At 45.6% G+C, this 141,945-nt stretch overlaps 5 protein-coding genes and 2 long non-coding RNA genes across 30 annotated transcripts; 4 read left to right on the forward strand and 3 right to left on the reverse strand.

Moving 5' to 3' along the window:
- The first annotated feature begins 977 nt into the window (after window positions 1-977).
- Window positions 978-76,215, forward strand: Fife (regulating synaptic membrane exocytosis protein fife). Of its 3 annotated transcripts, none has more exons than XM_033382388.1 (18): window positions 978-1,187; window positions 5,607-6,635; window positions 6,713-6,987; window positions 37,315-37,907; window positions 42,579-42,714; window positions 46,840-47,162; window positions 49,057-49,305; window positions 49,469-49,719; window positions 49,790-50,068; window positions 50,140-50,381; window positions 55,771-55,895; window positions 56,150-56,369; window positions 56,556-56,620; window positions 63,265-63,446; window positions 63,541-64,277; window positions 73,318-74,159; window positions 74,219-74,380; window positions 74,757-76,215. In XM_033382388.1, the coding sequence occupies exons 4-18, from the start codon at window positions 37,872-37,874 to the stop codon at window positions 74,946-74,948; spliced, it is 4,041 nt and encodes a 1,346-aa protein (XP_033238279.1). In that variant the 5' UTR covers window positions 978-1,187; window positions 5,607-6,635; window positions 6,713-6,987; window positions 37,315-37,871; the 3' UTR covers window positions 74,949-76,215. The 3 variants fall into 3 exon arrangements, 2 of the variants coding, with proteins under 2 accessions (XP_033238279.1, XP_033238280.1); XM_033382389.1 differs by having other exon boundaries at window positions 6,764-6,987; XR_004469886.1 differs by lacking the exons at window positions 74,219-74,380; window positions 74,757-76,215 and adding an exon at window positions 64,766-65,324 and having other exon boundaries at window positions 5,607-6,987; window positions 73,318-73,430.
- Window positions 66,758-69,221, reverse strand: LOC6900921 (synaptic vesicle glycoprotein 2C-like). Of its 2 annotated transcripts, XM_002134667.3 has the most exons (9): window positions 69,136-69,221; window positions 68,748-69,072; window positions 68,544-68,665; window positions 68,191-68,479; window positions 68,013-68,114; window positions 67,838-67,958; window positions 67,492-67,766; window positions 67,302-67,429; window positions 66,758-67,239 (listed from the first exon to the last, which is right to left on the reverse strand). In XM_002134667.3, exons 1-9 carry the CDS (start codon window positions 69,167-69,169, stop codon window positions 67,175-67,177), a joined length of 1,461 nt encoding a protein of 486 aa, XP_002134703.2. In that variant the 5' UTR covers window positions 69,170-69,221; the 3' UTR covers window positions 66,758-67,174. The 2 variants fall into 2 exon arrangements, with proteins under 2 accessions (XP_002134703.2, XP_033238281.1); XM_033382390.1 differs by lacking the exons at window positions 68,748-69,072; window positions 69,136-69,221 and having other exon boundaries at window positions 68,191-68,421; window positions 68,484-68,556.
- LOC6900920 (putative transporter svop-1) lies at window positions 69,229-71,268 on the reverse strand. The gene is made up of 8 exons (XM_002134666.3): window positions 71,176-71,268; window positions 70,786-71,110; window positions 70,597-70,718; window positions 70,242-70,539; window positions 70,083-70,184; window positions 69,901-70,021; window positions 69,437-69,839; window positions 69,229-69,369 (listed from the first exon to the last, which is right to left on the reverse strand). The coding sequence occupies exons 1-8, from the start codon at window positions 71,207-71,209 to the stop codon at window positions 69,302-69,304; spliced, it is 1,473 nt and encodes a 490-aa protein (XP_002134702.2). The 5' UTR covers window positions 71,210-71,268; the 3' UTR covers window positions 69,229-69,301.
- On the reverse strand, window positions 71,202-73,120 carry LOC6900918 (organic cation/carnitine transporter 7). Its single transcript, XM_002134665.3, has 5 exons — window positions 72,940-73,120; window positions 72,561-72,885; window positions 71,998-72,507; window positions 71,404-71,927; window positions 71,202-71,327 (listed from the first exon to the last, which is right to left on the reverse strand). Exons 1-5 carry the CDS (start codon window positions 73,046-73,048, stop codon window positions 71,293-71,295), a joined length of 1,503 nt encoding a protein of 500 aa, XP_002134701.2. The 5' UTR covers window positions 73,049-73,120; the 3' UTR covers window positions 71,202-71,292.
- A 2,373-nt stretch (window positions 76,216-78,588) lies between the features above and the next one.
- Window positions 78,589-80,255, forward strand: LOC26532026 (uncharacterized). The gene is made up of 2 exons (XM_015186995.2): window positions 78,589-79,257; window positions 79,327-80,255. Exons 1-2 carry the CDS (start codon window positions 78,921-78,923, stop codon window positions 79,362-79,364), a joined length of 375 nt encoding a protein of 124 aa, XP_015042481.1. The 5' UTR covers window positions 78,589-78,920; the 3' UTR covers window positions 79,365-80,255.
- A 30,396-nt stretch (window positions 80,256-110,651) lies between these two features.
- LOC117184497 (uncharacterized) lies at window positions 110,652-112,517 on the forward strand. 6 transcript variants are annotated; one of them, XR_004469892.1, is made up of 6 exons: window positions 110,652-111,542; window positions 111,595-111,631; window positions 111,684-111,714; window positions 111,767-111,803; window positions 111,856-111,885; window positions 111,937-112,517. It is a non-coding gene; the product is annotated as an uncharacterized lncRNA (long non-coding RNA). The 6 variants fall into 6 exon arrangements; XR_004469891.1 differs by having other exon boundaries at window positions 110,652-111,714; XR_004469889.1 differs by having other exon boundaries at window positions 111,767-112,517.
- A 2,667-nt stretch (window positions 112,518-115,184) lies between these two features.
- On the forward strand, window positions 115,185-119,469 carry LOC117184786 (uncharacterized). 16 transcript variants are annotated; one of them, XR_004470248.1, is made up of 6 exons: window positions 115,185-116,241; window positions 116,294-116,330; window positions 118,637-118,667; window positions 118,720-118,756; window positions 118,809-118,838; window positions 118,890-119,469. It is a non-coding gene; the product is annotated as an uncharacterized lncRNA (long non-coding RNA). The 16 variants fall into 16 exon arrangements; XR_004470241.1 differs by having other exon boundaries at window positions 115,185-116,069; window positions 116,122-116,158; window positions 116,211-116,330; window positions 118,637-118,756; XR_004470251.1 differs by lacking the exons at window positions 118,637-118,667; window positions 118,720-118,756; window positions 118,809-118,838; window positions 118,890-119,469 and adding exons at window positions 116,383-116,412; window positions 116,464-117,043 and having other exon boundaries at window positions 115,185-116,069; window positions 116,122-116,158; window positions 116,211-116,241.
- Window positions 119,470-141,945: the final 22,476 nt, after the last annotated feature.

A 141,945-nucleotide genomic window follows, 5' to 3' on the forward strand; every position in this document is an offset into this window, starting at 1 on the left:
AGTCGATTGAGCCCTGTCGATCTGTCCGTCTGTCCGTCCCCTTCAGCGCCTAGTGCTCAAAGACTATAAGAGCCCCCACAAAGGACGAAAATCTGTGGCATCCACAAATATCAGACTATTAAGGCTAGAGTAACCAAATTTGGTATCCGCACTTCTGTTAGATCTTACTATAAAAAGTATATCTCAGAATTTCGCCCCACCCCCTTCCGCCCCCACAAAGAACGAAAATCTGTTGCATCCACAATATTGCACATTTGAGAAAACTAAAAACGCAGAATCATAGATAATGACCATATCTATCAGATTGCTGAATCTGGATCAGATCGGATCATTTTTGTAGCCAAAAGCAAGAAATTAATTTGCACTGGCTACGCAGCGCCGACGTCACGCTCAGGCTGATTTTCTGTCTCTCTCGCACGCACTTTTTGTCGTGTCGTTTAATATTAGCGCCGTCTGCCGGAGGAGAGCCATACTGACTTAGTATCGGGTATAACTGTAGAGTTGCGGTGTCCGCAATTAAGCAATTAAGTGATGTGTTTTGTTGTAATACTGATAACCCGATTTCAATTCAACAAACAAGCAAACAGTGCACAACAAAAACAAAATACATACGCAGCAACTCTACATACGCAGGGCAAGCAGAAGAGCGCGAGAGAATGCGTCTAACGGGATTCTATGAACGCATTTGGGTTGAAAATTGAGCGTCATGAGAGCCAGAGAGCGTATGTAATGAGAGCAGTCATGGATGATGGATGAGAAGGTGGTGCAAATTATGATGACACAATGTTTGGCAAGGTGCGAAGGGTCGGGGTGCATATTTGACTAACGTGCATGGTATATGTACGAGAATATTTATTCGACAACGGACGGATATATTTACATGTGGCTAAAATAACTATAGCTTTGCTCCGTTTTATTTATTTAACTGCCCAATTTGACGTCACGAACAGAAAATTCTCCAAAACTTTAATTGCTCAGCCCTGAAATCGATCAGTTGCGTGTGCAGCCCTCATTCTTTTCTTGAGAGCAAAGAGAGAGACTTGGTTTTTTCGGTGCGCGTCGCAATCAATTACTAGAACAGTAAAAACTAGTGAAAAAAAAAAAAAATAACCTAAACGAGTTTTAGCGCCTAACAGACTGCGGAAACATTTATTGACCAAATGGGTTAGAAAAAACTATTGGAAAAGGTAATAAATTGATGCCAGTTCAATTCAGTTCCGCAGTCAGCGGTTGGCTCTAAAATTGAATGCCCAGTTGGTTAAAGTTTTTATTTTCACACACTCTGTAGTGCACCGTTATGTGGCCGATGGATAGTATTTTTTAACTTTGATTAATTTAAATGACTGCCAAGCTTGTTTAAAGTGCAGAAATACATAAATCGTTTGGCGACATCTGCAGAGGGTAACAAGAAGTGTTTTTTTTTTGGGTGTGTAAGAACGAGAGAGATAACCATAACATAGCAAGATGTAAGCAAATGTAAGAGGAGAAAAATGCTAAGGAGAAAAATAATTTTGTTTGTATGTGTGCCTGCTGTGATAAAGGGGGATAGAAATATCAGCGTGAATATTTACATATGTAAGTAAATATGGAAATACGGGAGACTTTAGCCCACTCCTTTCTCTACTCATCCTCCTGCTGTTGGCCATCCGTCAAAACTGTTGCTCTGTTGCACTGTTAACATTCCATATCTTTCGTGAGAACTTGATCCACTTGTTATTCCGTCTGATCGATATCAATTGATTGGTCAAAGCCCCCCTGCCCAGCCTCAGCCCCAGCGATTAGTAGGTATTTAAGTATTAACTTTCCATTTGATTAACAAAAGGAATTTCCCGAGCCCGACAAGTTATGACCCACTTGACGCCAATTTCCATGCTCATTATTCAGAGTTAATTACGTTGTCAAATAAAGCGTTTTGCGACGCCATTCCTCCGCAACATAGCTCAAGGCAGCAGCTCGACACGCTGCACCCCCATTTTCTTTTCTCGGTTTTGGTTTTGGAGAGGCGTGAAAATTCTATTAACTTTTTTGTAAATAGACAAAAAATACGCGTGCAGGAGGAACCCCACCAGCAGAATCTGTGGGCCCAACTATTTCCATTGAACCGAATTTCAACATTCAACAAGGGGCAAACGGCAAACAGCGGAAATTCGTTGCGATTTTTGCGTCCTTTAGTCAAGCTTATGCTAAGACCACTTGCCGTCCTAGCAAATTGTTCTAATTAAGAAGCCCGACTCGGCGACAAAGTTGGCCAAGACCAAGACATGGCCAAGTAGAGCGTTTGGGGCAGGTAAAATGCCAAATTAAAATCGTAATGAAGCACTTAAGTTGTGTGTTTTCTGAGACAGACCTTTTTTTCAGTGCCTTTCGAGAGAGTCTCTCAATTTTAGCATGGAGTATGTTTTGTGGAGGTTCCTTGCCTTTCAGTTTCCACCCAAAATCTAGACTGGCTTTGCCTCCAAATAGGGTATTAGGTCCTCTGTTAATCGCATCTTGTGATGTTCCTCTTAATTTTGCCATCTTGCTGGGGTTGTGAGTGCTGGCTGCTCGGGCAGCTCGTGCTTCGTGGGGGAGGATTTGAGATTCAAGTGGCTCCGGGAATTAGCGTCAAGTTCTCGCTCTCGGCTGTCTTTCTTAAGACTTCCACATAATTAAGTTGTAGCCATTGAAAGTAGGCAAAGGATTAGGGCCCAGTCCTGTCCAGTTCAGTCCAGTCCGGAGTCCTCTGTCTGTCCGCATTAATTGAGTGTCATGGCGAATGCAAAATCAGCTTACGCCCCCGGCAGTACATAACCATCAACAGAGAGAGGAAGATATAAAGAGAGAGAGTGATTGGGAGAGAGAGATAAATTGTCTTTCAGATGACAGTTCCCTTCTGCTTTGCATTTGCACATGGCCGTGTCACAATGGTTAAATAGATTTTTAATCTAGTTTAATGGCGGGACCATTAGCTGGAATCGACTGTCGGATTAGTCCATTTCTGCGGAAGATCTGCCTGGACAGATCAGAGATTAACTGTCGGTTGAGTTGGCAGTTGCACTTGCACCACCGACAACTCAATCGAAATTCTAAATCCAATTTAATAGCCAACCATTAGCTGGGGGAGGCATACATAAGAATGTATGTATGAAAGGATATGAAGTGTATGTTTTTCCTCCCCCTTTTCTTTCCTCATTGATTAGCCCTGGAAGGCTCTGACCCTGCTAGTGCTCCTTATCCCCCACGTCCACTCTTTCAACCTGCCACCTAACCGACCCCTGGTCAATATTTGTTTGCTGTTTGCTGCGCTTGGGTTTGATTTTCTTTGCCTTTGTAGCAGCAGCAGCAGCAGCAGCAGCGGAGGAGGGAGCGAGTGTGTGGGTGCGGGCCAGAAAACTTTCGCCGCAAGACTCTAACACACACACACGCGCCTCCCAGTTGTGGGGGGCTTTTGAAAATGCTGGGGATATTCCATGGGTAAAAAAGAAAACATTTTTATGAAAATGTTTTATTTTTACTTTGAGTTTTTTTTTATTTTTTTTTGTTTGCTGCAAGGGCGGAAAATTCTCTGTTTGTTTTGGGCCTCTCGTTCCTGCACTGCTGCTAATTGAAGCTGAATGTACGGACTGCTGGCCCTGCTGGATATCGTGGCTATTATTCATATGTATGTATGTACATATGTATGTAGGTAAACTGCCACATGCGGCAGGGAGGAAGAGGGACTTGGTGTGGAAAGTGCGCAGACAGCAACGGTTTCAGCGGACGCTGCTTGTAAAATGGAAAACTTAATCTAAAAAAAATCAATCTGCAATAAAAATAAAATTAAGCAACGGCTCGTGAAAATCCCGGAGACGATGCGACGGAAGGCACTCAAAGAAAAGCGGTGAAAGCGCTGTGGAGGAATATGGGGGGGAGAGTAATGGCGCAGGAAGCTGCCTAAAGAGGAGAACAGAGGACACGCAGGACGCTAAGCCGAAAGGCGAAAGGTGTGCGTCAGGATTACGCGGCATTTCGAGCTGGGGCCATAAAGGCGTGAAAGGCAGACAGTCTGTTGGATCGGATGGGATGGTCGAGGGTCCAAAGGATATTCATAAATAAATATCTGCAGGCATACAAATTGATAAGCTGCCTGCCGGGCCAGCAGCCCGTCCTTGCTGTCTGTCATGAAGGGTCCTGCCGTAAGCCTCACAGCCCCAAAAACAACAACGGCAACAACAGGATGACAGGGCCTCGCATCTTAATCGACAGAAAACGCTGCATGCCTTTTTGGAGTTCCACGGAATCGCCAGCCAACCGCCCCGGCTGGCTCCCCTTTTGAAAGGAGAATGCCAGGGACTAAGGATTAAGGACTACGGATGAAGTACAAATACCCCGTACCTACCGATGACTCGCTGGCTGGCTGTCTACCAAGTAAACACTACCATCTTACTCCTCGTGCGCTGCTTTTTCTCTTGCTTTTGCAGAATTCTAATGCCGTTCGTCCTTCGGCAGCCGCTGCTCCTTTCACACGCAATCCATGCCCTGCCCGGCATTGGCACATTTTCCTCTTGCTGCCACCTCAGCGTTATATACACTTCAAGGCGCAAAAGGTATTGGGATTTTGAAGAGAATTTTTGGAGAATGGAGAAATGCAGTTCCTGAGCTATATTTTTCCTGCCGCGAATATAATTTTAAAGATTGGATTACTTAATACAGCTGCCATAACAATGGACAATGGTTGTAGAAGGGTATCCTTGTCTCGAGGTTCCCGAGCATATACTTTTTCTCTGTTATTTTTTTCCTCTATTTTTTTTTGCTTCTGCTGATTTTCTCTTTCTCTATTGGTTCCGTTTTTACTCCTGCGTCCATTGAATTTTACTGTGCGCTGAAATTGTTTTGGTATTCAAGCTAAAAGCACGCGAATGCTTCTATCGTATGCCACCGCCACCGCCACTGCCACCGCCTCCTTCCTGCGTGCCCTGCGTGTCCTGCGTGAGGTCCTGTGGCTCCTGTTTCTTTTGTTGCTGTTGTTTTTGCTGAAGTGCTGCTGGCTTTCCATTGTGGCGTTTGCTGCTGGGGCTCCTCCTGTGTGGAAGGTTTACTAGCTGTTGCCCCGTGCGATGTTGCCCCGCCCCCTCGACGATATGGTGAGAGTGGCCTTCCAGCATATCCTGTTGCTTGCGAAAACGCAACCAGTTGAACATTTCCAGTGGCACTCTCTCTGGGATTCGGCCCTCGGCTCTGTTCTTCGGCTTTCAATGTCGGCCTTGGTAGACTCTCTCTCTCAATTTGTTGCGCTCCCTCCCTCCCTTGCTGACATTCTGCCTGTCTCTCTCTCTCTCTCTCAGTATCTCTCGTGAGCTTTCGGCTGTTGCTCTTGGCACATGTTTAACGCGCAATTATTTTGGTCCTGTTGCGCTTTTTCCCTACATCTGTGTGTGTGTGTGTGTGTGTGTATATGTACAGATTTACATACATATGTATGTCTATGTGTTGGACAGTAAGTGTGTGGGTTTATGTGTATGGGAAGTGGTGCTGCGTCTTTGTGTGCAAATAAAAGTCAAATTTTGAAGTTAATGAAAGGATGTCACATCATAATATGTTATGGATTTTTTTCTTTATATTAGGTATTAATAATTCTAATATTTCAGAAAAAATTTTCAGATTTCTCCACTTTTCCAAATCCCCCAATATCATAAAAAATAATACAAATTTAATAAGTAAACAATGATTTGAATTACAAATAATAAATGATTTCCTGCTGCAAATTAAGCAATAATTAATTATCTTAAACTCCATTAAAAAATTCCAAATAATTCGGCTTTGAATTCAACACCATTCAGAGGCTCCATCGTGAGTCGTGGCACGCGACACCGACATCTAAACCCACACCAATATATCATCATCGGCAGGAGTCTCCAGGGGCAGCAGCAGTAGTCATACCCGCCATCGTATCAGCGTCTGGGCTGTGTGGTATGCAACAATTATGGAAAAGTCTCCACATCGGTATATTCCCATTCGTGTAGAGAGAGCGCTGCGGCGCACCTAAAGCAAATGCGTGGGCGTGGGAGGCGGGGCCCCTCATGGCCAGAAGGACTTACACTGACACATAGCAGGAGCAGGAAGAGCAGCAGGAGCAGCAGGCAGCTGCCGCCTGCATCCGCATCCAGGGAAATCGTTTAGCTGTTGCTTTCGTGCGGGTTCCAATCCCCCTCTCGAGACGAGACACGGCTCGGCTTCGGGTCGGCACGATGTTTGCAAGGTGGAAATTGATATTACTTTTTAATGCGCTGCCAGCTGTGTGGCTCGCGACGACGAGCTTTCCAGTCAGAGCCTCCTCTGTGTCGGTGTCTGTGTGGGAGAGAAAGCGTGAGAGTCGCACGACGCACGACGGTTGTATGGCAACAGACTGCCAGCCTCGTCACAGTTCAAGTTGAACCGTCTCGTGAGCAGGACATAAACCGCGGGACCTGCCACTGAATAGAGAGCGGAGAGGCCCTGAAGCAGGCACCACAGTAGCAGTAGAAGTAGAACCACCAGCAGCAGCAGTACCACCAGCAGCGTCACCAGCAACAGCATCGGCAGCACCAGCAGGATCGGCACAAACCCAAAACGAACCTACCTGCAATGTTTCCCAACAAAAAAAACAACAACGAAAAAAACAACTTTCCGGAGAAAAGGTGTGTGTGCCAGTGCCGTGTACCATCTCTAATTCGTGTGTTTTTTTTTTGTTTTTTTTTTGTATTTTTTTTTGAAGCAACAAAAGCCAGTAGTCAGTAATATGAATGAATGAAGAATTCCTTTGAAGAAAAACAGCTTCCGAGAGCAGGTGTCGGAACAAAAACGTTAACTAAAAGGAAAACTAAAATTGAAGCTAACACACACACACACGCATACGCTACCGCGTACCTGTCCGTAATAGAAGTACAAGAATATAATTCAATATAACAAAATATAACTTTTAGAGAAGAGACCTTTAACAGAACAAGGAATCCAAGGGCATTCCCCCACTCGAATCACTTGAAATCAGAGGTAAGTCTCCCTCAAAAAATATATTGAAGTGCCTATAAAACATTTAGTGTTACCTATAAAATATTGAGCGTTATGGAAGGCCACCCCGCCTGTCAAACAAATAGTTTAATTTCCGGTCTGGCCATCAGGCACACATCCGGTTTAAGTTTTTATTTCCGTCTCGACTTGGGCTGTTCGTTGCTCGGTATTTAGTGCTTGGTGCTCAGTGCTCATTGACATGTGCACAAAATATGATTCAATTGGAAGGGGTCTTTTTGTTGCGTGCTTTTTTTTACTAAGATCGTTAATTAATTTCTGCAGAGCCGAAAAGTTCCGAGCTCCGACTGAAAGTCGGAGTTGGAGTTCCGTACAAATTGGAGTTTTATTGATTTTTACTTTTAAAGGGGGGGGGGGGGGGGGGGGGGGGCTGGGGGATTGTGCACAAAAGTCAAAAGGACCAACACCTCTCGGACGTCCGAAATAAAAAAATAAATAAGTGAGGGTGGCCATTGGGGGATTAGGCACAAAAGTCAAAAGAACCAGCACCTCTCTGACGTCCGAAATAAAAAAAATTAATAAAGCATAAAATTGCAAACATTATAAAGGCGATTATTTATTGATACTTTGATGTCGCAGCCACTCCTTCATTGATATTCCCATGCCCCCTCCCTCCAGACTTAATTAATTTATAATTAAGTTAATCATTCGCCAGAAGCAGCAGCACTTCCTTCGATGGTTGAGAGGCATTTTGTCTTTAAGTTTGGCTTGCACATGGGTCCTGGCAGTGGGACTTAACTTTAAGCTGTCTACTCTACCTGCTGGAATGGAATTTTATTTGCGATTGAGACTTTATGACTGGCCTGCCGTATCCGATGGCAAAGAAACGGGGAGTGGGTGGGGTAGGGGTAGGCAGAACCATCGATTCTGGGTGTGAGGATTTTCAAATGCCTACTAGCCTGCAAAGGGACTCCGCTTGGCCAACTGTCATTACTCTTGGTTCCTAATCCAAGTGGAAAAGTTTACGACGCATGAACCCACGAACATATACATACATATATGGTGGGGCACCTGGCACTGTCTGGCTAAAGTCTGCCCCAAAGAGCTTTTATTATGCCATTTTAATTTAGATTATTATCAATCAGTAATAAGCATTGTGTCCACCTAAACAGAAAGCACCACCAACAAAACAAAAAACATTAACTGGTACTGCCATCAAGGGCCACTGGGCAGGGCATTAGCTGTATTTTTCAGTACCCAAAAGTGTGTTTTATTGCAATTTTTCCACAAAATGTAGAAAAACAAAAGTTTGTTAAAAGCTTGTTTTGGAGTATTATTGAAATTTGTGGCATGTTTTTCTTATTTCCGTATTTATTTACAAGAACGAATTATAATATTTATTTATATTTGACGCATGTTTTCGGCAATTTCCATTGGTTTTCTATTTGGCATTTAAAAGGAGTAAACAAAGTGGTTTAGTTTTTCCTGTTTTTCCCGCTCGCTACGGGCTATATGCAAATCAGCAAGCAGGAAAAACTCATTTCAGATTCCAAAAACAACAAAAAAGCAAAGACTGGGCAGTAAGGGAAACCGAGTGGGATACCATCCCCCCCCCCCCCCCTCTTTCACTTCGTTAGCATAATTTTGCGTCTTATTTTGTTGGCAATTTATATGCGCAGCGTAGTGACACACTCATTTTAATTGAAAGCAAATAAAATACTCTTTAAAAAATAATATGACAAAAGCTGTAATACTGACGGCAACAGTTATCCGTGCTGACAGCGGCAGCAGCAGCAGCCTCGGAAGGCATCGGAGTGGCAGTAGCAACCAGTGGACAGGACAAAACGGGCGATCTCCTAACAGGCTGATATCTCTCTCTCTCTCTCTTTTTGTCTTACTGAATCTTAGTGGCATTTCAAATAACTCTGTCTCTATCTCTCTCTGGTGCTATCTTTATTGCCACTGACAGGGTATTTTCTGTCCTGTTGCTGTGTCCTGTCCTGTCGAAACATATTCATTAATGTCTCTAGAGTGACAGTGTTTAGGAATGTTGTACATGCGCTTGGCGCACGTTCCGTCCTGTCCCTACTCGTTCCGTTCCAGTCCTCATCATATTCGTATCCATGCAAAACACTTTCCCTTAGATGACATGCCCCACAAGATCTATCTGCGTCCACAAAGGACACTCCCCGCATGGGTGCTGTGCTCTGCTGTCTGAGCCTTTTGTTGCTTCCCCCTCCCCGTGCAGCGCAATCTGGTTGGCTTTTAATCAAAAGCAAAAATTAATTAACTTTATTCCTCCACAGAATCATCCTCCTTCCTCCTCCTTCGACGATCACTCCTGCTCCTGTTCCTATTGCTGCTCCTGTTCTTGCTCTTTGGAGGCATCTCTGATTTAGCTTTATTCAGTAATGAGTGAAAAACTCCCTGTGGCACTGGGTGTCTGCCTTCTGTGGAGATGCAAAAGACCAAAAATTGCCGCTTCATTTGCACAACAATTTTTAATAAAGCAGCAAAGTGACCGCATAGCACGGTAGGCACTGCACGGCAGAGCAGACCGTTTTTCCATGATGTTTCTTTCAGACTGAACTAAGGGTAGAGGAATTTGGGCGGATCTGCAGATAAAAACCAGCAAACAGAATAAAGCAAAGCGAATAATGCCAGGCAACAGGCAAAAATATTTATTTTACATTTTTAAATAAGTATATATACATATGTATATATTTTTTTATGTGAAGACCACCAGACCTTTCACATATTGTTCGCCTGTCCAATGCACACACACACACACACACACACACACACACACACACACACACACACACACACACACACACACACACACAGAGAGAGAAAGAGAGACAGAGAGAGAGAGAGAGAGAGAGTATGAAAGTGGAATGTAATTAATTGAATTTCTCCGCCATGCCATTCACCATGCACATTTCCTTTAAAGTCGGGGGCTCAGTTTTTTGCTGCATGCAAAGTGCCGGGTTTTATGCACAAAAAAGTCAAAATCAAATGGTAATAAATGGAGCCTTGGCAGCCTCATGCATCAAAACCCCTCAAATATGTCGTTGGCAGTCGTCGTCATCGCTTTTGGGGGCACTCCTCTATTTACTCCTGCGACTGGCTACTGGGGCCTGCGGCTCAACTCAATTTTCAATTAAAATGTTTACCCACTGTGTGGCCGGGTACTAATTTGCATACGTGAATAAGGGTAAGGGCTGGGAAATGATTCAACACAATTCAAATGCCAACAAAAAAAAAAGCGCTGACTTAAATGTGAGCTAACTTCAAAAAAATGTGTTGCAGAGTCTCTTCACAAATATTCTTTAAAATAAAGTGTACCCAGGGCACTTCTTCAACATTAAAATATTTCAAAATATCATATGAGTTGCTGCTGCGACCGCAACTCTTCATTAATACCCGATAAATAGTCAGTATGGCTCTCCTCCGCCAGATGGCGAGTAACAACGAACGATAAAGAGTACGTGCGGGAGGGATAGAAAACTAGTCGGAACGTGTCGTCGGTCGCTGCGTAGACACTGCAAATCGATTTGTTCCTTTTGGTTGTAATAATGATTCGATCTGATCCAGCTTCGGCGTTTTGAAATACACTTGTAACAGTCACATATCACAGAAGTCTGGATACCACATTTGGTTGCTCTAGCTCTAATAGTCTCTGAGATCTAGGCGCTCACTTTTAGCGATAGGCTAAGTCGACCATTAAATGTGTGTGTTAGAGAGAGATCGAGCGAGAAAGAATTGATTTGTTTTCATCATTCTGGCTATAGTAATAATACGATCTAATTCAGATGCAGCCCGGCAGATATAGTCATTCTCTACGATTCTGCGGTTTTGGTTTTCTTGTATCTTTAAAATTGTGGATGCCACAGATTATCGTCCTTTGTGGGGGCGTAAGTTTCGAAATAATCTTGTAACATTGATATATCATAGATTTCTGGATACAAAATTTCGTGGCTCTAGCTCTTATAGTCTCTGAGCACCATGCGCTCATAGCGACGGGCAGACGGACGGACGGACGGACGCACGGACTGCAATTATTGGATAAAAGTAGTTTTATACAGCAGGAACGCTGTTATATTTCTTAATATCAGCACTCACAACCACGCCCAGAACGGTAATCGATTGATGAGTATCGGCTGGTGATCAGAAGGTTGCCAAATAACTTGCACCGCTTCTAGTGTTTACAGTTATTCTGAAATGCACCACTGATTTCTTTATGATATCCATAAGCCTCTTTGAGTAATTTTTCGGCAGCAGCAGATTAGCCGCTTGACAGAGACAAAATGTTACAAATTTTGCAATTTCCTTGTGCCATTAAGAGTCGCTTCTTCGGTCATTCTGTGGATCTGTGTGATGGCCGACGGCGGTTAGCAATGCCATTACCATTACGCGGACTAACTTTAATATCCGGTACACTAACACATACATACGCAGAGAGAGATACACACAGGGATACAGACGGAGACAACAACAGAAGGTAGATATTTCATGGTGTTTCTAGCCCTGGCCCTGGCCCTGTCCCGTGTTTTTGTGAAAAGCGACCCTGGCCCGCGTTAAACTCAAAGCACCACCTTTACCTCTATCTATTCTGCCCAATTGTAATCTCTCAAAGCAGCTGATAATGGCTCACCATCCCCATCCTTCTCCAGCACCCCCCCTTTGTCGGGCAAACAAAAATTTCCCAAAAACTCCCGAGCTCTGGGCTCTGCGGAAAATTGACATTTTATGCCCTTTCATAGGTCCAGGCGAGTGGATTTTTGCTGCGGATGGAAATGAAATAGAATGGTGCGTGGATGGGTGGATGGATTGTTGGCCTAATGAAATATTTGAGCCGGGCCCCAGGTCTCTGTTATGAGTACAGCTTACGTTTTACGCTTTGATTAATGTAATTGGCGCCCCCAGGGTCGAATTTTGGCACTTTCGAACCTCGAAAGTCCCTTTCCCGTTTCCCGTCCGTGTCCTGTGTGTACTCGCAAATGATTAATGCATGTGCTGCTTGCTGGGGTCCAGGGGCAACAGGCTAAACCGAAACTTATACAACAGTCGAGAGAAAAAAAGAAAAGGAAGTGCACAAACTAAAAGCGCGGGGGAAGGGGAAACCAAAAGGTAAGCATAAGATCCAACATCTGACACAAGGCAAGGCCAGGCACGAATCCTGTCTGGCAGGCAATGTTGCTCCTCGGATCGAGAGCTGTTTGCTCCAAGTTTTAAGTAAATTTCACCAATGTTTTTTCCTTACTCTTCTTTAACCGCAGAGGAGCAGAGCAGAGCTGAGCTGCCTGACATTTACTGATATCGTTACACCGTATACACCGCACAATTCAATGGTAGTGGAAACCCAAAAGCCAGAGCCAGAGCAACAGTTTGGCGAAAAGTTGGCACAAACATTTATCAAACGAGCTATGGAAAACTTTTGCCTTTTTCCTCCCAAAAGCGCTGTAAAAACTCGGGGGAAATGGGATAAAAACTATTTGCGGTTCGTTGACAATAAAATACACTTTTTGGACAGAGTACAGTTTTTTTTTTGTAGGTGTGGAAGAGACTCGTACTCGCGTGTTCGTAGAGCTGTTTTACTCGTATTATTGCCCTAATATCCGTGCCACTCGAAGTCCCAATCTTTTGAATATTTACTCTGATATGAAACGAAATTTTAGTTTGATTGGCAGCCATTTTCCCTAACGTAGCAAAAAGGGTATTATTATCCACACATCCTTCGAAATAGAAGAAACTTTTTTCTCTTTTGATTTCAGTTCAGGCATTTCAGTTTTCTCTTTTTATACCCGATACTCAAAATGTGTATAGGGGTATATTAGATTTGTGGTGAAAATGGATGTGTGTAACGTCCAGAAGGAAACGTTTCCGACACCATAAAGTATATATATTCTTGATCAGCATCAATAGCCGAGTCGATTGAGCCCTGCCTGTCTGTCCGTCGCTATGAGCGCCTAGTGCTCAAAGCCTATAAGAACTAGAGCAACGACATTTTATATCCGGACTTCTGTGATATATAACTGTTACAAGTATATTTCAAAACTTCGCACCGCCCACTTCTGACCCCCCACAAGGCAAAAATCTGTGACATCCACAATTTCAAAGATACGAGAAAGCAAAAGTGCAAAATCTGAACCAGATCGTATAATTATTATAGCCAGAATGATGAAAACAATTTCATTCTTTCCCGCTCTGTCTCTCTCTAACACGCAGGTTTCATGGTCGGTTTTGCCTATTGAAAAAGTGAGTTCAAGGATCTCAGAACCTATAAGAGCCAGAGCAACCAAATTTCGTATCCACACTCCTGTGATATCGGACCTTGACCGTTTCGTGTCCAAATTTCGCCACACCCCCTTCCGCCCCCGCAAAGGACGAAAATCTGGGGCATCCACAAATCTCAGAGACTATTAAGGCTAGAGTAACCAAATTTGGTATCCGCACTTCTGTTAGATCTCACTTTAAAACGTGTATCTCCGAATTTCGCCCCACCCCCTACCGCCCACACAAAAGACGAAAATATGTTGCATGCACAATATTGCAGATTCGAGAAAACTAAAAACGCAGAATCATAGATAGCGACCATATCTATCAGCTTGCTGAATCTGGATCAGATCGGATCATTTTTGTAGCCAAAAGCAAGAAATAAATTTGCAGTGGCTACGAAGCGCCCGACGTCACGCTCCGACTGATTTTCTGTCTCTCTCGCACGCATTCTTTGTCGTGTCGTTTAATATTAGCGGCGTCTGCCGGAGGAGAGCCATACTGACTAAGTATCGGGTATAACTGTAGAGTTGCGGTGTCCGCAGCAACTCACAACGTTCCCCCTCGTTGTGTCTGTGGCTGTGGCTTTTGCGGTTCTGGCACACACAATCACACATACATACATACATACATACATACACATATGTATATGTACATACATATGTATGTACATATATACACTCATGGGCAGAGCAGAGCACAAAATTAGAAGGCGGTTTTTGACCAGTTTTCGTCAATTGGCGCACCCAAAAAGAGCCAAAAGGATTGACAGTTATTAAAAATGAAACGAGGCAATTACGTTTTGGTTTTGTGTAAACCTCCCCCCCACCGCCTTCACCCTTGGGGCGTCCTGTTGCCAGTTGGTTTTTGAGGCGTGTTTTGCTGGCATGTTTAACGGCGCTTTCATTTGCATATTCGCGTAAGCGAACATGTGTGTACATGTCCCTCTGTGCCTCTGTGCGTATGCGTGTGTTCGTTCGTCCTTTGTTTATGTTTGTTTGGCGTGGCCGTGCATATGCTGATGATTGCTGGGGAAAGCCTTCCTCTCGTCGTTGTCATTGCCGTCGTCATCGTCTTATCGCCGCAATTTTTGCTTTTAAATTGACAAGCCAAATACCAGAACTCGAAACTCACTCGCAACTTTTCTTCGGGGGCGGAACCATAAATTCGTATACATTTTTAACCCCTTTTCCCACCTTTTCATTTTTCATGGCTTGGTGAAATTTTCTGGCGCATTAAGCCTCATTTTTGGCAAATTTCCTTCCAATTGAATTTGGCTCTTCTGAAAACAAAGAAAAAATTTCATACGAGGAATACACGCGGAAAATAAAAATGCAAGTATACATATACATATGTACATATGTATGTGTAATAAAATAGATTTCATTGCGACCTTAATTTATGTGAACGTAGTAAAAAAATTTGTTTAATACGGGTCATATTTAATCTAAATATCAAAGACGTAATTATATTAAATTTTTAGCCTAATGTGTTCATTTAAATATGAAATATACATATATTTAATGTATTTAAAATTTTAATAAATATAATATTAAAATATTTAATATTTCATATAAAATATATATTTATCCTAATTATAAAATTTATATTTATTTTAAATATTTTAAAAATATTTTTGTAAATATGAAATATCTTTAAATCGAATCATTTTCAATATATTAATGTTAAAATGTAAATGAAATTAACTTCTTACAATTCCCACTCTGGAACTGAAGTGCAAATATTAAAATGTCCGTGCTTTTTTCTCTGTGTGTTGATTTTTTATTGTGCAGTCACTTCTGTTTGCCAAAGAAAGAGTCCGAGGAGTCGAGAATTGAGAGCCGAGATCCCAGACGTGAAATAAAAAGCATTTCCCAGTTATTGGCAAGCTCATATTCCATACTCCATATGTGCCACACATGCCACAAACACGCACACAAACACACACACACATCATTGGATTCTCCTCTTACAAAAGGCCAATTATAACCAAAGTTCGTGGAGGGGGCAGGAAGTTTTCGTAGTCTGTTGTTTTTCCTGGTGGACCTTGAGTTGAGCTCAACTTACACTTTCTCCACAGAGAAAGCGAGCGAGCGAGAAAGAAGTGAAAACTTTACATAACAATGAGCCGTTCATTTTCCTGCATGTCGAGTATCTGTATCTGTGTATCCGTGTTTTTTTTTTTGTATTCGATTACTTTTATTCTTCTATTAGTATATATATACATACATATATTAAAATTAACAGCAAGTTGTACGGGTAATGGGGCGTAGCTGTGCGGTGCGGCCACAAAGCATTGCTTCGCACAACCGTTCCTCCTTGCTCCTCCTTCCCTTTCCCTCTCTACCCTCCGTACCTCCCGCATTATAGTGGCGGCGAGCTTAGTGGTGGTATCCCACGCCTTTGGATCTGATAACATGAGTGGCACGATCTCTCCGACGCTGATGCTGGTGTGTATTCGTGTGTGTATGTGTTGTAGAGCGGTTACAAGTTTCCTACGATGTATAGCAGATTAGCGCTTTTGCGATCCAAAAGTTTTCTTTTGCCCCTTTGCCTGCCACTAGTGTTTTTCTTTCATTTGCCACAAAAATTGTTTCGTTGTTTTTCGAGCTGCCTTGCCTTTTATCAGATTAGCGCCCTAGACATTTTCTTATTCGAAATTTCATGGGGAACATCGATTTCCCACAGAAAATGAGAGAAATAGAGAGATAGAAAGAGGAGGAGGCGGAGTCCTGCACAAAGTTTTCGGGGAAATTAACAAGATTGTTAATTGAAATTGGTAGACAAATGTTTGTAGGGGTTGTATCGGGTATGGGAAAAGGAGTAGAAGGAAAAGGGGTTTTGTTCCAGCTTTAAGTTTTGTGCTTGCTTTATTTTAAGTCTCTCTGTTTGCCATGCACTTTGGTCTGCTGCTGCTGTCCTGCACGATGAGCATTTGTTTGCTCAGTGCTCTACAACGGCATGTGGTGCAGCTACCACACACACTGCCATACAGCGGGAGAAACGGGGGGACCCTCACTCACACTCATATCTCTTCCTAACAAAACGAACATCAAATTTGCATAATTTTCGCAAAGTAACATTTTGCACAAACAGAGGTCCTGTGTGTCTGTGTGCGTGTGCAATTTGTTGGGGGGGTTGGTGCCTGCCGCATTAGTTGGTAGATATTATGAGCTGTGTGTTATCACACACCAAAAGCATTTTCATTTGCATTTGCAACATGTGCCAGGCCATGAAATCTGGCTCCCCTCTTGAAATCTGACTTTAGGGCTAATTAAAGATACAGTTTTGGGGCTCGTCTCTAAAACTGAAAGGAAAACAAGCCAGCCAGCCAGCCATTCCACTGCTAAATGAATGTACGGAAAGAAAGTCGCACGCGCTCCATGTACGTGGCAGGCAGCGTGGCGGCAACGTGTGGAGCGTGGGTGAAGGGACTCTGATTGACTGCTCTCCTGGCTTATTAAGTCAAAAAATGTGACGGAAAGCTCAATCTTGCTACGTGAGTTATTAGCATTTCTAAAAATATATCAAACCAAGGCGAAAAGCCACGAATTTTAAAGCCACTTTAAGAACGATGTCAAGAATTTAACAATAGAAACGTGACTTTAGAATATATCGCGAGTGCCTTGGAAAAAAAATGCTGCAGCACTTGTTGCCTGGAAAAATCGTCTATTGATTATTGCATTTATAGGGCAAAATCAAATACAGGCGAGGCACTCAGGTAAGGCACTCTGCTCTGAGTAAAGTTTATGGCCAAATACTCAATACAAATAAGGGATACAAAGACAGAATTCACAATTTGCTTCTTTTTCTCTGTCTCTGTTTGCTTTTAACCTACAAAAAAAGTTACGTATACGAAATGTGTGTGGGTCTTCTATTCTCACTTGCAATTCAATTTGTATTAAATGTTTTCAGAAAAACTAATGAAAAGATTCCTTTTTAATTTTCTATTTCTGTTTTTCTGGCAAACGATTGCTGCTGCTGGATCCGATTGATTGCATTGCATTGCAATTGAAGTTTTTCGCAGCCCTAGCAAAACAGCAATGGAAAAGGGCTTTTCCCGTAAGACCGAAACTGTGGATGCTTGACATTCGAGGACATTTGGAGGACCTCCTGCCTTGTGGGCTATTTAATCCGCTCATTAGGCAGCAGCTGCAGCACATTTCTGCTTAAAATGGTTATTTATATAAATGTTATGTCGTTGTTGCTGCCAAAGTGACAATGTGACTTTTAGACAGAAAATTTTCCAAGAGAGGGAGTTAAAGCATGTTGGTTTCATTTATAGCCTTAATGGGAATGTCCAGACCTAGACACGTGGCATTTGTTGGCTGTGCGGAATTGTCGGTTTTTCTGTTGCAATAGCCATGACTCCTGCATCTTATGGGAGCAGCTTATTAGGCTCTTGGCATTTTTCCATGTAAAAGTATACGCAACAGGAGCAGCAGCTGTCATTCGTTGCACACTTTCAGAGGAGTAGGAGGAAGAGGAGGCAGTGCTGCAGCAGTGCTGTTTGTGGGGTTCCATTGTGATGTGCACCTATAAGTATCCTACAATTTCATCCCCCGTTCCCATTTCTATTTCCCTTTCATTCTCTCTTGTTATTTATTTATTTTCGCATAGACAGGAGAAGGAGGAAAGGAGACCACAGTCAGAGGGGAGAGGGGGGAAGATGATCTAGGGCTACGCCTTGAGTAAACATTATTAAAATTGCCAACGTTGTCGGCCGGTTGCCGTTGCCAGAGCAATCCTAAAATAACCAAAGGCACCCAAGGCACATCAGCCACAGCAGAAGGCAGTGTCGAGTGCCGTGTAGGAGGAAGGACGGACAGGAGGGTCCTGTCTTTGTGGCAATGGAAATTGTCATTTTCATAGGGGGAATAGAATTTCCTACCATTCAGCCCCACAACACACATTCTCCAACACATGATAGCACTCTCCCTCTGCGACACATACATTGAAAAATGGAAGCCATCTCTCTCTCTCGTGGCAGCAGGCAGCCAAGGTTATTATTATTGCTAAGCGGAAAGTGGACACACACACACACACACACAGGCACATACACTCTCATACCCAGAGATACAATGCATACATATGTACATATATAATGTCGCTCTACTTGTTGCTTGGGCTCCTTTATCCCCCGTCATCCCCCCACGCCCACCCACTATGTCCTGTGTGCAGGGCGCTGATTATCCTGTTTTTTCTCTCTATCTCTCTTTGGGGTTTATTACAAAACTGTCAGCACACGACCCGACGCACACTTGACATTTATTTATGCAAAAATGTGAAATCATTTGTGAAACTGTGCCGTCAACGCACCACCACCACCATTACTCCCCTCTCCCTCACTCACCACGCAGCACATCCCTATCGAAAGGGATCCATACGCCTCGTTGAGTCCTGACCACAGAAGAAAAAAAAAAAAGCTGATGCTGCATCCTCCATTCATAATTTCCGACCATTTTTAGTATTTTTATCCTCGACACTTAAAATGAGTATTGGGGTATATTCGATTTTTGGTGAAAATGGATGCGTAACGTCCAGAAGGAATCGTTTCTGACCCCATAAAGTATATGTATTCTTGAACCATATATATCTGAACCAGATCGTAGAATGATTATAGCCAGAATCAGTAACACAATTTCATTCTCTCTCGCTCTGTCTCTCTCTAACACACAGGTTTCATGGTCGGCTTTGCCTATTGCAAAATAACCAAAATAGCAACCAAATTTTTGATCCACACTCCTGTGATATCGGACCTTGACGGGTTAGTTTCAGAATTTCGCCACACCCCCTTCTGCTCCTGCAAAGGACGAAAATCTGGGGCATCCCCAAATTTCAGAGACTATTAAGGCTAGAGTAACCAAATTTGGTATCCACACTCCTATTAGATCTCACTATAAAACGTATATTTCAAAATTTCGCCACACGCCACATGAAACACTAAATAGCGCATTCTGCCATAATGTATACTTAAATTTACTTTAATATTTTTTCATTGGAAATCCAAATGCAAAACAAATTTCTTGTGTCGAAAATTTAGGACATCAAAGGCACACGTGTGTCCGGTGCACCGATCCGGATGCTGCCTGAGAGAGATGAAGCGCACACAAACACACTCGGCGACGACTCGGAAGGCTCATTAGACGGCAAAGATGGGCTGTTGGACTCTGTCTGGTTTTTCCTCTATCAAGACAGCCAGCAAGTACTTCCTTTGTCATATTCTATGGATATTGAGTGATACACGTAAGTGACGTGGGAAGTAGAAGGTCCCTGAGTCTCTGAGACTGAGGGGAGTGAGTCTTTTAACCCGAAATGTTGTTGCTTGAACGCATATCGGGCGCAAATATCTGTGCCACACTCCAGTGAGCTTAGACTAACAGCCAGGCGACTGCAGGGAAGGGGGACTATAGGAACGACGGCTGTATCAGTGGATAGATATAGCTTTATTGTTGATTGAACAAAAACAAGTTAACAGAGGTTCCATGCGAGAAGTGAAGTGGCTACGTGGTCGAGAGTTGAGCGTTGAGTTTCCTTACCCCCAGCTACGTACGAGTAATCCTCCAATAGTATGTCTGTCTGCCGAAATTTGAATGAATTTCTGGGTCCCGGGCTTCAAAATTTTCGCCATCGAGCAGACTTTTGGCAAAGTTTTAGGCCATGACTCGTGTGCCTGAGTGACTTTTGAAAAGCTGTAAAAAATTGACTTTGACTTGGAACCCGATGAAACTTTACCGGCATTCAGAGGCATCGTTACAGCGTCACAACGTCACAACGTCACATCGTCATCGTGTCATAGTGTCAGTGCGAATGTTTCGTGGGTTTAAGTTTCGCTCTCTCCTCCGGCTGTGCTGTGCTAATTTATGCTCTTGACTTTGTCAGAGCCAAGGCCGTGGGCTGCCACTCTACAATTCTGCCACTGACATTGACAGCTTCCGGCAAAACAGCTATACTGAAGGTCTACTCCTGCCATTGCTACTGCCACAGTCAGAGCTGCCCATTTACTAATTTAAATAAACTTTCAACAACAGGCGAAAGGCAATGGCAATGGGCAAAGCCAAAAGAAAGTTTTTGCCATTGCCACCCCTAACGAAAAACATAATGAGGATGTCCTGTGCCAAAAATTATACCGACACTATCATTAGTTCTTGCCTCTCGAGAAGTAGACTCTTCCTCCCTCCCTTCTCCGGAATGCCAAGCCTCCTCCAATTTCCGCACCAATTTTCTGTTCCACACTTGAAGGCGTCTGCCATTGTCAATAAGTTGTATGCCATGCCCATATCCATGCCCCCAAGGGGCTTCTGTTGCCTGCTGCTTTCTGCCTGCTGCCTGCCGGAGACCGCAGCCCAGCAGTTGACCAACTTTCATAATTGCTAGACACAGCAATGGCAGCAGCCCACACCCACCAAAGAAACGACGCAGCAGTCGAAAAGTTTTCACGGACTTACGATAGAAATATACTTGTACTTTTCCCTACTTTCCATTTAGGCGGAGTTCGTTCTCCTTCCCTCTCTCTCTCTCTATATATATCTCTCTCTCTCTCCATATGTCTCTCTCTCTCCATATGTCTCTCTCTCTCTCCATATGTCTCTCTCTATCACTTTGGCGGCGTCTTAGTAGGTACTTACGAAGCCGATTCGCCGCGTCGTGATAAAGTTTTAATAAAGAGGCACTTTTGTGCATGAATAAAAGTATTGTATAAGTCCGTAGAATATATAATGAAAGCGGTTTCCGACCCCAAGAATCAGCAATTATATACCGACGAAAAAAAGCAAATCAAAATAATTATACGTTCCATGATGAAAGGAAAATTGATGAATTTGGATTGGGTGTTGAGGGAGGACCTTCACTTGCTTGATTGCAGTTTCCTCCGTCTGAAGGGGAATACTCGTAAAACATTTGATTAATACCAGATTAATACCATTAATGCCAGACCTTCCTACATACCGTAAAATCCATATCCTTGGAGATTGATTTTAATCACGGGACACGGAATTTCAAATCGAAAGCCAAAAAACCGAATGCAAATCGACATAAAGACGGAGGTCATGGCAGCGGCAGTGACACCAACAGTAAGGCGGAAATAAAGTGAAATCGCACAGGTAATTTGTTGCCACAATGGCTAGATGAGAGGCCCACTTTTACTCCATACTCCTCCATGCTCCATGCCCCATGGTCTTGCTCGAGGGACTGTGCGTTGGTGCTTTTTTTCCATAGATACACCACGGTGTGTGAGAATCTCTAAGAGACGCGCCCGTACCAGTCAACGAACTGGACTATCCCTTTGGGGCTTCCCAGCTAAACTCACCACCACGCACAGCTACACACCTCATTCCACGCGGAATCACCGCAAAGTATTACTTCTCAGAGATGGGTTGCCTACTTAAGGCTCTCTCCTCTACGCGTCGCTCCCGTTCGCAACTTCTCAGATCGTTCTGGATGGCTATTAGGGTGTTGCAAACGCGCTGCCAGTTCTCATGAACGTCATCAGCTCCTCTGGTCGTGGAATAAATTTTACACTTGAGCGGTACCTCGTGCAGTGGTAGATCACATGCTCCGGATCCTCGCTCTCATTTGAACACTCAGGACATTCGGGAGTATCCTCGTGTTTGAACCTATGCAGATACTTCCTGTATCCTCCGTGACCCGTCAGGAATTGGGTGAGGTGGTAGTTTATCTCTCCGCTTCTCCGCCCTATCCATGACTCAATGTCCGGGATTATTCTATGGGTCCACCGCCCATTTGTGGCCGTGTCCCATCTTGCCTGCCATTTTTCTACTGACGCCCGCCTTTCCGACGCACGGATGGTCTCTAGCGATGCATTAGTTCGCATCCCTGCGCGCGCTTCGTATACATGCGTCATCTCGAGCGCTAGTATATCCACCGGTATCGAGGCCGCGAGGACCAGGGCTGCGTTATCCGACACCGTCCTATATCCAAACACTACTCGAAGAGCGCAGAGCCGATATGGCACTGACATCTTTCTTCTAAGACTCATGTTGCCGAATAGGGTTGAGGACCACACCAGCGCAGCGTACAGTAGAATCGAGACCACTACTCTCGCCAGGAGTAAGCGTCGACCTGCCTTGGGTCCACCAATATTGGGGAGCATCCTTGCGAGTGCTGCCTGCATCCGGGAGGTTTTTTGACTCACGTACTCGATGTGGGCCCGGTAGTTCAATCGGTTATCCAGCATCACGCCTAGTTACCGGATTGACTCCTGCGACTTGATAGTCACATTACCCACGCGAAACGTCGCGTACTCCATCTTCTTCCGACTCGTGATGAGTACAGCCTCCGTTTTGTGGCCAGCCAGGTCCAATCCCGCGTTTTCCATCCAGTTGGATACGATCCTGATTGCCTCGTTGGCCGTCGCCTCGACAACTCGGAGCTCTTTGGCTACCACGACCATGGCGAGATCGCGAAACCGACAAGTGTGCATCCCTGCGGGAGCTGGAGTCTCAGGACATTATGTTCCACAGTAGAGGTCCTAAGACTGCTCCCTGTGGAACTCCGGCTGTCACCCTGTAGAGCTTTGGTCCCTCCTCCGTCTTGTACCTCAGTACCCTACCCGACAGGTAACTGGCTATGATCCGAAGCAGGTAGGTGGGAACTCCAATTCTTCCGAGCGCCTAGTTTATCCGAGTCCAGTTCGCTGAGTTAAACGCGTTACGGATATCCAGGGTCACCACCACTCCTTTGTGCCAAATCTCCATCTTATTCCCTCGATCGCTCTGGATGCGATGTCGGTGACTGCTTTGATGGCGTCGACCGTTGATTTGGCCTTCCGGAATCCGTACTGGGACTCCGATAAGGCCTCCTTCTCCTGGATCACAACTTGCAGTCGGTTGTAGACGATTCTCTCCAGGCTTTTGCCAACAGTATCCAGCAAACATATTGGGCGGTATCCTGATGGTTCCTCCGGCGGCTTATTTCCTTTGGGCAGAAGGATTAGCCGCTGCACAATTCCACTGCTCTGGACAGACTCCTTCCCGTAGGCATTTGTTGAACGTGTCAACAAATACATCTGGTCTGGTGGTTGCTCCAAGCTTCAATGCCTTGTTTGGGATACCGTCCGGTCCTGGTGCCTTTTTATCTCCAATCTCTCCTGGTAGCCGCTATCACCTCCTCTACAGAAATCTGTTGCCACAGCTCGAAGTCTTGGCTCGAGAAGCTCTCCTCCCGATACGGGTGTTGTGGGAATAGGGCCTCCACGGTGCTACGGCTCCTTATCCTCTTGGTGACGACCTTATATGCCGTCCCCCAAGGGTTGACGTCAGCCTCCTCGCATATCTGCCTGAAGCAGGCTGACTTGCTCTCCTTTATGGCACGTTTAAGGGCTCTTTTCGCTGATCGGAGTTCCTCCACCCTGGTGTCGAACTCAGGGCGACCTCGTGCTCTCTGGTAGCACCGTCTTGCTCGTAGGCAGGCTTTCCTTAGCTGGTTAACCTCCGCATTCCACCAGTAACAGGGCGCTCCTCTTCTGCAAGTCTTCCTTCTTGGCATTGCCGCATCACATACCTCCTCCATGAGCTTTGCCAGTTTCTGGGCCAGGCCCTCTGCCGTTTCTCGCGCAGGGCTCCAGCTAGCGTTGCGCAGATATTCCGTGAAGGTTTCCACATCCAGGTGGCAAGCTGTCTTTTCGTTTCTGCTCCGCATTCGAAGTGGATCGACTGGTTGGTCGTTTCGCCTTTGGTGGCAATGACGATCGGATCTGCTTGCGTCTTGTCCGCGAGCGCTCCAGTCGGCTTTTGCGGCCTCTTCCTTCTGCGTCGGTTGGGCACTGTCAGGAATGGGGTGTCCTCCGGCTCCTTTCTCTCCCTTTCAGCGTAGGCGTCCTTTTCGACTGCTACTCCTGGTGTGGTCTGGACCTCGACCGCTGCCTTGGTCTTTTTTGTCCGGGGTGTTGGTGCACCTGCAGCCTGTTTCCTCTTAGGCTCCGGGAGAGGTCTAATCGGTGACGTTTGAGAAGACTGGTTGGTCCTGATCACCGCCTTAGCTCCTTCGTCGTGCAGCTGGATAGCAACCAGCTCGTACAGCACCCTTATACTCTCGATCGAGTCCCGCATGGGTTGGTGTATGGATCGCCTCTTGCCATCCTCGAGCATCTCCACTAGCTGTGTTATCTCTCTTCCTAGATCGCGCAGCGCTGTGCTGCCCTGAGCTTTTTGGTGCTGCTCCGGATCAGCGTGGGCCGGCAGCGGGGCGTCAGTCCGCTCGCCAGTTGGCGTTCTCGCCATTTTCTTGCTTTTATTAAAGCCTTCTGAGTCGTTCGTCGTTATGGGTGTGTTATTTTTACTCATTTTTTTGGGTCCCAACTTGTAAGCCGTTGTCCTTGTCTGTTGTACAGTCGCGTTATGATCCCATGGTTGTCTATGCAAGCAGGGAGGCCATGCGAGGGCCTTTATGGGGTCGGGAGTTCAGAGCCGGATCCGCACTAGTCAGGAGTGACTCAACTGAGCCTGTACGTCCAATTTAATGGCTACGGAACAAGGAGCGTGCTTAGATATTTGCCAATTTTTCACGGGACGGGGGCAGAAGCAGCATTAACCTAGCAGCCATTTCGGCGGGGTTTCATTCCGCGTACTAAAGTGCTAGAATGCTGGCTTCCGTCAGCCCTGGGGTCATCAATCCAAAAAAGGGGGGTCCAATTCCTATCCTAAGACTTTACTGGTCTCCGTCTTAGTCGCCTTCTCGTATTAGCTAGGTGCTTCACAGGTGTGTTAGACCTATCCGGGGGATACCTGGCATGTGCCGGCGGTTACGAGTTGCTTTAGTGCTCTTTAGAGGAAGATCCTACCCGAGCAGAACAGGGTGCCTTCTGCTCGCCTGCGGGCCTCTGAGAATCTGGCGCATGTGGTCAGGACATGCTCAGCGTTTTCTATTGTTCCGCAGCAGCTACACAGCCCATTTCCTCGTGGCCAAAGCGGTGAAAGTACTTCTTAAATCACCCGTGGCCGCTGAGAACTTGTGTCAGTTCGAACGTAAGTTCTCCATGCCGCCGATTCATCCATGCTGCAATGTTGGGGATTAGTCGGTGGGTCCAATGGCCGGTTACAGCATTATCCCATCTGAGTTGCCAGCTCTCGAGACATTTAGCCCTTGCCCTGGTCTTAGCCGTTCTAGCGTCTGCCTGTGTGTTGGCGGCCTTTCTTCCCTTGTGGATTTCGCTAGCTTCCTTCGCTGCAAGCGCTATGGGTGGTATGCACCTTATTACCATTATTGCCTCTGTGGAGACAGTACACACCGGGCACCGAGTCTGAAGTCCGACTCAATGCCCTTAGTGTAGCTCTTGGTCCTCGTAGCCTGGGTCCATATTGGCGCTGCGTATAGTATGGATGACTTGGCCACGTTAAATAGCAGTCTGCTGCTCGTTGATTTTGGGCCTCTTTGGTTCAGCATCATTCGTGAAACCGCCATGACTACGCCGTGTGCCTTCTGGTGTGTCTGCTGCAGGTGCTCTCTAAACGACATTCGGATGTCCAGCATAACTCCCAGGTACCTTATCGCCCGTTTTGAGGTAATTGTGGTTCCTCCTACAGTTATCCTCGCCGTCTCCACCTGTTTCCTACTACTGATGAGAACCGCTTCCGTCTTGTGCTCGGCTAGCTTGAGCCTGCCTGGTCTAGCCAGTCGCTTATGATCTCGATTGCCTCGTTCATACAGCTCTCGGTCTCCGCGAGGGTATTCTTCGTGACCGTCACCGCGACATCGTCAGCGAATCACACGATTTCAACTCCTTGCTAGAAGTTGAGGCGAAGAATTCCATCGTACATCGTACAGTGGTGGTCCCAGTAAAAATCCTTGTGGAACTCCTCCCGTGATGGAGTATGACCGAGGGCCATCCAGGTAGTCATTGACCATCGCCTGTAGATATCCGGGGATTTCGAGTGTGCGCAGGGAGGACTTTATCCTGCTCCAGGATGCCGAGTTAAAGGCGTTTTTCACGTCCAGTGTTGCCACCAGACAGTATTTTTTGGCCTCGCCGAGCCATCGTGTGCCTTCCAAGGCCTTTCTGGCAGTGCCGCACACCTTGTCTAGCGCATCCAGGGTAGAGCGAGCCTTCCTAAAGCCGTACTGGTTGTCGGAGAGTCCACCAGCGGCCTCGATTGCCTCCGTTGACCTTGCGCTGATTATGCTTTCCAGCATCTTACCTGCGCCGTCCAGGACGCAGTCTTTCCCAGGTTTTGGTATCAGCACCAGCTTTTGCTTCTTCCATCTTCCAGGAAAGCATCCATCTGTGAGGCATTTGGTGTAGGTCTTCGCAAAGATCATCGGGTGCAGGCTAATAGCCAGCTTGAGGGCCCGATTTGGGATGCCGTCTGGTCCTGGTGCCTTGCAGTTTGGCACTCTCTTTACTAGTTTTGCCAACTCTTGCGGGGTCACTGGGGGTACTTGGTGGCCCGTACTCATGATCCTGTTTACCTGCGTGTCCTGCGCTGGGAATAGGTGCTTGAAGATTGCCTCCATTTTTTCCGCTCCTGTTGGTGCCGCGTGCTTCAATGCACCGGTCTTCTCATGACCACCTTGTTGCTGCAGAGGATAGCGTTGTGGTCGCTCGCGGTGTATTACTCGCTGATCTGCCATAACGCTGCTAGTTGAGTACTTATGTAGGTGAGGTCTATGATGGATGTGGTATTTGCTCTGCTGAAAGTTGGGTTGCAACCAGCGTTTTTTACGACTATGTCCAGGGAGGCAAAGGCCTCCACTAAGACACGGCCCCTGGCATTCGTTGTTGTTGTCCCATTCCGATGCCCAGGCGTTGATGTCCCCAGCTACTAGCGACGGCGAGTGTGCTCTGATGTCGTCTGCCAATTTGTCGATTGTGTCGCTGAACTCTTCGAGTGACCAGCTGGGTGGTAGGTAACAGCTGTATACCCATAGGTCTTTCAGCCTCCCTCGTACGTATCCTTGGATCTTTTAACTCCGTCTAGGTGTTGTGCCGGTTTGCCGCACATCCAGATTGCCGCTTTCCCCGATTGATCCATGACCCACGTGTTGGATCTCACGGTCTTGTAGGGCTCGCTCAACAGTGCCAGGTCCGTGTTGAGCTCTGTAACGGATTGGGTGAGAAGGTCTTGGTTAAGGTTCAGTTGGATGATCCTTAATATTTGAGTTTTCTAACTGCCTCGCGGTACGCTGGAGACTTAAATCTTCCCGAGGCATGGTCCGTGGGGCTGCCCGTTTTTTGTGCGCAGAGTATGCAGTGTGGGTCCTTGCTGCAATTTCTGGCCTCATGGTCTCTGCCTCCACATCTAAAGCACGCTCCTCTGTGGTCCTTTTCTCCGGTGAAGTTTACCGAGATGTGCCCGAACTCTAAACACTTGTAGCATCGTTTTGGCGACACTATTTGCTTGATACGGCAGTTTACCCAGCCGACCCTTACCTTCCCACTGGCGGCGACTGCCTGGAGGGATAGGGTGGCTATCTGCATCCCGCTTCTGGTGGCTCTTAAGGAACTTACCGCGTTCTCGGGGATTTCGGTTACCCCTGTGGCAGGCTTCAATGCTTCCAATATCTCTGCCTTCGTTGTTATCTCATCTAGATCCATTAACTCGAGCCTTGTTTGTTCGGTCAGGGCCCGAACCACTGTGTGTGTGTGTGTGTGTTCTGTTCGCTTATCCCTAGAGCTTTATAAATAAATAATTTGATATCCAGCCGTGTTACAATTAGTGGGACTTATCCGTCAGAGTGGAATTAGCTCGAACTGCATTTGATTCTAAAATAGGTATTCAAAATGCAACAAAGTCATAAATGCATAAAACTCGCTTTGCAATCAAAACTAGTTCCATATAAACTCTAAATATTTCATTATTTTGCAGAGCAGCGGAAGCGAATGATTGTGGGAATTCAACATTTATCCGACTGGCCGTCTGAAATTTGACGATTCCCTTCAGCTTAAAAATGGGGGCATTCCAAATTCTAAAGAAATATTCACATGCAATTCAAAATTTGTGGTGCTTGCAAGCAATGTCTCTCGTTGCAGACAGGCTGAAGGCGCCGCAAGGGCAGGCGGATAGACAGACCGAAAGGCAGGGAGATAGCCACATGTTCCGGGCGATAAGTAAGCACTAGGACACAAAAGGATCCTCACAACAATCATAACAATAAACCTAATGACAGCAGGCGAATGACATCTGTCAAAGATGCCAAGGATGCCATGCCTTCGCTGGGGAGAGGGAGCAGCCAAAGAATGTCATAGAAATGCATTTTACGACCACATGACGGTATAGATGGTATCATGAATAATGCTACGCCACTACGAACCACCCAACCCACGAACTCATTATATAACACATCATCAGGACCTCTCCACTCTCTCTCCCCCGCCACAGCAAAACAAAAAGAATGGAAAAACTACACAGAGGCTGGGGCTTGGTTCAAAATTTAGTTTATTTCGATCTTTTGCATGACAAAATCGTATTTAGCCTGTGCTCAGTTTTTTAATTGACTTTTGCTGACGAGCCACGAGTCCATTTCCTTGCCAAGGACGAGTTGAAGACACGAGAGGAGCAGCAGCAGAAAGTCAGAGGGGATGTGACATTGAATTCGCATTTGATGCAAAAGTTTATGAAGTACATAAAGGGGTGGTGGGGGGGGAAGAAGCATGGCTTGGTAGACCATTTTCAGGACATTTAACGCTGACATTGACATTGACAAGGTACGGTGCGGGGACTGTATCACACTGTGCAATAGGCCCCAAACAGTATCGTATTGTCCCCGACGCAAATGAATAATTAACTTGGCAATATTTTTCGGCAGATAAGGTCGGGTCTGACAGCATTCACCTTTACCCTGCTCATGGTATGGCATGGCATTTTATTGCCCAAAAATGCCGTCAAACTTAATATTATTTTATTTCAATTTATTTTATAATGCTGAGTCTGTCTGAAGCACTTCCTGAAAATTGTTATAATTATTTTGTATTGCCAGCGGTTGTGGCTTCCTCGCATCGGGTTTGCCATAGCCACCGCCTTGTGGTTTAATTAATTGCGGTCACTCTCTCTCTCTCAGCGACTACCTCCACCTCCCAATACTATTTGTGATATCCTTACGGTCGTGCCATCGCTTAAGGACCATTAAGCCTTTCTTTTGCCTGTTTTGGCTTTTGGTGTGCTGTTTTAACTCGTTCTTTTCCATCGGTTTCTTTGTTCTTTTTGAAATTTGATTTTATTTAACCACCACTATTCACCACCCCCAATTGAAGGGCATAACGCATAGCCCAGCGGATGCAAAATGGCAAAATTTAGAAGAAAACGAGGGGGAACGTTGCGAGTTGCTGCGGAGACCGCAACTCTATATTTATATCCGATACTTGGTCAGTATGGCTCTCCTCCGGCAGACGCCGCTAATATTAAACGACACGACAAAGAGTGCGTGAGAGAGAGAGACAGAAAATCAGTCTGAGCGTGACGTCGGGCGTTGCGTAGCCACTGCAAATTGGTTTGTTCTTTTTGGCTATAAAAATGATCCGATCCACATTCAACAATCTGATAGATATGGTCATTATCTATGATTCTGCGTTTTTAGTTTTCTCTAATCTGCAATATTGTGGATGCAACAGATTTTTGTCCTTTGTGGGGGCGGAAGGTGGTGGGGCGAAATTTGGAGATATACTTTTTATATCGAGATCTAACAGAAGTCCGGATACCAAATTAGGCTACTCTAGCCTTAATAGTCTCTGAGATTTGTGGATGCCCCAGATTTTCGTCCTTTGCGGGGGCGGAAGCGGGTGTGGCGAAATTTTGAGACAAAACTGTCAAGGTCCGATATCACAGTAGTGTGCATACCAAATTTGGTTGCTCTGGCTCTGAGATCCTTGAACTCATATTTTGCAATTGGCAAAACCGACCATGAAACCTGTGTGTTAAAGAGAGACAGAGCGAGAAAGAATGAAATTGTTTTCTGGATTATGGCTATAATAATTATACGATCTGTGTCAGATTTTGCACTTTAGAAGATATAGCTGTTTTCTCGTATCTTTGAAATTATGGATGCCTCAGATTTTCGCCCTTTGTGGAGGCGAAAGTGGGCGGGGCAAAGTTTTGAAATATTTTCGTAACAGTGACATATCACAGAAGTCTGGATCCAATACATCGTTGCTCTAGCTCTTATAGGCTTTGAGCAATAGGCGCTGATAGGGACGGACGGACAGACAGACAGACGGACAGACAGGGCTCAATCGACTGGGCTATTGATGCTGATCAAGAATATGTATACTTTATGGGGTCGGAAACGATTCCTTCTGGACGTTACACACATCCACTTTTACCACAAATCTAATATACCCCAATACTCATTTTGAGTATCGGATATAATTAAGCAACCATTTCCACCCAAAGGAAGCGTCTGACTGCGTTGCTGCTTACTAAAACGGCGGCAATTACTCCTCCGAACTCTGCGCCCTTTTATATCCCTCTCTGACAGGCTCTTTAGCCGCCACAGACGACGCATGCTGGGGCTTGCTGTTGTTGCTGCTTCGTTGAATTTTTACGCATTTCTAATGAGGAGTTGCCTTGTCGCGACGCGACATCATAAATGTGCCATCCTGACCCAATCCAATCCAGTCCCTATCGCTCGCCCTCTGTAAAGGCATCGTAAGACTCCGTTGCGTGCTGTCATGCAAGAAAATGGTCGCCAGGCTGCACATTTTACAAAGCGTTAATGAGCACTCGGATTGCTTTGTATTTGCATGGGCGGATGGATAAGGGCATATGATATGTGTGCACCCAGAGAAAATATAACTGAAATTTGTAATATTTAGATTTAAATTTTTTTATTTCTGCCTAAGAGAGTGAGAATAGAAAGAAAAATGGGTTTAATTTATATTTTGAAATTAATAAGAATATATTTTAGTAAAAAGTACGTTCGTATTTCATATTGAAAATAAATTATTTAGTAACAAGTATTTTTGAAATATATTTAATACATATAATATAAAACGAAGGGGATCGCTGTGAGTTCCTGCTGAGGCCGCAACTCTACATTTATACCCGATACTTTGTCGGTATGGCTCTCCTCCGGCAGCCGCCGCGTACATTGAACCTTGTACATTGTGCCTCTGACCACTATGCGCTTATAGGCACGGACAGACGGACAGACTGACGGACAGACTGACGGACGGACAGGCAGACAGACAGACATGGCTGAATCGACTCGGCTTTTGAAAATATATGTATATATACTTTATGGGGTCGCCTCCATTTTCACCAAAAATCTAATACATATACCCCTATACTCATTTAAAGTATTGAGTATAAATAATAAACTAAAATATTCGGCTAAAATATATTTATATAATATATATTTGTGTTTTAAAGTTGTTTATGTTTTGTAAAGACCCTAAAAGAAAATTCTAGACATTTGTGAGTTGAACTGAGTTGTAAATTCGAACTGATTTTTAAATTTGTCTCTTACTATGTGGATTTTTATTCGTTTGGCAGACATATTTTGCGTTATGTTTGTTAAGCTGCCATTTGATGTACGCCTTGAATTGCAGTTTGAACAATGGTTTTGCCCCTCAGTTGCTTTGCATAATCAGAGGAATACGCGCTGCTGCTCCTCCTCGCAATATTGGTTTTATAATCATGTGCCCCAAATTACATTGTCAGCCCCCGGAACACGCACTGGAATGGAATGGCAAATGTTGACAGTGTCCACTATCCCACTGCCACACAGTTGCAATCCACAATCCTGAATCCCGATAGCAACCCTCAATTCAGTTGATAATCAAGTAAACGCAGGACAATGCACAGCAATTCCCAATTAAATTCTCTCGGGGGCAGACAGGCAGACACATTCAAGGCAGACAGACATAGAGACAGAAACAAATAAAATTTTCTAATAAATAATTTATGAAACAATAAGCCACAATACCAGCAAATTGAGTGTAAAATCGAGAGACCGACAACAATTGTCAGTCATTAGTTGTTGCAGCAGCAGCAGTGGCAGCAGAGTCAACTTCTGTTCCGTTGACTGGTCTATCGTTCCGTTCTGTTTAGAAACTGTTGCCAAGAGTAGACCCAAAAAATCAATTCCATTTGGTGAGTGAAAATACTTTGATTTGATTTCAATTAAGATGAAAGTCAGGCAACAGCAGGAGGCAACAACAGGAGGCATGGATTCAGAAGATAACGCGTCAAGCACGAAGACAGACAAAGAGAGAGAGAGAGACAGACCGCAAAAACGGTACTTGAATGGATATCGAGGCATGCAACACTGAGTGGCATTTTGGTTAGGTTTTCGCTTTGATTAAATGTCAAATTGCAAACCGCAAAGCGAGTGGCACTTGGGGCACATGTGTTTCTGCCGCGCGTTGTGGCGTCGTGGCATTGCCACGCCTAACTGTTAGCCCTTCTCCACGCCCATTTGAATAATTGAGTTTGGCGGCAGTTTAAACGATTGCCAGCTGCCTTTGTTTGTATTACAGTTCATCTTCTTCTTCTTCCTCTTCATCTTCAACAACAACAAAGCAAGATAGTGGAGATGGGCGGTGATGATGGTGGGCGTAGTTTTATTTCATTTGGTTGCTGGTTGGTACGTGTCCTGAATGGGAATGGGATTGTTTTTGCTAAAGGGAAATTGTAAATGGAAATGGCAATAGCAATGGGATTCGAAGAGTCAGAGTCTGAGTCGAACAGCATTTGTTCTTTGAGTTGGAATTAGAATGAGAATCAGAATCAGACAGCAATCTGTTCGGTCAGCCCACAACATGCTATGCCATGCCACGCTATGACATTTCCTCCCACTTGTGTTTATTCACAGCAATTAGAGAGAGATAGAGAGACAGAGAAAGAGAGAGATCATGTAAGCCCCGTCTCTGTCAATTAGCTAGAAACGGCGGTGACAGCGAGAGTCCGTTTGCCACCACTCGAATTCCAGGGGCTGAAAGCAAAACCGTACGTGGTCGCAGGTTCATTAAATGTCCCAAACAATGCTGAGTGTAGAGTGGTGGAGCGTATCGGGACTCAGTCACTGCTTAATTTCCTCTTAAAGTTTTTCTCACTGCCTGCCGCTTAGGCAAATTCATTTCCCCTTCCAGATCGATAATCTTCTAAAATTTTCTCAAGTGGCAAACCCCCTTTTCTTGCATGTCATCTCAGAAGGCAACAGCAAGTGGAGTAAGTGGCATTCGTTTGTGGCTTGATCTACAGATAAATTTAAACAGATACACACACACACACACAGAAGCAACAGCTGCAACGGCAACAGCAATAGCTGCAAAAATGTTGTGGGTGTTAACAAGGCAACAATCAACCAGGCAGCAACAGGGGACATGGTTGAGGGTTAAGGGTTGGTCGGTGGCACACTCCCAAGAGTCCTCCACCCTCCCCCTATCATTTGGCTTTGTTGACAACGCTTCATTCATGCCCCATTAATGAGGTTGAGGTTTTGCCCCAGCATCATCATCAGCATCACAATCATCACAATTGCTCCTTCTGCATGGACAAGGACACGGGCACCCTGCTGTCCGGTTTTATTTACGAACTGCGTTGCGATTTCTTAACTGCAATTGGAGAGGCTGGTGCTTCTTCTGTTCCTGTTGCTGCTGTTTCTGGAGTTTTTTTCCTCGGTTTTGCCACGCGCTCGCTATTGCGCTTCATTTTTGTGAAGAATTGCTTTTGCAGCTTTTGTCGTGCACCCTACATACACATAAACACTCACAAACACACACCCACATGTTCCCGCACAACAATTCATAGTCCGTTGATAGTCCGTTCCGTGACATGAGTAGTGACATAAATGAGTGACATAAATTAACCGGAAAAATAATACAAAAGGAAAAGTGGAGAAGCGACACTCGTTATTTGACAAGTATTTTCATACATTTCGATTTCAGGGGGTTTTTCCATGTCTTGTTTGGGTTGTCTCTGTGGAGCGTGTGATAAATCTTGGTGTACGTTATTTAAAGCCCGTATTAGAACTTTAACGCTAATGGAATTCTGATCAGTTTTCACTTTCATTAGCATGCAAGAGACGAAGGCGATATGCGATATGTCCCCCAGGGTACGGTCTGTGAGTTCCCGTGTTTTTATACCCGATACTCAAAATGAGTATTGGGGTATATTAGATTTGTGGTGAAAATGGATGTGTGTAACGTCCAGAAGGAATCGTTTCCGACCCCATAAAATATATTCTTGATCAGCATCAATAGCCGAGTCGATTGAGCCTTGTCTGTCTGTCCGTCTGTCAGTCCCCTTCAGCGCCTAGTGCTCAAAGACTATAAGAGCTAGAGCAACGATGTTTTGGATCCAGACTTCTGTGATATGTCACTGCTACAAAAATATTTCAAAACTTTGCCCCACCCACTTCCGCCCCCACAAAAGGCGAAAATCTGTGGCATGCACATTTTTAAAGATACGATAAAACCAGAATCATAAAGAATGACCATATCTTTTAGACTGCAGAATCTGAATTGGATCGTATTATTATTATAGCCAGCATCAAGAAAACAATTTCACTTTTTCTCGCCCTGTCTCTCTCTAACACACACGTAGCATAGCCGGCTTTAATTAGAGTAAAACATTAGCGCCTAGATGTCCGAGACTATAAAAGCTAGAGCAACCAAATTTGGTATCCACACTCCTAATATATCGGACCGAGACGACATTGTTTTAAAATTTCGCCACACCCCCTTCCGCCCCCGCAAAAGATGAATATCTGGGGATATTCACAAATCTCAGAGACTATTAAGGCTAGAGTAACCAAATTTGGTATCCGCACTCCTGTTAGATCTCACTATAAAACGTATATCTCAAAACATCGCCCCACCCCCTTCCGCCACCACAAAGGACGAAAATCTGTTGCATCCCCAATATTGAGGATACGAGAAAACTAAAAACGCAGAATCATAGATAATGATCATATCTATCAGATTGCTGGATCAGATCAGATTATTTATATAGCCAAAAGGAACAAATCAATTTGCAGTGGCTACGCAGCGCCCGACGTCACGCTCAGACTGATTTTCTGTCTCTCCCGCACACACTCTTTGTCGTGTCGTTCAATATTAGCGGCGTCTGCCGGAGGAGTACCATACTGACTAAGTATCGGGTCTAAATGTAGAGTTGCGGTGTACGCAGCAATTCACAACGTTCCCCCTCGTTGGTTTTGGATTTGGGCTCCCCAATTTCGCGCTAATTAACTGTGTGCCAGCTACAGGCAGGCGCCAAGTTTTTGACAGCCTGGAAATTTGCCAGCATAAGCAGCCTCCTGCTTTGAGCAACATTCTCCTTCGTTCTGGGTCTGAAACTGGCACTCTGTGTTTTTATGTGTGTTGATGTGATCTCACGCTCGTTACCAACACCAACAACAGCGGCAACAGAAGAAGCAGCAGCCGCAATGGAAAAGTTACAATTTATGAGCACATTTATGCAAACCTGTCTGCAGAGCCATACCCACGGTCGTGGTCCCCGGACAAACACTTGTAACCCTGTTTCTCCTGCTCATCCTTCTGCTCTTGGTCGTACATCTTCCACCGAAAATCATCGCGTTTCCCCGTGATTTGGCTGCATGGAATGCAATGTTGCTGTTGCTGTTTACTGCTTTGCTGTTGCCTGGCATTTTGACAGCCTCAAGCGGCAATTAATTTTCATTTTCCCCCTCCCCTCTCCCAAATACAATTGAAAATTTTTCCTCTGCTTCACTCTCTGTGCTGCGCTCATTTAGCAAGTCAGGAGTTTTATTTGGCGTAAGCATATTTCCACATATCATCCCCGCAACCCCCACGCCCCCGTGCAATTATCCTTCCAATCCGAGGCGGAAAACTCTCGGAAGTGCACTTCAATGAGTTTTTATGAACTTTTTCAATGTTTCAACGAGAGATAGGGTAAGGGCTAGGGCTACGAAGAGAGACGAAACGAGACGAGACTTGACCAAAGTTTTCCAACTAGAAACTTGAATGACTGCGTCCACCCAATGAATCCCTCAGCATAGTCCCTTATTTCTATATGACCCAACAAACTGCCAACAACAAATGGGAATTGCAAATGATTGCCCCATAGCATGTGGCATGTGGCAGAGGCAACTCCAGTGGAACTGCAATCGAGCGAAACTTTCGACAATTGAATTGCGTTTGTGGGTCATTTCATTTAATAATTCCATTTCCTGGCGGAAAATCCAAAAGCCACATGACTCCACTCTAAGACTCTTCGTTCACCCATTCGCACTTCTCTCCCGCAATGAACTGCAGTCGTTTCTGTTCCCTGTTTTTGTTCCCCCCCTTTTAACGCTGACTAGCTCCCGCAATGAGCTGCAGTGAATGGCCGATAAGCTCTTTGCAAAGCTTTCTGATTCGAGGGGCACAAATGAAGAGGAGCTTATGGATTCAACAAAGCAACCAACGACCCGACCCACCCACACATCAGCAGCTCCGCTCAGAGCTTAGTTCGGGCTATGATGAGTGGAGGAGAGTGAAAGCAGTGCTTCAGTTATGGCTATTCTCTGCAAATCGATGATTTCCATGGCAGATGCATAATCTATGCAGGGATATACTAAATATATTCTATTGTTTCAGGAACTCTATGGTGAGTAAAAGTAACATATAACATCTAAAAAAAACTCTGGGCATAAAAAACGTTGGCTGAAAATCAGTTTTTTGGGAGTTTTTCTCCTTTTCGGTTATCCACTTGGAAGGCATAGAAAGCAGGTCAGTCTAGAGGGCACCCCGAAAGGACTTTCTTTGCATGCCATCAGGCGACGCAAGCACTGACACACTGACACATTATTTTCGCCTTAAAATCATTCTCCGCTTGACTGTTCAGCCACACTTTCGGCGCAGCGCGGCTTTCATGTGCGTGTGAATGATGGGGGGTTTCAAAGGGGCTGTACTGCTGTGGCTGCAGGTTGGGCTGGGACTGGGACCGATGCTTATCGTAGGCAAATTTATGGGACGAACTTAAGTACGGTGTGAGCCGGTGATGCCCATTACGGTTATACTTTAAGCGAAACTTTCTCTCCCTGTACACCAACGTATCCCTCCCCCCTTTTTTGTGCCTTTGGCCTAATGACTAATTATAATTTTCTGCTTGTTCTGTGTATATTTTCATGTTTTTGTTGTTGGCGCGCACACAGCTGCAGGAGGACGCAACGCAAATAATAACAACAGTTTTGAATTATGGCCAAAAGTTAATTAAAAGCACAAAAAATACGGCACATAAGTGAGGCTTAAACCAGGGAAAGCGGGAGCCATAAATCAATCATAACAAGAGAGAGCGACAAAGACAAAGAGCGCCAAAAAAAGACAGAGAGAGAGAGAGCCAAAATATGTAGAGGCTGCATTGAATGTGTGTGCAAAAATCCAATCGCAATGTCAATGCCTACTATTTACATGGCCAATGAAAAATGGCCATCAAATTGAGAGGCATAACGAGCAAAGCGAACACACAGCACAACAATATGGCCCAAAGCCACGAGCAACAGCAACAAGCAACAGCAGAAGCAAACCATATAAAAGAACCATTCAATTTGGAATGACTTAGAGCGGCTTACGAGTGTTCATTGAACAACAAAAGCATTCAGCAACCAAAAGAATACAGCGTACACACGGCGTATGCGTGATTAATTGAACTTTAAACACACACAGAGAATCACACAGAGAGAAAGAGAAACGAGAGAAACAGGCTGTCAAAATGTTGCCAACCAACGTGATGACATTCATGAAGAAGGTAAGTGGCAAGGACGAATGGACCAAGCCAAGTGCCAAGGGTAGCGACACTTCCATTTTTAATTAATGAATATATAAATCAGATCCAGATTCAGATTCGGATTCTGTTTCTGGTTGTGTCTGTCCCCCTCCATCCTGTCACAGACAGATGCCTCGTAATTTATGCTTAATTTTATTTTATTTGTGCCATTTGTGATTTTATAATTACTTGACCATGCAGCAGCATGCGGCATGCGGGATGCCGGATGCGGGATGCGACAATATGCAATGTACATTGCGGCACTATAAATTTAAAAATACACCAAATAATGAAATTCAACAAAAGCAAATGAAATTGAAAATTTCAAATTGAAAATTAAAATTGAGGAGGCGAAATGAAAACGTTTTTTAATTGCATATACATAATATGTAGAGCCCAGCATGAGTACAGAGTAAAAAAAAAATGATCCCATCTCGAACAACTGAATCATGTGCTACTCGCACACGATCAATATTTCACACTGTCTACAAAAACAGATTGTCAACATTCCCATGTTTGAGCTAGAGTCATGATCCAGTCGAGCTGTCAAAAAAAGCATGTGTGAGTCCAATTCCCAGCAAATGATTTAGATGCACAACACAGTAAAACCAGAAAACTTTTATTCAAAAACATAATTTTTTTGACCATGCCGTCGTTGCCTAAAAAGGAGCTTCTCTTTTGCAAATTGGTTGCTTGCTAGGGAAAAAATTCTTTCGGAAGAAGCCGACGATGCTGGTGTTGCAAATATTTTGCAGCCTAATTTTTATAATATCGTATTACATATGCATATCGGGTTTTTGTTAGGACTTTGATCCATAGTCGGGTTAACAGTCGAATTTTTGTTCACAGCTATAGCGGCACATAAATAGCGAATTACTCCGCGGGGAAACTGTGGGCAGGTAGACTTCAACAACCGCAAGTACTCTCATAGCAGTGTCAAACCATCCCTTGGATAATTATCTGATTATAACCATTGTTGTCCAACATGTTCGTACAAGTATGTAATGCAGAAGGACGTGCGATCCTTCTGAGCTGAACAGATCGTTGAAGCTATTTTTCAAACAGGATTCATGAAGAAACAACAAACTTTTGGTTGCTTGTTTAGTTGGTTGAGTGGAAGGGGGGAAGGCTTGGATGGACAAACAAAACTTTTTAATTAAAAAGCCCTTTAAATGCTTTTGATCGCCTGGCTGATTTCTGCGCCACTTCCTGTGGCTGCGCTTTCCTGCTGTGTTTATACCCCATACTCAAAATGAATATAGGGGTATATTATATATTCCGTCCCTATGAGCGGCTAGTGCTCAGAGACTATACGAGGTAGAGCAACGAGATTTTGTATCCAGACTTCTGTGGCGCCCGCGAGAAAATTAGAACGAATGACCATATCTACCACATTACCGAATCTAGATCAAATCGGATTATTATTATAACCAAAAGGAACAAATCAGTGCAGTGGCTACGCAGCGTCCGACGACTCATTCTGACAGATTTTTTATCTCTTTGTATCGGGTATAAATGTAGAGTTGCGCTCGCAACAGCAACTCACAACGTTCCCTTCGTTCTGTTTGTAAAACCGGAAAAAAAAACAAAAATGGATACACAGCAATCGAAGCGGTTCAATTGTCCTGCGAAAGCACCTGCCTTGTTGTTCCTTTTCCCTTTGTTTTTTTTTTGAAATGAGGAAATTATACAAGAAGTCGTCTCCTGTGGGCAGTGTGAAGCCAAAAATAACACACAAAAGGAGAAAAGAAAAATGAAAAAAGAGATTGGAAAAGAGGGCGATGGAAAATAAAAGGCCAAGATGGGGAAAGTGTAAATTCCAAGGAAATTCTCCATTTAGCATAAAATTCTTTGCAAAGTTAATAAAAACCAAGTTGAAAATTAAAAGAAAAGCGGCAAGCGGTATAGAAAATGTCAGCTGACAAGCAAATGCCAAGCAACTAAATGCTGCAGATTTTTTTGTTGCTAAAAGAGAGAGAGAGCGAGCGAAAGAGGGAGAGAGATAGAGAGAGTTTGGCAAAAGTTTTGATTAGACGAAATGAAGCACGAAATCAAAGCGGTCTTGGCAAAGATCCAGTCGTTGATATTCTCTCGTACCCAACTCAAGACTCTCAAGACAATGATGATGATGAGAGTCTGAGAGCCGTTGGCAGTCTGTTAGCAGAGAAGTCCGTTAGGAAAAGGATTTTCGCACAAAGTTTTTCCCTCCTCTTTGGCACATTCAAAATGCCTAACAGCCAGGAGGGGGAAGGACTGGACTGCACAGAACACATCAAAAGGACAAAGTAAGTGAGGCATGAATGACATGGATACACGGAGGGGGCAGACATCAGATGGAGGAGATGGGAGGGTGATGCTGCAGTTTATTTGCAGCAATTTTCTTAACATTGTTCCCTGATGTAAAGTTCTCTCACTCTGACCGGCCATGCTATGCCATGGATCGTCCTCGTCCTAATCCTTGCGGTTGCTTAATGTCTAGCTGTGGACTCGCCTGTGGCCAGACACTGACCGACCACCACCAGCGCACACACATACCCTCCATTCGGCCGTACTCTAGCACCACACTTCGCCTGCAGTTTATTGTGGAAGGAAAGAAGGCAACAAAACGTATGGCTGCTGCAGCTCACAGGAAACTGCCTCGGCGCGTGCCTGCCACAAATATACATGACCTGAACTGTTGCTAGCAACTTTTAAGTGATTTATTTTCACTCTGTGCCTCATTTCTTATTGATTTCCAACTGCTGGGCGACTCTTTGGTGCCTGCTGCTCTGTATGCAAACAGTTTCATTCATAAGAAAAGATCCTTTCAGCTGCCAGCTGCCAGCTTTGACTAGCGTCTTTTATATGGCATACTTTGCGGCCATAAAGGGAGCACATACTGCCAAGCCAAAGTATTGTTTTCGCCGCCATGCCATGCCATACCAAGCCATTTCACTATGGCACTGGCACTGGCACTGGCACTGGCAGTGGCAATGGCAGCGACTGTAGCAGCACTTAAACGCCAACTCGCCATAATTTTCGGGACTAAACATGAAACTATTTGCGGCTTCGGGTCATAAGACCCTGGAAGCCCCGCAGACGCAGACAAAAAAAGCGAAAATGACAAAATTAACACGGTAATAATTGTGTATGCAGGAAAAGCGACAGCGCCAGAGGTTGCGTGGTGAAAATGTGAGGCAAGAAGAGCTGGCTTCACTCTTGCTGAAGAAAAATGGCCACAGCCACTTGAGCATATAAATTAAGTTGGAGGAGAGCCACAGCCAGAGCCATGTGAAAAAGGTGTGTACTCGTGTCGCTAGCTGCTGCTTCTAATTTGTGATGAAGGAGGGGTGAAGGGGATCCCCCTAAAATATGGCTACCAAACGAACAACTATTCATTACGATGATTACACTAAGATTTCAAGATGCAGAGGGTATAGAGGTGGTGGAATACTAGAGATGCTTGAGGATGCTGGATGCCAAGGCAAAGGTAAAGGCAAAGGTGGCGATGGCTAGAAACATAAATCCGCAGCTTAAATATTGCCAAGCTCCCGACATCAAATGACATCATCAAAAATGTAGCAGAAAGCGGCCATAATCTGACACGAGATGGCGCCTAGTTCGTGGCTGAGTAGGAGGGGGAGGGGTAGCGCAGCCTCCCTCTCCCCATCTTATTTTTAGGAGGCCCAAAAGGTAGGCAACCGAAAATGATGCAGCCGAAAGCACTTAGCGTAATTTGCGCCAGCAGTTTCTATCTCTGTGTTTATTTATTACAATCTACATGTGTGTATTCTTTATAGGTAAGAGTGTCTGTGCCTTGGCTGGGCTGTTTGTTCCGGTTTCCTCGTCGGCGCTTTGGCAAATATAAAATTTCCACTTCATAAAACGCTGACAGAGCAGAGGGCAGTGGTGGGACCACTTATGTTTTCGGCCCTTTCAATTGTTATTCCTCTCACACACACACGCGCGCGCTTTTTCTTGCTTTCACTCTCCCTTTCTGCATTAAAAAGAATGACTGAAATTTTTGAAAGGCTCTCTAGCAGCAGCCGTAGAGACGGGGGCAGCATCAGCCGGTTTCTGTTTATGTTTCGGCTTCCCTTCGTTGTTTAATCAAAAATTACTTTCCGCACTTTACGATTTCTGGGCAATTTGTTGCGCCTCACCGCCAGCAGCAGGAGCAGGTTTTTCCCCGGAAAATCAAAGAAAACGCCAAGCATGACGTTCCACCTTGCCTGGACGAAGGACTGGCTATGACTGGTCGGAAAAGCGTAACGGAAATCTGAAAGGACTCCAAAAGGTGTCTCCAGGGTGTTTTCCCCCCAATGGAAGAGCCATAATCCGCAAAAGGGAATTACATCATCCTAGTTTCCTTTCCTAGATTTCTGCCTTCCGCAATAATCTTTCTGCAAATGATTTTGCACAAAATACAAACTTCAATCATCTGAGTCGTGTGACCCACTGAAAGGGAACAGTTCGGCCTCGAATTAAAGCTTTTCCACAGAAATTTTGAAATTAAACAAAAAAAAACATACATTAAAAACTTACATACAAAACTTTTAGCTGATGGATGACTTCTGTAGGAAAAATTCTGCCCGCCGCCCCGTTTCGTTGTCGGCTATCCAAAATATTGGCCAAAGCCAAAACTGTTCTTTATAATCTTTTTCGGTTTTGCAGATGGTGGCCACCGATGAGACGTCCAACGATCGGCAGCCGCATGGCACGGACACGGGCGGCGCCACCTCCAATACGGGCGCCTTGAACAAGATGAAGGCTACGCTCTCCTCGTCGCTGCTCACCGTAACGGACAAAGGTAAGTGTTTACCACCTCACAGGTGGTCCTCACAGGTGGCTGGCTGTTGGTTATCCTTAGGCCTCCACCACCAAGTGGTGACATACATCTAGAAGAAATCAACGCGAGTGACCTGCTAGCATTCTCTGGCTTACGGCGCACACACGCAATATTGCCGCATACGCTTGTTTCCATCACAGTGTCGCGTCTCACAGCAATGCATCAGCATTACCATTACAAAGTCATCGACATTCCCATCCTTCAGTTCCCATTCTGCAGCTCCCATTCTTATTGTTATGGTATCCATAAATGTGACTCCGACGACCCGAATCCCCGCAGGTCCACAGAAAATCCAGAGTCAATAAAAGCCAATGGAAACAGAATCCACAGATCCACAGACCCACAGCCTCAGTTTCAGCTACAGTTTCAGTTTGTGTCAAGAGCAGCAGGGGACAGTAGCGGGGACAGCAGGAGGACCGCAGAGCGGGGGAACGACGTCACTGCAAATCACAACACGAACGAGGGGGAACGTTGTGAGTTGCTGCGGACACCGCAACTCTACAGTTATACCCGATACTAAGTCAGTATGGCTCTCATCCGGCAGACGCCGCTAATATTAAACGACACGACAAAAAATGCGTGCGAGCGAGAGACAGAAAATCAGTCTGAGCGTGACGTCGGCCGCTGTGTAGCCACTGCCAATTGACTTGTTCCTTTTCGCTATACAAATGATCTGATCTGATTCAGATTCAGCAATCTGATAGATATGATCATTATCTATGGTTCTGCGTTTTTAGTTTTCTTGTATCCTCAATATTATGGATGCAACTGTTTTTCGTCCTTTGTGGGGGCGGAAGGGGGTGGGGCGAAATTTTTAGATATACGTTTTATAGTGAGATCTAACAGGAGTGCGGACGCTAAATTTGGTTACTCTAGCGTTAATAGTCTCTGAGATTTGTGGATGCCCCAGATTTTCGTCCTTTGCGGGGGCGGAACGGGGTGTGGCGAAATTTTGAAACGGTCAAGGTCCGATATCACAGGAGTGTGGATACCAAATTTGGTTGCTCTAGCTCTTATGGGTTCTGAGATCCTTGAACTCATATTTTGCAATTGGCAAAACCGACCATGAAAGCTGTGTGTTAAAGAGAGACAGAGCGAGAAAAAATGAAATTGTTTTCTTGATGCTGGCTATAATAATAATACGATCTGGTTCAGATTCTGCAGTCCAAAAGATATGGCCATTCTCTACGATTCTGCGTTTTTGGTTGTATCGTATCTTTAAAAATGTGGATGCCACAGATTTTCGCCTTTTGTGGGGTCGGAAGTGGATGGGGCAAAGTTTTGAAATATTCTTGTAGCAGTGACATATCACAGAAGTCTGGATCCAAAACATCGTTGCTCTAGCTCTTATAGTCTTTGAGCACTAGGAGCTGAAGGGGACGGACAGACGGACAGACGGACGGACGGACAGACGGACCATCTTCTAGAGTGCAAAATCTGAACCAGATCGTATAATTATTATAGCCAGAATCAAGAAAACAATTTCATTTTTTCTCGCTCTGTCTCTCTTTAACACACAGCTTTCATGGTCGGTTTTGCCAATTGCAAAATATGAGTTCAAGGATCTCAGAACCCATAAGAGCTAGAGAATCAAATTTGGTATCCACACTCCTGTGATACCGGACCTTCACCGTTTTATGTCCAAATTTCGCCACACCCCCTTCCGCCCCCGCAAAGGACGAAAGTCTGAGGCATCCACAAATCTCAGAGACTATTAAGGCTAGAGTAACCAAATTTGGTATACACACTCCTTTAAGATGTCACTATAAAACGTATATCTCAAAATTTCGCCCCACCCCCTTCCGCCCGCAAAACAGACGAAAATCTGTTGCATCCACAATATTGCAGATTCCGGAAAACTAAAAACGCAGAATCATAGATAATGACCATATCTATCAGATTGCTGAATCTGGATCAGATCAGATCATTTTTATAGCCAAAATGAACAAATCAATTTTCACTGGCTACGCAGCGCCCGACGTCACGGTTAGACTGTCTCTCTCGCACGCACTCTTTGTCGTGTCGTTTAATATTAGCGGCGTCTGCCGGAGGTGAGCCATACTGACTTAGTATCGGGTATAACTGTAGAGTTGCGGTGTCCGCAGCAACTCACAACGTTCCCCCTCGTTTTTATCGTATTTTAGTTGGCTGCCAGAGCGATGCGATGTGGCACACGACACACAAAAACAGCCGACGGACTGCTGCGCGGATCCTTGTTGATTTTATGGCGCGGTGCCATCAGATTTATTAGAAAGAAATAAAATCTTAATTCATGATATTTATTTACAACAGTTGTATCGTAAAACGGAGACCGAACGACACCGCACCACACGCTGGTCATGCTTTTTGTATGTGCCCATAATTTGATCGAATATCTTGCCACTCGTTTCGCTGCTCCTTGCACACATAATTAAGGATAGTCGCAGTAATTCCAGTAGATGCAACAGGGTCAGCAGCTGCTGCAACCACAGGACGAGAGGACCAGAGAACCACATACTGTTACATTGCCAGACCTTGCCACTGGCATTTTTCAGCAACGAGTTTTTTTCAGGTTTTTTGTGGCAGTCTAACTTTTTGCTGCGTCCCCAAAAAATTCTTGCACCTGAACTGCGAGAGAAAGAGAAAAATTTGTCAAATGCCCTAATAACTTTATTTGGTAGCTCGCTCGTATTATCCCAAGTCCTACCTGCCTCTCACTGCCCCACTGCCTCTCTCTGCCTGCCTTGAGGTGCAATCGTTTTTTTCTGCCGCATGCAGCAGCACTTGGCGACTCTTTATTGTTTCAGGCTCTTTCATATTTTCCTTTGCCACTTTTGCGGGCTGCAAATGTCAAGCGTCAAAAGATGAAAGCACAAGGTTCAACTGTGCGTATGAGCAATGCACAGCCAACAGAGCAGAGTGGGCCTTTATACTTGCTACTGCTGTTTGCCTCTTTTGCCCCCTGCCCTCCCTGCCTCCTGACTGTGACTGTGACTAATGTACCGCGACTTTTTCCCCGGGCCACATAAAACTGTTTCACCATTTTCTCAAGGTTGAAATACAACACAAACACGCGAACGCAACATAAATGTAAGGGTAAGTGCAGGCAACAGGAAGGAGAGAGCCTTTGTTGAGAGAGCCGAAGTTTTCGATACCCCAGTTCTTATGAGGGAAAAAACCTATATTACATGGAGATATATTTATCTGACTTTGAGTGCTGTCTGTGCATCAAAACATACACACAAGCAAGTGGCAAAAGACAACCATGCAGGCGACGAACGAAAGGCGGTAAGCAAGCTGGAGAGGAGAGTCTTAGAGACTGACAAAGCCGCTGGGACATGTCTGAAAACGGCCGGTGGACCCACCATATTATCCCAAATGTCGGTAGCTGGTTAAACCTATGGCACGGTACAGTGAACCTTTATACCACACAGCTCCTCAGTAGATACGGTTGCTTCGGTCACGAAGACTCACCACACTGCAGGTGGTGTGGTCGAGTCCCAGAAGACGCTGAGTACGATATCTTTGACTGCGGGCGCTTCGACCGCATTAGGCGCGAGTTATGGCGAGTCACTGGTAGGCAGCTGTCATCCAGCAACCTGGTGAACGCGATGATAGGAGACACAAAAGGTTGGACGGCAGTGAGCAAACTGCCGCCTCGATGAAGGAGCTCCGCAGAGGCTCAGAACGGAGACAACATAGGAAGACCCAAAACTTTTTACTTTTCTCCACGATTCCATGCATGTTGTAGATATTAGTAATTATCTACTAGCTAATTTCTTTCTAAGTATAAAAACAGATATACCTTCGTTCGATTCGCTTTATTTAAAGATATTCAGCTATTGTCACTTTTGACGGCTCTGCTTGCTGATCCAAGGTTGAGTTGAAAACAGAAAACCTTTGATATTTGATTGGATTTACGGATTTGTATGTAGTTCCCTGCCAATGCACATTTCGAATCAAACAAATCAACAAGTTTTTATTTATGGGCGCCCTTTACTTTGATCGTAAATTGATTACATGACTTACTCCCTTTCTCTATCTTTCTCTCTCTCTCGCTCTCTGTCTCCCTTTGTGTTTTGCCTTCTGTTTTTTTTCGTTTCAAAGTTAATAAAATGTCGCCACGCCCCTCGTTGGTGCCAACGGATGCGGACACAAGCGGCAGCTACGGCTCGCCCAGCTATCAGCAGCAACAGCAACAGGAATCCGGCAGCGGCGGCAGCCAGAACAACAACAACCACAGCACGACAGCCGGCGGTGGTGGTGGCGGGGCAGCGGCCAAACAGGAGCCCGGTCGCAGGGCTGGGGCTTGCAGGGTGTGCCTCAAGTCCTTCAAGCCGGACGACTACCACAAGACGTGCTTCGAGTGCCAGCAGAGGGTGTGCGAGGACTGTGCGAGCTACAGCAAACTGGACGAGCACGAGGATGCGGTAAGTACCACCGAATAGGCTGCAACATCCACTACCCAGTCCCACATCCAGTCCCCATTCCAGTCCGAGTCCGAGTTTCAGGGACAAGCGACTTCCAGGCCATTGGGCAGTATCCTATCCAGTGAACGGTGGAAAAAATAAGCTTAAAATGCAGCAGCACCTTATTAATATGAAAATCTGAATGGAGGGTTGGAAGAGTGGGGAGTGCCACGCCATCCAATGATTGCAAAACGGAGTGCCGTACCACAAATTAGATTATTCAGCACTGCTGCAAGGGGGGTTGCAACAATAGCCTCTCGCTCTCTGGAGCATTAACAAGATAAAAGCCGTATTAACGAGATTAAATAGACATATTCATCCCGCTCCCCCCAGTCTCTGACCAAAATGTGTTGCACCTTGTGGCTGTGGCCGTTGTTTTGCCACGCTCTACCTTGTGGAGCATCTGTCAATACTTGCCGAATAATGATCATTGATAGACCAAAAGGCCACAGACGCAGCCACAGCCGCCATCAGGCCCCGGCAACATAGCCTTCACTTCGTGGCAATTTGTCAAGGAGTAGACCGCCAACGCCCTGAACACAAAGTTTAACGTTTGTCTGTCAACCTGGCCACTTTGGCTAATTGAAATTGATGTTCATGGGCGTCATGAATACAGCCACACACACACCGACAAGGACACACACAGATACACACCCACACACACACAAGGAAACAGAGCGTAATTATGGGCCTGGATGCAGTGCTGGCTACGCCCTGGAAATTTAGCAGCTGCTGCCTTCTGATGGGGCTGGGGGAAGCATGAAATAATCATTTTAGCCGCATATGAACTCCCAGTCATAGGCGATGATAATGGATAATGGGTAATGGTCAGTGCAGGCAGAGATAAAGCACTCTCTCTCACTCTCTCTCTCTCTCCCTCTCTCTCTCTCTCTCTCTCTCTCTCTTCTCTCTCTCTCTCTCTCTCTATCTCTCTGTCTGTCAGAGAATCGTTTTGTGTAAATGGAAATGTGTTTCTATTAAATCAGAAATATTTCCCCATTTCCTTTGTGGCTTAGTTTTCCCTTTCTCTCTCTCTCTCTCTTCTGAGAATTGCATATGAAATGAGAATAAATGAAATCAGAAATTTTCTTGCTTTGTTCCTGGGGCAGCTTTGAAATAAATTTTGAGTCGATTTCACAATGGAATCATGAACTACTGGCAGCTGTGCCACACACACAGCCAGACGAGTGCCACACCGACTACGTAATTACAGTGCATGCAAAATGGGGGAAAACAAAAGCAATAAACCAGTGCCTGGCCGCTAGCTGCAGCTGCGGCTTCCGTTCCCATTCGCTTTCGCGTCCCCTACATTGCGGGCCAATTGCATAGCACCGGCAACTTAATTAAAATTGCGACAGTATCCTCCTGGTACAGGTGACTGCGAATTTCGTATAGCGGACAGATGACGATTAAAGGGCCCGCCGCGCCGGGGTAAAATGAATCAGCAGTCAAGTGTAAATGTAACGAGCATTGTGCGAAAGTGTGTGGAAAGTGCAATGCTTGCAGCATGCACCATGAAGGTCGAAGAGGCACCTGCCATAGTGGTACCTTTTCCTTCCCCTGCTCTGGTGAAAATAGAATGTTTCCCGTGCAACGTGCCACAACTTTTGTTCAGAAAGTAATTAATGTTTATTTTCGCTGCCACAGCAACAGCCAGAAGCAGAACCACGCAACTGGCCAACATATAATGGGTTTCTTGAGCTTTTTCACGCTGTTTCACCAATAAATGTGAGCAGCCCGCAAATATAATTCTTTTCGCGCATAGCCTAGACTTTTAATTAACGCTGCGCTGCGTATACTTGATATCGCGTAGCCACGGAAAATTGATTTCTGTCTCTCTGCGTTTTCCCTTTAGACCATGTGGCGATGCAGCGTTTGCCGCCGCAAAATGGCCTCTCGCGTCTGTATACCGCAGGACTCAACAGACTCGATGCTGGACGTGCCCGTAATGGAGGCACTGCAGCGCCGCCATTCGGATGCCAAGCTGGGTAGCAGCACCCAGACATTGGCACCCAGTAATGGGGCAGCCCTGGCACCGCCACGAAGTCCCGAACTGCGGCGACACTCGGACGTATCGCCGGCCTCGCTGAAGGAGCTGGAACGGGTAAGCTTTTTCCACCCTAAATTTTAAGTTGAAGGCATGGCATGCCGTGGCGTGGTGTGACGCAGGTTTCCCCTAACGAGACTTTATGACTGCCATCCGACCCGACCATTAAGAAGTTTACATTTCACGAAGTTTACTCCGTTTCTCTCTGGCGATTTCGCAGCAACTAAAAGGTGGCCGCAGCATGGCACCCAGCCGCTCCAACAGTCCACCGCGGGGCGATGGCCAGGAGCCACCTTTCGGAGCGCCCCTGTCGCGTATACAATCCAGACGCGGCTCCCGAGTGGCCCGTCAGCACAGCTACGACGATGACATGAAAACGGGCCCCGTGGGCGGCAGCATGGGCGGCGGTGGACCGGCGTTGGGCATGGCAGCGGATGGGTCCGGACTCGGTATACCCGCGATGCCGCGCAGGTAAGAGAATGAATCCAGTGAACATCCTCGAATTCCTCGCACTGACTCCTCGACTGTTTGGGGCCCACAGAAAGTCCGCCTACGATGTGTTTGCCCCAGGACTGGTCCAGGGTGGAGTGTCGTCGGGGGGAGGAGGCCAGCAGCAGCAAATGCAGCGGTCGCCGTGCGAGGTCAGCGGTGGCGGCATCATGCCACCTATACAATTGCCAGGATCGCGGAGACCCTCTTTCCGGGTGCCGCACGCCTCCGAGGATATGCAGAACGATGATTCGCCTGGTTCGCCGGACCACGGAAGTCCCGTGTTAACGGTAGATGACGACCGCCGCATGCGCCGACGCGGCTCCCAGCTGTAAGTAAAAGTAGAAAGCCTTTCCTCAGCGGCTCAACCGCATCTAACACAAATTTTCCTTCTGGCCACAGACCCGACATCGCAATGCTGCAGAATCGCGGGGCTTTGCCAGCGGTACCGCCCGCGTCAATTCCACCACCGATGGCGGCGTTTACGGGCCCCAATCTTGAGGATTTGGAGGCGCCACGCCGCCAGACCTCAATGGATGGCGAGGCCATACGCATTGTAATACACGACGTAGATTCAGGACCGATTTGTGCATCAAAGCGGCGCATCATCTTGCGCCGAGATCCCACGGACAAGGCGCACCGCAGTAAGTGAGCTTAGGAGCTGAAGGGGGTTTACCTTAATTTTTGAATCTGAGTTGTGGGGGGGAAGGGTAGGTTACCCAAATAAGGGTAGCTTTTCCATCCGGCTTTGGCTTCGGCTACGGCTACGGTTGGATGTGCTGCCAGTTCCTTGGTTGCCGCAGACCGCACAGGAAATGGCCAAGTAAACAAGACTCATTACAACGTTCGACTATGCTAATTCGACAGACCGACGACCGTTTCCTGTCATCTCATCTCATCCCACTAGACCCTCTCTGTGACTCTGCGGGTCTCTGGGAGTAGACCGCTACGCTTCTTAATCCCCCCAACAAAGTGCACAAAGATGAGGGAGGGAGAGGGAATAATAACGTTTGGGCCCCTGTGGGCCTTAATGAAACCCAAAGCGGAAGCAAAACTGGTAGCAGATTAAACAACTGAGCGGATTTCATCGACATAAAGGCACACCACACACTGATGGCTCAACGGAGCTCTGCTTTGCTCCGCCAGTGCAGCACTGGGGCAAAGACACCCCCAATGCTAGGCATACATATATGTACTACCTTGCAACGACATTTAGCTGCTCGGCATTGTTCCTTGCCCCCAACCCCCCCGCAAATGTACGAGTATGTTTGCCCTGTCCCTGTCCGTGTCCATGTCCGTGCTTTGTTTCGTGGCCTCTCTGTGTCTCGTGTGGATATGGATCGGGTTTTAATTATATGCATTTTTGTTGCATTCCTCAAGAGGCCAGTCAGCAGCCCAGAAGCCGAACTGAATTTTTAATTACCGGGTCATACAAAAAAAATCAATACGAATATCCATGGTACGTGGCACATGGCACGTGATCAGGAGGTGGGGCGGGGGGTTTATTAGAATTCCAAAGAATATTCAAATAAGAGAACCGAGACAGAGAGACAAAAAAATCGAACCAGAACAACTGACCAAATGCCAAATGGCAGGTGGGAAAGTTTATGCCTGGCTGGCCATCAATAATAAGGCGCACATATGCACATAAATACGTTTAAGTGTGTGTTGGCCAAATGCATGCATGGCTTACGCCGAACCGACCTCCTGCTAGTCCAAGTGAGCCTGGGGAGGGCGGGGGTTCCTATCTCCCCTTCCCGGCTGCCGCCTTAACCTAACCTAACCTACACCGAACCGAACGGAACGGAACACTTTTTGCAGTCGAAAACTATAAAAAATGGCTTGCATACTCCCAGTCTAATATCCAGAGAGGCAGCAGCTACCATTTTCATACCAGTCTCACAGTTCGAGGGGAAAATGCTTCAACACATCATAAAATACTATAACCAAATACTAGGAGAAAACTGGTTAAAGGTAACAGCAGGGGGAAAATGGAAACTGAAAAATTGTAAATTGATATACCACTTACTTACCAGCTAGCAACGGATTTCATCCAATGGGGGGTTGGATATGGGTGTATTTCAGGAATCCCAAGTCGAATATTCAGAGAAAACTATCTCTCGTCTTAATTTGCTTACCAGACCGGGTACAGGTAGACATACGACTAAACTAACAACAGAAGCAGCAACAGGAGCACCAGGATGTTTTTATCCTAGCGAGCGCCTATAATTCCAATCAAAATAACTAGCCGCTGGCTGGCTGACTCTCTGGCTGGCTGGTTGTTTGAGCGGAGAGTTTTTCCCCCCATTTTTACCGTCAGTTAGTCACCTGTGCGACATGCGCTTGCTTATATACAATTTCAATTTGCATATCATAAAACAAATGTCTACGGAAGGTGCCTCAGAAGAGGCATGAGCAGAAGCTGTGGTACGCAACACGCAGCTACAGCAGCAGCAACGACAAACCACCTCCAACCCTCCCTCCTCCCCGTATCGTGAGTTGAGTCTCCGACTTTCCAGTGACTCTGTTGTCTATCTGTGGCATTGGCAGTGGCAATGTGGCAGCGCGACAGAGGCTGCTTACCCGGCATATTTGATATGCAACGAAGCAAGTGGAATTTTAATGTGCTAAATCATTTCCTTGGCTTCTGCTGATACTGCTGCCTCTGGTATTTGTTGGATCCATCCCCAAGCAACCCACATTCTTATCCTTATCCCACCTTTGTGACGGTGGAGCGTCTTCTTCTCTTTGCCATGTGGCTTAACCACAAGGACTGCTTTCAAACCGACATGCACACGGACCCATGTACTCGTACATGCAGAAGGCTGCGGCTGTGGCAGCTGTGCTGCAATTTGCCTTGATACATTGACTTGCGCAAGGTTGTGACAGGATAGCAAAGGCTGCGCTGCGAAGGAACAACCAGATGTGATACCTTATAATTTGAAATGCCGAACATGGTACACATTCTTTTTTGTTGCCGTTGTGTTAACATTTGTTCGTGTTAGAGGTGGGCCGTAATTAGCAACTGCACTACGCTTTCGTACACTCCACTAATTGAAGAGTTTAATTAGGTTCCCTCCAATCCCGATGGCCATCCATGTACTAAAACACCAGTGGCAGTGACAAGTAGCACCTGCTGGCGAATGGTTCATGTAATTGAATTTTTTCCTGTTTCCAAACAGCCAGCCAACATTCGACTGTGCCTTCCATTATGCAACAGTTTAAGCGTTTGCCATAGCAACTGTTAATCGGCCAGGGGCGAAGGACGAAAGGCGGGAGGGGCGATGAAGAACAGGACTCTCCACAGGATGTGGACGTGTAGCTCGAAATGGCGCCTTAACACGCCTAATGAAATTTTATGCAGCCTCACGAGCCACAAGCACACACACACGCATTTATTACTGCAAATCACGAACCTCGCCACTGTGGCTGTGGCTCTGACTGTAGCATTGCGTGTGTGCCCTCAACTGTCAACAGGTGACCCCAAAGTCCACAGCAGTACTCACAACAGTCATTAGATGTCCAGTTGAGTGCCTTTTCATAGTCCTGCAACATAAGGCAGTACATTTTAAACGAGCAGCAATTCCCTTTATACATATATCCTTCGGAGTTGCTTTAATCTTGCCACAGCTCTCGCTCTCACCCTCTTTCCCCCCTCTTAGTTTAATTAAGAGTCAATTTTTATGACAGCCGATAGAAGCCACTAACGCTCATGAGTCATCCGCAGGAAGAATGTTGGGTGCAGGGTGCAGGGTGCAGATGCAAGGTAAGCATCGATTAAGTCGTTCAATGGGGGTGTGTATGTGTGTGTGTGAAAGTTCGCTCATTTAATGTCATTACTTCGCAGCAGTGGAGCAGTGTGTGTCCCTGGCCTGGTACTGTGCGTCCACAGGTGCATGGGATCCGAGCACAAATTAAAAACTTGTCAAAGTAACCGACGTGAGAGAGAGAGAGAAACTTTAAACTCGTTGAACTACAACTCGTCCTCCGATGAGTCCGATGTCCATGTAGGTTATTCGTCGCACCTTCCTCTCTGTTACGTACCAATCCACACAAATTTTGAGATTCAATTTTGTAAACATATTGGCATTGTGCGAGTATTTCTGTCCCTTGACTAACAAAAGAAATGGATGCTCCAAATAGGAAAAATCCCTTGGACCCCTGAAAGACCATACAAAATTGTTGTATAGCTTTTGTGTGTGTGTGTGTGTGGCTCGTTTAGCTTATTAAATCCCAATAATGGCCACATCCAAAAAAATGACTGGGTATCCGGCAAACAAATTGTATCGTAAAATGCGCAAACCGCTGGGCAGGGAAATGAACAGCACACATCTCGTGGGTTCTGTGCTGGTCAGTCGAAAAATGAGACAAAAGGCCAGCTAGCCAAACAGTCAGGATGGACCGCGCCTCACCTCAGCTCAGCTCAGCTCAAGGTTTTATGGCAGAAACGAATTACGTGCATGTTAAGTGCCGGCTCGAATGGAAAATGGCCCAATGGAGAAGTGGCACAAAGAGTTTTCTTGCGCATAACCCAAAAAACTGTTGCGTCATCGAATGAATACTCTGCAAGGCGTGGGGGGAAGATAAGGGAGGATTTCTCATCCGCTATCCGCAGCGGAATTTTCTTTGTCGTTTTCCTGCCTGCTGACAGTAGAAGGATTTGCGTCTTATTTATATCGTTTTTATTGTCGTCTTAGAGCGGTGGGGGCAGACGAAAAAAAAAACTTTTGATTAAAACACACTCAACAAACAAGGGCAGACGAACGGAGGATGCAGGCGGAAGATGATGTTGGTTGGTTGCCTTATCCCCTAATTGGGTATCAATGCGCCTGAATCAACAGCAATGGCGGATGCGCAACATTTTTATTGCATACTTCTGAGTTTGCCACCATTTCCGAGGCACAAAACTTGGACCCCCCTACCATTCCATGCGATGGCAGGCAGTCAGTCGTCCTTGCTGCTGCTCCAAGGAGCTCGCTCACCTTGACGACACAATTTCATTGTCATCGCGGATGCTGCTGCCGCTCCTACCTGCCTGGCTTTCTCCGTCTCTCGCTCCCGGTTCCTTGTTAACTTTCTTGGCCATTGTCTGCAGCAAGCGCTTGAATGTCGGGGCTGTCCAGGCCTCGGGGCCACAGCCAGCGAGCACCGGAAATCCGTTTTCGCAAGTTTTCGGTGCACAAATTGTTGAAATTAGTTTTCTGTGCCCCATACCTCCTCCTCCCATCTAATGATAAGTACCTAAAACTGAACTACACAAACCCCACCACATGCCAGCCCACCCCAGCGCCGAAAATTGCAATTAAATTAATTAAATTGTTTGGATTTTGGCAGGGAAATTGATTCAGTACCGGTATCCCTTATTACTATGACTGCCTGTCGCACATTTCGCATACTTAATGTACAATAAATATCGATAAACCTCAGAGTCGAGGCTCAGACAGCAGGCATATCAGGCCAAATGGATCAAGTCCTAGCTCCAAGACCCCACAAGAACAAATAATTTTGTGCCAAATTTTTGGGAAAAATTCTCCGAAAATATACAGAACCACATCCATCCTACGGAGTGGAGAGGAGCAGAGCGCGCGTAGGAGGCAAACGAATCCGAAGACGGTGACTAAGCAAAAAAAACTTGCTAGACACTCGGGTCTTGGGTCTGAGGAGAAGCGCAAACAAACCAAATAAACGACAAAACAGGGCGTATACGCATCGTTCTTGGGGACGCTAGTGGCAGCGCGACTGTGAGCAGGGCACTACAAAGTGCAAATGAAATCAACGCAAATTGTTGCCACATGCTCGAAATTTGTATCTGCCGCACTACGTGGCTGCTGCCTAGTCCCCAGTCGAGCGGCAATCTCCAGATTTGCTCCTCTTAGCGAAGTTCCAGTTGAGCGTCGCTCTCTCTCTCTCTATTGATTATTCTGCTCTTGGCTTCTAGTTTTTGTTGGCTATAATCACTCCAGTGCTGAGCGCTTATGGCTCAGTTCCTATTCTTGGATCTTATTAAATCTTTGACATCGTCTATTCTTGCAGCACGTGGCTTTGGAATGCGCGTCGTCGGAGGCAAGACCGGAGCCGATGGCCGACTCTTTGCGTATATTGTCTGGACGGTGCCGGGCGGAGCGGCCGAGAAGAATGGCCTGCAGCAAGGGGACAAGGTGAGTGAAGGTCCTTTAAGCGCAAAAATGGGAAAAAATGGTATAAAGGGTATAGACCATGCGGAGTGACAGAGAAGCTCACACAATCGGTGGAGTGTTGATGTGTGGCTCACCGCAGAGCACTCTCCCAGCAGATGGATGACTGCCTGTCAACAGCTAAAGCCGAAAATTAACATCCCGATGAATGATGATTTGTGCTTAATTTTTGAATACCAAAAAAAAACACCGACCCAAACAAGCAAACACTTTTACAGATACTCGAATGGAACGGGATGTCATTAATCGACCGGAGTTTCGAAGAGGTCTGCTCCATCATGGATCGCACGGGGGACATTGTGGAGCTGCTGGTGGAGCATGCCACCGATTTTCGAATGTGCGATCTCTTCGATGAGAATCTGCCGCCCGGCAATGCCGGTGGTCAGAGCGGACCACGACGTTCGGGCGATGGTCCCGTTGGCCTTGGCCTCATTGCGGGTAAGTGTCTCTATAGGTATCTTGATTTAACCTTTGTACGTTTAAAATTTTTTTTACTATAAATATACGTGCTATGTACTATATACTTTGTACTTATGTTAACAGCTCTAACATTTACATAATTTTTCATTTGTTGCTCTCGTTTCTTGTTACTTCCTACAAAATCGAAAAAAATTATATATATAGACCCCGAAACCACCACAGACAAATCACCAGCATCGCCAACAAGACGGAAATTACCAAAAACTCCGGTATAAAACTACATTTTTCGTTTTATTCATTTGCGTAAGGCACGAGGAGCAGTCGCTGCACGAAAGTGAAAATATATATTAATATATATATATACTATACATGAAGAAAATGATAAATACTATATATATACTCGTAAATAGCTATTAAATGCAGCTTAAGCATTTGCAGCAGTGTTCCCCCTACTCCCACACACACATACACACACACGATTTTAGCTTTCACAATGTGCTCAAAATGCATTGAACTCTGCAGCTTCAATAATCTACCTATATATATAAACAAATCTATATATATACATATGTATATGAAAAATCACCGTTTTCTAGTCAACGATCAAATCCTTTGGAATCTTTTTCATTTTTGGTAATCACATACTCGTACATACTTTTAAACACATTTTAAACAGTAGTTAACAAGATAAACATTTACCTGATTTCTGTTTTGATTTCAATTTGACTTAAGATTACGACTACGACTTGTTTTAATTTTGATTATTAACCATACAAAATGGATAAATTAAATGTGTTCATTGCTATTTTCTGTCATTATAACCACAAGATGTACCTAACATATATATATTTATTTTTCGGTGTTGGTAGTACTTAGCGATTTCGAGAAACAAAAAATATATGTGCATACCTACATATATATCTACTATATTGTACGTACGTGCATACTATATATATTTACTTGTGCCCAAACTAATCGCGTAGAGGATAAAATAAGCAGACTACTAAAGCGAACCACTAAAACTTAGTCAGAAAGGGAGAAAAAGAGAGAGAGAGAGATCAGATGCTCAAAAATCGTACTCGTACCCGATAGATATATACTTAGAACATATATACTCGTTCGTTCTTTGTTTCCAAATCAGTTTTGTCCCCTTTGTTGAACATTCTTCTTCCTGTGGCAATCGAATTGCCACAGCGAACCCCCGTAAGGACAAGCACCAAAACAATAGAATTTTAAGCGAAATATCTATAGAATTTTAACTAGCATTCGTGTCTATTGATAGCAACCGACCCGAGGGTTGCCCCCCTTCCTGAGAAAAAAAACGAAACTCCTCCACCCCCGAAATATAGTAAATACGTTATACGCCGAATATACGCCGCTTGTGTAGACCAGACAGATCTCTAGGCTTTACGAATTGATACAATAATAACTAAGGAACATGAGAATCCACAGAGAATTTTTAAATGAAATGAAAACTAAAATGTACTACTACTACCACTTAAACTACTACTTAATAACAATTTCCCCGCCAATGATCGATCGATCGATCGACTGTCTGAGTTCGGTCTCAGCCGGGGCCGGAATCTATAAAGTTACTTATTATACAGTACAGTATATATATATATATATAGTTAAACCGAAATCTATATAAATGTTATTAGTGAAAATTTGTAGCGAAACAGAGTTTAAACAATATTTGTGTGTGTTTTAAATGTTATTGACTTTATGACATAATTAGTAAGACAAAAAAAAACACATTTCGAGAAAAAAAAGTTTAAAAAAACCAGTAGTTTGTTGTTGAAATGTTTAAATGTCTGTGTTTTTGAGCCAAAGAACCCACCCAACCCCGAAGAAGTCCTTATATACATACATATACTATATATATATATATACATATATGTAGATTTATACCCGTATTAATGAATATATGTATGTATATGTATGGGCATTTCTAGACCCAATTACATGCCTACATATTACACATACGTACTATATACACTATATCTGTGTGTGTTCTACTGTATACACCATTGTATACATATACATATACACATATACATATATGCGTTTGTATTAATGTGTATGTCGCTGTTAGTGATGTGTTGATGTGTTTGTAAATGTTGAATTGAAAGTGAAAGTAGAAGTAGAAACGAACTATGTGTAGCCAGAAAACTCTGCTGAGAGCCCACCTACATATCCATGTTTAAGAAACTAAGTGAAAGAGTACAAGAGAAAGAGAATAAGAGAAAGAGAAGAGCAAAGCAGAGACAGTAGCAGAAGCGGAGAACCAATTGAATTAATTGTTTGATATGCTCTTTTGTAGCTGTGTAACTCCTGTCAGATGGGTGATAACATTTAACTTTCATTTCGATCACACGACTCTTTTTTTATAACCCATGAAACTATGAAACCAAGAAAGCAAAAGCGAAAGCAAACTTGAAACTCGAACTGTATCTGTAATTGTAATAGTAACTGTAACCCTAATTATACGTTTAACTTTAACTATAACTGTAATTGTAACTGTATTATGTGCTAAATGTATAAACCTTTACAATAAATACAAGCTATATAGCTCTATGTATCCATGCAAAGATGTACAAGGATAACTGATGACTGTATTACACACACACACTTGTAGCGCCACTTGTTGCAGTGGCCATTGTTTTTGTGGTTTTTTTTTGTGTAGATTGGATAGCTTGAAACTAATTTCGAAAAGTACTGTGCAGTGTGTGGCATGCAGAGCAAATTAAAAAAAAAAAAGGAACTATGTACAATGTAATCGTGTACTCACTTAAAGGTCAAAATCCATGCTATACGATATACGATAGGCCCACTATACCTTCTATATACTATATATATAGTACATGCATATATCTATATATTCCATATACAAACCAGTTATTAGTCTTTAATGCGTATACCACCAATGCGCACCAAAATGTGCTAGGAACCCTAATCTTAAATCGTAAATCTTAAATCTAAAATCTAACAAGCGAAAAGACAAGCAAAAGAAACGTGAAAAATAAAGTCTCTCTATTTAACTGCAAACAAACAAAAAAAACATAAAAAATTGTAATCCCTGCCAAGAATTGAGCATGGACTTGCTTTATCCTTTCGCACAGCAGCAATAGCAGTAGCAGAAGAAGCAGCAGCAGATCCGTTGACCCGTCGCCCCTGCCCGAAGCCATCAATCTAATGGTAAATGAAAAAAAGCAACTCGTTTCTCAAGTACTCTCTGTACATTCGTCCTCAAGTGTAATATAGCTAGGTTCTATTCGTATAAGTTATTCTGTAATGCCCCAGTCCCACCTACCACCTACCACCTACCACCTACAGCCTACCAGCCCCTAACAAGATGTATTGTAAAGTGAGCTTTCTTTTACTTTCTGTTAAGCTTTCATTTGTCTTGTTCTTTCCTTTGGTTACAATTCGTTTAGTTGCGTATACGCCGTGGTTTTTCTTTTTTTGTTTGTGATTTTCCGCCAAGCCCCCCTGTACTGTATACAGTTTCCACTTTCACTTCTCTGTCAATCTGTGAGCTTTTGTTTGGCTTTCGCTTAGCAAATGTTCACCTTTACATTCTCTTATTTTCGCTGAGTTTCATTTCGTTTCGTTTCCTTCGATTCGGTTTGTTCTGTTTTGGGTTGCATATTACCCGACTTCGACTCTTTAAATATCCCACTCTGTCCCTTTCATCTACATATATGTACATAGATATATGAACTATAGTGTTGTATTCCCTTTACACTCTCTCCTTTTAGATGTCCTCCCAACGCGAAATACAGTACCATACAAACACACACAGACAGACTCTATCGTCTCTATCGTGCCAATGCTTAAATGCCTTTTAGTTTCGAATTTGCTAATTTGTCGAAAACAAAACAAAAGCCTATTGTGTGGTAATGTTACCATGATTCTAATATACGACGATCATAATATAATGATGATCCAGCAGGCCAATCAAGCTGCAGCCATTTTTTAGTCCATGATTTTCTAGGATCGCCGAACAACACCAAAACACCACACGATACAATGTTTGAGTTTGATTTGCGATTCTATTTGAGTTGATTTCATCATTAGATTCTATTCGATTCGATTCTGTCACAATTTTTTTTATGTTTTGTTTTGCATTTTGATTAATTTGCATAAATCTTACGTCTAAGCCTACGAATTTGTTTGAATTAGTGATTTAGTGGCTCTTGCAAATCGTCTTGAGCCGATTAGAATTTCTCTTGAACGACTTGCGATTCAAAATACTAGTGACTTCAAATATATATATATAAATAAACAAACAGCTACCACAACAACAACAATCCACATACTTACTACTTAACTTATATAAACTTATACATATGCTATAATTGTATCTGAACATTGAACTCAATTTTTCATTTCCTGTTTGTACAAAACCAATGTAACCCCAGCTGGCACGAGTTATGGCTATAAACAGATATATAATATATACCAAATATCCAAAATGCAATAAAACCAGAAACCAAGAAACCAAAAAACCAGAAACTGAAACCGAAACAGAAGCATCCCCCAAAAAAATGGGGGTAAGCATCTTAAAACTGAAACTAAAACCCGAGTAAAACCAAATGAAAATATATATGTACAAAACAAAAAAAAAAAGAAGAAAAGAAACAAATTACAACCGAAAGTATTATGACTGTGATCCAAAACGATTGCAGAGAGTGATTGTCTTATGAGCTATGCTGCTTCCAGCCCCCACGCGCACTCCCGCACCCCACTTAACGCCTCAATGCCATGCGATTGATTGATTGCTATTTTGAATGTTTATATTTACAATTTGCATATGACTTTTCCCCAATTTTGATAGCAGACTCGCACTCGTAATTCGAATTCCAATTGAATGCCTGGAAACTTTGTTCTTTGTATTGTTGTTCTTAGGTTTTCCCTGTATATATAGAATATGAATTATATTTATAATTTTTGTATAATTGTCGGTATATATTTGTATATTTTTTGTATGTTTCGTCTATCTGTGTGTGCTTGTGTGTATCCTCCATTTTCTGGCATGTCTATGCTTGTTTATTATTCATACGCACCGTTGCCGCAAACTTTTCTGTCAATTTGAGTTACCGTTACCTTTTGCAGCGGGAAAAAAGATTCGAATAGATGTAGGCAAAATGTAACCGCAATATTCCTCTTGACTGGCAAAAGTTTTGCAGCAGCGCACCGAAGACCCAAAACTGTTAATGTTGTTGTTGGGGCAGGTGTCAAGTTGGCGTACGAGTTTTTCATTGCGGCCCGTGGAAGGTTTCGTCCGTCCGGGGCAACAGTTAACTTTTTGTCTTAGCCCCCGCTCTGGCTCTATCAGCAACAGGTGCTGCGGAGGGCGGGTTTGGCGACGAGAATTTGGTGGCTGAGCCTACCCTGTCGCCCTTTAATTGACAACTTGGAGGCATAAAATGCTCGAAATGTCGAAAATTAGAAAACTTTTAACAACAATTGAGAACCGCCCCTCGCCCACTGACACTTTGGTGGGGAGCCTTCATCATTATGATTATCGACAGGCACATGGAGGCATTCTGGGTTGAAAAGTTTTCAAGCGCTTAATCTTTTATCGCTCCGGCTCTGGCCTTGGCACTGCCTGATGCCTGAAAAACTCCAATAATCCAGCAAGTACATGTGCCTGCTTACCTGTAGATAAAAATAAATGCGCCAGCACCAGAGAGAGCACCCCGCATCCGTCTCCGTCACCATCAGTGTCTCGTTCTCCGGCACTCTGTGGCTTATAAACAGTCCCGACACGAATTCGATTTCCACAGATGAGAGAGAGAGAGAAAAAGAGATAGAAGGGAGTGGGCGGCGTAACGGCATATAGTAATAATTTTCCTCTTTTTCGGGCATAAAAAAGTTACCGAACAACCAAGCAACAGTTCGCAGTTGGCACAGGGTCCGTCGGTCTGCATGTGTGGTGTTATCCTACGTGTGCGCGCTACATTTCCGTTTGGTACACGTTATAGAAATATAACGGCTTCCGGTTCTGCTGCAGATCCAGCCGTCAATTCTCGGCTGCTGCTAGTATTTGTACTGTTTTAATGTGGGTGCGGGTGTGAGTGTGGGTGTGAGCCCATGTACACGCTATGAATATGTTATATGGGGAAGCCACGCTATTACCAATTACCCCATATACATGTACTGTACTGTACTGTAGGTTTCACAGAAAAACCCACACCACCGAAATTGTATGCGCCACTGCACCACAATGATTTCCGTTTTTGGGGGGCGGGGGTTTTAGAGAGATATAGAGAATCCTCAATAGAAGATTGTATTTCCGGTGCGGTTTGCTTATCTGTAAAAGTATGTGTGTGCTTTTTTTAATGCAAGCACATGCACATGCCTCGTTTTTGTTTGAATTTGTGTGTTTGTGTGTGGTCGCATCATAATTTGCATTATATTTATGTGCGTCCGTATCTATTGCCCCCCGAGGGCGAAGTGCACTGCTATTTATATAGCATGTCCCACCTATGTCTCTTTCTCTCTCTCGCTATTGCTATTCCTGCACTTGGTTTTGCCTCGTTTAGTTAGTATTTTTTTGCGTTTTGATTGCTTTAATTTCGTTGTTCAGTTTATGTACATACATACACCCACCCAAGAATCAATACACACACACACAACGAGAAAGCAAAGAAATCAGCCAACAACTGTAAATAGAGGCAAGGCAAGACGAAAAGTCGTGCAGTTACTGCATTTTCTTGTTGCGTAGGCCATAGGCTGATGAATCCTGATGAAACATATACATACATATATATATATTTTCTATAGAACTTCCATATGTAGATGCAGCAGTAGTAGGCATTCCACATTCAGACAGTGTGTGTGCTCTCGCTTTGTCTCTCTGTCTATGTCTGTCTGCCCCACTAATGAGCATTTCAATCCGCCGCAGGAGCAAATTGCACGCGAAAAGATGGTCTCTGGACGCGTCCAGATTCAGGTTTGGTATCACGCAGAGCGACAGGAGCTGGTCGTCTCCCTGATGGCTGCCGATGATCTGGCGCTTAGGGACGAGGCCTACGGGCACGGCAATCTGCCGGAGGCGTATGCCAAGGTCCGTATTCTGCCCAAATGGTAAGTGATTTTAGTTCCATTATTAATTCCTCATAATTCATTTCAATCTGCGTAATTCTGCTTTCTGCATTATCTCTTTAAATCCCCTTTTCAGCGGCGATGGCAGTGTCCAACAGACGGAGGTCAGTCGACCCACACAGAATCCCATTTGGAATGCCACACTGACATTTGGCCAAGTCAAGGCCGACAGCCTGATGGATCGCTATATAGACATACAGCTGTGGGATCTGGTGCCGCACACCGAGTCCATATTCTTGGGCGAATGCAGCATCGAGCTGCAGCAGGCCTTCCTCGACGATCAGGCGATCTGGTGTCGGCTGGACGACATCAAGGGATTGCGTGGCATCAGCATGAGCAAGTCGCCGAGTGTGTCACCACGTGGCTCCATTGCAGCCGGGGCCGGGGCACCTTGTGGTGATGTCAGCCGCTTGTTGAGGCGCGACTATAACATGCAGCGATCCATCTCCGATGAGGTAGACTCCATTGGAGATGGGGCGACGCTGCTGCATCCCGACACCGCTTGGATGGCGGGCTCCCGACGCGGCTCATCGCAGTCGGAGACCATGGAAGTGGAGGTCTACCAGCTGGGCAAGGACTTCTCGCGCTCATTGCCGGGCTCGCGTCGATCGAGTTTCCAGGATGCCGAAAAGCAGCGGCTCGAGGAGGACGCCATGGCTACGCCACCCACATCGTATCTTGCGGGACGGCGTCGCTCTTCCGTTGCTCGACGCGATCCGGATGAGATCTTGAAATCCTTGAAGGCTGTCCGCGGCGAACTGGGACGCACCATGAGTCTGGGCACTGAGCAGCACAAGCGCATGGGATCACGACGTGAGTAGAGGGGTTATTGATATTGTTTAACATTACCTATGGCATAAGTAATGGTATTATGGGGTAACAAGGAAGAGTTACTCCTCAGAGATGCTTCTAGCTGGAGACTCTGCTTATAATTTGTATGATTTTGCCAACACTGGAACCATAAGGAGATCTCGAACCTGGAGACTCTCTCTGTCCCTCTCTCTTTCTGTCGCTCTACTCTGACTCTTGCTCTATGTTTCCTGCACACTACACTCCACTCCACGCTACGTCACTCCACTCACAATCCTCCTTAATCCTCAACTGTGCCTTGCTGCTAGTTGTGTCTCATGATAATGATTAATGCCACAATAGATAATATACATCAGCCATTGCATTGTACACTCTTATGCTCCATAAATACATATACATACATATAAATATATTTATCACTATCTCTATCTCTCTCTCATTCGAACTATCTATCTATCTAATGTCTTCTTCCATATCTTTTCCACTATTAGCCACAATATCGGTGTCTCATTATCAAAGCTTTGACACACCCCACACACAATGGAAAAAAAACACAAAATTCAATTAAAACCAAAAACAACAAAATCATAGGAAATCTTTAATATTAATAATAACAAAAAAGCACTAACCTAAAACCACCTTAATTTCAAAGACCTTGGCACACACCAATCAGTCAGTACGATTATTTTGTAACGTTCTTTTGCATAAGTTAACTCAATTGAAAAATTGCCACCACTCTCTCGAGCAACACCAAGCCACTTAACACTTGCCACTCTGCGACATTGCACCACTTTAACCGTAACAGAAACCACAGAACAGACAAGAAAATGGTTGGCAGACAACAGACGAATGAAAACAGAAAAATACCTTTGTAAATTATACAAATAACAATACAAAAAAAATCAAAAACCAAATCCCTGCAAATTGAAGCTTAACAGCAATCACATATATATTTACGCAAACGGCATACAAATAAATATCCAACAAATGTAAACTGCATTAAAGCAAGACTACAGATACACACTAAAACCACATCACCACCACCCACTGGTAAGAATGCAAGAAAATGAACTTGAGTTAAGATTGAGTTTACGTTTGCGTTTGCGTTTACGTTTGGCATTTTAGATACTACAACTACAACTATTCCGTATTTCCCCTACCAAAAAGTATTCCCAGAAAAACAGAAAAGGAGCATCTTTTGTAGCCGTTGTTTTGTGCTAATTCTGGCATCCCAGTTCCAGCTAGAGATGCATGTTGCCACTTAATTAACGCTCGCTTTCACACGATATTACCTATGTACTTCTCTCACTCGTATGCATGTTAAGGAGCGTCTCATTCGCAGTCTGCTCAACCTCCGAAATCTTATTACAACCAAACGCATACAGAGACACACACATACACAAACACACACAAAATACCACTTGATAATCTAGTGTCCCAGCCCCAGTACCACGCCCCAGGACACACATCGAAACTTCTGATGCCATCTTCGTGGCTGCGTGGCTACGTGGCTGGAGCTTATTAAAGCTTATTGATGCTATTTGCACAGCCCCACAAAAAAAAGTGTACGGAAGAAAAAGGAAGGTAAACTTTAAGAAAAGAAAAGCCAGGCAAAAAAAGGAAAACTCAACAAAAGAAAAAATTCCCCACAATTTTTTTTTTTAAATGCCAAGCCACACGGGTGGTATAAAGGGTTCTGGAACTAGTTCTGATACCCCCCAGCATCCCAGTCCTTAATACCTGTTGGATGGCGCCTTTGCAACAATTCGTTGCCCTCATAAACCTTTCAACGCGCTGACAACCCAGCAGCATCGCAGAGCGGAATACACACCGCTGCTCTGGAATAGCTCAGCCTTGAAATTAACTTTTAAAAGCCAGGCCAGAATGCAAAATAAAAAACTCACTTGGCGATGCGGCGGTGGAAAACAACGCGATAAGAGAACAAAGCCCAAATACGTATTTTCCAGATCTTCAAACAAGCCGTTAAATATGAGTAGCAGCGTCTGATGTCTGTCTCTGTAACTGGGTCTGTCTTCTATTAGACCCCAAATGGTGGGTTTAGATTTAGCTGGAAGAAAGCCAGCGTTCAGCCAGATTTATGGGTAGTAAATCAGTCTGCGAGAATACAGGATTCGACAGCTCCATCCAATCGTCCCGGAGAGATGTGCCTATTACGAGTATTGTGCTTGTTCGGCAAAAACAACTTTGTCGTTCTGCTCAATATGTTTTTCTCCTTTTTCCTAGCCCCTACCGTTTCGATTTTTCTTGCTCCGACAGTTATTATTAACCCGCTTAGCGATTGCTTTGCTTTCAACTCTCCTTTTTCTATTCTTTCCTTTCATTTCGTTTCCTGTTTTGCCTTTTACGCTCGTTCATATCTGCTATACATACAGCTATACAAATTCATGTACATCTACGTATACACACATATACCCACTTTTATATAAATGTATATTCCCGCACAGGAAAGAAAAGTCCACACGCATCTGTCGGCAAGTTTATTTGACGTTTATTTTACTTTTCTTGGCTGGCGGGAAGAAATGAAAAAAAAAGAAAAAAATGATTTGAACTATGGCAAACCATAATCCTTTTTTGTTGCCGTAGGGGCGGCGGATATAAAATTTTCACTTCGTACTGTGCGCCCAATTGATTGAATGATTGATTGACTGATTGGCTAGACAGATAAGACACCCCATTGCCCTTGTCCTGTCCTTACTGTGCGCACATCGCCCCATATCGAACCACTTCATTCGAGCTGCTGCCAAAAAGTTTTAATGAACCATGCCTGTCAAATAATAACGCATATCACGTAACCGTCATGCTGTATATTCTGTTGATGAGGCAGGGGATGCTTCAGGATGGGCATGGGTATGGGTATTCAGGCAGACTAGTAGGTGACTCTAGTTGGAAACACGGTCCATCATTTTACTCTCGGAAGGTAGCAGCAGAATAACGATCGTGGCAACTACAAGAGAACTCATAATTATTCATTATAATTATAAACTCCATCAAATATTTGAGTATTACCGGTGATGGCCAGTGCAAAGCCATTGAAGGTGAAATAGCAATGATCCCTCAGAGTGTAGCCGATGAATAAACTGGCACACAGAACACCTGCCCGTCCGAAGATCAAGGCCAGAGCAACTGCTTTACCCCTAGAGAAATGCAAATACACACACAAAATAAAGACAAGGAAGGACACCGAAGGAAACCTCACCTGAGATGAGTGGGAACCAGATCGATGAGTAGCGATAGGGTCAGCCGCAGGCTGCATATCGGCGGAACAATGACAATCAGGAATACAATCAAAATCAGCGTATCGTACTGAGCAAAATTGCACATGAAACCAGCAAGGGCAGCCGACAGAAGGTATAGCAATATTATGGTTCTGCGCCGACTGCACATCAGGAGAAAGCTGGTCAAAATGAAGAGGAAAAGCACAAAGATACCGTGGTAAATGGAGTCCATCACATTTTCAAAGCGTAAATCACACTGAAAGGACAAATGATACAAAGTAAAAATATATACAGATACAGAAACATATTTAAGACCCCTTGGCGTACCGTAGGGAGCTTCATTTTCTTATCTCCATGCTCTTTTATCAGCACACAGATCGTTTCGTCCTCCTCGACTTGAAGAATAAGATGGCGAATGCGTAGCATCCAAACGCCCAGTCCGAAACTCCTGCAATAAAACTTCAATATCTCGACCCTTCATCTTTTTGGAATGGCAACTCACAAGCCAAATTGCACAAAAACAGCTGTGGACGTGAGGAAAAAGTTACGAACGTAAGGTTTTTGCAGGAGCGGTAGCGACTCGTACCACAGGCGAGCCACACAGCTGAAACAAACAATTGGGACAGAAGTATGTATAGTGTTTATATCGAACTTGAAGCTCTAACCGAATGCATCCTTACTTCCGCTTGATGGTAGCACCACGCAAGCGTGGCTGCGTGACGGAGTTCACTCCTAGACTGGCCAAGGTAACATCCTTGCCCTTGTTTATGCGGCAGCATTCCTCCAGCACCGCCAGGGCCTTGCCATTCTCGTTAACCGATAGATAATACTTAGGACTTTCGGGCAGTCGATAAAGCATAACGAACGCAGTCAAACCAGGCAGCAGGTTCAGCAGGATCAGAAGTCGCCAGCTAGAGAAGACGTAATCATTGTAGATGAGGATATTTACGTCGATCAGTGCAGCAGTACCTACAGCAGTGAATGTGAATTTGAATGTCAGGTCAGGTGATGGAAGGATTAGGGTTAACCTTACATGGCACAATGATCATGCTAAACCCTATGGCATAACTAACGTAGTTAAGCACCTTGGGGCGCAGGGAGAACTTTGTGAACTCGCTCAAGTAGGTCTGCATAGCCACTGCCGGTCCACTCACACTTTAAATGGCAATAAGAAGAGACGCAAGGAGCAATCAGTATGGATACTATCTCCCAGCATCTCGTACTATCTCGTACTTACAAGACACCAACTAGGAAGCGCATCACCAAAAAGGACCAAAACTCGGGCATGAGGGCCGAGAGGAGAGAAGAGAGAATCATCAGTGACCCCGATATGAGCATCAGTTTGCGTCTCCCGATGTCATCAGCCTTGTCGCCCATGTAGTGGCTCGCCAGGATCTGAGCGGTAAAGACGGCGCTCATTAGCCAGGACATGCGGTGATCATCAATGTGCAGATCGCAGGCGCTCGAGGCCACAACCAAAGCCAAACCCATCTGTTCGTTGGTAATGTACGCCTGAATCAATATGCAGCACACAAAGATGGTCCGCTGCATGCGACCGAAGCCTGTAGATGAACCAAAAATTATGATGAGATATGATTGCTGTTTGTCCTCCTACCGGGGCTTACCCAACATTCCATAAACTTCGTCAATGTCGGCCATATTATATTTCAAATTTATTTCCAAGGAAACACACACGTAAAGAAATTTACAGCTGAAGCTTAAGTCAGAGTCTACTTTTATTTAATTAATGGATTTACAAGAGAGAAGATAGCAGAAAAAAGCTGCAACGGATTACACCGATCCTTTTTTAAACCTCATATTCCCATCAGAGGGTAGCATTACGATCAAGATGGCGCAAACTGTGGATTGGAATACAATGGAATTTTTAAGATGGGGCCAATGATTGAAAGATGAGACACATCTTACATATTAGAGCTAGCACAAAGGTATTGAAGGTGACGTAGCAGTTGAGCTTCATGGTGTAGCCTACGAAAAGGCTGGCGACCAGGCCTCCCAGACACCCAACCATCATACTAATGGATACAGCTTTGCCCCTGAGATTGGTTGGTATTAGATCAATGAGCATCGATAGGGTCAGCCTCAGGCTGCACAGTGGAGCAACAATGTAAATGAGAAATAGAACGAGTATCAACGTTTCGTCCTTCGCAAAGTTCAAGAGGAAGCCAGCAAGGGCTGCCCCTAAAACATATAGAAAAACGATGACTCTGCGGCCGAACCAGATGAGAAGGATGCTTGTAAATATGAAGACACCAAGAACGGCAAGGCCATGGAAAACAGAGTCCTTCAGATCATCCATTCCCAAATCACACTAAAAGATAACAAAATGCTGGATCATTAGCTGAATTCCCCAAAAAAAGGCTCGAGCTCACCTTCGGAAGATCCATTTTGTGTTCATCAAATTTCTCGAGCACCACACAGATGGTCTGCGAATCCTTGTTTTTCAGCGTGAGATTGCGGACACGCAGCATCCAGCTGGCAAGACCAGCGCCACTGAAAGTCAGAAGTTGAGCACATCTTCAGAAGGATCCCCCTTACTGCCACCACAACTTACGTGCCTAACAATATGAAAATGGCGGCGGAGGCGAGCGCCAAATGCCGGAAATATAGGCCACGCAGGAGGGGAGCCACATCGTACCATTGACGGGCGAGGGCACTAGATTGGGACATTCACGAAGTAAGATTGAAACTACATACAGATGTTCGAGCTCACCTGCGATGGATTGGCTTTTCGGGCAAACGTGGCTGAGTTACCGACTCAACTCCCAGACTGGAGAGCGTTACGTCCTTGCCCTTGTTGAGGCGGCAGCACCTCTCCAGCGCCTCCATGGCTCTCTTTTGCTGATCAACGGCCAGGTAATACTTTGGACTTTCGGGCAGGAACCACAGAGTGACAAGTCCAATGATTCCAGGTAGCAGATTGAGTAGGGCCACAACTCGCCAGCTGGTGAGGGCATAATCGTTCACGATTCTGTGGTTCAACTTCAGGGGAAGCAGAACCGAGGCTACACCTGCCATGAAAATACGTCAGGCTATAGATTCGAAAAGTGGGTGACTGTGAGTCTTACATGTCATTAAGATCATGCTGATACCGATGAAGTAGCTCTGGTAGTTGATCACGCTACCTCGCAGCGAAATCTTCGTGAACTCACTCAAGTAGGTCACAATCAACGATGATGGTCCTGTCACGCTTTACGGAACAGTGGATAACAATTGTTAGAGTCGAAAGAGCAGAGTTTGGGACTCTAGGTACTCACAAGAGGCCCACGAAAAAGCGCATCACCAGAAATGACCAAAACTCTGGCATGAGAGCCGAGAGCAGGGACGCCGCCAGGCTGAGGATCATGGTTATGAGCAGCATTTTTCGCCGTCCGATTTCATCCGCCTTATAGCCCATATAAGGGCTAATCAGAATCTGGCCAGTAATGACGGCGCAGTAGAGCCACGAGAGCCGATGATCGTGTATGCCCAGGTCACAGGTAGCACCCGCCACGATCACCACTAAACCGAGCTGTTCGTTGGTCACGTACACCTGGATTACGGCACAGCTGCAGAATATGAAGATCTGCATACGCCCAAAGCCTGCGAGACGGAGATGCGAGAACGTAACGAGGAGTGCCTCGGAGTAGCCGTGCTTACCAGCTTACCAAGCCTGCCAAATACATCGTCTATGTCGGCCATGAACAAAGTACAGATTTATTTAAAGTCACGAATTCAAAAATCACAAATTTTAGACAAACTGAAGCCTAGAACAGAACCTGCTTTTACTTGGGCAGCAAGAAGCACAGAATTATGCAAACTGGAAGCAAAGTAGATCTTGTTAGAAGCGGATTGATATCACGGCGTGATCGGCGTCGATCACGCTTAGCACTTACATATGAGGTAGGCCACGAAGATGTTGAGTGTAGCCAAGCAGGAAACCTTAAGCAGGAGGCCGACAAGCAGACAGCCGATAATGGCCCCCAGCCGCGACAGCGCCTTGTTCAGGCTCAGGGCCTTGGCCCGCAGCTGTGTGGGCATGCAGTCAACCAACACTGAGGACACCAGGATGATTAGCACACCCGGCAGGATCATCATCGCACTGAAGCATATCAGAATGACGATCGGCTCCTTGATGAAGTTCAGGGCCAGCCCGCAAGCGGCGGCCAAACTAACGTAGACAACGAAGACGTGCTTCCGCGAAATGAATACCAGCAGGAACAGGGCCAGGAAGTAGAACAGAATGTAAGCAATGCCATAGTATAAGGGATCGGTGAAGTTTGGCATTTCGTTGGTGGCCGAAACGTTCGACTTCGGCTGGTCAAAGTTCTTGGGCTGGCTGAGCACGTCACAGAGCAGTCGGTGTTGGCTGTTGTCCTGATTCCGCAGCAGGGGATACCACATCCCCAGGCCCAGTGATCTGTCGATTTGAATCGAATGGTGATTATCTTTGAAAACTGTGAATCCTCTATATATAGATCTCCACTCACATCAGAAACATTCCGAACGAGAGGAGCGTACAGACCATAAAGTCTCGACAGTATGGCGGCTTAACCAATCGGATGGTGTCGTTCCACACAAGCTTAAAGTAGTTGGCCTTGGCGACAATGGTGTCCCTCGGGAAGTCCATTAGGTCGATGTTCAGGTCCTCAATTTGTTTTCGATTGCGGCGACACAGCCAGTCCAGCACCTCGTAGGTCTCTTCTTTGCGCTTCACGGACATCAGATAGTAGGGACTCTCAGGCAGGAACCAGAGACCCAACAGCCCGAATAGACCGGGCAGCGTATACAGCATCATAAGGAAGCGCCAAGAGCGCACGACATACGAGCCATCTTCATTCGCACAGATTCGCTCGGGAAGAAAAAACTTGGCTACCAGCGGGCAGTAAATCAGCGATATTCCCACGCCAAGACTGAACAGGACAACAAGGGGCGGACGCGCGTGTGGCGCAGAAAACTCCGTCATGTAGCCCAGAATACACGTCGCTGGTCCGCAAAGGCTGTATAGAGAGCGAATAAGTGTGAACCACATCATCGGACCATATATACATACAAAACTCCAACCAGGAATCGCATCGCAGACAAGGAATATACTTCCGGCATTAAGGCCGAGATAACCGACAACAATATAGTGACAAGGAGCATCCAGCGTAAAATTCGCACCCTGCCCTTGATGTCTATCAGGTAGCCCACGTAGAATCCAGATATTGTCATTCCCGCCATCATGGCGGTCATCATCAGTGACTTCTGGCCGGCCGTTGTCTCCAAGTCGCATGAGGATGCCACAACGACGATCGACATACCAAACGTCTCGTTCACGGCGAGCAAATTGGCCAAACTGGAGAAGACTAACACCAGCACCTGGCCACAACCAAAGCCTGTCGAGGAATGGTGTTAGCTGTCGCCACAAGAACCAAGAGTGCTTTACCCACCTATCGCCTTCAGGGCTTCGTCCAATTCCATAATCGGTCCTCCTCGTTTTTGTTTGTTTTGTACTTCAGTTTTTAATTTCCCAGCTGAGACAAGTCTACATCTAAGCATACGAGCATTTTCGCTTTAGATAGTTCACTTAGTTTCGCATGCTTTGTCGTTTTGTGTAGCTTCTTCTTTTCTCTTTACTCTTCCCCTTTTCTTAGCTTTAGTTTTAGTATTCGTTTTAGGAGTAGTCTTAGTCATAGACTATGTAACACTTTTCATTCTTCGCCAAGTAATAGTTTGGTTCTTTGAGTTGAGTTGAAAAGAGTTGAGCCACTGCCGTCAGGGACACTGCAGGAATGGTTTAAGTTTGTCCCTATCTCCCCCACCACCAGGAACTAGTCGCGTCGGACTGCCGAGTGGACCCAACAGTCGTAAGAGCTCCATTCTCGACCTCACCCAACAGCAGCAACAGATCCAGCAGCTGCAGCTGCAGCAGCAACAACAGCATCTACAGCAACATCTGCCAATTGGCATTGGCAACAACGACACCAGTCCGCCGTCTGATGAGGAAGACAAGCGCTTCCGACCCCGCTGGAAGGGCTCTGGCAGCCAGCTGCCGCCCCAGAGCCCCAAGCAGGCGCTGTCGCGGCTCAAGCAGGCCGCCTCCGTCTCGAATGTAGCCCAGGAGAGGCACAACCAGTTGCTGGGCTCCAACCTGGGCGACGGTTCGCTGCAGCTGCAGCAACAGGCCAACCTACGCAAGGGCAGCATGATTAATCTGCGCGGCCAGGGTATGGCCCAGGGCCAGGGACAGAGTCAGGACATGCTCTCCGCCGGCCAGCTGCACCAGCGCAAGAGCAGCATGTTTCAGTTGGGAGAGGTACATACCCAGGCACACGCGCAGCCCCAGGTACAGTCCCTGCAGCGCAAGGCCAGCGTGTATGTGGGCAAGGGCAGTGACACGCCCACCACGGGCACTCCGACGCGAAAGGGCAGCATCTATCAGCGGACCAGCACGGATAGCGGCAGCGACAGTCCGCAGCGGAAACACAGCGTGGTGAAGACCCTCAGCGGCAGCTATGTTAATGTCTCAGCCATCAGCGGCAGCGAGTCGAGCTACGGCCTGAAGCTGGGTCCTTCGCAGATTCACCCCAAGGGATACCGTCTGACCACGGCTCGTTACGGGGAGCTGAAGATGGGTTTTGTGAAAATCAAAGGGAACGTCGAGGTGGAGGTAAGTGGACATCAACTGTATCCTACTTTTCGTTTTTATTATTTTATTCCTTGTTTCAGCTTATTTGTGCTCGTAATATTGTCAACGAGGACTGCGAGACGCCTCCGGACACATATGTCAAATGTTACATCAAGGACGGGGAGCGATTACGTCACAAGAAAAAGACGCGCGTGGTGCGCCACTCCGCGGAGCCATTCTACAGGCAGACCATTAAGTATCAGGTGCGCAAATGGGGCATTGTTACAGGTGCCAACGATGTGATTGTGGATGTACTCGTATACGCGGCTGTCGATACGGAGGATGATGCTGATGATGATGCTGATGGCCATGACTCACCAGCGCGTCAGGATGCTATTACCTTCTGCCTGCATTGTAATGCGATTAATGGTGGTCGGGCCCGGAGTGGACAGGTTCCATGTGTGAGGCCAATTTTGATGCCAGCAAGAAGCTGCCAGTTGCTTCCAGCTGTGCACAGTCGTTAATTTATTGGGGATGGATGCGTGCAGCGGTGAAGCTGCATGTACCATTTTTATTTTGAGTCCAGTAATTACACGAGACCAAATTTGTATGTAAATAAATCTCCTTATCCCTTCACAGAGCTCGGACGTCTTTGGGCGGAACATCGTCATCATGGTGTGGCAGCGATGCGTGGGATTCGAGCACAACCAGGGCATGGGCGGCACGGAGGTCAATCTGGACAAGGTGAACATCGGACAGCACATCAATGGATGGTATCCGCTGTTCCCCATGCACAGCTACGGGGGCTCCGACTCTGACAACTCTCCTTGACCGAACACGCCAGCGCGTGAGACATCGAAAACAATAATTCAAATGAAATGCATGACACCAAGAGAACATAAAATACTCAAACTGAAAGCTCAATTTGTTAGCGCGTAAGTATGGATCAGCCATATAAAATATTACACAATCCATCAGATATAACACCAGCAGAAACCAATTCCCCCAATTGAGACAAAACTAGCAAATTGCAATTTACTATATGTCCCTATGTATGTAATACTCGTAGTTATAGTCAATGAGCTTAGCATCGGTTGGCAGTAGGCAGAAGACACGAGGCAGTGGGCTATGGGTAACGTTATACTACTAAATATTCACGGTGAGAGAGCTTTGTAAGTAAGGTACGGTAAGGTAAGGCACCACGAGTAATCGTATATCAAGTATATCAGACAGCACAATAATTGAGATGAGAGGACAGAAACCGATAGTACCAGAGAGAACTACAATATAAAGAAATATACATGCAATATTTATGCGTATAAATTTTTTGGGCTTGTTATGTTTATGAAAGTTTAATGTTGTTTGCATTTGAATCGAATCAGGAAATGAAACGGGCACTGAAACAATAATGTTAAAAGAGAGAGAGAGATAGAGAGAGAAGGAACTTCCACACTTCAAGTACATATGCCAGGGTCAAAATATGGGTATATATAAGTGTTAATCAAATGTTGCGCAAATACAAATACAATTAAAATAGTCTCCAACTATCTCCACAGTTTAGTGTACAGCGGAAAGGCTTAACTGTTCCACACATATACATTTATATCTACTAAATTACAAACCTACCTACCTACCTACGAAATTTTGCAGACGGAACAAAAATGATAGGTAACTTTAAATTTAATGAGACAATCTTTATGGGTGTGGTTTGTGCTTGTGTTTGAATGCGAGATTTGAGTGCGACTGTAGCGTGAATAAGACGATTTTACTGTAGTTATTTTATGGTAGGGCATTGATTGCAACACAGCAATGTAGAAATACAGAAAGAGGCATCATGCTGCTCCTTCCTTCTATCCTTTATTCGTATTGCTTGCACCAATCGCTTCTAACTCTCACCCCTTCAGCCCCAAAGCTTCAGCTACAACAAGACAATCTCTTCTAATGACAAACGTGTGAAATTTACAATTTCGGAATTTGTGCATTAAATCTAATCAATGTTCAACCTAATGACTTGGAGTTTCAAACTAAACAAATTACAAATACAAATACATATATGTATACACACTTATTTATATATACATAGTAAAGCTATATTTAAGCGATCCATAGAGGCATTATGAAAATTGTACTGTCCCTATTCGAACTGTTTACCATTTACCGTTTACTGTCTGCTACGGCTACCCTTCCGGGCAGACGCTCTTTTAAACGCTAGTTATGGTTAAATTCCAACTCCATGACTCCTTAATCTGAACTCGTATGTATATCAAAGGCAGCTGGGGGCTCTTCTTAACCGTATTGTTAGATTGTTGCTTTAAAAACCAGATCAGAGTAGAATAATCTAGTACCAGATAATCAATTTTTCTTGGTATAGTGCATGTAGTAATTTTTGTAGAGCTTGTAAGTAGAACTAATACTCAGCGTACTTGGTAGTTGTCAAGGTAGTCATGGTACAAGTGAAACTAAAAGTCATTCCATTCCTGTGTTTTCGTTTAGCTTTTACATATTGTTTGGCTAGTTACATATCTTCACAATTTGGCTGTCGACATACCCGAGTTGTTTTACATGAAATAAGGGGAAACTGGTTGGGAGACGAAAACTAAAAATGGTTGTGCTATCTCAAAAAAACATATATTCTAAATGTTGAAACTATTTTTTTGTCGGTAAAAACGAAAACGAAACTGCTGCTAAAATCTACTACTTAAGTGTATTGGTCTTTTCTACTATACCTACTGTTACTATTACCCACTTATTGTACTTAGCCAAAGAGTTAATTATTTAAACAACGACAAGTACTTTGAACACTGTAAAAATAACGCCATATCAGCGAGTCGCGTTGGGGATCGCTGATTGTAGGATTGAGGATTGCGCTTTAAAAGTGTCGAGTGGACTGTAGGCAAGGCATGTAAGAATACTATACATATATTCATATAACGATTTGTTAAAAATTATTACCTAGCAACTACCTGCATTACACTATGTAAATCAATATATACCGATGTGAACTACATACATATACATACATATATGAATATGAATACTATTATATTTAATGAGATGTCTATCTGGTAACTGTAGACAAACAGGGGAACCCACACCCCTCCCCCTCCCTACATCAATATGTGTCTCAAATGGAGTTTCAATAAACATAAAATATTTATTTGGAATCTCTTCTTTTGTTTCCATTCGGGAATGGATAATGTCGATGCACAGCTTGGAATCAGGTAATTCTGTTAGGAACCCCAGAGTTGTCCCAATCGGACGAGGAATGGCAAAATTAATAGCTTTAAACAACTTCATTGATTACAAAATAACATTAATAAGCCAATATCCCTTGATTAAACGCGGAGAATTTTCCGCAATAATATTTTTTTAAGCATGGGTGGTGTGATATTTTTTAGGAAACGAATTAAATCCGATGCAAGAGTTAGCCGTGCAAAAGTACAGGTACAACTACTAAATATTCGATTTATTTATACTAAGTTATGAAATGGTAGTTGAATCGAATATTTAAGACGGTAGCAGCTAGACAAAGTTTGACCAAACATTCCTATTCCCTTGATTTTCCCGATTACAATGTGGGGTTGGACGCCTATATCATACGATAAATAACGGAGTTCTAGTGATTTAATTTAAAATTAAGATTGACTTTAAAAGCCAATATTCAGGCAGGCTCCGTTTTTCATTTACTTTTGCGGATTACGTTTTCAGCCAAAACGTTTCGTTTTCGTTTTAAGGTGCTCCAGTTTTCACATTTTTTTTTATCGATATGTTACATTTTGAAGTCCGAATTAAATTGGGCGGGAAACAGCTGTGCTCACCCAGATGTTCTGTTAAGCGCATGTTACAAGCACAGTCTGAGCTGTTACATGCACATTTGTGCTGTTATACGCAAAAATGTATTACTTGCCAACGTTCCGATAACCAAATCGGAATGCGTCAGCTGCTTACACCAAAACGATTTTGTTGTTGCTGTGGCTAATTTTGTCCGAACCAAATTTGAGGTTGGGTTAAAATAAAATTATTTATAAAGAAAGCACAAGTTAAATTACCCTGATATAGGTATCAAGTTGATGTTAATGAATCGGAAAACTTTTGTGAAAGTGAAAAACGGAGCCTGGTTGATTATGTTTTCCTTGATGTAAATTTTAGTTAAACGAATGCAAAAGCAGGCCTATAGCGTCACAGAAGATTTGAACTTCGCGCCTTCAGAGAAATGCTTAACATGCTTTGTAACTGTAATATGTAGATGTTAGAAACATAGTACCAAATATGTCCGCCACAGCGCTACCCGTGGGCAAACATGTAAATGTATATTATCGAATGTCACGCTGACCGAAGCTCGCTGCCACATGTAATATTATCAATTTGTCCCCCGACAGAAGCTGAAATGCATGTAAATGTATGTTAAATGCCGTATGAGGGGCTCTTTATGAGCATATAAGGCCAGCTTGACAGAGGACAAGGCAGCCCATAAACAGATATAGAGTACAGAATAAACCAATATGTGCAAATTCAAATCTTTGCAAGGCATATAATATACAACGGCAATTTACATTTAAGCTTAAATAACAACAATTAAGTATTTTGAATTTGGCGGGCTGTTATTCTTACATTAACATTAACATGGAACAAAGATGGTCACAAACAGATGAGTATTGACAAAATTTTAACAATTATTGGAATTTTAAAACTAATTTATTTCTATTTACAGGTACTGGTGCTGTGAGGATCATCTTCGTCGTCTGGGGCAGTGTGTTTGACACAGTGCGCAACTGTTCAGCGCTGGATGCGCTCGTGTGATTGATGCGGCAGGAAATGTGGGCATTGCACAACGCAGTGCAGAGTGGATGGAGCGATCGCCGAGGGCCTCCAGATGACCCGGGACTCGGCCAAATTTGTGTGGCGATGGTTGCCAGCAGCCATGAAGTGCAGGAAAACCATCCCTGCGTGGATTCGGATGCGCCGTGTGTGCAGCGCAAACATCTCCGAATTGGCACTCATGGCCTGCCAGCAGCCGTGATGACGCTTGTCGATTGGACACCTCTGGACGCCAGCTGCCGTGATGATGCTCATGGAGGGGCATCGGAGGAACGACTGGAGACACCGCCCGTTGTCGCAAGCGTGTTTTCACGCGCTTCAGGTGAGTATTTTTGATTCTCTGTGAATGGAATGAAGGTGTGCATATTAAAACCATTTTAACACTCACCAGGAATACCGACAAAGACCAACACAGGATCATTGGACTAGCTGCGGCATCCCAGTGAGCGGCGCCTTGCTGCAACAGAGTGCAGAGTGACTGCAGCGGTGTGTGCTTTGCACTGGCTGGCATCATCGTCGCTGTCGTCGTCGTCGTTATCTGAGATGATTTGTACATCGTCGTCACTGTCGACCACCCGTTCGAGGCGCCGTCGGACTTGCTCCAGTCCGTGGTCCAGCAGTGCCTCTTGCGGATTGCGTTGATGGCTGTCGTCCAGGGTGCGTGTGCTGCTGGATGCAGCCCGTGTCTGACAGCGATAGTGTGACGTCGGCCGGAAGCTGCTCGCCGGAATTTGCTGAGTCTGCTGCTGAGTCTGCTGCTGCGTCTGCTGCTGTGTCTGCTGCGCAGTCACTGGATCGGGATCCCCCTCGTAGTCCGGCAGGATTATCCTTTGATAGAGAGAGGCTTTTTTTCCAATATATACCCGCTTTGGGTTGAGGGCTCTCAGTGCTCCAACAGGGGAGGAACTGAGAGGCTGGGGTGTGAGCCGCCAGCAACCAAGCGCGTTGCTTTATTATTTCAGTTTGTGGGCAGTATATGTCTTAATTTAGTATATGTACATTTTTGTTGTTTGTTTTTTTTTACAATTTAACTTTTAAACGACACTCAAACACACTGGTACATTTGATGGCACAATAATTTACAAACATATAAACTGCAGCAATGTTAAACACTTGTAATCTCGACTAGGCCCGCAGTCAGCAGGGGAGGGCAAGGGAAAAAGAGAAAAAGAGAGAGACAAAATATTCGGCACTTTGACGGAGGGACTAAACCTCGAACACGACTCGACTCCACAACGTTCACGACACGACTTTTTCACTTGGATAGAGATCCAGACTCGAGACTCGATTCCACGATCGGGGCGAAAGGCTCCAAAAGTACGAATTGTCAAGAGGGTGTCAAGTGTGTGTGTGTGTGTGGTGTGAGTCAAGACAGTAAAGTGGGGCCACGCTCAAAAGTATGCTGTCCCTTCTTTGTAATTCTCCCTACCTCTCTATTTAGTTTGTGTATCTCTCGTTAGGTTTGTGTTAAAAAATTATTGTTAATTTTATTGGGGAGCAGAAAGCTTGTCGGTAGTAGTAGTAGCGGTGGTGGGGAGGAAGGGACTTTTTGTCATGTCAGCGGGGGGGCACGGCACAGCACGGCACGGCACACGACAGACAGCACAAAAAGAAAACAGGGCGCAACACAGAAAAAACGGAGATGAGATGGCGACACGGCAAAAACGACACGAAAAAACGGTGATGGCACGTCCGACGATCGCGACCTCTCGAGCGGGCGGATGAGATGAGAGTCTCTATTTTATTGGCGTCGGCGAATAATTCATTTAATTTGCGTCCGACGATCGCGACCTCTCGAGCGGGCGGATGAGATGAGAATCTCAATTTTAATGGCAGCGGCGAATTGTTCAATTATTGTGCGTCCGACGATCGCGACCTCTCGAGCGGGCGGATGAGATGAGAGTGGCCTGGACGAGGTTCATGGTGGAACTCTCATGTGTCCGCCAACTCCCATGCTCTCCACACTCGAGAGACCCGATCGCCGATCGTCATTTACCGGTGCTCTCACCCCCGGTTCCACTTTCACACACCCCAATATTGAGTGAGATGAAAATGGTCCGAGGGCAGCAGCACCGACAAGTAGGCAATGAAAATTTAATGGCTGTTTGTTTTAGTGGCTGTGTGTGTTTTTGTTGGCAGATGGCCCTTGTCTCATGTTCTCTGTGCTTTTTGTATTGGCTGCTCTGTTGTAAGGGGATGGGATGGGAAGGGGAAAGATGCCTGCTCCCGTATAACCGCCCGGATACTTTATACTTCCGGATCGTAAGATCCGGGCGCGTGTAGCTCCGAAGAGACGACCGCATAGCATCTTGTGGGCGGTTGAAGTGGCTTTGTTGGGGCGTGTGGCAGAGTGGCGATGGTTGGCAGTGTTAATTTTGATCCTGCTCAGTCTCATTTGGAATTTAATGGCATTTGAAGTGGGTGAGGGGGTGGGTGTGGGATTGGCTGGGCGTAAATTGCCGAAGTTGGCGGCCGATAACACACTTGGCATTGATAAATGCATTTTGAATTTGAAATGGCTTTTGTGTGTGTTATCGGCGCAGTATTTTCCTAATTGGCGTGGTATTTTTGGTCATTAATGGCGTTGCCACTTGTCAGGTATTTGGGAATGGGTGATAGTTGGGAAAGAAGGAGAAGAAGAAAGGTAAATATGCTAAAATAAATAACTAAAATTAATTAAATTACATTACAGCTAAGGACAATCTATCTACAATTACTACAAATAAGGACTACAAAACTACAGAGATATGTACAAGGTAAAACAAACAATAATTACAATACATTTACACAACAATAAACATACTTAAATATCATTTATTTTTAGCAGGAGGACAATTACAACAAAGCACCGGCCAGCATGGCAAACGCAATGCAGAACATTGCGCCGCATACCGGCCGGCTCCGTTGTCCCCCTGTGCAGAATTAGTGGCACCACCTGGCATCTTTAGTGGCGATGGCTGGACTTGGGAATGGCGTGCATCGTGGGCTCTGATGGTGTTGTTGGCGAGCGGCTCTGTTCCGGCCGCCCACGTTGCATCTGTCGCTGGTAGGTGTTGGCTGCTGCAATCGAGTGGCACTGGTCCGGCCACCCAACTGCATTGTCTTTCGCATTGGCATCGACGTGTGATGCCAGCGATTTGTATTATTGGCCGCATCCAAGTGGCTGCTGGTCCGGCCACCAGGATGCGTTGTCGATTGTAATTGTGTTTTAATATATGTTTATTTGCAGGTACTTTCGGCGTTGGGATGTTGTTGCTGGCGACCCTTGTCTGGTTGGTGTTGGCGTGAAGACGTTGGCAGGTGAGTATTTGTGCTTTTATTGGCAGCCTCCTTCATGGTCATCCTTCTTTTGCAGGATTTGCTGGCGTCTGGCGGCCCCACACCAGGCCATCCCGCCCTCACATAATTGGCGTGAGTGACGGGTGCGACCCAGTGGAGCGGCGACAGGCGCCAGCATCTGCATCGTCGTTGGAATGGCTGCTGTTGGTTGTGAGTGGCGTGACGTCACGGCCATGGTGTGGTGGCAGCGTCATCAAAAGTGGCCTCCTTTTCCGCCCCTTTGGCAGGAAATTGTCAATGATTGTGGCGAGGCAGCTTCTTGGTGATCAGCTCTGTCTGGTGATTGGCAGGTACGTGTAGATTTCATGTGTTTTGGCAGTCTTTCGTTGTGGTCCGTATTGACGTCTTTTTCTTCGTCGCAGTGGCTGCCTCTGGGTCGACGATTGGGCACATCAATAGGCGCCGCCTGATCGCATGCTTTCGCGTGCGCTGGCGATTTGTGCCCTCCATATTTCGCCCAGGCCATCCAGCGCGTCGAATGGATCGTGGTCGGTCCATTGGTCGTCATCCTCGTCGTCAATTGCTGCGCAGTCCATATCGGATTCAGAGTCCGATATGGCTGCGGCGTCATGGTGCGTATTTGCTGCTGGTCTTGGTGATGGCTGTGTGGATGCTGCTGCTGCTGTTGTTGTCCGTTATGGCGGCACTCCTCCCGTGCTCTCGTCCTTTGCCTGCAGCAGGTTTGTCACTTTCGTTGTAATTGCTGCCAGTTTTTCTTCCAGCTGTCTAATTTTATCGACATAACTTTTCAGATTTTGAGCGCAGCTCCCATCGCACTGAGCTGCTGGCCGCTGCTGTTGCTGGTGTTGGCGTGGCGTCGGAGCATCATTCGCGATCGGCTGCATCGGCTGGACCCTCTGGTGTTGGCGCCCCCTGGTCGATGGCTGGGGATGTTGGTCGCCATACCGATGCTGCCGATCCGGTTGGTGTTGGCGTTGCTGCTGCCGATTTGGGAATGGCTGTAGATGTGGCTGCTGCTGGCGACGTTGTATTGGCTGGTGTTGCTGTTGGCTTGGCTGTGGCTGCTGTCTCCGACGCTCCTCCTCCCTGGCGACCCTGTGGGCCAGGAGCCGCTGCCTGGCTGCCTTGTAGGCGCTGATGTGTTGGCCCTGGCAGTTGGCGCATTTTGGATTTGCAGCCCTTGGCTTGCTGCACTCCGTCGTCAGGTGCCCGCCCGCGCATTTCATGCAAACAGCAGCTCGTCTACAATATGAGCGGGTGTGGCCAAACACCTGGCAACGATGGCACTGGGCAGGGTCACGGGAGACTCCAAGTCTCTCAACCGTGACGGGCCTCCCACCCAGGCGTCGCAGCTTCAACACCTCGAATTGGCCACGGTCCGGTTTGGGGGCAATCTCAGCCTCAAAGAGGTTGTATTGACGTTTCTTTTGTGTTCGTCTAGCGAACTAAATTGGCAGTCTCTCATCATGTCGAACCAGTCCCATCGCCACCTGCATTAGCAGGGGGGGAGGGAGGCTGACATGAAGAGAGAACCGTTTTATTTGATTATACTCTTAAAATTAGCATATTTTACAAATAGTTTCGCGCCGGCTGCTTATCTACATTACATGTAGTTGCAGAAGTGGCTGTTAATTGGCAGGGTAACATTTGTTACGATATTGGCTTATTTGGTATTTTTTAGTAGGTATCGATAGTTTGTCTAAATGCTAGGGTAACACTATACTTATTGCTACTTTGTTTACATTATTTTTAATTGTTTTTATTTTGATTTCAGGTGGAGTATGCAGCCGTGGAGAACATCACTACGTCTATTGGTCTCGTCATCAGCTGCGAAGTGGAATCCTTGCGAGTGTCGGCGCTAAACTGGGACTGCAGGACAGCATCAACAGGGCTGAAGCTGGCCGAGGTCCAGTGCATCGTCATTCTGGATGTGGATTTCGATTTTCTGTGAAGGTGAGTGGATTCGTATCTGTGGAAGAATAAAAGGGGTTTTAGTTTCTTTTCAGCCGCCGCCATCATCTGGATTCTGGAGCTGCCGCTGTTCATCATCAGGTTCTCTGCTGGGGCCGTCATTTGCCTGCGTAGCAGCTGCATTTGCGCTACTGCGGCTGATTTCCATGTTGTGTGTTGCAAATGGATTGCGCAGCCAGTTCTCGCGTCTGACTTGGAGCAGTATTGTTTGGATGGCTGTCAGGCTTCTGTTGCTGTTTGGATTGTGCTCTTCAATCATTGCGGCATACCTTGGCCTGGCCAGCCTTCTTGGAATGTATGGATGCGTTGCGATCTCACAGGCAAGTAAGTTTGTGTGCTGCATTAGCCGAGTGTAGTAGTTCCTGCAGAGTCTGTTATAAACTTCTTCCACAGTTGCTACTTGAAGATCCGCATGCAGTGCATTGTTGCTCACATACCAGGGAGCATTTGTCATTGCTCTGAGAGCTTTGTTTTGAATCGTCTGGAGCTTGGCCATTTGCATGCTTGAAGTCGGTGGCCCCCAAACTGGCATGGCATACTGCCATATTGGGGCAATCAGCTGTTTGTAAAGGAGGACCTTTGGAGGTAGTGGGAGTTTGCTGTTTCTGCCGATGATCCAGTCGAGCTTTTTGATCCGGGTCCTAGTTTTAGTGACAACAGCCGCTACGTGCTTATTGAAATTGAGCTTCGTATCCATTTGTATTCCCAGGTATGGCATGACGGATTTTTTGGCCAGGAGTTGCCCGGCTAACCTTGGAGCTGGAGTGTGTTGCTGCGCAGGTGAGAAAGTGTGTAGAACATGAGCAGTTTTTGCAAGACTGATGGTTATTCCCCATTTCTTAGACCATGATAATGCATCAGCCAGGAGCCGCTCCATACTTTCGTTGGCCTGTCTTGGACTCAGGGCAGATACGAGGTATACTGCGTCATCAGCGTACGTTGCTAGCATTTGGGTTGCGTTTGCGTGTCTTGGTGGCTGCGGCATGTCAGCAGTGTAAAGGTTGTAGAGCACTGGGCCAAGTACGCTTCCTTGCGGCACTCCAGCGGTTATGTGCTTTAGGCTTGAGGTGATGTTGTTGCAGCAGACGACTTTGAAGCTTCTGTCTGAGAGATAGCTGGTGAGTAGAGTGTATAAATTGTCAGGTATTAACGTTTTAACTTTGCAGAGTAGACCCTGATGCCAGACTCTATCGAAAGCTTCCTGGATATCCATGTACACGGCACTGCAATGCCGCTGCGCTTCGTAGGATCTGAGGATAAATTGCGTGACACGTCCGATTTGCTGTTCCGCTGAGTGCTGAGTTCTGAAGCCAAATTGATGGTTAGGAATAGCCATGGCGAAGCTTTCTTCTTCAAAGAGTCGCTTGAGGATGAGGCGTTCGAGGATTTTGGAGAAACCTGTAAGTAGGCTGATGGGTCTGTAGGACTCAAGCCTATCACTCGGCTTTCCTGGCTTCCTTAACATTGAAATTTTTGCGCATTTCCAGGACTTTGGGAAATGGCCGAACTGCAGAGCCGAGTTACATATCAGCAGCAGATATTCGATGGCAGATGTTGGCAGAGATTTAATGACGCGATTGTCGATGCTGTCGAAACCGGGTGCCTTTTTCGTTTTGAGCTTCTTAATTTCCGATTTGAGTTCCTGGATGGTCACAGGTCTGATTATTTGAGCAGCTGGACCGTTTTCTTGCAATACTGCGTTAATTTCTTCTCTGTCTTCTAGGGCTGCCGTGATCTTTGGCGTGAAACGTGCTTCCAGGTGCTGCGCAAAGGCCTCAGCTTTTTCCTCCGTTGTTTTGCACCAAGGATCAGCAGGAGCTTGCTGCCCTTCCGCCACGTGCCTTCTGACTGGCAGATTTGGAATAGGCTGTCTCTTGATTGTGTTGGTGAGCCGCCATAGTTTCTGCATGCTGTACCTATCAGTTGGGTCAATGTCGTGTAACAGTCTGTTCATTTGTCTGTCTTTTTGCAGCTTGATCCGTTTACGTATTCTGTTAGTCAGCTGATTGATAGTGCGTGCAATGAGGGGGTTGGAGCACCTATCTCTTTGGTTGATTTTGCAGAGTATTCTTTTGATCTTGATCGCTTTCAGCGTTTGCGAGTCAAGATGAAGGTTTTGCGGTCCGTACACTGTGTGCTGGTTACTTGAGGCTTGCGAGGCCAATTCAGCTGCAATGTAGATGTTTCTTTCAAGGATAGCCACTGCATCGTCTATGTCGTCGTCGTTGTGAAGTTCAGTCTCCAGATGAATTCGCTGTTCAAGGTGAGCTTGAAATCTTCTGATACTTGCATTTTTTGGTAATAGTATCTTCTTTTTTCCATATTCAGGTCTCAGGAGGAGTCTAATGATTTGCATGTTGTGATCTGAACCTAAATCATATGATGTTTCGATGTGAATTAAATTGTGTCTAATACCCTTATAAACCGCAAAGTCTATAGCAGACGGCATATGTCTTTCTGATGTGTTCGTCTTGCGAACTAAATTGGCAGTCTCTCTTCATGTCGAACCAATCCCATCGCCACCTGCATTAGCAGGGGGGGAGGGAGGCTTACATGAAGAGAGAACCGTTTTATTTGATTATACTCTTAAAATTAGCATATTTTACAAATAGTTTCGCGCCGGCTGCTTATCTACATTACATGTAGTTGCAGAAGTGGCTGATTAATTGGCAGGGTAACATTTGTTACGATATTGGCTTATTTGGTATTTTTTAGTAGGTATCGATAATTTGTCTAAATGCTAGGGTAACACTATACTTATTGCTACTTTGTTTACATTATTTTAATTGTTTTTATTTTGTTTTCAGGTGGAGTATGCAGCCGTGGAGAACATCATTACGCCTATTGGCCTCGTCGTCGGCTGTGAAGTGAGATCCTTGCGAGTGTCGGCGCTGAGCTGGGACTGCAGGACAGCATCAACAGGGCTGAAGCTGGCCGAGGTCCAGTGCATCGTCATTCTGGATGTGGACTACGATTTTCTGTGAAGGTGAGTGTATTCGTATCTGTGGAAGAATAAAAGGGGTTTTAGTTTCTTTTCAGCCGCCGCCATCATCTGGATTCTGGAGCTGCCGCCGTCCATCATCTGATTCTCTGCTGGGGCCGTCATTTGCCGGCGTAGCAGCTGCGTTTGCGCTGCTGCGGCTGACTTCCATGTTGTGTGTTGAAAATGGATTGCGCAGCCAGTTCTCGCGTCTGACTTGGAGCAATATTGTTTGGATGGCTGTCAGGCTTCTGTTGCTGCTTGGATTGTGTTCTTCTATCATTGCGGCATACCTTGGCCTGGCCAGCCTTCTTGGAATGTATGGGTGCGTTGCAATCTCACAGGCAAGTAAATTTGTGTGCTGCATTAGCCGAGTGTAGTAGTTCCTGCAGAGTCTGTTGTAAACTTCTTCCACAGTTGCTACTTGAAGATCCGCATGCAGTGCGTTGTTGCTCACATACCAGGGAGCATTCGTCATTGCTCTGAGAGCTTTGTTTTGGATCGTCTGGAGCTTGGCCATTTGCATGCTTGAAGTCAGTGGCCCCCAGACTGGCATAGCATACTGCCATATTGGAGCAATCAGCTGCTTATAAAGGAGGACCTTTGGAGGTAGAGGGAGTTTGCTGTTTCTGCCGATGATCCAGTCGAGCTTTTTGATCCGGGCCCTTGTTTTAGTGACAACAGCCGCTACATGTTTATTAAAATTGAGCTTCGTATCCATTTGTATTCCCAGGTATGGCATGACGGATTTTTTGGCCAGGAGTTGCCCGGCTAACCTTGGAGCTGGAGTGTGTTGCTGCGCAGGTGAGAGAGTGTGTAGGACATGAGCAGTTTTTGCAAGACTGATGGTTATTCCCCATTTCTTAGACCATGATAATGCATCAGCCAGGAGCCGCTCCATATTTTCGTTGGCTTGTTTTGGACACAGGGCAGATACGAGGTATACTGCGTCATCAGCGTACGTTGCTAGCATTTGGGTTGCATTTGCGTGTCTTGGTGGCTGCGGCATGTCGGCAGTGTAAAGATTGTAGAGCACTGGGCCAAGTACGCTTCCTTGCGGCACTCCAGCGGTTATATGCTTTAGGCTTGAGGTGATGTTATTACAGCAGACGACTTTGAAGCTTCTGTCTGAGAGATAGCTGGTGAGTAGGATGTATAAATTGTCAGGTATTATCGTTTTTACTTTGCAGAGAAGACCCTGATGCCAGACTCTATCAAAAGCTTCCTGGATATCCATGTACACGGCACTGCAGTGCCGCTGCGCTTCGTAGGATCTGAGGATAAATTGCGTGACTCGTCCGATTTGCTGTTCCGCTGAGTGCTGAGTTCTGAAGCCAAATTGATGGTTTGGAATAGCCATGGCAAAGCTTTCTTCTTCAAAGAGTCGCTTGAGGATGACGCGTTCGAGGATTTTGGAGAAGCCTGTAAGTAGGCTGATGGGTCTGTAGGACTCAAGCCTATCACTCGGCTTTCCTGGCTTCCTTAACATTGAAATTTTTGCGCATTTCCAGGACTTTGGGAAGTGGCCGAACTGCAGAGCCGAGTTGCATATCAACAGCAGATACTCGATGGCGGATGTTGGCAGAGATTTAATGACGCGATTGTCGATGCTGTCGAAACCGGGTGCCTTTTTCGTCTTGAGCTTCTTGATTTCCGATTTGAGTTCCTGGATGGTCACAGGTCTGATTATTTGAGCAGCTGGACCGTTTTCTTGCAATACTGCGTTAATTTCTTCTCTGTCTTCTAGGGCTGCCGTGATCTTTGGCGTGAAACGTGCTTCCAGGTGCTGCGCAAAGGCCTCAGCTTTTTCCTCCGTAGTTTTGCACCAAGGATCAGCAGGAGCTTGCTGCCCTTCCGCCACGTGCCTCCTGACTGGCAGATTTGGAATGGGCTGTCTCTTGATTGTATTGGTGAGCCGCCATAGTTTCTGCATACTGTACCTATCAGTTGGGTCGATGTCGTGTAACAGTCTGTTCATTTGTTTGTCTTTTTGCAGCTTGATCCGTTTACGTATTCTGTTAGTCAGCTGATTGATAGTGCGTGCAATGAGGGGGTTGGAGCACCTATCTCTTTGGTTGATTTTACAGAGTATTCTTTTGATCTTGATCGCTTTCAGCGTTTGCGAGTCAAGATGAAGGTTTTGCGGTCCGTACACTGTGTGCTGGTTACTTGAGGCTTGCGAGGCCAGTTCAGCTGCAATGTAGATGTTCTTTTCAAGGATAGCCACTGCATCATCTATGTCGTCGCCGTTGTGGAGTTCAGTCTCCAGATGGATTCGCTGTTCAAGGTGAGCCTGAAATCTTCTGATATTTGCATTTTTTGGTAATAGTATCTTCTTTTTTCCATATTCAGGTCTCAGGAGGAGTCTAATGGTTTGCATGTTGTGATCTGAACCTAAATCATATGATGTTTCGATGTGAATTAAACTGTGTCTGATACCCTTATAAACCGCAAAGTCTATGGCAGACGGCATATGTCGTCGATTTGAAGGGAAATGGGTGGGGGATCCAGTGGCCAGTATGCTTTGGTCGTTTTCCTGGATGCATTTCAAAAGTGCAGCCCCTCTTCTACAGGATCTTGCATTGCCCCACCACTGACTTTTGGCGTTCCAATCCCCAGCTACAATAAATCTGCTACCCAGAGAGTCGAATACCTGTTTAAATTGTGTATCAGTCCATTCGTGTGCAGGTGGGCAATAGATCGCACCAATGTTTATTGTTTGATGGTTTTTTATTGTTACAGCTGTATTGCACATTTGGATGGAGTCCTCTCTTGTTGGTGCGAGGGAAATGTGCGGGATGTTGCACTTGATGATTACCGCAGCTCCGCCTCTACTCCGGTTCGACGGGTGGTTTGCCATGTAGACGTGGTAGCCGTCTATCACTAGGTTGGTGTCTTCTTTTAGATGCGATTCCGATATCAGTAGGATGTCAATACTGTTGCCTGCCAAAAAAGCGTTAAGTTCAGGGAGTTTGTTTGGAAGCCCAGCAGCATTCCAGAAAGCGATTTTGATTAAAGGGGAATTACTAAGCATTTGAGGTCTCATTGTCGTTTGTGGGTGGTGGGAGTCGTGCCATAAGTCGGTACAGTGTCTTCTCGATCATGGAGAGCCTAGCTTCAAGGCTCGGTTGGGGTTGTGTCTTGTTATTAGTGGTCTCGTTCCTTCGATCCGTCTGCACTTGTAGGAGAGTAATAAGCTTGTCTAGCTTCTCATTTAGGCTGCTGAGGTCGGCATTATTGTTGTTGTTGTTGTTGTTGTTGCTGCCTTGCGGGCGATTTGTGCTCTTAAAACGGCCTGCGCTCTTGGAGCGATTTCGGCTGAGGTGCTTTATGAGCTGCTCCTGCAAGCGTGTACTTGGCGTCAGCTTCCTCTTCGACCTCGACCTGCGCTGTTGTTGCTGTTTCTGCTGCGCTGGGAGGCTCGCTCTGGCAATTGCAGCGTAACTCAGGGCCTGCTTTGAAGTGCAGGGTGCTTCTTCTCGTGTACGGGAGCTATGGGCGTTCATCTGCTGAGTGCGTGGTTTGCTTGGCTGACGACGACGTCGGCTTTGGCTTCGGTTTCTAGTCATTGGAAGGGCAGGCATGCCCAGATCATGTAGTAGTTTGTTGGCTTGGGCAAGTTCGCTCGGCTTCTTGCGCAGCGCTGCACTTTTAAAAGCGGTGCAGCCCCTGTAGCTGGCTGGGTGAGGGCCGCTACAGTTTGCACATTTAGCCGGCTGTTGCAAGGGTTTTTGGCAAACAATTGAGGAGTGCTGCCCTGCGCACTTAACACACACGAAGTCATTTCGGCAGTAATTGTGGGTGTGCCCAATGCGTTGACACCTGTGGCACTGGACAACTGGGCCGGTTTGATGTGTCGTATGCAGCGGAGGCGATACGTAACTATCATAACGTAACGTAACCCGGCTCGAGCCTTGGCCTGACCAGCAGGTTAGGGGAGCCAGGGCTACGTTACGTTATGTGGACTTTATTGTACAGATACTTTTAAATAGCATTTAAGGTACAATCTATTGGGGCTGTTAATATATAGATGTTTGTATACAGCTGTCTACAGGCTGCTGTTAGCAGCCGTAGGCAGCAAATACAATGCTTTTTTTTTTTCCAGCAAGAAATCTCTTCTGCCAGCAGTTCTGCCGGCGCAATCATCTTTTTGTAGAAATCTCTCCGCCTTGGTAAACAGTCCGTTTGCCAAAGGGGGGAGGGGGAGTGGGTAGAGTTAAAGCATAACACTCTTTGACTTAGACTAGGTTTAGGTTTATATATAGACTATAATTAAGGGGAAACATTTTGGTTGCCTTACAATTGGCAGGGAGGGCGGTTATGTATACATATATGTTATTTATTCTAATTATTGTCTTCTATTTATTTTTTGTCTTCTTTTTGTTCTCCTCTGCCCACTGGTCCGGGGCAGCCAGAGTTATTGCTTCTTTGTTTATTTCTTCGTTTTTCTTTCCTTTTTTTTTGATGTGTCGTATGCAGCGGAGGCGATACGTAACTATCATAACGTAACGTAACCCGGCTCGAGCCTTGGCCTGACCAGCAGGTTAGGGGAGCCAGGGCTACGTTACGCTATGTGGACTTTATTGTACAGATACTTTTTAAACTAGCATTTAAGGTACAATCTATTGGGGCTGTGTGTATATATATGTATGTATATAGCTGTCTACCAACTGCTATTTAGCAGCAGTAGGCAGCAAATACAATGCTTTTTTTTTTTTTACAGCAAGAAATCTCATTGCCAGCAGTTCTGCCGGTGCAATCATCTGTTGGGAACCTCTCTCCACTTCGGTAAACAGTCCGTTTGCCAGAGGGGGGAGGGGGAGTGGGTAGAGTTAAAGCATAATACTCTGGACTTAGTTTAGATTTAAATGTAGACTATGACTAAGGGGAACATATTGGTTGCCTTACATTGGCGGGAAGGGCGGTTATATATGTATGTACATGTTTATCTTATTTATATCTTGTCTTCTATTTGTTTTTGTCTTCTTTTTGATTCTCCTCTGCCCACTGGTCCGGGGCAGCCAGAGCTATTGCATCTTCTGTTTACTTCTTCGTTTTTCTTGCATTGTTGTTCCGCCCTCTGGTCCGGGGCAGCCAGCATTGGGTTGAGTGCTGTGTGGATGTGTGGGTGTGTGTGTATGCGGTTGTGCGCAGCAGTCAGTTGTCTCGGCAGTGGAGATGGCAGAAATCCACCACCTTCCAGTAGTTGTTGTCCTCTCTCTTCCTCTCAGGGACTTCTCTGGCGGCAATTGGAGATCTGTAGGAGAAGGAGGAGACAGAAATTGCGCAGCAGAAATGCTAACGCTCATAGTTTTGAACAGCGGCGCCTTGGTCGGACGCGTTTTTAGCAGTCGGTCGCATGAGTCTTCTACTCTTTTAATCAATTTGCAGTCCGTAACGGCCATTTCGGTGTCTTCTTTGTCCGTGGCAATCGTCGCGCTCGCACATACATATTTGTGTTTTTCTTTTCGTGCGTTTGTATATTCTGTGTTCAAATGTGGCAGCCATGGTTGTTGCAACCTTAGGGGCTGAACGGGACTTTGCTGGCGGTAAGTCTTCATTGCTGCTGATCATTTTGGCTGCTATTTTCTGCACTTATTCCTGTTGCTGGCGGTGGTTGATATTCCTGGGCATTTGTGTTAGTGTGTGCGTGTGTGCCTCCATTGCCTTGGCCGTTCTCGCTGTGCCGCGAATGTGTGTTAGGCGTCTGATCGGTGGATATATCGTTTATAGCTGCTGCAATTGCCAGGCCCAGTTGCTCTAATCGTTGCCTTCTGCTGCTGATCGTCAAGTCTATTGTGGCTATAGGAGCAGGCTCCAGTAACCTCCGTCTTGGCAGAATAACCTCGGTGTAATAGTTAAACTCTGATGGCGGCGACACTGGGCGATCCATCCTGATCAGCATCCTCCGCATTTCGTCTAGGTTTCGGTCATGGCTGATTTGGTCTTCTTCTGTGTACGGGCGCTGGTTAGGGATCATCTCAATTCGGTTCCATTCGTGTTTCGCGAGTTCTTTGGGAAGGTGTTTGGCAAGATACTCGGAATACCGGGGTCTAGAGATTCGGTGCGGTACGTAGGGGTCATTGACCACTTTGGCTGCCTCAATGTTGTGGTGTGACCTCATTTGCTCCGTGTACCTCTTGCATGTCCTCTCATAGACTGCCTCAACCGTGTCCACTTCCAGGTCCCTGTGGATGGTGTCGTTCCTCACGTACCATGGCGCATTGCAAATCAGTCGAAGGGTCTTGTTCTGCTCGACTTGTATTCGTCCAAATTCTGCGCTGGTAGCTAATGGACCCCATACGGCCAATGTGTACTGCCAGATCGGTGCGATCATCTGCTTGTACAACATTACCTTTGTGTTGAGGTTCAATTTGCTGTTGGTGTTCAGGAGCCAGCGCAGTTTTTGGACCCTTGCCCTGACCTTGGTGACGACGTTGGTGATGTGCAGGTGGAACTGTAGCTTGGCGTCCAGCTTGACCCCCAGATATGAGTGCACGGCGACGCTACTGATTCGCTGGTCGGCGATGTGCGGCTGCAAATCATCATCTGGCTGCTGGATCGTGCGCAACGTATGCACTATATGCACAGTTTTGGAAGCGTTGATGGTGATGCCCCATTGCTTTGCCCAGTTGGAGATGCTGTGCAGGAAGCGGTTGAGCTTTTGGGTAGCCATGAGCTGGTTCGTTCCAGTGGCCAGGATTGCTGTGTCGTCAGCATAGGTAGCCAGGAGCATACCCCTGTCGCGAGGAAGCGGCATATCGTGTGTATACAGGTTGTATAACACTGGCCCAAGTACGCTGCCCTGAGGAACGCCTGCTGCAATCTTTTTGTACCCTGACTTGACTCCGCCTGTGCATTCAACATAGAAAGTGCGATCATCCAAGTAGTGGGACAATACTCTATATATCGCTGCCGGTAACAACTGCTGCATCTTGTGTTTCAGGCCCGCATGCCAGACTCGATCGAATGCCTCCTGTATGTCCATATAGATAGCAGAGCAGTACAGGTTGTTCTCATATGTGGACAAAATGAACTTCGAGACTCTCCCCAATTGGTGTTCAGCCGCGTGCACATGTCTGAAACCAAACTGATGGTTTGGAATAGCCTCGACAAATCCATCAGCTTCCATCATCCTGGTCAGAATGAGTCGCTCAAACAGTTTCGACAGACCCGAAAGCAGACTGATAGGGCGATAAGATGCCAACTTATCGGCGGGTTTTCCTGGCTTGGGGATCATACTAACTGCCGCGTGTTTCCACCTGTTAGGAAAGCAACCAATCCTGAGGGAGCTGTTGCATATGAGTGCAAAATACAGAAGAGCAGACTTGGGTAGAGCTTTTATTGTCCGGTTGTCAATCCTGTCCATTCCAGGGGCCTTTTTTTCCTTCAGTACCTTGACTTGTGCCTCAATCTCAGGAAGAGTGATCGCCCTGAATCTCAAATTGGGACCAGGGGATCCAAACTCTTCAAGAGACTCCTCGATTGCTCGTATGTCGGCTGCCGCGCTGGTCAGTACAGGCTTGAAACGCTGCTCCAGATGCCTCGCAAAGGACTCTGCCTTCTCCTCCGTGCTCTTACACCAGGGATCATCAGCGTTGTCTTCTCCATCGGCGCAAAACTTTCTCACGGGCAGATTGGCTGCTGGCTGCCGCTTCAAACCATTAGTCAACCTCCACAGCTTTGCCATGCTGTAGCGATCGGTGGGATCGATTGAGCCAATGATGTTGTCAGCGCGTCTGGCTTTGTCCGCTTCCAGCTCCTTGTGGATCCTGTTGCCAAGCATATTGAACAGCTGTCGCACTGCCGGGTCCTGATTCCGCTTCAGCATGTTCCTCAGGCGCCTCTTGGTGGCAATCATCAGCCGTATGCGATTGCTGACCTGGTACTCAGCTTGGACTCTAGGTCGGACGGGCCTCCTCAAACCGCTTGTGGCATGTTCAGCTGCCTCCAACACGTTCCTCTCCAGAATGCTAGCTGCGTCATCAACATCCTCTGCTGACCTGAGCTCGGTATTTAGATGGATGTGCGAGTCAAGCCAAGATTGGAACCTCGCAATGCTGGACCCTGGGGGCAAGAGGCGTCTCCTGTTCACCGCCTCCGCTGGAGACATGCTCAACTGAATCACCATTGGAAGATGATCGGAAGAGAGGTCATTCAGATGGGAGATATGCAGCAACTCATCCCTTACGCCCTTGTAGACCGCAAAGTCGATTGCCGATGGTGTGTGCCGAGTGTTGTACGGGTAGTGAGTAGGAGATCCAGTAGCCAGGATGTTGCAGCTACTTTCCTGAACGGCCCTGAGCAGCTTTCCGCCTCTTCTGCACGCCCTTGCATTACCCCACCATGAGTTCTTCGCGTTCCAATCGCCTGCAGCAACAAATCTCGGCCCCAACTGACCAAACAATGCCAAGAAATCATCCTCAGTCCATTCCTGCATTGGGGGGCAGTAAATGGAAGAGACCACCAGTCGGCCGCCATCAGGCAGGGTCAGGGTAGCGGATGCACACTGAATGTGGTCCGTAGCTATATTCGGCAGGGCAATATGAAGGATTCCAGCTCTGATTAAGAGCAGGGATCCCCCACGACCAGTCCCAGATGGGTGATTGGCACCGTAAGTACAGTATCCATTGACGCTGAAGGTCTCTGAGTTTTTAAAATGAGACTCAGAGACCATCAGAACGTCAACTTCGTGTCTGCATGCAAATGCCGCAAGTTCGGCTGTCTTCCCTCGGAGTCCCGAGGCGTTCCAAAATACAATCTTTAGATTGCTGTGGTGACGGGTAGAGTAGTTAGTACTAGAATTATACATTTCTAGCAAATGAATTCGCCTGAATACTAGCATATAAGCAGTCCGTAAGCTTCGTCATTTGAGCAATTAATATATCCATCTTCCCTTCCAGCTTTTGAGTAGATTCAGCAGCGGCGGCCGCATGCTGGATCCGCTCCTGAGTCAGCAGGGTGATGAGGTAGTCCAGTTTCTGGCTGAGCTCATCGCTAGGACGGACAATCTGACTGCTCACCACGGGCTGGAATCCAGTTGTGGTCGCTGCTGGCGGCACCGAATGCCATACTTGCCTCCCAGGAAGAGGCTGGGAATGACTCGCTGGTAGCCGTGTGCGGAGTGCATCGGCATAACTGCTCAATTGAGCTGGAGGAGCAGGAGCTCTTGCGCCAGAGCGCGCTCGCCGGCGGCTAGATTGCTGCAGTGCTGGAAATCCCTGCTGGTTCATGACGGGTGGCTGGCGGGGACGCCGCAAACCCTGAGTGGCGGGTAAGGTAGGCATCGAAAGTTTATTTAGCATTTTGTTGGTCTGATCTAACCCATTTCTTCTTTTGTTGCAGTACTCCTTATACTTTATACAGCCACGGTAGCTGGCAACATGGGGACCATCACAATTTGCGCATTTCGGCACCTCCTCCCGCTTCTTGGGGCAGTCCTTAGGCTCGTGTTTATCGCCGCACTTCAAACAAATAACTGCTCGGTTGCAGTAATTCTTCGAGTGCCCAAACATCTGACACTTATGGCACTGAGGAACACCTGGCGCACGTATGGGCTTCTCCACCTTGATCCTTTGGCTGCAGATTGCCGTTAGCTCGTAGATATTATTGTTAATGTCCTGAGGCTCTAGCTCAACCTCGAACAGATCCAGTGGCTCCTTTGTGAACCTTTTAAGTATATTGGCAATATGCCTCACCTTGTATCCGAGCCTTCCGAGCTGTTCACGCACCCAGTCTGTGGGTGTGGAGCGGTGCAGGTGGCGTATAACAATGCGCATTCCCCTCTCGCTTTTCAGGCGAAACGTGTGGTGTTCGACACCTTGTCCCTCATTTAGGAGCCGGATCAGGGCCCTATGTCCATCTATAGTGTGGCACATTACCTTTAAAGACCTATTAGCAGCCGGCCTGGTATCATATGTACCAGCGCCAATGGCCTTATCAAAGCACTGTAGTAGGGGAAAGATATCTGTGACATTGGGAATGTAAATAGGGGCTGGCCGCACAATTTTGGCGTCAGCAGTAGCAGCAGCATTGTTAGCGTGCGCAGTAGTAGGGGCAGGCGGGGGGGTGGTATGAGAAGTAGAGGGCCTGTTTGTGGGAACAGGTTCCTCGGCTTCCGTCTCTCCCTCGCTGCAGTCAGCATCAACATCCATATCGTCGGCATCAGACAGTATATTATAATAATTTGTAGTACTCATCTGGTTAGGGTCCCGTTTCTCCTTCGAGGATACTATCCGCTTTACCATCTTGGCCGACACCTTTGTAATCGGCGAGGCCAGGGTGGTCGTCCGCTTCTTGTTACGGGCCTCCGACTCGGCCTTCAGCATGGCCATCACCTTCCTCTCCTTTGCAAGTTTTTCCCGCTGCTCCTTGAGAATCTCGTGCAGAGTCATCTGGCTCGGCACGGATGCTGCAAGGGCAGTAGGATTGGTAGCGTCAGCAGTGGCAGAACTGCCAGGGGCACAGGTAGCAGTAGAGGCAGCAGCAGCACGGGCAGCACCAGTAGAAACTGGCGTGCGTTGAGCAGCACCTGCACGAGCAGCACCAGCATTACTAGGAACTGTAGTAGCTGAGGGGCGTTTAGCTGCAGCGGCAGCTACGCGAGTAGGGGCGGTGGCTTTAGCAGCAGCACCAGGAATGGCAGCACAGGCAGTAGCAGCAGAGGCAGTAGCAGCAGAGGCTCTGGTCAGCATGGCAGAGGGGGGGGCTAGCAATGGCTTCACAGTGATCGGGGCCTGCATCAACTTGGCTGCAGCGGCAGCTGAGGTTGATGGCATATCACTGGTCAGGTCGGCCAGTGAGCTCGAGCGACAGGAAAGGGGGCGTAGATCACTCTGCGATATACCCGACATTAGTACCGAGGGGGAAAGAAGATCGATTTCATTGTCCGAGCACGGAGCACTAGATGCCAAATTGGTCTTCTTTTTAGATTTGGGGCACGGTTTACGTACCATTGTTTGTTTTTGTAGCTTTTTTTTGTGCAGCTAAACACAATTGTTAATATAGCGGAGGGGGGGGGGGTGGTCAGCAGCGGCTGAAGCCTACCCCACGTTTTTTCACTGACTGCACTTTGGTTATGTAAGCGGGTACTGAAAAAACTTCAACACGGCACAACACTTCGCGTTGCCCGGAATGTATTTACTGAATATTGCACAGTGTATATTTATACATGTGCAATATTATTTCGGGGATTTTGTGGCGTTTTTGGCGAATTAATTTTTTTTTTTTTTTTATTGTCGTATGCACGGCGGCAATACGCAACTAACACAACGCAACGCAACCCAGCTCGCGCCTTGGCCTGATCCAGCAGGTTAGGGGAGCCAGAGTTACGTTGCGCTATGGGGACTTTATTGTACTTATACTATTGTAGCATATTATGTACAAATTATTGGGGCTGTAGCTTATTATAAATTTTGCGTAAATAGCCGTCTACGAGCTGCTGATAGCAACCGTAGGCAGCAAATACGATGCTTTGTACAGCACGAATTCTCCTCTGCCGGCAGCACTGCCGGCGCAATCATCCATATGGGAAAGTCTCTCCACTTTGGCAACAGTCCGTTGGCCAGAGGGGGGAGTGGGAGTGGGTAGAGCTAAAGCATGAAATACTCTTGACTTTAAAATTAAGTTTAAGTTCACATTATCGACTAAGGGGATACAATTTGTCAGGAAAGGGAGATTATATATGTGTGTTTTCTATAGTAATTCTTGTCTTGTTTTCGTTTCTCTTCTGCCCACTGGTCCGGGGCAGCCAGAGCTATTGCTTGTCGATAGAAGCAGCTAGTAATAGTATTATACATTACTGGCAGAAGAATTCGCCTGGATGCTAGCATATAGGCAATCCGTCAGTCTAGTCATCTGCGCAATTAATACGTCCATCTTTCCTTCCAGTTTCTGGGCGGATTCGGCAGCGGCGGCCGCATGCTGGGTCCGCTCCTGTGTCAGCAGTGTGATGAGGAAGTCCAGCTTCTGGCTGAGTTCGTCGTTAGGACGGGCGTTCTCGTTGCTCACCGTGGGCTGGAATCCAGCTGCGGTCGCTGTGGGTAGAGTTGACTGCCATACCTGCCTCCCTGGGAGGGGCTGGGGATGACTCGCTGGCTGCCTTGTGCGGAGTGCATCGGCATAGCTGCTCATCTGAGCTGGAGGAGGAGGAGCTCTCGCGCCTGAGCGCGCTCGCCGGCGGCTTGGCTGCTGCAGTGCTGGAAAGCCCTGCTGGTTCATGACAGGTGGCTGGCGGGGACGCTGCAAGCCCTGAGTGGCGGGTAAGGTGGGCATCGAAAGTTTTCTCAGCATGTTGTTGGTCTGCTCTAACCCATTTCTCCTTTTATTGCAGTACTCTTTGTATTTGGTACAACCACGGTAGCTGGCAACATGGGGACCGCTGCAATTTGCACATTTCGGCACCTCCTCTCGCTTCTTGGGACAGTCCTTGGGGTCATGCTTCTCTCCACACTTCAGGCATATGACTGCTCGGTTGCAGTAGTTCTTGGAGTGCCCAAACATTTGGCATTTGTGGCACTGAGGAACGCCTGGCGCGCGTATGGGCTTCTCGACCTTGATCCGCTGGCTGCAAATTGCCTTTAGCTCATAAATGCTGCTGTTGTTCTCCTGGGGCTCAAGCTCGACCTCGAATAGGTCCAACGGCTCCTTCGTGAAACGTTTCGGTATGTTGGCAATGTGCCTCACCTTGTATCCAAGTCTTCCGAGCTGTTCGCGCACCCAGTCTGTGGGTGTGGAGCGATGCAGGTGACGTATGACGATGCGCATACCCCTCTCGCTTCGCAGGCGAAATGTATGGAAATCCACACCTTCCCCCTCAGATAGGATCCGAATTAGGGCCCTATAGCCGTCTATTGTATGGCACATGATTTTAAGAGAGCCATTGTTGGCCGTCTTGGTGTCGTATGTGCCTGCGCCAATGGCATTGTCTATGCCTTGGAGCAGGGGAACGATTTCAGTGACATTTGGAATGTATATAGGGGCTGGCCGCACAGTTCTGGCGTCAGCAGTAGCAGTGGCAGCATCGTTGGGTGCGTGCGCGGCAGTAGGGGCAGGCGGGGGGGTGGAGTGAGGAGTAGAGGGCCTGTTTGTGGGAACAGGTTCCTCGGCTTCCGTCTCTCCCTCGCTGCAGTCAGTGTCCACATCCATCTCGTCGTTTACTAAGTCTTCTACTAAGTCGTCGGCATCCGACAGTACATTGTAGTAGTTTGTGGTGATCGTCTGGTTAGGGTCAGGCTTCTCATTGGAGGATACTGTCCGTTTGGTCTTCTTTGCCGATGCCTTTGTAATCGGCGAGCGTAAGGTGGTCGTTCGCTTCTTGTTCCGAGCCTCGTACTCTGCCATCCGCTTGGCAATTGCTATCCTTTCCAATGCCAGTTTCTCCCGCTGCACCTTGAGGATCTCGTGCAGTGTCGGCTGATTCGGCACAGGCGCTGCAAGGGCACCGGTAGAAACTGGAGGGCGTTGAACGGCGTGGGCGGCTACACGAGCAGCGCTATCGGTAGAGGGAGCTGTTGCAGCTGGAGGGCGTTTAGCTGCGGCGGCAGCTACGCGAGTGGGGGCGGTGGCTTTGGCAGCAGCAGGAATGGCAGCACGGGCAGCTGCAGCAGAGGCTCTGGTTTGCATGGCAGCGAGGGGGGCTGGCATTGGCTTGGTTGACAGCGCAGCGGACGGGGCCTGCATCATCTTGGCTGCAGCGGCAGCTGAAGTTGATGGCATGTCGCTAGTCAAGTCTGCCAATGAGCTCGAGCGACAGGAGAGGGGGCGCATTAGCTGCGGGGAGGAATGGAGGTCGTCTTCGCTGTCCGAACAGGGAGCATGTGAGGCCGCGGTGGGCTTCTTCTTCGATTTGGGACACGGTTTGCGCACCATTGTTTATATTTTGTGGCTTTATTAGCACAAATTTACACACGTGTGAGAGTGTTGGAGGGGGGGGGGACAGCAGCGGCTGCAGCCTACCCCACGTTTTTTCAGATTCGGCACTTTGGTTATGTTTGCTGAGTGAAAACTTGTACGCGGCACAACACTTCACGTTGCCCGGAATGTATTTGCAGAATATTGCACAATGTATATTTATACATGTGCAATAATTCTGTTGATTTTTTTTTTTTTTATTGTCGTATGCACGGCGGCAATACGCAACTAACACAACGCAACGCAACCCAGCTCGCGCCTTGGCCTGATCCAGCAGGTTAGGGGAGCCAGAGTTACGTTGCGCTATGGGGACTTTATTGTACTTATACTATTGTAGCATATTATGTACAAATTATTGGGGCTGTAGCTTATTATAAATTTTGCGTAAATAGCCGTCTACGAGCTGCTGATAGCAACCGTAGGCAGCAAATACGATGCTTTGTACAGCACGAATTCTCCTCTGCCGGCAGCACTGCCGGCGCAATCATCCATATGGGAAAGTCTCTCCACTTTGGCAACAGTCCGTTGGCCAGAGGGGGGAGTGGGAGTGGGTAGAGCTAAAGCATGAAATACTCTTGACTTTAAAATTAAGTTTAAGTTCACATTATCGACTAAGGGGATACAATTTGTCAGGAAAGGGAGATTATATATGTGTGTTTTCTATAGTAATTCTTGTCTTGTTTTCGTTTCTCTTCTGCCCACTGGTCCGGGGCAGCCAGAGCTATTGCTTGTCGATAGAAGCAGCTAGTAATAGTATTATACATTACTGGCAGAAGAATTCGCCTGGATGCTAGCATATAGGCAATCCGTCAGTCTAGTCATCTGCGCAATTAATACGTCCATCTTTCCTTCCAGTTTCTGGGCGGATTCGGCAGCGGCGGCCGCATGCTGGGTCCGCTCCTGTGTCAGCAGTGTGATGAGGAAGTCCAGCTTCTGGCTGAGTTCGTCGTTAGGACGGGCGTTCTCGTTGCTCACCGTGGGCTGGAATCCAGCTGCGGTCGCTGTGGGTAGAGTTGACTGCCATACCTGCCTCCCTGGGAGGGGCTGGGGATGACTCGCTGGCTGCCTTGTGCGGAGTGCATCGGCATAGCTGCTCATCTGAGCTGGAGGAGGAGGAGCTCTCGCGCCTGAGCGCGCTCGCCGGCGGCTTGGCTGCTGCAGTGCTGGAAAGCCCTGCTGGTTCATGACAGGTGGCTGGCGGGGACGCTGCAAGCCCTGAGTGGCGGGTAAGGTGGGCATCGAAAGTTTTCTCAGCATGTTGTTGGTCTGCTCTAACCCATTTCTCCTTTTATTGCAGTACTCTTTGTATTTGGTACAACCACGGTAGCTGGCAACATGGGGACCGCTGCAATTTGCACATTTCGGCACCTCCTCTCGCTTCTTGGGACAGTCCTTGGGGTCATGCTTCTCTCCACACTTCAGGCATATGACTGCTCGGTTGCAGTAGTTCTTGGAGTGCCCAAACATTTGGCATTTGTGGCACTGAGGAACGCCTGGCGCGCGTATGGGCTTCTCGACCTTGATCCGCTGGCTGCAAATTGCCTTTAGCTCATAAATGCTGCTGTTGTTCTCCTGGGGCTCAAGCTCGACCTCGAATAGGTCCAACGGCTCCTTCGTGAAACGTTTCGGTATGTTGGCAATGTGCCTCACCTTGTATCCAAGTCTTCCGAGCTGTTCGCGCACCCAGTCTGTGGGTGTGGAGCGATGCAGGTGACGTATGACGATGCGCATACCCCTCTCGCTTCGCAGGCGAAATGTATGGAAATCCACACCTTCCCCCTCAGATAGGATCCGAATTAGGGCCCTATAGCCGTCTATTGTATGGCACATGATTTTAAGAGAGCCATTGTTGGCCGTCTTGGTGTCGTATGTGCCTGCGCCAATGGCATTGTCTATGCCTTGGAGCAGGGGAACGATTTCAGTGACATTTGGAATGTATATAGGGGCTGGCCGCACAGTTCTGGCGTCAGCAGTAGCAGTGGCAGCATCGTTGGGTGCGTGCGCGGCAGTAGGGGCAGGCGGGGGGGTGGAGTGAGGAGTAGAGGGCCTGTTTGTGGGAACAGGTTCCTCGGCTTCCGTCTCTCCCTCGCTGCAGTCAGTGTCCACATCCATCTCGTCGTTTACTAAGTCTTCTACTAAGTCGTCGGCATCCGACAGTACATTGTAGTAGTTTGTGGTGATCGTCTGGTTAGGGTCAGGCTTCTCATTGGAGGATACTGTCCGTTTGGTCTTCTTTGCCGATGCCTTTGTAATCGGCGAGCGTAAGGTGGTCGTTCGCTTCTTGTTCCGAGCCTCGTACTCTGCCATCCGCTTGGCAATTGCTATCCTTTCCAATGCCAGTTTCTCCCGCTGCACCTTGAGGATCTCGTGCAGTGTCGGCTGATTCGGCACAGGCGCTGCAAGGGCACCGGTAGAAACTGGAGGGCGTTGAACGGCGTGGGCGGCTACACGAGCAGCGCTATCGGTAGAGGGAGCTGTTGCAGCTGGAGGGCGTTTAGCTGCGGCGGCAGCTACGCGAGTGGGGGCGGTGGCTTTGGCAGCAGCAGGAATGGCAGCACGGGCAGCTGCAGCAGAGGCTCTGGTTTGCATGGCAGCGAGGGGGGCTGGCATTGGCTTGGTTGACAGCGCAGCGGACGGGGCCTGCATCATCTTGGCTGCAGCGGCAGCTGAAGTTGATGGCATGTCGCTAGTCAAGTCTGCCAATGAGCTCGAGCGACAGGAGAGGGGGCGCATTAGCTGCGGGGAGGAATGGAGGTCGTCTTCGCTGTCCGAACAGGGAGCATGTGAGGCCGCGGTGGGCTTCTTCTTCGATTTGGGACACGGTTTGCGCACCATTGTTTATATTTTGTGGCTTTATTAGCACAAATTTACACACGTGTGAGAGTGTTGGAGGGGGGGGGGACAGCAGCGGCTGCAGCCTACCCCACGTTTTTTCAGATTCGGCACTTTGGTTATGTTTGCTGAGTGAAAACTTGTACGCGGCACAACACTTCACGTTGCCCGGAATGTATTTGCAGAATATTGCACAATGTATATTTATACATGTGCAATAATTCTGTTGATTTTTTTTTTTTTTTTTTTTTTTTTTTTTTTTTTTTTTTTTTTTTTTTTTTTTTGTTTGTCGTATGCAACGGCGGCAATACGCAATTAACATAACGCAACGCAACCCAGCTCGCGCCTTGGCCTGATCCAGCAGGTTAGGGGAGCCAGAGTTACGTTGCGCTACGGGGACTTTATTGTACATATACTACTCTAGCATTTTAAGTACATTGTATTGGGGCTGTCAGTGTATAAATGTATGTATATAGCTGTCTACCAACTGCTATTTAGCAGCCGTAGGCAGCAAATACAATGCTTTTTTACAGCACGAATTCACTTCTGCCGGCAGTTCTTCCGGCGCAATCATCTTCTGGGAACTTCTCTCCACTTTGGTAAACAGTCCGTTTGCCAGAGGGGGGAGGGGGGAGTGAGTAGAGCTAAAGCATAATGCTCTTGACTTAGATTAGATTTAAATGTAGACTATAAAATAAGGGGAAACATTTTGGTTGCCTTACATAGGCAGAAAGGGCGATTATATATATATATGTATGTTATTTATTCTAATTATTGTCTTCTTGTTCATTTTTTCGTCTTGTTTTGTTTCTCCTCTGCCCACTGGTCCGGGGCAGCCAGAGCTTTTGCTTGTTTGCTTCTGCCTGTGTGCGCTTTCGTCGGCCTAGCTGAACCAGCACTATGCATTCCCGGCATGGGAACTCGCCTGAATGCCAGCGTATAGACAATCTGTCAGCTTGGTCATTTGTGTGATTAGCAGATCCATTTTCTCTTCAAGCTTCTGGGTGGCTTCAGCAGCGGCGGCCGCATGCTGAATCCGCTCCTGTGTCAGCAGTGTGATCAGGTAGTCCAGTTTCTGGCTGAGTTCATCGTTTGGACGGGCGTTCTCGTTGCTCACCGTGGGCTGGAATCCAGCTGCGGTCGCTGAGGGTGGAGTTGACTGCCATACTTGCCTTCCTTGAAGGGGCTGGGGATGACTCGCTGGCTGCCTTGTGCGGAGTGCATCGGCATAGGTGCACATCTGGGCTGGAGGAGCAGGAGCTCTTGCGCCTGAGCGCGATCGCCGGCGGCGCGGCTGCTGCAGTGCTGGGAAGCCCTGCTGGTTCGTGACGGGTGGCTGGCGGGGACCCCGCAAACCCTGAGTGGCGGGCAAGGTAGGCATAGAAAGTTTTCTCAGCATGTTGTTGGTCTGTTCTAACCCATTTCTCCTTCTGTTGCAGTACTCCTTGTACTTGATGCATCCACGGTAGCTGGCAACATGGGGACCGTTGCAGTTTGCACACTTCGGCACGTCCTCCCGCTTCTTGGGGCAGTCCTTGGGGTCGTGTTTATCGCCGCACTTCAAACAAATAACTGCTCGGTTGCAGTAATTCTTCGAGTGCCCAAACATCTGACACTTATGGCACTGGGGAACACCTGGCGCACGTATGGGCTTCTCCACCTTGACCCTTTGGCTGCAGATTGCCGTTAGCTCGTAGATGCTTTTGTTGATCTCATGAGGCTCTAGCTCAACCTCGAATAGGTCCAACGGCTCCTTCGTGAATCTCTTCGGAATATTGGCAATATGCCTCACCTTGTAGCCAAGTCTGTCGAGCTGTTCGCGCACCCAGTCTGTGGGTGTGGAGCGATGCAGGTGCCGTATGACGATACGCATACCCCTCTCGCTTCGCAGGCGAAATGTATGGAAGTCCACACCTTCCCCCTCAGATAAGATCCGAATTAGGGCCCTGTAGCCGTCTATTGTATGGCACATGATTTTAAGAGAGCCATTGTTGGCCGTCTTGGTGTCGTATGTGCCTGCGCCAATGGCATTGTCTATGCCTTGGAGCAGGGGAACGATCTCAGTGACATTTGGAATGTATATAGGGGCTGGCCGCACAGTTCTGGCGTCAGCAGTAGCAGCAGCATCGGGTGCGTGTGCAGTGGTAGGGGCAGGCGGGGGGGTGGAGTGAGGAGTGGAGGGCCTGCTTGTGGGAGCAGGTTCCTCGGCTTCCATCTCTCCCTCGCTGCAGTCAGTGTCAATGTCCATGTCGTCATTGGCTACGTCGTCAGCATCCGAGAGTATCTCAAAGTAGTTCGTGATACTCCTCTTTTTAATGTGTAAACTTGCTCAGGGCACTTAGTGTGACCCTGACGCAATCTTTATTAATGTTCTTATTACTATTAGCAACATATAACATTATTTATGGAAACTTACAAGTTTTTTAACATTTAGGTATTTTTTTTTTAACATTACGGTAACATTGATAAAAATATACAGAAAAATACTATACAGTTATCGATTATTGGCTTTTGTAAACAAAGTTAAGATTGGCTTTTGTTTTCTTCTTTTTTTTTTGACTTAGGCATAAAATTTTTGTAACGCCGCTCCTGGACCCCTCATCCGGTGCGAAACGGAGGCATGGACGACAGGGAGACCTCCAAGCATCAGCAACGCAAGCGCGGCATCGCCTCGTCCCTCTTTTCCTGGCCGAGTCCAATCGATGCAACTCTAAGAAGAACGGACGCATATGCTTCTTTCTGTGGATGAATATGAAACTCCTGGCTGATTTTAATATTATTTTATTTTCAGGTTTATGTTTTGTTTGTATTTTATTTGCAGGTTTCGATTGGTTTGTTTGGAAGCTATCGTAGTAAGTGAATTAATTTGTGTTTTGGCTGATTATAAAATGTATTCTATTTGCAGGTTCAATTGGTTTATTTGGAGTTTTGCGTTGTATTTGGTAAGCGAGTCTATTTCTGTTTTGGCTGATTTTGATTGTATTTTATTTGCAGGTTTTGATTGGTTTGTTTGATGGCTATCGTAGTAAGTGAATTGATTTGTGTTTTGGCTGATTATTAAATGTATTCTATTTGCAGGTTCAATTGATTTATTTGGAGGTTTGCGTTGTATTTGGTAAGCGAGTCTATTTATGTTTTGGCTGATTTTGATTGTATTTTATTTGCAGATATTGATTGGTTCGTTTGGAAGCTAGCGTGGTAAGTAAATTAATTTGTGTTTTGACTGATTTTAATTGTATTTTATTTGCAGGTTCAATTGGTTTATTTGGAGGTGTGCGTTGAATTTGGTAAGCGAGTTTATTTCTGTTTTGGCTGATTTTAATTGTGTTTTATTTGCAGATTGTGATTGGTTTGTTTGGAAGCTAGCGTGGTAAGTAAATTAATTTGTGTTTTGACTGATTTTAATTGTATTTTATTTGCAGGTTCAATTGGTTTATTTGGAGGTGTGCGTTGAATTTGGTAAGCGAGTTTATTTCTGTTTTGGCTGATTTTGATTGTATTATATTTGCAGGTTTTGATTGGTTTGCTTGAAGGTGATTTGGTAAGCGGTTTAATTTATGTTTTGGCTGCTTTTAATAAGTTTTATTTGTAGGTTTATACTTTCTGGACTTGGTGATAATGCGTCAATCCTCGCCGTAACCATTGGACCAAGTCTTAACCACTCGGCTGGAGGACGCCTTCCTTTTCATCCCCTCTGTGGTCTGGCACCATAATTTCTTGTATACCCAATGGCTGGCCCCTGATTCCTTCAAGTATTGTCTCCCTAGTGCATTTCCCTTGAGCATACATTCCTCTGTACATGTTCATTTGCAGTTCGCAGAATATGTCCGTGTGTTTGTTTTGTTTTTTTTTTCTTTCTACGGGCTCTTATTGTCCATTTTAGCCTTTTCTTCAATCTCCAATCCAAAGTTCAGCCATTTTATTTTTGATCCCGCAGGCGTTCAAGAAAGTTGTTTTAAGCCTATTGGAGTTGGGCAGGTTAGCCCCGGTCGTGTCAAGAGTTTGTGGCGGAAAGCGATTGGAATGTGGGAAATGGCTTGCGTTATTATTGTTTGTGTTCATGTCTGTAAATTATTCGGTAGTTTAGTTAGATGTAATGTATAGCAATGAGTTGTTTTATTGTTTGTTTTCTATTTGATTGAGGATATTTGTTGTTTTGTGATGTTCAGAATTGTTTGTAGTGTTATTTATATTGTCAGTATTTTTGGGGGGAAGGTTTTGCAGTAGAGTGTGAATTTGGCTAATTGACGCCATGATGTCCTTAATACTGAGCTCAATTACATTGAGCCTGTCTTCAAACCGCTTGTTCTCCTGTTCAGCGGGGCCCTCTGTCATTACTTTTGCAGACTGCGAGAGCGCCATCTGCTCCTCCCTCAGTCTACTCTGGAATTTCTCTAGGTGGCTGGCGGCTGGGTTGACATTCGTGACACCGGTTTTTGGAGCCCGTCCCTTCCCTATTCTGTCCTTCATGTGGCTGGATGTTTGTTTGCTCCTTTCTCGGTTTCTCATCTTAGAGAGCCTTTTTTTTATTTCAGTGCTGTGAAAGCTAGGCTTGGGTTGGACAGTTCTGCCTGAGAAAGGGTTAGTGAAGCCCCTCCCTGGAATTTTCCGCCCTTCAACATAGTCGCCCTCATGCTTTGATTGGTCACCTGCAGTAGTGGGGCCCCATCTGTTTGGTTTGGGGTGCCTGGAGATCTCCTCCCATACACTCGGCTTTCCTAATGCCTTCCCTATGCGCCTGTCCATATTGACAATTTTGTCGATTTTGAGCTTGCTTCTGGCAGCTTTGAAGGCCGGGCAACCCTTAAAACAACTGACATGCTCTCCGCCGCAGTTAACACATTTGGCAGGGGTGTATCTGGGTTTGGTGCATGTAGTTGAGAGATGGTCACTGGCGCACTTCATGCACTTGGGTGCGTTTTTACAGTAATTCCTTGTGTGTCCGTAGGCCTGACATCTATGACACTGAAGCGGGTCCCTAGTCACCCATTTCCTCTCAAAAGCCACTGCCTGTCCACCTAGCTCGGAGATTTTTAAGATTTCATCATGAGAACCGTCCTGTTTATGCTCAATTTCAATTTCGAACATATTTATAGGCTGACCTGTAGACCTATGTTTCATATTGCTGGTGTATCTCACGATGTAGTGCCTTTTTTTAAGCTCAGAGGAAATCCACTCCCTTGTTGTTGAGTAATGCAAGTGTCGAAGTATATATCGAACACCTCGCTGCCCAATCTGCTGATGCGTGTGCATTGGTACTTTTTGGTCGTTGAGGAGTGTGGTGATCTTTTTATGGGCATCCATGTCAGCACATTGTATTCTGATCCCATTCCCAGGGGTACTTTTGGTTGTAAATCTACCTATTCCTGCTGTGTAGTTTAGTTTTTCCAAAAGAGGTACTATTGTTTTTACTCCTGAGATGTAAATGGAAGGTACCCTCTTGCTCCTTGGCACTTCCTGCCATGGGAATAGGTCAGGCTGGTCAATCTGATCAGTATTGTTGGCAGTGAGCATTTCGCTGTGCATGCTAATTGGGGGAAGTGGCTGTCGTTGAAGATTGTTTGGCCCAGAACTGTCTTGGAATTCCCCTGTGTCAAGATTTTTCATATTGGAAGGTTGTGTTAATGGCTGATTTGTCTTTGTAGGGTTACGAATTTTAATTTTATTGAATTCTGAGGCAAATCTTTTGGCAGTGTCACTCTTGAATTTAGGGGTGTTGAAATCAAGATCTTGTTTTGGAAATTCATGAAAGGATTGGTCCTCGTCTGTTGTGTCCATTTCTCTGTTTTGCCTTTTTCCCGGGGTATAGTTGGGGGCTGAGAAGACAGCCATGTTAGGGAGCGTGGTTGCTGGCATATCTCTAAGCCAATTATTTATAATTTCGTTACTATTTTCTAGCTCAGTCAGAGGAGGGGATTGGGTGATAGTCATACTCGTACGGGATGCCGGGGTCAGGGATCCTAATAGACTCTTTTTTGCTTTGATATTCGTTTTAGGAGACTTATTTTTATTTTTGGAATTGTTTGTTTTAGGTTTAGAATTGTTTTTATTTTTGTCAATATATAGATATGAATTGTCAGTGGTTTTATTAGTGGGTGCATGTATTTGATCATCAGCAGCAACATCGTCAGCAACATCGTCAGCAACATTGACAGCAACATGTCTATTATCTGTATCAGCAACATTAATGAGAAGCGGGTCAGTAAGCTCTCTCGCCGCAACATGTTGCTGGCCGTGTCGCTGTCGGGTGGAGAGAGAGAGATGATATCGTGCTCCATTTTGGAGAGTTTTCTGGAGCTTGATTTTGGAACCGTTTCCCTGGACATCTACCGCAGGAAGGTGGCAGGCTCGCCGATCAGGCACCATTTCAGGGAAAGTGCCGTCCTCATTGAGTGACTCCCAGGAACAAGATGGATCAACGGACATTTCGTGGAGAGGAGATGGATCTCCCCGTGCCTGTCTCAGCCCAGTTCTCTGGGGGGAGCACCCATCAAGCTCCGAGCTAGAGCTGGAAGAAAGTGTTGTCCACGCACCTGTCAGATCCAGTTGAGCAATGGTTGTCTTGTCTATTTGGTGGCTGGTCTCCATTTTCTTCTCTTCCTTCTCTTCCTTCATGCACTTTGGTCTTTGGTCCCGCATTTTTTCTTCCATGTAGTCAGTTTTCCAATTCCTCGGTACCACTACTTTCCTTGCTTTTATTTGCTTTTCTTTAATACTTTCATTTTTTTTTAATGTGTAAACTTGCTCAGAGCACTTAGTGTGACCCTGACGCAATCTTTATTAATGTTCTTATTACTATTAGCAACATATAACATTATTTATGGAAACTTACAAATTTTTTAACATTTAGGTATTTTTTTTTAACATTACGGTAACATTGATAAAAATATACAGAAAAATACTATACAGTTATCGATTATTGGCTTTTGTAAACAAAGTTAAGATTGGCTTTTGTTTTCTTCTTTTTTTTTTGACTTAGGCATAAAATTTTTGTAACGCCGCTCCTGGACCCCTCATCCGGTGCGAAACGGAGGCATGGACGACAGGGAGACCTCCAAGCATCAGCAACGCAAGCGCGGCATCGCCTCGTCCCTCTTTTCCTGGCCGAGTCCAATCGATGCAACTCTAAGAAGAACGGACGCATATGCTTCTTTCTGTGGATGAATATGAAACTCCTGGCTGATTTTAATATTATTTTATTTTCAGGTTTATGTTTTGTTTGTATTTTATTTGCAGGTTTTGATTGGTTTGTTTGGAAGCTATCGTAGTAAGTGAATTAATTTGTGTTTTGGCTGATTATAAAATGTATTCTATTTGCAGGTTCAATTGGTTTATTTGGAGTTTTGCGTTGTATTTGGTAAGCGAGTCTATTTCTGTTTTGGCTGATTTTGATTGTATTTTATTTGCAGGTTTTGATTGGTTTGTTTGATGGCTATCGTAGTAAGTGAATTGATTTGTGTTTTGGCTGATTATTAAATGTATTCTATTTGCAGGTTCAATTGATTTATTTGGAGGTTTGCGTTGTATTTGGTAAGCGAGTCTATTTATGTTTTGGCTGATTTTGATTGTATTTTATTTGCAGATATTGATTGGTTCGTTTGGAAGCTAGCGTGGTAAGTAAATTAATTTGTGTTTTGACTGATTTTAATTGTATTTTATTTGCAGGTTCAATTGGTTTATTTGGAGGTGTGCGTTGAATTTGGTAAGCGAGTTTATTTCTGTTTTGGCTGATTTTAATTGTATTTTATTTGCAGATTGTGATTGGTTTGTTTGGAAGCTAGCGTGGTAAGTAAATTAATTTGTGTTTTGACTGATTTTAATTGTATTTTATTTGCAGGTTCAATTGGTTTATTTGGAGGTGTGCGTTGAATTTGGTAAGCGAGTTTATTTCTGTTTTGGCTGATTTTGATTGTATTATATTTGCAGGTTTTGATTGGTTTGCTTGAAGGTGATTTGGTAAGCGGTTTAATTTATGTTTTGGCTGCTTTTAATAAGTTTTATTTGTAGGTTTATACTTTCTGGACTTGGTGATAATGCGTCAATCCTCGCCGTAACCATTGGACCAAGTCTTAACCACTCGGCTGGAGGACGCCTTCCTTTTCATCCCCTCTGTGGTCTGGCACCATAATTTCTTGTATACCCAATGGCTGGCCCCTGATTCCTTCAAGTATTGTCTCCCTAGTGCATTTCCCTTGAGCATACATTCCTCTGTACATGTTCATTTGCAGTTCGCAGAATCTGTCCGTGTGTTTGTTTTGTTTTTTTTTTTTCTTTCTACGGGCTCTTATTGTCCATTTTAGCCTTTTCTTCAATCTCCAATCCAAAGTTCAGCCATTTTATTTTTGATCCCGCAGGCGTTCAAGAAAGTTGTTTTAAGCCTATTGGAGTTGGGCAGGTTAGCCCCGGTCGTGTCAAGAGTTTGTGGCGGAAAGCGATTGGAATGTGGGAAATGGCTTGCGTTATTATTGTTTGTGTTCATGTCTGTAAATTATTCGGTAGTTTAGTTAGATGTAATGTATAGCAATGAGTTGTTTTATTGTTTGTTTTCTATTTGATTGAGGATATTTGTTGTTTTGTGATGTTCAGAATTGTTTGTAGTGTTATTTATATTGTCAGTATTTTTGGGGGGAAGGTTTTGCAGTAGAGTGTGAATTTGGCTAATTGACGCCATGATGTCCTTAATACTGAGCTCAATTACATTGAGCCTGTCTTCAAACCGCTTGTTCTCCTGTTCAGCGGGGCCCTCTGTCATTACTTTTGCAGACTGCGAGAGCGCCATCTGCTCCTCCCTCAGTCTACTCTGGAATTTCTCTAGGTGGCTGGCGACTGGGTTGACATTCGTGACACCGGTTTTTGGAGCCCGTCCCTTCCCTATTCTGTCCTTCATGTGGCTGGATGTTTGTTTGCTCCTTTCTCGGTTTCTCATCTTAGAGAGCCTTTTTTTTATTTCAGTGCTGTGAAAGCTAGGCTTGGGTTGGACAGTTCTGCCTGAGAAAGGGTTAGTGAAGCCCCTCCCTGGAATTTTCCGCCCTTCAACATAGTCGCCTTCATCCTTTGATTGGTCACCTGCAGTAGTGGGGCCCCATCTGTTTGGTTTGGGGTGCCTGGAGATCTCCTCCCATACACTCGGCTTTCCTAATGCCTTCCCTATGCGCCTGTCCATATTGACAATTTTGTCGATTTTGAGCTTGCTTCTGGCAGCTTTGAAGGCCGGGCAACCCTTAAAACAACTGACATGCTCTCCGCCGCAGTTAACACATTTGGCAGGGGTGTATCTGGGTTTGGTGCATGTAGTTGAGAGATGGTCACTGGCGCACTTCATGCACTTGGGTGCGTTTTTACAGTAATTCCTTGTGTGTCCGTAGGCCTGACATCTATGACACTGAAGCGGGTCCCTAGTCACCCATTTCCTCTCAAAAGCCACTGCCTGTCCACCTAGCTCGGAGATTTTTAAGATTTCATCATGAGAACCGTCCTGTTTATGCTCAATTTCAATTTCGAACATATTTATAGGCTGACCTGTAGACCTATGTTTCATATTGCTGGTGTATCTCACGATGTAGTGCCTTTTTTTAAGCTCAGAGGAAATCCACTCCCTTGTTGTTGAGTAATGCAAGTGTCGAAGTATATATCGAACACCTCGCTGCCCAATCTGCTGATGCGTGTGCATTGGTACTTTTTGGTCGTTGAGGAGTGTGGTGATCTTTTTATGGGCATCCATGTCAGCACATTGTATTCTGATCCCATTCCCAGGGGTACTTTTGGTTGTAAATCTACCTATTCCTGCTGTGTAGTTTAGTTTTTCCAAAAGAGGTACTATTGTTTTTACTCCTGAGATGTAAATGGAAGGTACCCTCTTACTCCTTGGCACTTCCTGCCATGGGAATAGGTCAGGCTGGTCAATCTGATCAGTATTGTTGGCAGTGAGCATTTCGCTGTGCATGCTAATTGGGGGAAGTGGCTGTCGTTGAAGATTGTTTGGCCCAGAACTGTCTTGGAATTCCCCTGTGTCAAGATTTTTCATATTGGAAGGTTGTGTTAATGGCTGATTTGTCTTTGTAGGGTTACGAATTTTAATTTTATTGAATTCTGAGGCAAATCTTTTGGCAGTGTCACTCTTGAATTTAGGGGTGTTGAAATCAAGATCTTGTTTTGGAAATTCATGAAAGGATTGGTCCTCGTCTGTTGTGTCCATTTCTCTGTTTTGCCTTTTTCCCGGGGTATAGTTGGGGGCTGAGAAGACAGCCATGTTAGGGAGCGTGGTTGCTGGCATATCTCTAAGCCAATTATTTATAATTTCGTTACTATTTTCTAGCTCAGTCAGAGGAGGGGATTGGGTGATAGTCATACTCGTACGGGATGCCGGGGTCAGGGATCCTAATAGACTCTTTTTTGCTTTGATATTCGTTTTAGGAGACTTATTTTTATTTTTGGAATTGTTTGTTTTAGGTTTAGAATTGTTTTTATTTTTGTCAATATATAGATATGAATTGTCAATGGTTTTATTAGTGGCTGCATGTATTTGATCATCAGCAGCAACATCGTCAGCAACATCGTCAGCAACATTGACAGCAACATGTCTATTATCTGTATCAGCAACATTAATGAGAAGCGGGTCAGTAAGCTCTCTCGCCGCAACATGTTGCTGGCCGTGTCGCTGTCGGGTGGAGAGAGAGAGATGATATCGTGCTCCATTTTGGAGAGTTTTCTGGAGCTTGGTTTTGGAGCCGATTCCCTGGACATCTACCGCAGGAAGGTGGCAGGCTCGCCGATCAGGCACCATTTCAGGGAAAGTGCCGTCCTCATTGAGTGACTCCCAGGAACAAGATGGATCAACGGACATTTCGTGGAGAGGAGATGGATCTCCCCGTGCCTGTCTCAGCCCAGTTCTCTGGGGGGAGCACCCATCGAGCTCCGAGCTAGAGCTGGAAGAAAGTGTTGTCCACGCACCTGTCAGATCCAGTTGAGCAATGGTTGTCTTGTCTATTTGGTGGCTGGTCTCCATTTTCTTCTCTTCCTTCTCTTCCTTCATGCACTTTGGTCTTTGGTCCCCCATTTTTTCTTCCATGTAGTCAGTTTTCCAATTCCTCGGTACCACTACTTTCTTTGCTTTTATTTGCTTTTCTTTAATACTTTCAATGGCCTTTACTTGTGTATAATTTAATTTGATTTTTTTTCCATTTTTTTAATGTGTAAACTTGCTTTTTGATGTTTAAACTTGCTCAGAGCACTTTTTTAATGTGTAAACTTGCTTTTTAATGTGTAAACTTGCTCAGAGCACTTAGTGTGACCCTGACGCAATCTTTATTAATGTTCTTATTACTATTAGCAACATATAACATTATTTATGGAAACTTACAAATTTTTTAACATTTAGGTATTTTTTTTTAACATTACGGTAACATTGATAAAAATATACAGAAAAATACTATACAGTTATCGATTATTGGCTTTTGTAAACAAAGTTAAGATTGGCTTTTGTTTTCTTCTTTTTTTTTTGACTTAGGCATAAAATTTTTGTAACGCCGCTCCTGGACCCCTCATCCGGTGCGAAACGGAGGCATGGACGACAGGGAGACCTCCAAGCATCAGCAACGCAAGCGCGGCATCGCCTCGTCCCTCTTTTCCTGGCCGAGTCCAATCGATGCAACTCTAAGAAGAACGGACGCATATGCTTCTTTCTGTGGATGAATATGAAACTCCTGGCTGATTTTAATATTATTTTATTTTCAGGTTTATGTTTTGTTTGTATTTTATTTGCAGGTTTTGATTGGTTTGTTTGGAAGCTATCGTAGTAAGTGAATTAATTTGTGTTTTGGCTGATTATAAAATGTATTCTATTTGCAGGTTCAATTGGTTTATTTGGAGTTTTGCGTTGTATTTGGTAAGCGAGTCTATTTCTGTTTTGGCTGATTTTGATTGTATTTTATTTGCAGGTTTTGATTGGTTTGTTTGATGGCTATCGTAGTAAGTGAATTGATTTGTGTTTTGGCTGATTATTAAATGTATTCTATTTGCAGGTTCAATTGATTTATTTGGAGGTTTGCGTTGTATTTGGTAAGCGAGTCTATTTATGTTTTGGCTGATTTTGATTGTATTTTATTTGCAGATATTGATTGGTTCGTTTGGAAGCTAGCGTGGTAAGTAAATTAATTTGTGTTTTGACTGATTTTAATTGTATTTTATTTGCAGGTTCAATTGGTTTATTTGGAGGTGTGCGTTGAATTTGGTAAGCGAGTTTATTTCTGTTTTGGCTGATTTTAATTGTATTTTATTTGCAGATTGTGATTGGTTTGTTTGGAAGCTAGCGTGGTAAGTAAATTAATTTGTGTTTTGACTGATTTTAATTGTATTTTATTTGCAGGTTCAATTGGTTTATTTGGAGGTGTGCGTTGAATTTGGTAAGCGAGTTTATTTCTGTTTTGGCTGATTTTGATTGTATTATATTTGCAGGTTTTGATTGGTTTGCTTGAAGGTGATTTGGTAAGCGGTTTAATTTATGTTTTGGCTGCTTTTAATAAGTTTTATTTGTAGGTTTATACTTTCTGGACTTGGTGATAATGCGTCAATCCTCGCCGTAACCATTGGACCAAGTCTTAACCACTCGGCTGGAGGACGCCTTCCTTTTCATCCCCTCTGTGGTCTGGCACCATAATTTCTTGTATACCCAATGGCTGGCCCCTGATTCCTTCAAGTATTGTCTCCCTAGTGCATTTCCCTTGAGCATACATTCCTCTGTACATGTTCATTTGCAGTTCGCAGAATCTGTCCGTGTGTTTGTTTTGTTTTTTTTTTTCTTTCTACGGGCTCTTATTGTCCATTTTAGCCTTTTCTTCAATCTCCAATCCAAAGTTCAGCCATTTTATTTTTGATCCCGCAGGCGTTCAAGAAAGTTGTTTTAAGCCTATTGGAGTTGGGCAGGTTAGCCCCGGTCGTGTCAAGAGTTTGTGGCGGAAAGCGATTGGAATGTGGGAAATGGCTTGCGTTATTATTGTTTGTGTTCATGTCTGTAAATTATTCGGTAGTTTAGTTAGATGTAATGTATAGCAATGAGTTGTTTTATTGTTTGTTTTCTATTTGATTGAGGATATTTGTTGTTTTGTGATGTTCAGAATTGTTTGTAGTGTTATTTATATTGTCAGTATTTTTGGGGGGAAGGTTTTGCAGTAGAGTGTGAATTTGGCTAATTGACGCCATGATGTCCTTAATACTGAGCTCAATTACATTGAGCCTGTCTTCAAACCGCTTGTTCTCCTGTTCAGCGGGGCCCTCTGTCATTACTTTTGCAGACTGCGAGAGCGCCATCTGCTCCTCCCTCAGTCTACTCTGGAATTTCTCTAGGTGGCTGGCGACTGGGTTGACATTCGTGACACCGGTTTTTGGAGCCCGTCCCTTCCCTATTCTGTCCTTCATGTGGCTGGATGTTTGTTTGCTCCTTTCTCGGTTTCTCATCTTAGAGAGCCTTTTTTTTATTTCAGTGCTGTGAAAGCTAGGCTTGGGTTGGACAGTTCTGCCTGAGAAAGGGTTAGTGAAGCCCCTCCCTGGAATTTTCCGCCCTTCAACATAGTCGCCTTCATCCTTTGATTGGTCACCTGCAGTAGTGGGGCCCCATCTGTTTGGTTTGGGGTGCCTGGAGATCTCCTCCCATACACTCGGCTTTCCTAATGCCTTCCCTATGTTTTTAATGTGTAAACTTGCTCAGAGCACTTAGTGTGACCCTGACGCAATCTTTATTAATGTTCTTATTACTATTAGCAACATATAACATTATTTATGGAAACTTACAAATTTTTTAACATTTAGGTATTTTTTTTTAACATTACGGTAACATTGATAAAAATATACAGAAAAATACTATACAGTTATCGATTATTGGCTTTTGTAAACAAAGTTAAGATTGGCTTTTGTTTTCTTCTTTTTTTTTTGACTTAGGCATAAAATTTTTGTAACGCCGCTCCTGGACCCCTCATCCGGTGCGAAACGGAGGCATGGACGACAGGGAGACCTCCAAGCATCAGCAACGCAAGCGCGGCATCGCCTCGTCCCTCTTTTCCTGGCCGAGTCCAATCGATGCAACTCTAAGAAGAACGGACGCATATGCTTCTTTCTGTGGATGAATATGAAACTCCTGGCTGATTTTAATATTATTTTATTTTCAGGTTTATGTTTTGTTTGTATTTTATTTGCAGGTTTTGATTGGTTTGTTTGGAAGCTATCGTAGTAAGTGAATTAATTTGTGTTTTGGCTGATTATAAAATGTATTCTATTTGCAGGTTCAATTGGTTTATTTGGAGTTTTGCGTTGTATTTGGTAAGCGAGTCTATTTCTGTTTTGGCTGATTTTGATTGTATTTTATTTGCAGGTTTTGATTGGTTTGTTTGATGGCTATCGTAGTAAGTGAATTGATTTGTGTTTTGGCTGATTATTAAATGTATTCTATTTGCAGGTTCAATTGATTTATTTGGAGGTTTGCGTTGTATTTGGTAAGCGAGTCTATTTATGTTTTGGCTGATTTTGATTGTATTTTATTTGCAGATATTGATTGGTTCGTTTGGAAGCTAGCGTGGTAAGTAAATTAATTTGTGTTTTGACTGATTTTAATTGTATTTTATTTGCAGGTTCAATTGGTTTATTTGGAGGTGTGCGTTGAATTTGGTAAGCGAGTTTATTTCTGTTTTGGCTGATTTTAATTGTATTTTATTTGCAGATTGTGATTGGTTTGTTTGGAAGCTAGCGTGGTAAGTAAATTAATTTGTGTTTTGACTGATTTTAATTGTATTTTATTTGCAGGTTCAATTGGTTTATTTGGAGGTGTGCGTTGAATTTGGTAAGCGAGTTTATTTCTGTTTTGGCTGATTTTGATTGTATTATATTTGCAGGTTTTGATTGGTTTGCTTGAAGGTGATTTGGTAAGCGGTTTAATTTATGTTTTGGCTGCTTTTAATAAGTTTTATTTGTAGGTTTATACTTTCTGGACTTGGTGATAATGCGTCAATCCTCGCCGTAACCATTGGACCAAGTCTTAACCACTCGGCTGGAGGACGCCTTCCTTTTCATCCCCTCTGTGGTCTGGCACCATAATTTCTTGTATACCCAATGGCTGGCCCCTGATTCCTTCAAGTATTGTCTCCCTAGTGCATTTCCCTTGAGCATACATTCCTCTGTACATGTTCATTTGCAGTTCGCAGAATCTGTCCGTGTGTTTGTTTTGTTTTTTTTTTTCTTTCTACGGGCTCTTATTGTCCATTTTAGCCTTTTCTTCAATCTCCAATCCAAAGTTCAGCCATTTTATTTTTGATCCCGCAGGCGTTCAAGAAAGTTGTTTTAAGCCTATTGGAGTTGGGCAGGTTAGCCCCGGTCGTGTCAAGAGTTTGTGGCGGAAAGCGATTGGAATGTGGGAAATGGCTTGCGTTATTATTGTTTGTGTTCATGTCTGTAAATTATTCGGTAGTTTAGTTAGATGTAATGTATAGCAATGAGTTGTTTTATTGTTTGTTTTCTATTTGATTGAGGATATTTGTTGTTTTGTGATGTTCAGAATTGTTTGTAGTGTTATTTATATTGTCAGTATTTTTGGGGGGAAGGTTTTGCAGTAGAGTGTGAATTTGGCTAATTGACGCCATGATGTCCTTAATACTGAGCTCAATTACATTGAGCCTGTCTTCAAACCGCTTGTTCTCCTGTTCAGCGGGGCCCTCTGTCATTACTTTTGCAGACTGCGAGAGCGCCATCTGCTCCTCCCTCAGTCTACTCTGGAATTTCTCTAGGTGGCTGGCGACTGGGTTGACATTCGTGACACCGGTTTTTGGAGCCCGTCCCTTCCCTATTCTGTCCTTCATGTGGCTGGATGTTTGTTTGCTCCTTTCTCGGTTTCTCATCTTAGAGAGCCTTTTTTTTATTTCAGTGCTGTGAAAGCTAGGCTTGGGTTGGACAGTTCTGCCTGAGAAAGGGTTAGTGAAGCCCCTCCCTGGAATTTTCCGCCCTTCAACATAGTCGCCTTCATCCTTTGATTGGTCACCTGCAGTAGTGGGGCCCCATCTGTTTGGTTTGGGGTGCCTGGAGATCTCCTCCCATACACTCGGCTTTCCTAATGCCTTCCCTATGCGCCTGTCCATATTGACAATTTTGTCGATTTTGAGCTTGCTTCTGGCAGCTTTGAAGGCCGGGCAACCCTTAAAACAACTGACATGCTCTCCGCCGCAGTTAACACATTTGGCAGGGGTGTATCTGGGTTTGGTGCATGTAGTTGAGAGATGGTCACTGGCGCACTTCATGCACTTGGGTGCGTTTTTACAGTAATTCCTTGTGTGTCCGTAGGCCTGACATCTATGACACTGAAGCGGGTCCCTAGTCACCCATTTCCTCTCAAAAGCCACTGCCTGTCCACCTAGCTCGGAGATTTTTAAGATTTCATCATGAGAACCGTCCTGTTTATGCTCAATTTCAATTTCGAACATATTTATAGGCTGACCTGTAGACCTATGTTTCATATTGCTGGTGTATCTCACGATGTAGTGCCTTTTTTTAAGCTCAGAGGAAATCCACTCCCTTGTTGTTGAGTAATGCAAGTGTCGAAGTATATATCGAACACCTCGCTGCCCAATCTGCTGATGCGTGTGCATTGGTACTTTTTGGTCGTTGAGGAGTGTGGTGATCTTTTTATGGGCATCCATGTCAGCACATTGTATTCTGATCCCATTCCCAGGGGTACTTTTGGTTGTAAATCTACCTATTCCTGCTGTGTAGTTTAGTTTTTCCAAAAGAGGTACTATTGTTTTTACTCCTGAGATGTAAATGGAAGGTACCCTCTTACTCCTTGGCACTTCCTGCCATGGGAATAGGTCAGGCTGGTCAATCTGATCAGTATTGTTGGCAGTGAGCATTTCGCTGTGCATGCTAATTGGGGGAAGTGGCTGTCGTTGAAGATTGTTTGGCCCAGAACTGTCTTGGAATTCCCCTGTGTCAAGATTTTTCATATTGGAAGGTTGTGTTAATGGCTGATTTGTCTTTGTAGGGTTACGAATTTTAATTTTATTGAATTCTGAGGCAAATCTTTTGGCAGTGTCACTCTTGAATTTAGGGGTGTTGAAATCAAGATCTTGTTTTGGAAATTCATGAAAGGATTGGTCCTCGTCTGTTGTGTCCATTTCTCTGTTTTGCCTTTTTCCCGGGGTATAGTTGGGGGCTGAGAAGACAGCCATGTTAGGGAGCGTGGTTGCTGGCATATCTCTAAGCCAATTATTTATAATTTCGTTACTATTTTCTAGCTCAGTCAGAGGAGGGGATTGGGTGATAGTCATACTCGTACGGGATGCCGGGGTCAGGGATCCTAATAGACTCTTTTTTGCTTTGATATTCGTTTTAGGAGACTTATTTTTATTTTTGGAATTGTTTGTTTTAGGTTTAGAATTGTTTTTATTTTTGTCAATATATAGATATGAATTGTCAATGGTTTTATTAGTGGCTGCATGTATTTGATCATCAGCAGCAACATCGTCAGCAACATCGTCAGCAACATTGACAGCAACATGTCTATTATCTGTATCAGCAACATTAATGAGAAGCGGGTCAGTAAGCTCTCTCGCCGCAACATGTTGCTGGCCGTGTCGCTGTCGGGTGGAGAGAGAGAGATGATATCGTGCTCCATTTTGGAGAGTTTTCTGGAGCTTGGTTTTGGAGCCGATTCCCTGGACATCTACCGCAGGAAGGTGGCAGGCTCGCCGATCAGGCACCATTTCAGGGAAAGTGCCGTCCTCATTGAGTGACTCCCAGGAACAAGATGGATCAACGGACATTTCGTGGAGAGGAGATGGATCTCCCCGTGCCTGTCTCAGCCCAGTTCTCTGGGGGGAGCACCCATCGAGCTCCGAGCTAGAGCTGGAAGAAAGTGTTGTCCACGCACCTGTCAGATCCAGTTGAGCAATGGTTGTCTTGTCTATTTGGTGGCTGGTCTCCATTTTCTTCTCTTCCTTCTCTTCCTTCATGCACTTTGGTCTTTGGTCCCCCATTTTTTCTTCCATGTAGTCAGTTTTCCAATTCCTCGGTACCACTACTTTCTTTGCTTTTATTTGCTTTTCTTTAATACTTTCAATGGCCTTTACTTGTGTATAATTTAATTTGATTTTTTTTCCATTTTTTTAATGTGTAAACTTGCTTTTTGATGTTTAAACTTGCTCAGAGCACTTTTTTTTTTAATGTGTAAACTTGCTCAGAGCACTTAGTGTGACCCTGACGCAATCTTTATTAATGTTCTTATTACTATTAGCAACATATAACATTATTTATGGAAACTTACAAATTTTTTAACATTTAGGTATTTTTTTAACATTACGGTAACATTGATAAAAATATACAGAAAAATACTATACAGTTATCGATTATTGGCTTTTGTAAACAAAGTTAAGATTGGCTTTTGTTTTCTTCTTTTTTTTGACTTAGGCATAAAAATTTTGTAACGCCGCTCCTGGACCCCTCATCCGGTGCGAAACGGAGGCATGGACGACAGGGAGACATCCAAGCATCAGCAACGCAAGTGCGGCATCGCCTCGTCCCTCTTTTCCTGGCCGAGTCCAATCGATGCAACTCTAAGAAGAACGGACGCATATGTATGCTTCTTTCTGTGGATGAATATGAAACTCCTGGCTGATTTTAATATTATTTTATTTTCAGGTTTATGTTTTGTTTGTATTTTATTTGCAGGTTTTGATTGGTTTGTTTGGAAGCTATCGTAGTAAGTGAATTAATTTGTGTTTTGGCTGATTATAAAATGTATTCTATTTGCAGGTTCAATTGGTTTATTTGGAGTTTTGCGTTGTTTTTGGTAAGCGAGTCTATTTCTGTTTTGGCTGATTTTGATTGTATTTTATTTGCAGGTTTTGATTGGTTTGTTTGATGGCTATCGTAGTAAGTGAATTGATTTGTGTTTTGGCTGATTATTAAATGTATTCTATTTGCAGGTTCAATTGATTTATTTGGAGGTTTGCGTTGTATTTGGTAAGCGAGTCTATTTATGTTTTGGCTGATTTTGATTGTATTTTATTTGCAGATATTGATTGGTTCGTTTGGAAGCTAGCGTGGTAAGTAAATTAATTTGTGTTTTGACTGATTTTAATTGTATTTTATTTGCAGGTTCAATTGGTTTATTTGGAGGTGTGCGTTGAATTTGGTAAGCGAGTTTATTTCTGTTTTGGCTGATTTTAATTTTATTTTATTTGCAGATTGTGATTGGTTTGTTTGGAAGCTAGCGTGGTAAGTAAATTAATTTGTGTTTTGACTGATTTTAATTGTATTTTATTTGCAGGTTCAATTGGTTTATTTGGAGGTGTGCGTTGAATTTGGTAAGCGAGTTTATTTCTGTTTTGGCTGATTTTGATTGTATTATATTTGCAGGTTTTGATTGGTTTGCTTGAAGGTGATTTGGTAAGCGGTTTAATTTATGTTTTGGCTGCTTTTAATAAGTTTTATTTGTAGGTTTATACTTTCTGGACTTGGTGATAATGCGTCAATCCTCGCCGTAACCATTGGACCAAGTCTTAACCACTCGGCTGGAGGACGCCTTCCTCTTCATCCCCTCTGTGGTCTGGCACCATAATTCCTTGTATACCCAATGGCTGGCCCCTGATTCCTTCAAGTATTGTCTCCCTAGTGAATTTCCCTTGAGCATACATTCCTCTGTACATGTTCATTTGCAGTTCGCAGAATCTGTCCGGGTGTTTGTTTTGTTTTTTTTTTTTCTTTCTACGGGCTCTTATTGTCCATTTTAGCCTTTTCTTCATTCTCCAATCCAAAGTTAAATCATTTTATTTTTGATCCCGCAGGCGTTCAAGAAAGTTGTTTTAAGCCTATTGGAGTTGGGCAGGTTAGCCCCGGTCGTGTCAAGAGTTTGTGGCGGAAAGCGATTGGAATGTGGGAAATGGCTTGCGTTATTATTGTTTGTGTTCATGTCTGTAAATTATTCGGTAGTTTAGTTAGATGTAATGTATAGCAATGAGTTGTTTTATTGTTTGTTTTCTATTTGATTGAGGATATTTGTTGTTTTGTGATGTTCAGAATTGTTTGTAGTGTTATTTATATTGTCAGTATTTTTGGGGGGAAGGTTTTGCAGTAGAGTGTGAATTTGGCTAATTGACGCCATGATGTCCTTAATACTGAGCTCAATTACATTGAGCCTGTCTTCAAACCGCTTGTTCTCCTGTTCAGCGGGGCCCTCTGTCATTAATTTTGCAGACTGCGAGAGCGCCATCTGCTCCTCCCTCAGTCTACTCTGGAATTTCTCTAGGTGGCTGGCGGCTGGGTTGACATTCGTGACACCGGTTTTTGGAGCCCGTCCCTTCCCTATTCTGTCCTTCATGTGGCTGGATGTTTGTTTGCTCCTTTCTCGGTTTCTCATCTTAGAGAGCCTTTTTTTTATTTCAGTGCTGTGAAAGCTAGGCTTGGGTTGGACAGTTCTGCCTGAGAAAGGGTTAGTGAAGCCCCTCCCTGGAATTTTCCGCCCTTCAACATAGTCGCCTTCATCCTTTGATTGGTCACCTGCAGTAGTGGGGCCCCATCTGTTTGGTTTGGGGTGCCTGGAGATCTCCTCCCATACACTCGGCTTTCCTAATGCCTTCCCTATGCGCCTGTCCATATTGACAATTTTGTCGATTTTGAGCTTGCTTCTGGCAGCTTTGAAGGCCGGGCAACCCTTAAAACAACTGACATGCTCTCCGCCGCAGTTAACACATTTAGCTGGAGTGTATCTGGGTTTGGTGCATGTAGTTGAGAGATGGTCACTGGCGCACTTCATGCACTTGGGTGCGTTTTTACAGTAGTTCCTAGTGTGTCCGTAGGCCTGACATCTATGACACTGAAGCGGGTCCCTAGTCACCCATTTCCTCTCAAAAGCCACTGCCTGTCCACCTAGCTCGGAGATTTTTAAGATTTCATCATGAGAACCGTCCTGTTTATGCTCAATTTCAATTTCGAACATATTTATAGGCTGACCTGTAGACCTATGTTTCATATTGCTGGTGTATCTCACGATGTAGTGCCTTTTTTTAAGCTCAGAGGAAATCCACTCCCTTGTTGTTGAGTAATGCAAGTGTCGAAGTATATATCGAACACCTCGCTGCCCAATCTGCTGATGCGTGTGCATTGGTACTTTTTGGTCGTTGAGGAGTGTGGTGATCTTTTTATGGGCATCCATGTCAGCACATTGTATTCTGATCCCATTCCCAGGGGTACTTTTGGTTGTAAATCTACCTATTCCTGCTGTGTAGTTTAGTTTTTCCAAAAGAGGTACTATTGTTTTTACTCCTGAGATGTAAATGGAAGGTACCCTCTTACTCCTTGGCACTTCCTGCCATGGGAATAGGTCAGGCTGGTCAATCTGATCAGTATTGTTGGCAGTGAGCATTTCGCTGTGCATGCTAATTGGGGGAAGTGGCTGTCGTTGAAGATTGTTTGGCCCAGAACTGTCTTGGAATTCCCCTGTGTCAAGATTTTTCATATTGGAAGGTTGTGTTAATGGCTGATTTGTCTTTGTAGGGTTACGAATTTTAATTTTATTGAATTCTGAGGCAAATCTTTTGGCAGTGTCACTCTTGAATTTAGGGGTGTTGAAATCAAGATCTTGTTTTGGAAATTCATGAAAGGATTGGTCCTCGTCTGTTGTGTCCATTTCTCTGTTTTGCCTTTTTCCCGGGGTATAGTTGGGGGCTGAGAAGACAGCCATGTTAGGGAGCGTGGTTGCTGGCATATCTCTAAGCCAATTATTTATAATTTCGTTACTATTTTCTAGCTCAGTCAGAGGAGGGGATTGGGTGATAGTCATACTCGTACGGGATGCCGGGGTCAGGGATCCTAATAGACTCTTTTTTGCTTTGATATTCGTTTTAGGAGACTTATTTTTATTTTTGGAATTGTTTGTTTTAGGTTTAGAATTGTTTTTATTTTTGTCAATATATAGATATGAATTGTCAATGGTTTTATTAGTGGCTGCATGTATTTGATCATCAGCAGCAACATCGTCAGCAACATCGTCAGCAACATTGACAGCAACATGTCTATTATCTGTATCAGCAACATTAATGAGAAGCGGGTCAGTAAGCTCTCTCGCCGCAACATGTTGCTGGCCGTGTCGCTGTCGGGTGGAGAGAGAGAGATGATATCGTGCTCCATTTTGGAGAGTTTTCTGGAGCTTGGTTTTGGAGCCGATTCCCTGGACATCTACCGCAGGAAGGTGGTAGGCTCGCCGATCAGGCACCATTTCAGGGAAAGTGCCGTCCTCATTGAGTGACTCCCAGGAACAAGATGGATCAACGGACATTTCGTGGAGAGGAGATGGATCTCCCCGTGCCTGTCTCAGCCCAGTTCTCTGGGGGGAGCACCCATCGAGCTCCGAGCTAGAGCTGGAAGAAAGTGTTGTCCACGCACCTGTCAGATCCAGTTGAGCAATGGTTGTCTTGTCTATTTGGTGGCTGGTCTCCATTTTCTTCTCTTCCTTCTCTTCCTTCATGCACTTTGGTCTTTGGTCCCCCATTTTTTCTTCCATGTAGTCAGTTTTCCAATTCCTCGGTACCACTACTTTCTTTGCTTTTATTTGCTTTTCTTTAATACTTTCAATGGCCTTTACTTGTGTATAATTTAATTTGATTTTTTTTCCATTTTTTTGATTTTTAATGTGTTTTAATGTGTAAACTTGCTTTTTTAATGTGTAATTTTGATGTTTAAACTTGCTTTTTTTTAATTTTAATGTGTAAACTTGCTCAGAGCACTTAGTGTGACCCTGACGCAATCTTTATTAATGTTCTTATTACTATTAGCAACATATAACATTATTTATGGAAACTTACAAATTTTTTAACATTTAGGTATTTTTTTAACATTACGGTAACATTGATAAAAATATACAGAAAAATACTATACAGTTATCGATTATTGGCTTTTGTAAACAAAGTTAAGATTGGCTTTTGTTTTCTTCTTTTTTTTTTGACTTAGGCATAACATTTTTGTAACGCCGCTCCTGGACCCCTCATCCGGTGCGAAACGGAGGCATGGACGACAGGGAGACCTCCAAGCATCAGCAACGCAAGCGCGGCATCGCCTCGTTCCTCTTTTCCTGGCCGAGTCCAATCGATGCAACTCTAAGAAGAACGGACGCATATGCTTCTTTCTGTGGATGAATATGAAACTCCTGGCTGATTTTAATATTATTTTATTTTCAGGTTTATGTTTTGTTTGTATTTTATTTGCAGGTTTTGATTGGTTTGTTTGGAAGCTATCGTAGTAAGTGAATTAATTTGTGTTTTGGCTGATTATAAAATGTATTCTATTTGCAGGTTCAATTGGTTTATTTGGAGTTTTGCGTTGTATTTGGTAAGCGAGTCTATTTCTGTTTTGGCTGATTTTGATTGTATTTTATTTGCAGGTTTTGATTGGTTTGTTTGATGGCTATCGTAGTAAGTGAATTGATTTGTGTTTTGGCTGATTATTAAATGTATTCTATTTGCAGGTTCAATTGATTTATTTGGAGGTTTGCGTTGTATTTGGTAAGCGAGTCTATTTATGTTTTGGCTGATTTTGATTGTATTTTATTTGCAGATATTGATTGGTTCGTTTGGAAGCTAGCGTGGTAAGTAAATTAATTTGTGTTTTGACTGATTTTAATTGTATTTTATTTGCAGGTTCAATTGGTTTATTTGGAGGTGTGCGTTGAATTTGGTAAGCGAGTTTATTTCTGTTTTGGCTGATTTTAATTGTATTTTATTTGCAGGTTTTGATTGGTTTGCTTGAAGGTGATTTGGTAAGCGGTTTAATTTTTTGATGTGTCGTATGCAGCGGAGGCGATACGTAACTATCATAACGTAACGTAACCCGGCTCGAGCCTTGGCCTGCTCCAGCAGGTTAGGGGAGCCAGGGCTACGTTACGCTATGTGGACTTTATTGTACAGATACTTCTTAGCATTTTAGGTACAATGTATTGGGGCTGTTAATAATAAATGTACGTATACAGCTGTCTACAGGCTGCTATTTAGCAGCCGTAGGCAGCAAATACAGTGCTTTTTACAGCAAGAAATCTCATTGCCAGCAGTTCTGCCGGCGCAGTCATCTTTTGTAAATATCTCTCCGCTTTGGTAAACAGTCCGTTTGCCAAAGGGGGGAGGGGGAGGGGGTAGAGTTAAAGCATAATACTCTTGACTTAGACTAAATTTATATGTAGACTATAATTAAGGGGAACATCTTGGTTGCCTTACATTGGCAGAGAGGGCGATTATGTATATATTTTATTTAGTCTAATTATTGTCTAATTCCTTTTTGTCTTGTTTTTGTATCTCCTCTGCCCACTGGTCCGGGGCAGCCAGAGCTATTGCTTCTTTTGTTTACATCTTCGTTTCTTCTTTCGTTTCTGTTCCGCCCTCTGGTCCGGGGCGGCCAGCATTGGGTTGAGTGTCTGTGTGGATGTGTGTGTATGTGGTTTTGCGCAGCAGTCAGTTGTCTCGGCAGTGGAAATGGCAGAAATCCACCACCTTCCAGAAGTTGTTGTTGTCTTCTCTCTTCCTCTCAGGGAGATCACTGGCGCCAGTTCGGGATCTATAGGAGAAGGAGAAACAGAAGTTTCGCAGCAGAAATGCTAACGTTCATAGTTGTGAACAGCGGCGCCTTGGTCGGACGCGTTTTTGGCAGTCGGTCGCATGAGTCTTCTACTCTTTTAAACAATTTGCAGCTGTCCATTTCCATGTCGCCAGTTGGTCGGTTAGGAGTGATATTTGTCAGTGTTCTCATACCGAAACGGCTATTTGTCGCGCTCGCATATGCCTCTGTGTTTTTTTTTTTTTTCCCGTGTGTGTGTGTATTCTGTGTAAGAATGTGGCAGCCATGGTTGTTGCACTCTTAGGGGCTGAACGGGACTTTGCTGGCGGTAAGTCATCGCTGCTACTGAACATTTTGGTTGTTGTTTTCAGTGCTTCTTGTTCCTGTTGCTGGCGGTGGTTGATTTCCCTGGGCATTTGTGTTAGTGTGCGTGTGTGTGCTTCCATTGCCTTGGCCGTTATCGCTGTGCCGCAAATGTGTGTCAGGCAACTGTTCGGTGGATATCTCGTTCAGAGCTGCTTCAATTGCCAGGCCCAATTGCTCCAGTCGCTGTCTTCTGCTGCTAACCGTTAGGTCTATTGTGGCTATGGGGGCAGGCTCCAGTAGCCTTCGTCTTGGGAGTATAACCTCTGTGTAGTAGTTGTACTCCTGTGGCGGCGACACTGGGCGATCCATTCTGATGAGCATCCTCCGCGTTTCATCGAGGTTCCTGTCGTGGCTGATTTGGTCTTCTTCGGTGAACGGGCGCTGGTTGGGGATCATTTCGATACGGCTCCACTCGTGCTTCGCGAGTTCTTTGGGAAGGTGTTTGGCAAGATACTCGGAATACCGGGGTCTAGTGATACGGTGCGGTACATACGGGTCATTGACCACTTTGGCTGCCTCAATGTTGTGGTGGGATCTCATCTGCTCCGTGTACCTCTTGCACGTCCTCTCGTAGATTGCCTCGACCGTGTCCACTTCCAGGTCCCTGTGGATGGTGTCGTTCCTCACGTACCATGGCGCATTGCAAATAAGTCGAAGGGTCTTGTTCTGTTCCACTTGTATTCGTCCAAATTCTGCGCTGCTCGCTAATGGGCCCCATACGGCCAATGTGTACTGCCAGATCGGTGCGATCATTTGCTTGTACAGCATTACCTTGGTGTTGAGATTCAGCCTGCTGTTTGTGTTTAGGAGCCAGCGCAGTTTTTGGACCCTTGCCCTGACCTTGGTGACGACGTTGGTGATGTGTGTGTGGAACTGCAGCTTGGCGTCCAGCTTGACCCCCAGATATGAGTGCACGGCGACGCTACTGATTCGCTGGTCGGCGATGTGCGGCTGCAAATCATCATCTGGCTGCTGGATCGAGCGCAACGTATGCACTATATGCACAGTTTTGGTAGCGTTGATGGTGATGCCCCATTTCTTTGCCCAGTTGGAGATGCAGTGCAGGAAGCGGTTGAGCTTGTTGGTAGCCATGAGCTGATTCATGCCAGTCGCCAGGATTGCTGTGTCGTCAGCATAAGTGGCCAAGAGCATACCACTGTCGCGAGGAAGCGGCATGTCGTGGGTGTACAGGTTGTACAGTACGGGTCCGAGTACACTGCCCTGTGGAACGCCTGCTGCAATCTTTTTGCTTCCTGATTTGACGCCGCCTGTGCATTCCACATAGAAAGTGCGATCGTCCAAATAGTTAGCCAAGACTCTGTATATTGCTGCCGGCAACAGCTGCTTCAACTTGTGCTTCAGGCCCGCATGCCAGACTCGATCGAAGGCCTCCTGGATGTCCATATATATGGCAGAGCAGTACAGGTTCTTCTCGTAGGTAGACAGGATAAACTTCGTAACTCTCCCCAATTGGTGTTCAGCCGCGTGCACATGTCTGAAGCCAAACTGATGGTTTGGAATAGCCTCGACAAATCCATCAGCTTCCATCATCCTGGTCAGAATGAGTCGCTCAAACAGCTTCGACAGACCCGAAAGCAGACTGATAGGGCGATAAGATGCCAACTTATCGGCGGGTTTTCCTGGTTTGGGGATCATGCTAACAGCAGCGTGCTTCCATCTGTTAGGAAAACAACCAATCCTAAGGGAGCTGTTGCATATTAGCGCGAAGTATAGCAGAGCAGACTTAGGTAGAGCCTTTATTGTCCGGTTGTCGATCCTGTCCATTCCTGGGGCCTTTTTCAGCTTCAATACCTTGACCTGTGCCTCAATCTCAGGAAGAGTGATCGCCCTGAATCTCAAATTGGGACCAGGGGATCCAGACTCTTCAAGGGACTCCTCGATGACTCGTATATCGGCTGCCGCGTTGGTCAGAATAGGCTTGAATCTCTGCTCAAGATGCCTCGCAAAGGACTCTGCCTTCTCCTCCGTGCTCTTACACCAGGGATCGTCTGCATTATCCTCTCCGTCCGCACAATACTTCCTCACAGGCAGGTTGGCTGGTGGCTGCCGCTTCAATCCATTGGTCAATCTCCACAGCTTTGCCATGCTGTATCGATCGGTGGGGTCGATTGAACCAATGATTGCGTCCGCGCGTCTTTTTGATGTTTAAACTTGCTCAGAGCACTTAGTGTGACCCTGACGCAATCTTTATTAATGTTCTTATTACTATTAGCAACATATAACATTATTTATGGAAACTTACAATTGTTTTAACATTTAGGTATTTTCCTTAACATTACGGTAACATTGATAAAAATATACAGAAAAATACTATACAATTATCGATTACTGGCTTTTGTAAACAAAGTTAAGATTGGCTTGTGTTTTCTTTTTTTTTTGACTTAGGCATAAAAATTTTGTAACGCCGCTCCTGGACCCCTCATCCGGTGCGAAACGGAGGCATGGACGACAGGGAGACCTCCAAGCATCGGCAACGCAAGCGCGACATCGCCTCGTCCCTCTTTTCCTGGCCGAATCCAATCGATGCAACTCTAAGAAGAACGGACGCATATGCTTCTTTCTGTGGATGAATATGAAACTCCTGGCTGATTTTAATATTATTTTATTTTCAGGTTTATGTTTTGTTTGTATTTTATTTGCAGGTTTTGATTGGTTTGTTTGGAAGCTATCGTAGTAAGTGAATTAATTTGTGTTTTGGCTGATTATTAAATGTATTCTATTTGCAGGTTCAATTGATTTATTTGGAGGTTTGCGTTGTATTTGGTAAGCGAGTCTATTTATGTTTTGGCTGATTTTGATTGTATTTTATTTGCAGATATTGATTGGTTCGTTTGGAAGCTAGCGTGGTAAGTAAATTAATTTGTGTTTTGACTGATTTTAATTGTATTTTATTTGCAGGTTCAATTGGTTTATTTGGAGGTGTGCGTTGAATTTGGTAAGCGAGTTTATTTCTGTTTTGGCTGATTTTAATTGTATTTTATTTGCAGATTGTGATTGGTTTGTTTGGAAGCTAGCGTGGTAAGTAAATTAATTTGTGTTTTGACTGATTTTAATTGTATTTTATTTGCAGGTTCAATTGGTTTATTTGGAGGTGTGCGTTGAATTTGGTAAGCGAGTTTATTTCTGTTTTGGCTGATTTTGATTGTATTTTATTTGCAGATATTAATTGGTTTGTTTGGAAGCTAGCGTGGTAAGTAAATTAATTTGTGTTTTGACTGATTTTAATTGTATTTTATTTGCAGGTTCAATTGGTTTATTTGGAGGTGTGCGTTGAGTTTGGTAAGCGAGTTTATTTCTGTTTTGGCTGATTTTGATTGTATTTTATTTGCAGATATTGATTGGTTTGCTTGAATGCTAGCGTGGTAAGTAAATTTATTTGTGTTTTGACTGATTTTAATTGTATTTTATTTGCAGGTTCAATTGGTTTATTTGGAGGTGTGCGTTGAATTTGGTAAGCGAGTTTATTTCTGTTTTGGCTGATTTTGATTGTATTTTATTTGCAGGTTTTGATTGGTTTGCTTGGAGGTGATTTGGTAAGTGGTTTAAGTTATGTTTTGGCTGCTTTTAATTAGTTTTATTTGTAGGTTTATACTTTCTGGATTTTTGCTGTACCATTGGATCAAGTCTTAACCATTCGGCTGGAGGACGCCTTCCTCTTCATCCCCTCTGTGGTCTGGCACTATAATTCTTTGTATACCCAATGGTTGGCCCCTGATTCTTTCAAGTTTTGATGTGTCGTATGCAGCGGAGGCGATACGTAACTAACATAACGTAGCGTAGCCCGGCTCGAGCCTTGGCCTGACCAGCAGGTTAGGGGAGCCAGGGCTACGTTACGTTATGTGGACTTTATTGTACAGATACTTTTAATCTAGCATTTAAGGTACAAACTATTGGGGCTGCTAATATATAAATGTATGTATATGGCTGTCTACAGGCTGCTGTTAGCAGCCGTAGGCAGCAGATACAATGCTTTTTTTTTTTGCAGCAAGAATTCTCTTCTGCCAGCAGTTCTGCCGGCGCAATCATCTTTTTGTATTAACCTCTCCACCTTGGTAAACAGTCCGTTTGCCAAAGGGGGGAGGGGGAGTGGGTAGAGTTAAAGCATAACACTCTTGACTTAGACTAGGTTTAGGTTTATGTATAGAATATAATTAAGGGGAAACATTTTGGTTGCCTTACAATTGGCAGGGAGGGCGATTATGTATACATATATGCTATTTATTCTAATTATTGTATTGTTCCTTTTTCCTTTTTGTCTTGTTTTGTTTCTCCTCTGCCCACTGGTCCGGGGCAGCCAGAGCTATTGCTTCCTTTGTTTATTTCTTCGTCTCTTCTTTCGTTGTTGTTCCGCCCTCTGGTCCGGGGCAGCCAGCATTGAGTTGAGTGTCTGTGTGGATGTGTGTTTGTATGTGCGCTTGTATGTGCGCAACGGTCCGTTGTCTCCGCAGTGGAAATGGCAGAAATCCACCACCTTCCAGTTGTTGTTGGCTTCTCTCTTCCTCTCAGGCAGTTCACTGGCGGCAATTCGGTATCTATAGGAGAAGGAGGAGACAGAAATTGCGCAGCAGAAATGCTAACGCTCACAGTTTCAATCAGCAGCGCCTTGGTCGGACGCGTTTTTGGCAGTCGGTCGCATGAGTCTTCTACTCTGTGTGTTTTCTTTCGTGCGTGTGTGTCTTCTGTGTCCAGATGCGGCAGCCGTGGTTGCTGGTACCTCCTTGGGGGCTGAACGGGACTTTGCTGGCGGTAAGTCTTCACTGTTGCTGAGCATTTTGGGTGTTATTTCCTGTGTTTCTTGATCCTGTTGCCGACGGTGGTGGACTCTCATGGGCATTTGTGCTAGCGTGTGTGTGTGTGCCTCCATTGCCTTGGCCGTTCTCGCTGTGCCGCGAATGTGTGTCAGCTAACTCGTTCAGAGCTGCATCCAGTGCCAGGCCCAATCGCTCTAGTCGCTGCCTTCTGCTGCTGACCGTCAGATCAATCGTGGCTATGGGAGCAGGCTCCAGCAACCTTCTTCTGGGGAGTATGACCTCAGTGTAGTAATTATACTCTGTTGGCGGCGACACTGGGCGATCCATCCTGATCAGCATCCTCCGCATGTCATCAAGGTTCCGGTCGTGGCTGATTTGGTCTTCTTCGGTGAACGGGCGCTGGTTGGGGATCATCTCGATGCGGTTCCATTCGTGCTTCGCGAGTTCTTTTGGAAGGTGTTTGGCAAGATACTCGGAATACCGGGGTCTAGAGATTCGGTGCGGTACGTAGGGGTCATTGACCACTTTGGCTGCCTCAATGTTGTGGTGTGACCTCATTTGATCCGTGTACCTCTTGCATGTCCTCTCATAGACTGCCTCAACCGTGTCCACTTCCAGGTCCCTGTGGATGGTGTCGTTCCTCACGTACCATGGAGCGTTACACATCAATCGAAGGGTCTTGTTCTGCTCAACCTGGATCCGTCCAAATTCTGCGCTGGTAGCTAATGGACCCCATACGGCCAATGTGTACTGCCAGATCGGTGCGATCATCTGCTTGTACAACATTACCTTTGTGTTGAGGTTCAATTTGCTGTTTGTGTTCAGGAGCCAGCGCAGTTTTTGGACCCTTGCCCTGACCTTTGTGATGACGTTTGTAATGTGCATGTGAAACTGAAGCTTAGCATCCAGCTTGACCCCCAGATATGAATGCACGGCGACGCTACTGATTCGCTGGTCGGCGATGTGCGGCTGCAAATCATCATCTGGCTGCTGGATCGAGCGCAATGTGTGCACTATATGCACAGTTTTGGAGGCATTGATGGTGATGCCCCATTGCTTTGCCCAGTTGGAGATGCTGAGCAGGAAGCGGTTGAGCTTTTGGGTAGCCATGAGCTGATTCATGCCAGTCGCCAGGATTGCTGTGTCGTCAGCATAGGTAGCCAAGAGCATACCCCTGTCGCGAGGAAGCGGCATGTCGTATGTATACAGATTGTATAGAACTGGCCCAAGTACGCTGCCCTGAGGAACGCCTGCTGCAATCTTTTTGTACCCTGACTTGACTCCGCCTGTGCATTCCACATAGAAAGTTCGATCGTCCAAGTAGTGGGACAAGACTCTGTATATTGCTGCCGGCAACAGCTGCTTCATCTTGTACTTCAGGCCCGAATGCCAGACTCGGTCGAATGCCTCCTGTATGTCCATGTAGATGGCTGAGCAGTACAGGTTGTTCTCATATGTGGACAGAATGAACTTCGAGACTCTCCCCAATTGGTGTTCAGCCGCGTGCACCTGTCTGAAGCCGAACTGATGGTTTGGAATAGCCTCGACAAATCCATCAGCTTCCATCATCCTGGTCAGAATGAGACGCTCAAACAGTTTCGACAGACCCGAAAGCAGACTGATAGGGCGATAAGATGCCAACTTATCGGCGGGTTTTCCTGGCTTGGGGATCATGCTAACAGCCGCGTGCTTCCATCTGTTAGGAAAACAACCAATCCTAAGGGAGCTGTTGCATATGAGTGCAAAATACAGGAGAGCAGACTTGGGTAGAGCTTTTATAGTCCGATTGTCGATCCTGTCCATTCCTGGGGCCTTTTTCACCTTCAGTACCTTGACCTGTGCCTCAATCTCAGGAAGAGTGATCGCCCTGAATCTCAAATTGGGACCAGGGGATCCAAACTCTTCAAGGGACTCCTCGATGACTCGTATATCGGCTGCCGCGCTGGTCAGTACAGGCTTGAATCTCTGCTCCAGATGCCTCGCAAAGGACTCTGCCTTCTCCTCAGTGCTCTTGCACCAGGGATCATCTGCATTATTCTCTCCATCCGCACAAAACTTCCTCACAGGCAAATTGGCTGCTGGTTTTGTTTGTCGTATGCACGGCGGCAATACGCAATTAACATAACGCAACGCAACCCAGCTCGCGCCTTGGCCTGATCCAGCAGGTTAGGGGAGCCAGAGTTACGTTGCGCTATGGGGACTTTATTGCACCTATACTATAACAGCATTTTTTGTACAAAGTGTTGGGGCTGTAGCTTATAATACTATATGTAAATAGCCGTCTACGAGCTGCCGTTAGCAGCCGTAGGCAGCAATTACTATGCTTTGAACAGCACGAAGTCACCATTGCCGGCAGTGCTGCCGGCGCAATCTTCCATCTGGGAAAGTCTCTCCTCTTTGGCAACAGTCCGTTGGCCAGGGGGGGGAGAGGGAGTGGGTAGAGCTAAAGCATGAAATACTCTTGACTATAAATTAAGTTTAAGTTTAAATTATCGGCTAAGGGGAACATTATGGTTGCCTTACATTGGCGGGAAGGGAGATTATATATGTATGTTATCTATTCTATGTCTTTTATTCTATTTGTTTTTGTCTTGTATTCAGTTCTCTTCTGCCCACTGGTCCGGGGCAGCCAGAGCTGTTGCTTGTCGATTGGAGTAGATAGTGTTAGTATTACACATTGCTGGCATGAGAGTTCGCCTGGATGCCAGCATATAGGCAATCCGTCAGCTTGGTCATCTGTGAGATTAGGACGTCTAACTTTCCTTCCAGTTTCTGGGTGGCTTCAGCAGCGGCGGCCGCATGCTGGATCCGCTCCTGTGTCATCAGCGTTATGAGGAAGTCCAGCTTTTGGCTGAGTTCGTCGCTGGGACGGACGCTCTGATTACTCGCTGTGGGCTGGAATCCAGCTGTGGTCGCTGTGGGTGGAGTTGTCTGCCATACCTGCCTCCCTGGAAGAGGCTGGGGATGACTCGCTGGCTGCCTTGTGCGGAGTGCATCGGCATAGGTGTTCATCTGAGCTGGAGGAGCAGGAGCTCTTGCGCCTGAGCGCGATCGCCGGCGGCGCGGCTGCTGCAGTGCTGGAAAGCCCTGCTGGTTCATGACGGGTGGCTGGCGGGGACGCCGCAAACCCTGAGCGGCGGGTAAGGTAGGCATCCTAAGTTTACTCAACATCCTGTTGGTCTTTTCTAAACCGTTGTTCCTTCTGTTGCAGTATTCTTTGAATTTGATGCACCCACGGTAGCTGGCAACATGGGGACCATTGCAGTTGGCGCATTTTGGCACATCCTCCCGCTTCTTGGGGCAGTCCTTGGGGTCATGCTTCTCCCCACACTTCAAACACACAACTGCACGGCTGCAGTAGTTCTTCGAGTGCCCAAACATTTGGCACTTGTGGCACTGGGGAACGCCTGGCGCGCGTATGGGCTTTTCAACCTTGATACGTTGGCTGCAAATTGCCGTTAGCTCATATATGCGATTGTTTGTCTCATGAGGCTCAAGCTCGACTTCGAACAGGTCCAATGGCTCCTTCGTGAATCGCTTCGGTATATTGGCAATATGCCTCACCTTGTAGCCAAGTTTGTCGAGCTGTTCGCGCACCCAGTCTGTGGGTGTGGAGCGATGCAGGTGACGTATGACGACACGCATGCCCCTCTCGCTTCGCAATCGATATGTGTGGTACTCCACACCTTCCCCCTCAGATAGGAGCCGTATTAGGGTCCTATAGCCATCTATTGTGTGGCACATGACTTTGAGTGACCCGTTGTTGGCAGTCTTAGTGTCGTATGTGCCTGCGCCAATGGCATTGTCAATGCATTGGAGCAGGGGAACGATCTCAGGGACGTTGGGGATGAATATGGGGGCTGGCCGCACAGTTCTGGCGTCAGCAGTAGCAGCAGCATCGGGTGCGTGTGCAATGGTAGGGGCAGGCGGGGGGGTGGAGTGAGGAGTGGAGGGCCTGCTTGTGGGAACAGGTTCCTCGGCTACCGTCTCTCCCTCGCTGCAGTCGGCGTCCACATCCATGTCGTCGTTGGCTACATCGTCAGCATCCGATAGTATTTCGAAGTAATTCGTTATACTCCTCTGGCTTGAGTCGGGCTTCTCCTTGGGGACTGCTGTCCGCTTGTTCTTCTTGGCCGACGCCTTTATGATCGGCGAGCCCAAGGTGGTCGTCCGCTTCTTATTCCGGGCCTCATACTCTGCCATCAGCTTGGCAGTTGCTTTCTTTTCCCTTTCCAGTTGCTCCCGCTGCTTCTTGAGGATCTCGTGCAGAGTCGGCTGGCTCTGCACAGGTGCTGCAAGGGCACCAGCAGAAACTGGGGGTCGTTGAGCGGCGTGGGCGGCTACACGAGCAGCGCTTTCGGTAGTGGGAGCTGTTGCAGCTGGAGGGCGATTGGCTGCGGCGGCAGCTACGCGAGTAGGGGCGGTGGCTTTGGCAGCAGCAGGAATAGCAGCACGGGCAGCTGCAGCAGAGGCTCTGGTTACCATGGTAGCGAGGGGGGATAGCGATGGCTTGTTTTTTTTGATGTGTCGTATGCAGCGGAGGCGATACGTAACTATCATAACGTAACGTAACCCGGCTCGAGCCTTGGCCTGACCAGCAGGTTAGGGGAGCCAGGGCTACGTTACGTTATGTGGACTTTATTGTACAGATACTTTTAAATAGCATTTAAGGTACAATCTATTGGGGCTGTTAATATATAGATGTTTGTATACAGCTGTCTACAGGCTGCTGTTAGCAGCCGTAGGCAGCAAATACAATGCTTTTTTTTTCCAGCAAGAAATCTCTTCTGCCAGCAGTTCTGCCGGCGCAATCATCTTTTTGTAGAAATCTCTCCGCCTTGGTAAACAGTCCGTTAGCCAAAGGGGGGAGGGGGAGTGGGTAGAGTTAAAGCATAAAACTCTTTGACTTAGACTAGGTTTAGGTTTATATATAGACTATAATTAAGGGGAAACATTTTGGTTGCCTTACAATTGGCAGGGAGGGCGATTATGTATATATGTTATTTATTCTAATTATTGTCTAATTCATTTTGTCTTGTTTTTGTATCTCCTCTGCCCACTGGTCCGGGGCAGCCAGAGCTATTGTTTGTTTTGTTTCATCCTTCGTTTCTTCTTTAGTTACTGTTCCGCCCTCTGGTCCGGGGCGGCCAGCATTGGGTTGAGTGTCTGTGTGGATGTGTGTTTGTATGTGCGCTTGTATATGCGCAACAGTCCGTTGTCTCCGCAGTGGAAATGGCAGAAATCCACCACCTTCCAGTTGTTGTTGGCTTCTCTCTTCCTCTCAGGCAGTTCACTGGCGGCAATTCGGTATCTATAGGAGAAGGAGGAGACAGAAATTGCGCAGCAGAAATGCTAACGCTCACAGTTTCAAACAGCAGCGCCTTGGTCGGACGCGTTTTTGGCGGTCGGTCGCATGAGTCTTCTACTCTGTGTGTTTTCTTTCGTGCGTGTGTGTCTTCTGTGTCCAGATGCGGCAGCCATGGTTGCTGTTGTCTCCTTGGGGGCTGAACGGGACTTTGCTGGCGGTAAGTCTTCACTGTAGCTGAGCATTTTGGGTGTTATTTCCTGCGTTTCTTGATCCTGTTGCCGACGGTGGTGGGCTCTCATGGGCATTTGTGCTAGTGTGTGTGTGTGTGCCTCCAATGCCTTGGCCGTTCTCGCTGTGCCGCGAATGTGTGTCAGCTAACTCGTTCAGAGCTGCATCCAATGCCAGGCCCAATCGCTCTAGTCGCTGCCTTCTGCTGCTGACCGTCAGATCTATCGTGGCTATGGGGGCAGGCTCCAGCATCCTTCGTCTTGGCAGTATGACCTCGGTATAGTAGTTGTATTCTTGTGGTGGCGACACTGGGCGATCCATCCTAATCAGCATCCTCCGCATTTCATCGAGGTGCCTGTCGTGGCTGATTTGGTCCTCTTCAGTGTACGGGCGCTGGTTGGGGATAATCTCAATGCGATTCCATTCGTGTTTCGCGAGTTCCTTGGGAAGGTGTTTGGCAAGGAACTCGGAATACCGGGGTCTAGTGATTCGGTGCGGTACGTAGGGGTCATTGACCACTTTGGCTGCCTCTATGTTGTGGTGGGATCTCATTTGCTCCGTGTACCTCTTGCACGTCCTCTCGTAGACTGCCTCTACCGTGTCCACTTCCAGGTCCCTGTGGATGGTGTCGTTCCTCACGTACCATGGAGCGTTACACATCAATCGAAGGGTCTTGTTCTGCTCTACCTGGATCCGTCCAAATTCTGCGCTGGTAGCCAATGGACCCCATACGGCCAATGTGTACTGCCAGATCGGTGCGATCATCTGCTTGTACAACATTACCTTTGTGTTGAGGTTCAATTTGCTGTTTGTGTTCAGGAGCCAGCGCAGTCTTTGGACCCTTGCCCTGACCTTAGTGACGACGTTGGTGATGTGTGTGTGGAACTGCAGCTTGGCGTCCAGCTTGACCCCCAGATATGAGTGCACGGCGACGCTACTGATTCGCTGGTCGGCGATGTGCGGCTGCAAATCATCATCTGGCTGCTGGATCGTGCGCAACGTATGCACTATGTGCACAGTTTTGGAAGCGTTGATGCTGATGCCCCATTTCTTTGCCCAGTTGGAGATGCTGAGCAGGAAGCGGTTGAGCTTTTGGGTAGCCATGAGCTGATTCATGCCAGTCGCCAGGATTGCTGTGTCGTCAGCATAGGTAGCCAAGAGCATACCCCTGTCGCGAGGAAGCGGCATATCGTGTGTATACAAGTTGTATAGCACTGGCCCAAGTACGCTGCCCTGTGGAACGCCTGCTGCAATCATTTTGCTTCCTGATTTGACGCCGCCTGTGCATTCCACATAGAAAGTGCGATCGTCCAAATAGTTAGCCAACACTCTGTATATTGCTGCCGGCAACAGCTGCTTCATCTTGTGTTTCAGGCCCGCATGCCAGACTCGATCGAATGCCTCCTGAATGTCCATGTAGATGGCTGAGCAGTACAAATTGTTCTCGTAGGTGGATAGGATGAACTTTGTAACTCTCCCCAATTGGTGTTCAGCCGCGTGTACATGTCTGAAGCCAAACTGATGGTTTGGAATAGCCTCAACAAATCCATCAGCTTCCATCATCCTGGTCAGAATGAGTCGCTCAAACAGTTTCGACAGACCCGAAAGCAGACTGATAGGGCGATAAGATGCCAACTTATCGGCGGGTTTTCCTGGCTTGGGGATCATGCTAACAGCTGCGCGTTTCCACCTATTAGGAAAGCAACCAATCCTGAGGGAGCTGTTGCATATGTGTGCAAAATACAGAAGAGCAGACTTGGGTAGAGCTTTTATTGTACGGTTGTCTATCCTGTCCATTCCGGGGGCCTTTTTTAGCTTCAATACCTTCACTTGTGCCTCAATCTCAGGAAGAGTGATCGCCCTGAATCTCAAGTTGGGACCAGGGGATCCAAGCTCTTCAAGGGACTCCTCGATTGCTCGTATGTCGGCTGCCGCGCTGGTCAGAACAGGCTTGAAACGCTGCTCCAGATGCCTCGCAAAGGACTCTGCCTTCTCCTCCGTGCTCTTACACCAGGGATCATCTGCATTGTCATCTCCATCCGCACAGAACTTCCTCACAGGCAAGTTGGCTGCTGGCTGCCGCTTCAATCCGTTGGTCAATCTCCACAGCTTTTGCATGCTGTATCGATCTGTGGGGTCGATTGAGCCAATGATTGCATCCGCGCGTCTGGCTTTGTCCGCTTCCAGCTCCTTGTGTATCCTGTTAGCAAGCATGTTGTATAGCTGTCGCACTGCCGGGTCCTGATTCCGCTTCAGCATGTTCCTCAGGCGCCTCTTGGTGGCAATCATCAGCCGAATTCGATTGCTGACCTGGTACTCAGCTTGGACTCTAGGTCGGACGGGCCTCCTCAAACTGCTTGTGGCATGTTCAGCTGCCTCTAGTACGTTCCTCTCGAGGATATTGGCTGCATCATCAACATCCTCTGCTGACCTGAGCTCGGTATTGAGATGGATGTGCGAGTCAAGCCAAGATTGGAACCTCGCAATGCTGGCCCCTGGGGGCAAGAGGCGTCTCCTGTTCACCGCCTCCGCTGGAGACATGCTCAACTGAACCACCATTGGGAGATGATCAGATGAGAGGTCATTCAGATGGGATATACGCAGCAACTCGTCCCTCACGCCCTTGTAAACCGCGAAGTCGATCGCAGATGGTGTGTGCCGAGTGTTATATGGGTAGTGAGTTGGAGATCCAGTAGCCAGGATGTTGCAGCTACTTCCCTGAACGGCTCTGAGCAGCTTTCCGCCTCTTCTGCACGCCCTTGCGTTTCCCCA

Source organism: Drosophila pseudoobscura, chromosome X (assembly GCF_009870125.1).
Source record: "Drosophila pseudoobscura strain MV-25-SWS-2005 chromosome X, UCI_Dpse_MV25, whole genome shotgun sequence".
Lineage (NCBI taxonomy): Eukaryota > Metazoa > Arthropoda > Insecta > Diptera > Drosophilidae > Drosophila > Drosophila pseudoobscura.

Bases quoted from the DNA above. Each gene is read 5' to 3' on its own strand.
- LOC6900918 (XM_002134665.3), bottom strand. From the start codon at position 73,048: ATGCTTAGATGTAGACTTGTCTCAGCTGGGAAATTAAAAACTGAAGTA. The intron at 72,886-72,939 runs GTGGGTAAAGCA...ATTCCTCGACAG, and splicing joins CGAAGCCCTGAAGGCGATAG to GCTTTGGTTGTGGCCAGGTG. The intron at 72,508-72,560 runs GTATGTATATAT...CTCTCTATACAG, and splicing joins CGATTCCTGGTTGGAGTTTT to CCTTTGCGGACCAGCGACGT.
- Fife (XM_033382388.1), top strand. From the start codon at position 37,872: ATGTTGCCAACCAACGTGATGACATTCATGAAGAAG. The intron at 49,720-49,789 runs GTAAGAGAATGA...TGGGGCCCACAG, and splicing joins ATACCCGCGATGCCGCGCAG to AAAGTCCGCCTACGATGTGT. The intron at 74,381-74,756 runs GTGCGCAAATGG...ATCCCTTCACAG, and splicing joins GGCAGACCATTAAGTATCAG to AGCTCGGACGTCTTTGGGCG.
- LOC26532026 (XM_015186995.2), top strand. From the start codon at position 78,921: ATGCGGCAGGAAATGTGGGCATTGCACAACGCAGTGCAGAGTGGATGG. The intron at 79,258-79,326 runs GTGAGTATTTTT...AACACTCACCAG, and splicing joins CGTGTTTTCACGCGCTTCAG to GAATACCGACAAAGACCAAC.
- LOC6900920 (XM_002134666.3), bottom strand. From the start codon at position 71,209: ATGGCCGACATAGACGATGTATTTGGCAGGCTTG. The intron at 70,719-70,785 runs GTGAGTACCTAG...TGTTCCGTAAAG, and splicing joins CGCTTTTTCGTGGGCCTCTT to CGTGACAGGACCATCATCGT. The intron at 70,185-70,241 runs GTGAGCTCGAAC...GTCCCAATCTAG, and splicing joins GAAAAGCCAATCCATCGCAG to TGCCCTCGCCCGTCAATGGT.
- LOC6900921 (XM_002134667.3), bottom strand. From the start codon at position 69,169: ATGGCCGACATTGACGAAGTTTATGGAATGTTGG. The intron at 68,115-68,190 runs GTAAGGATGCAT...TGTTTGTTTCAG, and splicing joins GGTGCTACCATCAAGCGGAA to CTGTGTGGCTCGCCTGTGGT. The intron at 67,240-67,301 runs GTAATACTCAAA...GTTCTCTTGTAG, and splicing joins CTTTGCACTGGCCATCACCG to TTGCCACGATCGTTATTCTG.